We start from the raw sequence: 144,179 nt of genomic DNA, 5'->3' as shown, positions 1-144,179 counted from the left end.
TTTATACTGTACAAACTGTATATTCTATCCCCTTACACTAACTCTACCCCCTATATATATTCATTTTAGTGAATGTAAAATGACAGCAAAGGTAGTTGAAATGTAAAAATAGAGTAAATGAGCATGCCAATGAAAAAAACTATACAATTGGCCTATATTGACATGATGCCTATATAATGATATTATTATAAACTATTCGCTGTATTTTTGTGTTTTATAATTTACGTTTATTTGTATCCTTTCAATTATGGTCATGCCTCCTCTGAGAAAAATCCACTGCTGTTGCAGTATGTCTTGATTGCTGACACCACAGATGCACACATGCACCTCTCATTGAGATCACAGCAAGGAAAACATTACAGGGCATGCTGCATGTCATCAACAAAGTTCATAATGAGCCGTTAATACGGCTGATGTGTTTGTAAACCACTAGGGCAAGACCTGGTTTCTGCGTGTTTACTGATGTATTAAAAGCAAACAGCTGTCCCACTATCCCCTTAAACTTACATTTAAAGGTCAAACCACAATTCAACCAATCAGAGCTGAGATCTAAAGGTTAATTGTCCACCCCAATTGCCTTTTTTTCCTAAGCTTGTGGATGCAGTCAGAGGAAGCCCACTGAGGTTGAGTTGCTCACTTATATTCAAACCTTTCACGAGTCCATTAAGCAAGACCGAAAATAGCTCAAGCCACAAGCCTCTATAGGTGACAAAAGGCTTCTCTCATTGTAACAGTGCCTCTCTAAATGGTGTGCAGACATTTTGTGGTGGCTGTCTAATATTCTGTTTTGAATGACATTTATGAATCTTTCATGCCTACAGTATAAACCTCCCTCGATGCCATCTCCTCATACATCATTGATGCAATGCACCAGACTATGAGACAGATGCTATAGAGTGCACAGGAAGTGTTATTGCTCGTCTCTGAGGAATAATCATTGTGGGGTATATGGTTTGCCACAGAGGAAGGAGACTGATTCTGGCTTCTGGCCTAAACGCATTGATTTTTTGCATCCAGACTATGTTTCTTGCTGTTTGTTCATATTTATTTACTCAACGTTGACAATCCATCCACACATATTCAACAAAACCGCATAAACCTTTGGCTAAGTGATCACAACATTAAATATTCATGTTTCCCCCTTAGAATCTCTAATGTGTTTAAAGATAGTTCAACTGCTTTGCTTCAGAGGCTTTTGAGATGTAAATATTAAAGTGGCAAAAAGGGCCAAAACTGAATTTTTTTATTATTTTTTATTTTACCTCAACTAGTTTGATCTGTTCGGACAGTCTGGAAGCATTAGGTGCATTTCTGAACTTCAGATTTAATTCAAAGTTATTTCCTATGACATTTTGTGCAAATAAAAAGATTTCTAAATTCAATACATGAGTTGTCCTTGGAGCTGAAAGGTTTTCAGTAGGTGGCATCTCAGGTGGTATTTTTTTGTTGGTACATTGCATAAAAGTTACTGAAGCCATTGAAGTTTCATAGAAATTTGGTGAATTGATGTGCATTGGTATATTTTTCATTTGGTAAATACAATTACGCTATGAGGATGTTAAGTGTTTGGTAGTCACAGACCTTTTCCATACAAATGAGTGCTGTGTTCCTCTAAAGAGAACATGTTGTAATTCAGTGAAGCAAAATCTTGTATTTAATACTCAGAGGTGCTTATTTCATTATGTGCTCTACTCAGGCCATTACACCTCATGTAGCACTGACATTTGAAAAGGCCAAAAAAAATTTGTTCACCCTTTTTCTTGATTGAAGTAAAGAGTGTTTTAACCACAGATAGAAATAACCTTAAGAAGCACATAGTGTTAAAAAGTTGTTGAAAGGAACCACAAATGAAACACTTCTTTAAAAATGAACAAATTGTAAATGCACAGCCCATTAGCGGATTTTTTTTTTCTACAAGTAAAAAAATAATAATAATACAGCAAAGCAAACTGTAAGCTGTCATTCATTCAGTCGTGCAGTGCAAAAACGACTTGCGCAATTCCCCATATAGAAGTGGGTTACATTTTATTTCGATAGTTCACTTTGGACATTCTACTAACTTTAAGTAACTTTGCAACTACATTTCAAACAACTCTAATTAATTTGCAACTATACATGTCAGCTAAATCTCATTAGTAGACTGTTAGGTTAGGGTTAGAAAATGTTAGAATGTTATCATATGGGTGGTTTATCATGACAAATGGAGCATGAAAAGATTTTATTTCACCCCATCCTGAGATTCATGTTTCAGGTCTTGCGGGCTCAGCAAAAGTGCGCATCAAGAGCGCATACTGGCCGCAAAGGGGGCCCTCACCGAGTACCCTTCTGAAACCTAAAATGACAAATGATCTTCTGCACACAGCAGCCATTGTAAGTCTACAAGACCGCAAGTGCACATGAAGTGTTTGGGACAGGGCCAAAGTCATCAGATTGCTCTTCTTATCACAGTACACGACTGTCTTGAGGACCACTTAGTTGCTGATGTTTGCACATTACACAACAGACCTGTGAACTGATGTGCAGCGGAAAAAAGAAATAAACAAGAATATGAAGGAGAGAACTGTTACTTTCAGAAGCCATGCTTGCTGATGTTTTGATGCAGGTTTATAACTCCTTCCCCTGTACTTTACTTTGCCCTGTATCTTGCTCTTTCATTTGCAGTAGGTCATCGCCGATATAATTTCCAGTCAAAACACATTTCACACTGCATGACTCGCAGACAGGTGCTAAATATCTCATGGGCATCAACAACGAGTCGACGCTGCTCTCAGATCATGTCTTTGATAATGCGATTGTCACTAATGTGAACTAGCACGGCAATCACCACAAAACTGTTGGCGAAAGAATATCAGGGCTAAAATCGTACAGTGTGTACCTGGCATAATTAGCCATCCAGTGTTCAAATATTCATTCTATATTCTATATATTCATTCTGACCTCATTGATAAATCCATGATGAAGTGCTTTCAAGCTGCTGGCTTCTTCCTCTCTGGCTCTCCTCTTGAGGGATACCAGAGCTTAGCAGCATGCCAAGACTGAGGATTGCCAAAGCTCAACACATCTTGTGTGAATAATGCAGGGTGCTGACAGCTCCAGACTAGGATTGAAACACTTATGACACCAGCCAACATGTTTTCACATTTTATATAAAACCCTGTAATTAGTGAATAATTGTGGCCTATGTGCAACTGTGGCATGTAAGAAAAGCTGAAGTACTGAGACAGGCAGCCATAAGTATGAAGAGGTTTTAATTGTGTGTCCTGGTACCGTACCTCAACCAGCTTGAGAGACAGAATTGCTGCTCTCAGAAAGAAGCAATTCACTGTCTGCTTTGTTAAGGGAAAGAATGCCTGAGAGGCACTTAAAGAGTTCAGTGTTGGAAATGATGCATTTTATCAAAGTTGGGTGAAGAGTGTCCATTGGTAAATGTAGGGGAAAGTTTGAGTGACGTTTAGGGAAATCACTTTTAAGAAATGCCCTTGCTTTTACTGTAGCATCCATCATCAAAGATGATTTCCCAATCCAAAGCTTTTAGAAAAAACAACTACAAAGTATCCTACAGAGATGTCATGCTACAGGAGCTGATACATTCAGTGAATTATGTCTACACAGTTAGGCACATACACAGTTTTGTACAGAGATTTTACATTCACAGTTCATTCTCTCTATAGAATATTATGCATCGGTTTACAAGTTATATAAAATCATTGCATATACCTCTTGCTCACCATACTGCGCCTTTGATTTGATTTCAATTATCCGCCCTTATTGGTTATCGCCTTAAAATAAATAAAGCTCCCTTAAAAAGATATAAAAAGACGCCTGGTGCCTGAAAAGGGTAGTGAGGGAATTATAAATCATTTACATGTAAATGAGTAATGAGGGATTGCGTAGGTCATAAACGGTGTTTCACATGAATGATAAAGTGCTCTGCATATTTCCATTGTAATAATGTCAAACTGGGAGACGGAGAAAGGTCCCTGGTAGAATAGAATCAGGGGTCTCTCCAGGGTCACTGAAGGCGGAAATCAGGTCGTCCATATTTAAAACTTTCCAGGCCAAGCATGGATGAAGGACTCTGGCACTCTAAAGAGAGGAATAAATGTAATAAATAAACTTTTTAAAATGTAAATATAAAATGGGTTGGACCCCCATTTGGCTTCAGAACTGCCTTAATTCTTCATAGGATAGATTCAACAAGGTGCTGGAAAAATTTCTCTGAGATTTTGGTCCATTTTGAAATGAAGATTTGTCAACTGGGCATACATGATGAGAATATGGAGACTGTGGAGGCCATTTGAGTATTGTGAACTCATTGTTGTGTTCAAGAAACCAGTTTGAGATGATTTGAGCTTTGTGACATGCCGCGTTATCCTGCTGGAAGTAGCCATCAGAAGACGAGTAGACTGTGGTCATAACGGGATGGACATGGTCAGTAACAAATTATGTTTTATTTACAAAGTTCGGGAGGAGCACGTTCAGATAATTAACACGAGTGGAGAGCACTCAGCAATCAACGATAAGAGGTGTATATATATATATTCAGCAGTCTCAGCAGAGTACTCTGGGTTCGGGCCAAACTCTTGCCAAATACGCATTCAACTTTACTCCCTCTAATTGTATGTAAGTGTGAACTCGTGAATTGGCATTTAAACGATGCTTAATTGGTACTAAGCAGGGACGGACTGGGGCTAAAAAACAGCCCTGGACTTTCTCCCAAATAGGCCCATCATCCGGCCATTCGCCTCTAGCCGTGTGGGACAGACACTAGCCAGGATGTCCTGATACTATGCCACAATACTGTAGCCTATCAGACAAGGTATTCACAGCAAGTAACATCTCAAAACCAATGATGATAATTGGGGTTGTGTTTATTAATGAAGCCTCAGCCTTCAAATAAAAACAAAAAAATGTACAATGCCATAAAATACAAATAATGAAATGTCACTGGCTACAGTAACCCAAATTACACAAACTTGTAATTATAAAACATATAGTTAGGCTACTGTATACCAGGGATCTCCAACCTTTTTGTGTGCAAGGGCTACATCTAGAAGGAATTTTTATTTGTTATACTCCAATATTTATTATACATAACATGGTGAAGCTTTTTTACTTTTCACCATCATATGGGAAATAATAAAATATCTTGATATTCTGGTTCAGACTTAAAAGCGTTTAAAAAAAATCCTGAAAACTTATGAAAATTAATTTTTTTGTTTAGTTTTTTTAGGTTTTTTTTGTTGATTTTCTATAAACCTATTGTACGTGTTATCAAAAACAGTAGCCCAAACATTTAGTAGCCTATAAATATAAATGAAAAAAATAATAATAAACTGCCATAACTTCTAAACAAAAACATTACTGCATTACATTTAATACATTTATACATAACTGTATTAATATAACAGCATTTTTAATAGTTAATTCATAGGTTTTGGTGTGTAATGTCTTCTAACTGGTTTGTTCTCGGAACAATGTTTCGCCTGTTTTTTTTTGTTTGTTTTTTTGCGTCAATATGTTGAGAATATCAGCGCTGTTTCATCTGGCTTTTTACAAGCTTAAATCACATAGTCATTTGTGGTTTATAATAGAGAGAGAGAATTCTGCGCTGAATTGAAATGCTTCTCAGTGGATCGCGCAGCTCTGTGTAATAATGTTCGCGTGATCGAGATTAGCTTTGTCCGCGATCGCTGTTTTTTGGGCAGAGCTGATAATGCGCTGCTCAGATCAAACAAGTTTTGTTCCGCTTTTTAAGCGTTTGCCATTTGATGTTTCTCATACGCAACGCAAATGACAGCGTACAATCAAAGAGAGTTGGGTAATTTTGTAGAGGCAAAAGTTCAAATTGAAACGTTTAGTTGAAAAGGTCGCAAAATTATACCATTTATTCGAAGTCTGGAACCCCGACGGCAAGTTGGGGCTATTTATAGAATGTGTTTAGCGGGCAACTCACAGGCACCACGTTGGAGACCACAGCTATTCAAATATAATGTAAGCAAATTTAAAAGTGCAGCCTTATAAAATGGCTATAGGCCGACTCTTCTTCCTCAGTTGTTGTTTTTTACACGTAGCATAAGTGATCATATTAGTGCCCCTGCTGTTGGCCTTTTAATACTGCTTTATTAGACTTTTTTTTTTTTGTGTGCCGACGGCCCTCGGTTGGACGGCCGTTCTGGACTTTTCCAGAACGCACAGATTGTCAATCCGTCCCTGGTACTAAGGAAGAAAATATCCCTCACACCATTACACCACCACCACCAGCAGCCTGAACTACCAGCCTGTTGATACAAGGCAGGATGGATCCATCATTTTCCCAATCTTCTATTGTCCAAATTTGGTGAGCCCGTGCGAATTGTAGTCTGAGTTTTGTGCTCTCAGCTGACAGGAGTTGCACCCAGTGTGGTATTCTGCTGCTGTAGCCCATCTGCTTCAAGGTTTGACGTGTTGTGCATTTAGAGACGCTCTTCTGCAGACCTCGGTTGTAACGAGTGTTTATTTGAGTAACTTGCCTTTCTATCAGCTTGAAGTCTGGCCATTCTCCTCTGACCAACAAGGCATTTTCGCCCACAGAACTGCCATTCTGGATATTTTCGCTTTTTATGACCATTCTCTGTAAACCCTAGAGATGTTTGTGTATGAAAATCCCAGTAGATCAGCAGTTTCTAAAATACTCAGACATTCAAAGTCACTTAAACCACTTGTCTGTTTTTTTTTTCGCATTCTGGTGCTCAATTTGAACTACAGCAATGCATTTTAGTTATTTTAGTACAAAAATTAGCTGAAATAAAATGCATTTAAGCTTTTTATATTTTATTTTATTTCAGTAAATGCTTTTTTCTTGCTTGCTTTTTTTATGTTTATATTCTTATGGAACATAATTTGTATATTATATATTTTAATATTTATCTACATAATAATAACCCTGGTTCAAATCTGAATCGCAATTCAGTGTTCTCTTTGCAATTCAGTGTGTTATCTTTACCTCAATTAAAATTCAATCATAATTCAGGAATTTGAACACAACCCCTGATAATAAGAATAAACCAGCCTTGACTATCAAGGAAATATTTGTGCTACTAGTCTTTTCACTTGAAATATTAGCCCACTGCACCGTAACATACCCTCTGTCCTTCACCGCTCAACCCTGACCTCATGCCCTAATGAGTACTACACTCCTCATGGAAGTGTCCTATAATCCTCCTCTCTCATGTGTCAGGGCACCGGATCGGGTGCAACTATGAAGCAGAGTCTGCAAACTCACAAAGGCGATTATGGACTTATCCAATTTTACCTCAGCCCTGACTCCTCCAAACAAAACAAAAAAAGATTTTTGATTGAGGCAGTGAGCCAGTGAATTTGATGGAGTTTTTAAAGCCTGTGATCTCCTGATTTAGGTTGGCTGAACATCAGGCAGTGACCATGTTTAGAAGAAATAAGACAAACACATTCTGAAGTCTGCACACACAGTGGGGGTTTGCTGTCCTCTGAGGAACATTGTTGCTAGTTGGGTCAAGGTGACCCAAACCGCTGTGCTGTATGCCACAAACTCATGTCTCCCAGGGGTCCACATGCTCTCCACACTGTTTCCAGGCAGTAGATAGGAGGTTTTGATCTTGATTTTAAAGCGTGACCGATATTCTTGCGGGAACACATGCATCTAGTGATCCTATAGGGTTTTGAAGAAAACTAAAAAAATTAAATTGTATACTCCCAGCAGTGTTATAATAACTTACAGAAAGTAGAAACACTACTAACTTAAATACATTTTTCATTATGCACTTGGAAGGTGCCTTTATCTAAAGTGACATACAAGGCATTCGTGGTTTACATTTACAATATCAGTACTTTTTAGCGGTGTCGCTGTTTTCTGAACTTTTCCAGTGTTGCGTGCAGCACAACAACAACAAAAACTATTTTATCTCTGTATTGAGCGCACAGCTTTACAAGGCAATAAAGAGGAGAGGAGGCAATAAATGAAAATGCTTTCTGAAACTATCCTCTCTCTTGTGGCATTGGACAATCTGATTCAATCAAGTGAATCAGTTTATACGGGTAGTTCAGTAAATTAACTGATAATACATTGCGTTCAAATTTTAGCACACTTTTAAGAACACATTAAATTGATAAAAAGTGACAGTAAAGACTTTTACATTGTTACAAAAAAATATAGATATTTCAAATAAATGCTTTTCTTTTGAACTGTCTATTCATCAAAGAATCATTAAAATGCAGGGGTTGGACAATTAAACTGAAACATGGCCAATATAGCGTTGGAGGATTCACACCTATATATATGCGTGGCCTGGTGGCCAAGCTTCACTGATTTTACATTCCATCAGTAAGAGCAGGGTGTGAAGGTTGAATTAGCAGATCAATGGCACAGCTGCACATAATTCGAATCCACACAACAAAATGGGAGACATAGAGTTCAAAAGAGGGCATCTCGCTGGCTCATCTGTGACCAGGACAGCAAGTCTTTGTGGGGTATTGAGAGCTAAGGGTATCCAGGGTAATATTCACATACCAACACTGCAAGCCAGTGTTGAACAACCTATTCACAATGCCACATATTGTGTTTGAAAAGGTACACATATCCTTCTTTATGCTGTAGTTTTGTTTTTTACCAGTCTCTACAGATCTGACTAAGGTACCGGGGCTCTATCGACCAACAGCAGTGGATGCGAGGCTGTAGGAAATGCTTCTTTTATATGGTGCTTCAAATTGAATTAACTCCCCCAATGGATTTACAGCTTCTAGCATAATGAAGCTGGAGAGCAGACTCTCCTGCACAGTAAAACACCTGATCTAATCTCTGTCGTTTCCAACCTCTCTTTCTCTCTCCTTCCACAGTGTTCATTCACTCCTTCTTACTCTTTATTCACCACACTAGCCTGGTGATCTTTTGTGTGAGGTTTGCTCCTTGACCAGAATTTGCTGGCAAGCACCATTGTGTTTTTTTTATACACATTTATGATTGATTTTAAAAGTGTTTTAATGGAAAGTGCTCTATTGTTGAGTAAGTGTGCAAGTCTGATAAGCTCTGTTCAGAATAAAAATGACTATATGCTCAGATAAGAATCTCCCTTGTTTAAACCAACCCCGCGGCCTCCTGCTTTTGTCAAAATACTCAATAAAGGATTTCAGAATAATTATGTTGACTTATCAGTTGGCCGTCTATTGAAGGGGGGTGACGTGAAGGAGCATGTTATGTCCTTCCCATAAGTGAACTGAAGAAATACACCTAAACCAATCTTTCAGCAGTTACAGAAAGTTTGAGAGACTTTATGACAAAGTCATTCTAATTAACCTTGGATAAAAGCAACAGCACAAAAGCATATTGAAAAAAACTGCTTCTTTGTTTGAAAAAAAAAAAGACTCTTTCCTCCTTTCATTTCAGTCCATGAAGGCAATGTGAAAGGACACTCTAAAAGGAGACTCTAACGGTGAAATGATCTGGGGTCTTTAAGAGTCAATGCACAGCATATGGGCCACATCTCTGCGTTCATAATAGCAGTCACTCATGACCATTGAGTTCAAACAGCAGCAAAGTGCTATTTGCACATACTGTGAATAGCATGAGGTGACCATTTTCATTTATTGTGAATCACACGTATTTTACAGAAATCATTTTGTGCAAATAGTTTCTGGCTGTTAATTTTCATTTCAGGCCCCACGTGCTGTTAAAAGGTACATTAGGTCAACTATGAAAAACCATTAAACAGATTATACATCCCTTTATTTAAAAAAAAAAGTTTTGCAGAATGTAATGTGAGAATTACATTTGAATGCATGTTTCTGCTTATTTGTAACTGTATAACTGTCATTCTGCATTTTATAACAGCTTTAGCTTTAGTAAAACTCAATGCTCAAATCTTAACCTTCCCCATGACCCAAAATGAAGATATTAATGTGCCAGTTTAAGTACAGTGAATGGACACCTATGGTATTGCAATTAATACTTCTTGAAACATCTTCATAACATAGCATTATTATACAAGTGTTATCATTTGAGCCATGCGAAATTGGCTTACTTTTAAAGGGATAGATGGGAAAGTTGGACTTGTATCCCGAAGGTTGCAGGTTCGATTGTCAATACTGGCAGGAAATGACTGAGGTGCCCTTTAGCAAAGCACCTAACCCCCAATCGCTCCCCGGGCACCGCAGTAAATGGCTGCCCGCTGCTCCGGTTGTGTGTTTCCACGGTTCGCAGTGTGTGTGTTCACTACTCAATGCTCCTAATGTGTGTGCACTGACTTGGATGGGTTAAATGCAGAGGACAAACTTTGAGTATGGTTGCCATACTTGGCCTTCACGTCACTTCACTTCTCTTCACTAAGTTCACTTCACTTCACCAAAAAACTAAAATTGTGTCATCAATTACTCACCCTCAAGCTGTTCCAAACCTGCATGACTGACTTTCTTCTGTGGAACAAAAAAAAAGATGATATTTTAAAGATTATGTTTTATGTTTAATAAATATGAGGAATTAGATATTTGTCCAGAAATAGATTACAATCACAATGCAACAAATTAAGTTGTCTTTTGGTATATTGTTGCAATGAGGTCCAATATTTTCAAGCCACTACACAACCCACAGAAACTTGTTAGGAAAGAAGAGACTAAAAATTGGTAGCAGCTCAGCTATGACATTTTTGGGGCCTTTTTTGAGCAGTGCTGATTTCCATAGTCTTTCATTCAGTCAGCAAAATCCCTCAGCTTTCTGCTCCATACCGTGACAATGCCAGAGAACATAACGCTCATCGCTCCTCTCTTCCCCTCTCTTCTTCTAACTCCTCTCAACAGATGGACGCTAGAGTTCGCATTCTTCAGAATGTTTTTTTTTTTATTTAAAGGTAATTGCTCAGAGTTACTCAGTACTGTTTGTTTTTCTAGCCACATAACTGTTTTGCCTTAGATCATTTATTGTCTATACTCATGAAAATCACATACTGGTGTGCAACTTTCATGGAAAGTATATTATGGCCAAATATGGCATGCATATTCTGAATTACTATGATAAAGAATTTCACTCAACAGAGCAGTTTCCTTTGAAATCTCAGTGAAGGTAAAATACAGGTAGATTGTTTATGTATTTAATTGTTTATGGTTGTCAATTTACATTTAAATTTACTGTGATGAATTGTAAAAAAAAAAAAAAAAAAAAAAAAGGATGACAGCAAATTATTTTATAAATACGGTAACACTTTATTTTAAGGTGATGTAGTTACACGTTATTGTACTTACTATAGTAATAACAGTAAATGCATTTAGTGCACAAGTAACTAACTTTAAACCAAACCCTAACCGTAACTCTATAATAAGTACATGCAGTTAATTAATATTACTCAGTACTTATTTGAGTAAGTACAATGTACATCACCTTAAAATAAAGTGTAACCAAAAATACTATAAAATACATACTATAATATACATAATATAAAAACAATTACATTTTTGTAATTCTGTCATCTTTGAAGTATCTTAATTTCAGGGCTTTTCTCAGCAAATGTTGATATACTGTATGCGAGTAATTCAATTCAATCAGCATATCATATATCATATTTGATTAATATTTGTATCGATTGACAGCCCATCATTCAATTTTATCGCATAATCTACTTAGTAAAGACTGAGAACAGCAGTCAATTAGACCTGCAATATCTGTCACATCAGGCCTCTTCTGCATAAGACTTATCTAAAAGACTGAAGCTCAATTGAGCAGAGCAAATACAGCTGGAGAGAGGACCTGTGGATGAAGCAGTAGACCTCTCTCTCTCTCTCTCTCTCTCTCTCTCTCTCTCTCTCTCTCTCTCTCTCTTCTCTATTTTTCCCTTGGGTGGTAGCACAGGGAGAACACACATTGACACGCTGTGTTCTGAGCAAAGTGAGACTGACAGCTGCTCTGCAGCTCACCTTAAACACACTTTAATTGAATTACCATCCAAGCACATAGCCAGACACGTTGGATGCACTGACTGAAAATGTGGGGGACAATTTCTAATTTCATTTTCTAAGCGGTGCAGAAAGCTTAGCCTGATGAATTTCATGAGCAGGAATTTGTGCCTTGAGTGCCTCATATACATCGCATACAGCAAGCTGACTTCTTAAGGAATGACTTGAATATCACTGTCTTCAGTGAAATGATTACCTTTGATATGTGTGCTGTGAGTATGCCTTGTATTTAGCATATTATGTCAAGGTCATATTTGTTCAGTTAAGCATTTAAAAATAATACTGTGTGTGTAGCAATATAAGGTATTAAATTTAATACTGTAGCTAAAAAATATGAAGTGTTACCTATTTGCTAAATATTTATTTTATTTATACCATGCTGTTTGTTATCTGTGTTGTTTAGCAATGGAAAAAGGTGATTTAATTCAATATAACTGATATTACATGGAAAATAACTTAAGACAGCACATTTAAACCCTATGCAAATACAGCACAGTAAATCAATTACACTTTCCACACTTTCACAATTTTCACACCTGTGCGGTATTCACGTTCAAACTACTGTAAAATGCTGGTTGGACGCTAAGCTACACCTTAGGTTGTTCCAAATTCTGTATGACAAAAGAAGATAGAGTGAAAAATGTGTGTAAATAGTTGACGGCAGCCATTGACTTCCATGGTATTTTTGTTCCTATATATGAAAATCAAGTCAATGTACATTTTTGACCAACATTTTCCTATTTTGATATTATTTCTAGCACACAATTTGTATTGTAGTAATTCAATATTTGCTTAGTTATCATCAAAGCTTGCTCTATTTTGTTGTACTTCATTAAACTGCTGTTATGCCTCAGAAGTCTGTCCGAAATCAGTTTCGTGTGGTATCTTTGTGTGCAAACGCTGCCTGAAAAAAAAATTCCCTCATAGGGCAACAAGGCAACAAGTCAGCTGCCTAAGTTTTCTAACACAGCCATTGTCTCATTGTCCTATCAGGCAATGACTTCAAAACTACCTCCTGAAACTGATTTTGGACATACTTCTGAAGCAGCATAATGATCTACAACAAAATAGAGAGCACTTTGGTGATAACTAAGCAAATTTTGAATTACTACAATACTGATTTCTCAGTAGAAATTAAATCAGAAGTTGAAAAGTTGTTCAAAAACACACACCACAAAATGCAACTTTCAGACACCATTTTATATTTTAGCTCAACTGTCATGAAATTAAATGCACAGGATAGTGGGATATCATAGGCAGCAAAGGATACATATGCTGCCTTCAAAATCTATCAAATGAAGACATCTCAGTAAACAGAATGTAACACAATCATTGGATTCAGACATGCCTTGTTGCCTTCCTAGCTCTGTTTCTCAGCTTTCAGATGCAGCCGGTTTGTTCATCTTTTTTTTACATCATTTATTTACTTGAATTTATCATCCGTTACTCTGATGAAGGGGGAACACACTAATTAGATGTTCTCAAATGCAAATTCATAATGATCTGAAAAAGTGATTATACTTGTAACCTGTCAGAAATTAGGCATTTCATGTTGGTGATTATTACCTGAAATTATGCTTATTAGCATAACTAAACACAAAGTAGTTTTTATAATTCTCAAATGCAGACATCAATTACCTAAAAATGAACATTCTGTCATCGTTTACTCAACCTCACGCTGTTCCAACCAGTATGACATTCTTTCTTACATGGAGGAATGAACGTCTTATCTTTTCTCAATATGGCTAATGAAAGTGAAAGATGACTACAGCTGTAAACAGGATGCAAAAGCCACATTAATGTATCACTGACGATGTCCGTATGACTTGTGCACAAGGTTTGTAAAATTCCTTGATAATTTTAATCTTGTTCTGTGTACTGGATCAAACGATTCACTGTTATGATCCAATTCAAAAGAATGATTCATTCATAAATTGCTAATTATTTCACGAGATATAAGAAAAAGATCAGTCTCAAAAGAACAAATCATGTAGAAATAATGTAGATTGCTACTTCTCTCATGAGTAGTATGAACCACTTGCTTTCATATAATGCAAAAAATTATATTTTGTGCTCCACAGAAGCAAAAAAGTCACATGGATTTATAAATTTGGGTGAACTATTCTATCAGTTTAGGTTTAAATCATACAGTCTCATTCCCTCTCAGTTCCTGTCATCTCTCCTTATAAGTAAGAAAAAGACCCAAACTAAAACTGGTTGCAAGAAGCCATCCACCCCTGCCTACAGAATTGCTTGACTGAAGGATGTAAGGCCCTAGTAAAGCTGAAATGTCTCCATGTCCTGAGTGGACACTTTTCTCACCTCTCGCTGTGGCCTCATCCATCTCTTAAATAACAGACCATTCCTAAACCTACACTGTGTGACGACAGCTGAGCCCCTATCAAAAGCAATTCTGCTATCCTTTGTCTATACGCGTATATTTGTCAAGCAGAAGGCTGAATGACTGCATCAGGCACCGGTAACATGTCATCTGAAAAAAAATCTGCCCTTAAGAAGACTGAGCTTGAAAGAGATACTCTTTTGCGGCACATAAGTCAGCCTCTAGTGGTAAACAGGACTACAAAGGCTTTCCAGGACTCATAGACCAAGGCATCAACAAACTGAATGTCACAGGCAAAAAAAAACGTATCTTTTCTTAATACACCTCATATGATGAATTTGTGATTAGTGATCCTCTGGCTCCAACTTAGTCGGACATTGCCTCGCCGTTCCAGTCATTCTGTCTTTTCACCTCGCCGTTCCGGCTCCTCCTCGGTCGGACACTCCTTGGCTCTTCCCTCCCTCGGCTCCACCGGCCTCCCTCGATCTTCCGGCTCCACCTCGGTCAGACATCGCCTCCCCTGCGGCACAGACTTGCGATTCGTCCGCTGCGCTCCGTCTTTCCACCCCAACGGCTCCATTCATGCTCCACCCTCCCTCAGCCCTCAGTCGCTCCAGCTCCACCTCAGCCCTCTAGTACCCTGGTTCCACCTGCTCTCTATCTACACTCTGGGCTCCCTTGCCTTCGGCTTGGTCTCCATCTGTCATCCCCATGACTTCATCAAGGAAATCTCGACCATGGCTCCTCCCTCCCTGGACTCCGCCGCGGGGCATCTTCCTGGCTGGACTCTGGGTTTCTGCCAGACTCCTCTTGCTCCTGTCTCTACCCTGTTTCCTCCCACCATCATCGCCACCCTGGTCTCTCCATTTGTCAGCTCCCCTGGTTTCATGTCTTCAGCCTGCTCTGCGTCCTCCTCCAGAGTCCCCACCCTCCCTCCTGCAGTTGGACTGTTACGACGCGAAGATGCGCCTTTCACATGAATATGTTGACCTCCTTTAGTAGCAATTAGCTCTACCAAACTATTTTTATAATTGTGTACCAGACCTGCACAATGGTCAAGAGGAATCTTGCACCATATTCCACTTTACAAAACAACTTCAGTTCAGCTAAAATTATATACTTTTGTAATCTTTTCCACCTTTTTGTAGGTCAACATTTCTTAATAATAGCTGTTCTGTGAGCTGCTTTGATTATAGCATGGTTTTTGTGAATAACAATTTCTAAATTGTGCAGGGCTCAGGAAACCTTGTACCAACACATCCGATCCCGCCTCACTGATTGGACTCTAGTTTAATGACTCTAAGTCACTTTTGAAGAAATAATTACCCTAGAGATTCCCATTTCTTTTCCACCATGCACTGAGAATGTATATTCAATAAGTAATAATAATGCATTATGAACATTTGCTTCTTTTTGTAACTTAACGGAATATCAAATTCAAATGATTTGTTTTCTTATGACCAATTTATGACGAAATCACATGCTTGTCACAAACTTTTTCCTGCAGTTGTAGAAGTGATGTTGATGTTGGTCTGAGAAAAAATTGTTTATGCATTTTATGTTCTGTATTTTCTCATTTCACAGGTGTGGTTTTGTTTTCATCAAATGCGCAGCATTTGGCCACAGTTAATTTAAGGGGAGCACATTATGACTGTTCTCTCAAGCACAGTGCTGAGGATTAAATTTGTCATTTCATCTGCAGCGGTTTGAAGCCGGTCTGCCGATTACTTTTGCGATACTCTCAGTATCTAAAGAACTTTGGCAAGCAAAACCTGAAGCAAATATTTGGTGCAGGCTGCTTTCAAAGATATAATTACTGCCTCTTAACTTTGAAATTCTGACCTACTATTGTCTGAAATTATGTTTTACCACCTCTCTGGACCAAATGTTATTGGATTAAATGTAAGTAGATTTATTGCTTCTATCTTCTCAAAAACAAACAAAGTGGTTGGCCCACATTTTTTGTTGACATTTAGGCACAAAGAAAGCACAGTAAATCGATTGCATCTCCAAATAAGATGACCTTGTCCAAAGAGAGACAGGAATTGATCAATACCTACATTGAGAAGGTGACCTCTTACTTGAGTCATCTGGGCACCAGCTCTTCAGGGATGTGTGCTGTACATCTGAATGAGTGGAGCATGTGCTCTTCCAAAGAACTAATGACTTCAGCTTCAAAAATAACCCCCTTGAAACAATCCGTCACAGCTGGAGTTGAGCACGGTTCAATCTGTGTCCCGGTTTAGAGGTTTATTTCTGCTCTGGTTCATACACTCTGGTGACTATATGACTGGCACTGAGCGTTCAGCACACCTATCAATCAAAAATGTGCATAGAGCCCAACTGTCAATGAGGAGAGAGCTGCACTAGTCCATCAGTTCTCTTCTAATGACCCCAGCCTGGGGTAAACATAAAGACTGAGTCGGCTTGCTCTCTCTGGTTCTATAATGGTGTGGACACTGGCCAGCTCAATTGTGTTTCCATTAGAAGTTCACTGCACCTTCAGCTTTCATCCCTCTAAAAGGCTTCTATTTGAAAACATCTTGCACTATGCAATAAAAAAAAATGTCGACACCATACAAGCAGTGTCTTAAAAAAATGCTGTAAACAGAGATAGAAAGGTAACAAGGCACATCTGAATATGTTTGCATCACATCCCAGCTATTAAGATGGCTTCATCTGGCTGGATTTAAAAAGTACTGTATCGAAAAGTTGAAAGAAGTCAAATATTAAAAAAATTCTCTATCTCTCTCTCTCTCTCTCTCTCTCTCTCTCTCTCATATATATATTACCATTCAAAAGTTTTTCTAAATGTTTTTGAAAGAAGTCTCTGATGCTGCATTAATTTTATTTAAAATACAGTAAAAAAAAAGAAAAAAAAGTAATATTATTTAAAATAACTGTTTCCATTTTAATATATTTTTAAATGTTATATGTTCATGTGATTGCAAAGCTGAATTTTCCAGTCTTCAGTGTCACATGATCCTTCAGAAATCATTCTAATACACTGATTGGTGCTCAAGAAACATTTCTTATTATTATCAGTGTTGAAAACAATATATAGGCTATATATTTTTTTCCGATTTCTTTGATGAATAGAAAATAAATTACCCTATACAATATCAGTAAAGTAAAAAGTCTTTACTGTCACATTATAAATGTATGTCCTTGCTGAATAAAAGTTATTAATTTTATTTGTATTCTTTTTATTTTTTTTAAATCGTACTTACCTCAGACTTTGGATGTGCAAAATATGTATTATATATTAATGTAACTTCAGCCACTTTCAGCTACTACAACAGATATATTTTTATGACTCATTATCCTTTTATACTCAATATTTTGCTTGGTTATTACCAAACTGCACATACATTTATTTTAGATCAATGGACTTGGCATGCCTTGGAAGCCTGTCTGAAAGTAACTCTTTTTTTTTTTTTTCTGTCACTGTTGTGTTGTATATTAAAAAGGTAACTTTTTTTTACTAATCAAAGTGGCAGCAAAAGTTAAAGAGACAGACTATGCATTGTTTACTCAATTACTTGATCCAGAGTGATTTAGAGTGCTTTCAAACAAGCTCAAATGGATCAGGACATTAGCATCAGAATGAGGTTTCTCAGCAGTATTGATACACAAACACTTTATATTGCCAAATAAAAGTCATCATACTTCCCTTCATCACATCATGTGCCTACGCTCTCTATGAACAATCCTAACTTAAAGACTTATGACCGACAGTGAGTGCTATAGTCAACAAGCAATAGTACATTTGGTTGAGAGCTTGGGTCTGATTTCTGTTCAGGACACAGTGTTGTACATGCTGTGGACATTAAAAACCATTATACAAGTCACATTATCTGATATTCAAATTGTCAGCTTTATCGCTGAAGAGGCGTCACATCACAGTTTGGTATAGCAATTCAAAATATGTCCATGGCATGCACAGTATGCACCGCTCCCTGTTATTTCTGAAAGGCCTGGGCTTTACACAATTTAGAGTCTCCATTAAAGTCCATTAAAATACAGGCAGCTAAGAGAGGGAGGTGAAGAGATTGATGGATTTGTTCATTAACCATGCCGCAGTGTTAAAAGCATGCTGGCAGGATTAGTGACAACATTGCTTGTTTAAACAAATGCCTTGCCATTCGTGTTTTTCACTTCTATTAAGAACAATAAGGGCCAAGGCATTTTAAAAAGACATATGTGAGGAAGAAATACAGTACCAGTCTCTCTTTCTTTTTCAAAACTTTAATCTCTCTAGAATCAATCAGCTATACTGCTGTGACATGACCACACAGGTCACTAGAGGGAAAGATCATTTTCATGAAAGCATACGGTATACTTGTTTCTTACATTCTCTATTTATGTCGACTTAAAGTGAAACTCGGTAAGGGAAGCAACAATGAAAACAAAAGCGGCATCTGGTGTATGCTCACTTTTTTGACCTTTGCTTCTTATCATTAATCATAGATACAGCATGGGCCTTTTAATGGGGAATACACATGTACCATTCTACAGTGTGAAAAAAACAGATCTCTCCAGCTAAATAAAAAAAAATGACTGGTTGCATCTAATATTTTATAGTTGGCTTTTTCCTTTGCATTTTTTGTAATTCCTCAAGAAGGACTTTTTTCTTTTCCATTTTTCTAAATTCAGGCTGATTCACCAATCAATAAGTGCCCCTATTATGCTATTTTAAAGTTTCCTAAGTTCCTAATGGTTTGGAGGTTTGCTACAATAAGTTTACATGCATCAAAGGTCAAAAATCACTTTAATTTTCTCATAATATAAAATGAAGCATTACTTCACTTCTCACATGGTTCATTTGAAGATTCAGTCTTTCTAAACCTCTCCTTTCCAAGAGCCTACTCTGCTCTGATTGGTCAGACGGCCCTTTCTTTTGTGATTGGTCTACTGCTTCTGATACATCACTTGTCAAAAACGAAACACAGATTATCACATCTGAATTTCAGCTCCGGAGGATTCCTCAGCGGTTAATACACAGTGATACGAAAAATGGTGTTGTGTTTTTTTTAATCAATTCACTTTTTCAAATTTCATTAAAAACTTCGTCTGAAAATTCCCTGATATGTGGGAGCCCAGTGCACAAAGAATGATAAAACAGGACATACAAATTTATAACATTGTCACTATTTTCATACCTTACATTGTACCTGCACTTCTTTCTTGTATTCCAATACATTCAACTTTTACAGCATGCACTTCATTATTCAGCACTGGTCAGCCTGACCTACAATGAACCCTATGCTGGACCGACCACCGAAGTAGATAAAGTTGAGCTAGTCCCAGAATGATTGTGATTTACCAAACCTAGAGATCTATAACAACACTAAAAGACAGCACACACACATTCACACTTCTTTCCTTGCGTGTCAACACACACATCTACACACTCCAATAGCTTCTCTAATACCCTGTATTTTCCGGTTTGCAAGAGAGAGATTGGATTCTAGCCTGAGACTTTCTTATGAGTTTGTGCACAAATAAGATTGAAAATTGTATCCGCATAATTCCAGATTGCATTACAGCAAATACATTGTGTGCTCTCCTCAAGGGACTATTTCTCAGAATATCAATGATCGTGTAAAGGACAGTGGAGAGGAGAAAACCTCAAAGGCGAGGCAAAGAAGAGGAAACGAGCAAGGAAACCGAAGAGATGATTTTTATAAAATTTCAGTGAAATTATAGAAGTAGTATTGTGGCCAAATTGAGCTGAAATACAGTATAAAAACAAAGACGAATACAACATTCACCTCCCACGTGAATTTCTGAGAAGATTATAAAATATTTGAACACTATGTTCAACAGACACATTACATTACAACGCTGCCTCATTTTGCCTTTTGCTAGGCAAATGATGAGAAATCAGCATATATCATCTCCAATATCTTTGGAAGAATGTGTTCAATTATCTCTGCAGGTCTCTCTTACTGTAGGGTCATAGCAATGCTGTGAAGTGCTCCCAGACCAGCTGTGAGAATGTGATCTGTCGGTGGATCACAGTGAAAGTGCATCGACTGAACCCACGATTCTTAGTTTTCCAATAAGATATTGGTCAAGAGCAGCCCTGAAGCAACGAGTGGGCTCAGAATCCAGCACTTCCACTGTTAATCTTATAAACAATTTATTCCCACCCACACCCTCACTCGAATTTCTCCTCGGTATTGTGGGCTGGCTAAACTCATGGTAACCGCATCTGTGAAACTGAACATGCACAGTTGATATGGAGCTCAACATTTCTCTTTTAGATTTATGAACAGCTATACCATTATTACTTTGCCTGATTAACTAACAAAAATGTATTAGAAGCATGATGTTCTTTCAAATCTTGAAGTAAAATACCATGGTATGAATATGATAATCAGTCATAATGATTTCAGGATCATGAAATAGTACTCTTGCATGCATGTTTCATCAGAATATGTGGTGATGAGAGGTTTTTACCACAGTTGAGGAAGGTCTTGATTTCTGGAAGAACTGAACTAAACCAAGCTGCCTATAGTAGCCAAAAGCTTTTTTCAGGAGCCCATGGGAGAAGAGAGATCAATATGAAGAGGGAAAAGAAAGTAAAAGGGAGAAAGAATAGCTTTGAGTACAATATGGGGCCTCAGACTGAGTTATCTAATGGATGCTCTTTGGCTATTCGAATAGAGGAAGAAAGACAGAACAATCTGTCCTCTGTTGTCATTCCCCATGATCTGATGGCTTTAATGGAAAAGGGAATTCTTTTCTACAGCTTGTCCATGTAGAGGGACCCAGAGAGAACTACCGGGATGAGCTGCGGTAATGGGGAGCTGGATGTGATGAGATGTCAGGTCAGACTCACAAGACTTGTCCTGCTGGGATTGCCGGTGACAGAGCCAGTGGGCTGCACCCAAGCAAGAGGCAGGTAATGGGACTGGCTTAATGGGACTGTCCTCAGGCGAAGTCATCGCAAAGGTCTCACGGACACACAAACAAAGGAATAAATTCAGTGGCTTTCCAGTCCTTGGTGGCGGCAGGTGAGCACCAGCGATGGACACAGGAGGTTTGAAAAGTCTAATTCTGTTACATAAACCCCGAAACTATCAGTACTGATGCAGAAGAAAATAAATGTAGGACCCCAACTATAGCCTAAAGCCAAACCACATGTGATGACTTGTATTTATAAAATTGCAGGGGCTGCACAATCGATACTTGCTTATTGGGATTGTAGGATCAAAGGAATGAACAGAGATAGGCCAGAGGGAAAGTAGCTACAGCCACAATTTCAATAGCAAGTTCAAGTTTGCAATCTGAGATGTGGGAGGAGTGCAAGACATAAAATGCATCTGGAAAAGCTTCAAAATATGTTTGCAAAATATAAATGGTGAGGCACCCGCCTATGCTAAGGTGGGTGGCCTTAAAGCTGAATGTATAGCAGTTAATGTAGTAGTAGAGATTGTAGTAATAATTGTGGTTGTAGTTGTAGCAGTTATTGTAGAAGTAGAGACTAGTAGTAGTTGTGGTTATTGAAGTAGTAGTAGCAGTTAATGTAGTAGTAGAGATTGTAGTAATAATTGTGGTTGTAGTTGTAGCAGTTACTGTAGAAGTAGAGACTAGTAGTAGTTGTGGTTGTTGAAGTAGTAGTAGCAGTTAATGTAGTAGTAGAGATTGAAGTAGTAGTTGTGGTTGTAGTTGTAGCAGTTATTAGTAGAGACTGTAGTAGTAGTTGTGGTTGTAGTTGTAGCAGTTATTGTAGAAGTAGAGACTGTAGTAGTAGTTGTGGTTGTTGTAGTAGTTGTAGTAGTAGAAGTTATAGTATTTTTAGTAATCACTCCTTACCACTGATTGATTTCTTTATATTTGTTTTATTTATATCCGTTATTTGTTTTCATATACTGACTTATACATGTTTATGTATGTATGTTTATTTGTATATATATATCTTCCTTTTTTTTTTTCTCTCTATCTCTTGTTTTTCAAAGTATGTACTGTGACACGTCCACCGCATTACCTTTACATGCACGCACGCACGCAAGCACGCACACACACAAATGCACGCATTTGTCAATTCCTGACTGTATTGGTTTTGTTTTGCTTGTTTGTTTGTTTGTTTGTTTGTTTATTTGTTTTCCCTGTTTGTGATCCCAATTTATGTACACCTTGCATATTCCAATAAAAAAAATAAAATAAAAAAAAAGCTGAATGTATAGAAAATTGCTGTAATGTTAATAAAACCTGATGAATGTCAAGTAGAGGGTTGCAAAAACAGCATCTATACCAGTCTATTTTAAATACATTTCTATACAAAGGTTCACAATTAGCAGTATTCATATGATGGTTTACATTATTATTTATATAACAACTCTACTCGTTTCTTTTGTTAATAATTAAGTATTGTACATGTGCAATTCTGTTTAAACATTTTTTTTCCTGCTGCCAATAATGTTTTACTTTATTCAGTATTTTTATGGATTATGGTGTCCCATTTGTGCCACTCAGTACTCAATTGATCAATTGATTATTCATCAGAAAAATTATGTATAAATCATAAAACCTGTCCTGGATGCCAAACGATATAGTACACCTGTTTTACCTATACTGTACACCACTGCATAGCACCTATAGACCTTATATAGCCCCGCCCCTTTTCAGCGCTGCGCTCGTTGTCTTTTGTCTTCCGGTCTGTATTTTCACAGCGATTTTTCATGTTTATTAATGAACGGATCGTTTTAAACTCTTCCCGGTCGACTGACATTTGTTAAGTAATCTGCTTTAAACATTACAGTCCTCATGATAACTTTTGTTAACTTGACATTAAGTAAATCCACTTCAAAAGCTAATTACTCCTGGACAGCAATGCCATTGAAATATACAGAGTGACCGCAAAAAACGGAAGTTAAAAGACAATATTCTAAAGATGGCGGCGCCCTCGTTTCTCTGGCGCATAAGGTCTATAGAATAACAACTGGATTCTAAATGCAGCTTTTTACAAAAAGTGTTTGCATATTAGATAATTTGCATGATATAGGTGTTTGTCTAAAATATAAGGTATAAATTAGGGTTACACTTTATTTCGATAGTCCCCTTTAGACAAACTCTACAAACTATGGGCCCTATCAATCATACACTCGGTGCAAGTGTTTTTTGCTAGTTTCAGCCTGACGCAGTTATCATTTTCACGTCCTGCGCCACGTTGTTTGAATAGCAAATGCATTTGCGCCCATTTATTCTCCCATGGGCGTGCTGGTCTGAAAACGAGGTGTGTTCTGGCGCATTGTTGGCGCAAGTTCAAAGCAAAGGAAGATATTTGCTTTTAAAGAAATCTTTTTTTAAAGACTACAACAAATGGCTGGTAGGGACAACACGAGATTCCTCCCGATTTTTTAAAATTTGGGGTTTTAAAATTTGCATAAACCCCGCCCCCGGGAACACAGTCCATGTTGAGAAGAGGAAGAGTTGTTGTAGTAAAGCACATTTGTGAGTCTGCTCAAGCTGTCGCATCCGTCTTTTCACATGCAATACAGTATGTAACAAAAATGAAATAGCATGTCACTCTGTTGGCATTGTACAACAGTTCCCACACAAGCGATTTTATAGATTATCATGACAGAATATGCTAATCAAATATGGAGTTTCCTTTGTGTATTTTTTATTCAATCAAACATACTGCGTTTGAGAGTAAAACTAATTATTTTGTAATTCAGCGCGTGCAGCACAGCAAAAATAGACTCGGTGCGTAAACGATCGCTGCACTGCTGTATACACACCGCTCTTGGAACGGATCGCATCCGAGTGCAGTGTGAAAGCTCTAACCTGTTAACATGGGTACGGAAAAAAATACTCACTGCATACGCACTGCAAACGGAGTAGCCTATGTGTGAAACGGGCGTTAGGTTGGGGTTAGTACAGTAGAATAAGTTGACATGTACTTGCAAAGTAGAATGTCTAAAGTGGACTATCAAAACAAAGTGTTATCTAATCCTAAATTACCTAAAGTCCAAAAACTGATAGCCTGACATTTATATTCAGTTGTAATTTTGTTTGGTTTATGAAAAAAAAAAAGGAAAAAAAAAAGAGGTTTGATTTTTTTTTTTTTTTATTATTTTATTTTTTTTTTTAACTATTTGACATGAGGGTGAGTAAATAATGACATCATTTTCATTTTTGGGTGAACTATCAATTTAAGGGTAATAAAGTGATCCAGGATAGGAAAACATAGGTGCATGATACTTAGTTTTAGTTCCTCAGTTCCACTTTGTGTGAAGTGGCATGGAAAAAGTAAGGTGCTGGTGCTCAGTTCAGTCCATTGCTCAAAGCTGCCCTGAAACCAACTTAAAAAAAAAAAAAAAAACTCAATAAGCTTGCCAGAGCTCCCAAAGTGTTTCCTAACAAGTTAAAGTGGGGCGACCTCAACTGTTTCTGGGTTCTGCTCAGTGTCTCTACTCACATCCTAGAGGTTTGAGTTTCTAATTTAATAACCAATAACTTTTAACCACACTGCCTCAGACACAGTAGCTGTGTTTCAAAACCCAGCCAGCTACCTTGCTGTCTGCAGTCATAGGTAGCATCCCAACTAAAATGTAACCTCCTAAGAAATTTGGAACAGGCTACATAGGGAGCAATTTGTCACAAATAGCACTCCTCAAAGAAGGTTGCTAAGCTAATGGCACAATGCTCTAATAAGTAAAGAGACTGTTCGATTAAAATATTTTTTTTAATTAGATTTAACTATATTTTTAGAACATTTATATTCTGCATCTATCTATTTCCACAACAGTGTTACTATAGTTAACTAAAACTAAAACTAACACTGTAAAATATACTTTAACTGTAATAAATAAAATAAGATATGAAAAAATTGGGGGAGGGAAAATCAAACTTGAACTGAACTTAAGTGCAATCTCCACTTAAGATTTGTTTGTTTTCGTTAATTCTTTTGTCATTTATCATTTGAGGGAAAGAAAAAAATACAAGCGCTGTGTGAAAAGTGAACTATGTGTACATTTTTTTGTGTAAAAAGTTTTCTTAAATAACACTTTTACAAAGAATAACAGAAGACGAAGAGGAGTCAAGTTCCAATACAAACTTTTACTTACAATATAACACATAAGACAGGCATGTGACTACTGAAAATACAAACAAACACGTGACACTGGGAAACTGAAATGTATTATTATTATTTTATTTTTTTTACTTGACAAGTTTTGACTTGTCTGGCGCCCAAACAATTTAAATTAAATGTACATTTATTAAGTAATCAAATTTGATTTGGGGCAGCTTTTGTTATACAGTATAGAGTATACAAGCACAATTTCATTGTTAGTCACCAGCAGCTCACCAGACAAAAAATTAAACTCAAAACGGTCCTGTTACTATAGCTAGCATTACATCAACAGCCTATCTTCTGTGAAAAATAGCAAAACCAGAGTTACTCGAGTAGAAACAAAACAAACTCTGTGTCCATTTTCAGGCGAGGGCTGGGTTTCCCGATAACGTTGTCTCTTACCGTGCTACGAAGACTCTTAAGGTATAACTTAACTGAAGGTATACCATTTCTAGGCGTGTTCCCCGAACCATACCTTAGGAAGCTGCTTAAGATATACCTTCTTACGTGCGACGTTACCCGGTGCTGTCCGTGGCGTTGGTGCTGAATTGGTTGATATCGATGGATCGAGAATCAATTATTCTCTCGTGCAGGGGCTGTTTATGTGAGAAAGCGGTGTTCTTTATAAAAGAAGCACTTCAGAAATAGTTGAAATTGCATTTATTAGGACCTATAATAGCCTAGCCTACATATTTTTAAATTGTATCATATATTGCTGCCGTAATAACCATTTCAAGTTTTTATGTGCTTTCTTCTCTTTCCCATTTTTGTTCGCTGAGGTGGAGCTGCAATGAAATATTGTTCTTGTAAATACTTTCCAGCATTTCAGTAATAAAATTGTACATCTTACGTATGGTGCTCAGCAGTGATCAAAAAGGATTTAAACAGTGGATTTTGAATCTCTTCTTGTAAACTCAGAGATGTGGATTCAGACGGCAATTAAATTACCACACGACCTGTTTGTCAAAAAACAGTAGGTACTAATTTGGCCAGGGATTTTTACACGGGTTGGGTGAGAAAAAAACACTGATATTATGGATTCGGGCGGCACTAAAATCACCGACATACCCCTGTAAATGTTTAAAATACCGTACGAGCCCATGAGAAACAATATTAGCGTCCGAATAGGACTTAACTGACAGTAGCCTATGCTTTCACTGGCCTTTAAAAGCGCTCTTTAATTAAATTAATAATATTGTAGGCTATAATAATATAATTAAAAATCTAACAACAATCAGAGTAATGACAATTTTATTCTTTGCATGAAAACACTTGAATGAGCCTAATTGAACACTGTCTGGGTGTATTAAAACTTCAGAATTATATTCGTATAGACCTGCGTATAGAACAGTGATAAGGTAAAGCTAAGAGTGGTCCAGACCAACCTTCCGAACATATGACTTGCAGAAGGTATACTTAACTAAGAAAGTTTCGGGAAACACGTATTAACGATAAGGTACAGCTTAAGGTGTAACTTAAGAACGACGTAGCGTTAAGGAGATTTCAGGAAACCCAGCCCAGGGGCCTCATTTATAAAACTGTGCGTAGGAACCTTACTAAAAGTGTACGTGCGCCCGAAAGCCAAAAATGGCGTACGCAAAAAAATATTCAGACTTATAAAACCGTGCGTACGCCAGAACCTGCGCAGAATTCACTTTATAAATCCCAGTCAGCGGAAGATTGTGCGTACATGCGTCTCCACCCGAAATAACCATATATGGAGCTTACAACGCCTAGTTTTACTATGCAGATCCTCATCTACATATCATTTGCATATGATTATTCATCCACGTGATAACTTAAACGTTATCACGTGGATGAATAATCATATGCAAATGATATAAACGGTACAAGAAACATTACATTAATACAAATCAAGTAGTTGTCTATCCTTGCCTTGTTTTTGAATAGCCTACATAAATCAAATAGTGTAAAATACATTTCAGAGAAATTTTTCTCAATCTTTCCACTTGCCGAATTGTATTTTTAACTGATTTATATTTTTAATGGAAACAGATAGGCCTTGGGGCATTATTTGCACGAAACTATTTTCTCAGACAATCTGGTATTATCATGATAAGCAATTATCTCTGTGGTTAAAACATTAAAGCACGCCACAGGAAAAGTGTTCAAAAACAATCGCATCCACAACAAATATTTCTAATGATTGAATTTAAAAAAAAATTGTAACTTCAGTAATGATTTCATGTTTAAGTGTTTAACTCCATTAATTTGAATGGCATATTTAATATAAATGTTTATATCATAAGTATTTTATTTATTTAAACTGTTATTTGCGTCAGTTTCACTAAACGGCTCAACACGCTCGCTGCCGCGGACATTTAAGAAGGAATGGATATTTGCTTCAAGTGACAGGCTTGGTGATTGAAATTGTATTTGTATAATCTTTCTGTATATGTTCAATTTTCTTTAGATTTTCTGTATAAAAGTGACCAAAAATACATTTAACTCCAACTCACCATCGGTGTCGCCAAAGTGCTCCATCTCCAAAACGTTCGTACGCATGGGTCAGAGTTTGTGTGCAGATGCGCAAATTTTCCCGTCAAGTTTTTCTTTATAAATCCCACCTTTTGCGCAGGAACTGGCGTACGCATGTTTTCAGCCCCGTTTTGTGCGTACGCAAGCTTTATAAATGAGGCCCCTGGTCTCTCCAGGGCTGGACAGCTTTTCTAATATTAATGCAGGTCCTAAAGCTCTTGCCTGATTATAACCCTTCTTTTTCCAGTGATATTCCTCTGACCTTTTCTCTTTTGTCTCTTAGCCATCTCTCATTCAGTCTTTCTTCAAATCTCCCTCTTGCTTACTCTCTCTCCTCTCCCATCAAAAGTGGACACTTCATCCTTCTGCTGATTGGCTACAAGTGTGTTGTGGTGCTCAGTCTGATTCACTTTCAACAGCGTTTCTCAGGAATCGCTTACTGCACCTTTAAAGGTGCAATTTGTGATCTGGGAAATGCTAACTTTAGCCTGCTAGCATAGAAAGCATACGATCCCACCCTCCCTGCAAATCGCTGTCCGAAGCCACACCACCTCCAAAACACATGAACACACACAGACCAGAAGCGAGACAGATTCTTGAATGGATTACATCATGTGTCATTCACCGGTGAGAAAACTTTACAGTATAGTGAGTAACAGTATAACGTAAACAACTGTTTGCCTGCCATTCTTGCTCTGTCTGCACCGTACGTGAACTCGCTCATGACGTTTGATGTCTGCGTGAACAGGCAGCGCAGTGGTATATGCAAACACCCGTTGACTGACAGGGAACACGTTATCATTTCATTCTGACCGAATGCAATCATTGAACGAACAATTTATGGTCCTACGCCTTCCACAGACAAATATATATTTATAAAAATATATTTAGACTGCTTAACATAGTGATTGCTATCAGGATATGAGGAGACTTTCAACCACCATAACAAAAATAGTTACATAGAGAATCAACTATTGCACCTTTAAATGCTGCCTATTGGCAGCTTGCTTGGTTTTGGAACAGAACTTGTATCTGGTGGCACATAAGACATATACAGAGACTCCATCATTAAAATACTTTAATCAGTGTGGGAAAATAAATGAATCCTTTGAGTTATTAAACATGTCATGAGAGCCTGACATCCATGCACACAAAACCATATTTTATCATCCACTGCATTCTTCTAATTAAATACTAATACAACAATGAGCGATTAGCTTATTGTGCATGGTATCTGCATTCCACATTCCAGTTTTATACAGCAAACGAGCTTAATTATTTATGATTACAGACTCACTTTGTCTCTCTTTTTTGTGCGTGTGTGACCCTGAACATTTGTAACAATCATTCAATCGTTATACAATTAGACTCTCATTAACTAATGATTCTCTGCACCAAATATGTCATTAAAATTCACCTCATACCTCATGCGCTAAGCTTTACATTTTTATTTCGCTAAACTGTAAGAAAAGTACATTTCAGTCTCTCAAAGTTCAGTTCCATTCATAAAAGCAGGCTTTTGGAGACTGAAACCGTGATACTTAGATCTCATTTATATGCTGCTGTCAAAACCCCCAATTAAAATTGCATAAACAAACAGAATCATTTTAAAAGGTTTCATATATTCATTATATTTCAGTTGAATATTTCATCAGCTCTGAACAATGTTACACTAACCGATGAGTAAAAAAAGACAACTGATTCACTGCTAAATTACTTCTTTTTTTTTTAAGCATGGCCTACTTGTAAGCTTGCAATGGCTCACGCTAATACTGAATGTTGAATGTATCAGTTGAAAAGACTCTCAGAATTTACTTTAATCAATAACAAACATGCATGCAAGGTCTGCATGCATCAAATTACAAAAGACAGCACCAAAAAGGCTTATTTTTCAAGCATCTAATTAATGTATATTTAAGGGGAGACACTATACAGGAAAAAACAGTGTTTTTTTCATGCATCTGTCAATTTTGAGGTTTTGGGCTTTTTGGCTTTCCATAAAGTGTTTTTTTCAGACTAGTGGACAGAAAACATCCAAAATACACTTTGAACTGTATCTTTTAGAGTACGTTATCTATTTGCGTCTGTAGAGACTTCAATTACAGTATATCTTTAAAGGCCGTTTTCTCAAAATGAGTTCCAGAAATCTCCACTTCAGTAACACTTATATACACTTATATATACACCAAACTTTACAGTTTTATTCTTATCTATATTATAAAGGTTCTTACAAAGGGGTTTGTTCATATATAATTTGCCTGATTTTATACAACATTTTATTCCTAAAAATATTGTTGGCTGTTGACAGTATCTGATAAATAGAGATATCCAAAAATTCCCTCTGTAAAAAAACCTTTGGCTCTAATATATCAAATAAATGAAACAATACTTTTTAACCTGACTTCATCCAGTGTTCAGATTTTTGTTCTAGAAATGTATGCAAATTAGTGCATATTTAATTAGACAACGCCTCATTTGCATATTTAAACATACAATTTCAGAAAACTTGAAATACATAAAATGTTTGCTATTATTAATGTAATCAATCAACTGGTGAAGTATGGTGATATCTTTTTTACCCTATTCACCTGGGGAGTCTCGCCTTAAGGTCACTCATTGACCAATGTTTTTATTGACCATACCTTGGAATTAAATTGGAGCTTAGCATTCGTTAAGGTTATGAACTTCAGCAGTTTTCTGTGCTCTATGGGGTTCTGATGGACTTTAAAGAGGATTAAGCTCTTTTAAAATGAGTTGATTCTGTTATGATAGATTCAAATAAGTAAGTCAGAAAAAAAAAATGGCAGAAGGCCATAGTGAAATTAGACAGATGTGAGCATGTTTGGGTTTATCCTTTTGGTTTGTTTGTCTCAAAACCTAGAGCTATTCCAATAAGGCTTGACTATTTCATAAATACCAAAGAGAACAATTTAGAATAGAGTTTAATATATTAGGAAGATCACACAATAATCAATAAAGATCATAGGATACTCATTGATTCCATCCTTCTCATTATTTCTTCTATTACACTTCTATAACATGTAGAGCACAGTCTGGGAGGGATCAATACAGCAACTTATTCTTGTCACTGAGGCTTGAGATTGACATAAACAGAGTATACTTGAGCAAAAGCCTTGTGTCTGGCCATTGCTGCTGAGTGAGTGCATCTAGCAGAGACTTTGTCTGTCTATCTATCTAATTTTGTATGGCACCTAGCTGTGCCGTACAGATTTTCACCGAAAACACATTTTAATAAACCACCATGAAAAAAGTTTATGAGAGTTCTGTAAAATTAACAGATGTATTTTATTGCCTTAACAGAAGATGTTGTTTTTTTGTCTGCAGAAAGGTGCCACACTAAAAATTGTAGTACAAACTAAACACACACACACAAACACTACTAATAAACGGTATAGACCAAATAAATGTAATTTCAACATCAGATATAAGCCTGCAGCCTGAGTTAATTGCCTCTAGGTTCCAAAACTGGACCACAAATGTTTAAGCATAATTGTGTATTCATGTAGTTAGCTATCAGTGTTTATAATTCTCATATTCCCAGTCCTGAAACAGATCATAATGTTCCATAAACCCTCGAGGGTCAGAGGTGAGATCGTTGCTATTTTCTTTCAGCATGAATAAATAATTGACCCATTTACATAACATTTAGCTGCTCCAGAAACATCACTCGACAAATTGTTCTTAAAAAAATGTTTGTGAGCATTTTTTTCTCCGTTGTAGTTGAACTAATGCATTTGCCTTGAAGGAGAGGAAGAGGGCAGTTCTGGACAGAGCTGACCTGATTCATGTTACTCACTGTTACTCTGCCTTCATTTCATTTTCATTCTCTGCTTACTAAACATCAGCAGTACTATATGAGGGACATGAGAACATAAGGCACACACGTCATTGACAGCACCAGAAGAGACGGTGCTCGAGACGGGTTTTTATGAAGCCATAAACATCGGCCCATCTGCTGCTGCCAATAATCTCAGCAGCAGAAAGTGCAGGTTTATGACTTCATACAAAGCCTACAGCACTGAATATAAACGAGTGTGAGAGACACAACCTGCAGGTGAAAGAAGAAACTCATTTGCCAGGTGCTCATCATAGGCCTCTTTTGAAAACCTGGTTTTACTTTCTGAGTAATAAAACATACAGATGATATGCCTCATTTGGCTTTTGTGAGCACAGCTGCGAATTGAAATATGCAACATCCTAAGCACAATATACATGTTTGGAAATATTACCATGTCTGTTTGTGGTGCTAAGAATGAATGAACGCAGGGTTCTTTTTTGTTTTCATCCATTTCATGGCTTTTTGTGCTTTGGGTGATCCAAAATGTGAGAAAAATGCTTTATTGTCAAACTACTAAATTATCTGGAAAACTTCAGTATGATAGAAGAAAATTGTAGGCAATAAGGACACAATGACATTGAAGCACTTCTGTTCCCAAGAAAATCTCTGTTCCACAAAAAGACAAAAAATCATTCTATTTTTGAATAACATGTACGCCCTGTATACCCAGAACCTGAGCGCATACATGAGAGGAACTTTAGCCTGGAAACTTATACGAAACACTAACTGCTTTACATCAAAAAAACAACGACAGTAATGGCTGACGTTATGATATAATAGTTGATTTGTCAGTTCTAATTGTAGCTACGATTGTCTGAAATGGTGTCACCATTGCAGTGATTAGAAATCATACACCACTCACCCCCTTGACCTTCCTCTACAGACCACACATGCTCTCTCTTTTTACATAGCTTAATTGCATCTTGCCCACTGAGGATGTGGGTAATTCAATATAACGTCATGTTCTCACACTAGACTCGTCTGGATTAAATGTCCATCAAACTGCTGCAGTTTATCATAATATGTTTCGTTTCATGGCCACAGACTACTCTAATATTACAGAAACAATCTGCTATTCCAGCCACAGAGGTTTGAGAGATGAAATGTAAATGTAGAGGTTCAAATAAATCTAAATGTGTCACAAAATAATAAAACAGACCCCATATTCCATTTAAAGGTCTGTCCGAACAAACGGGATATGAATTACTGCCTAGTCCTGTGTTAACCGGCTCTCTGTATTGCAGTCTAATCAAATAATGTCATCAATAAAACAAGAATTGCACAGAAAAAATACACATTAAATCAGGCGTCAAAATGATTCAAATATTGTCATCATTATTTACGTCCATTTGTGGATGCCAATGTCTCATAAAAAGTTATACAAACCACCATAAACCATATTTTATAGTTTGCTTTTTAATCACCACAGCAAAAGCAAATAACAGTCAACACGTCTTCATCTGATCCTCATAAACATTTAAACACTAACAGTCAAAAGTTTGAACACACTTCACTGTTTGATTTACAGGCATGCTTAAGTGATTGAGATTATTTTGTTACCAAATATGAATTGTTCCTATTTTAGTCTAGATTTTTAGAGAAATCTAATACTATTTTTTATATTTTATACACAGTAAGTAAAATTTTCGAAATAATTTATATACACTTATTTAAATAAATATTCTAAATAATATGTCGTTGTCACTCTTTCTTTTTGGGTCTGTATATGACAATACATATGCAAGAAGATCATGTTTGTGGGTCCTTGGTATTTAAAAATTGGAAAAACCCCTGATCAATTCTATACATGACACCAACCTATACTATACATATCCATATAGTTATCAAATAACATAAGCCATAGCAACACACATTATTGAATTGAGCTAAGCTGACTGAGTACTTTACTGTATCTTGCACTGGAAAAAGAACTGCAAAAAGATGGCAATTACATTCATTTAACTTTCCTTGAAATGTGAAAAACGTTCCCTTTTCCACAGTCCTGCTGAGAGGCATCTGAAAATAGAGGCAGGATGTTATGCAGTGATGACTGATCATGAAAGTGAGTATGACTCTTTGAGCGTAGACTCATGTGGAATGATGTGAGCATGTAATTCAAACTTTAATTGCCTACCCAGTGTATCTGTTCCCTCAGGCAACAAGGTGTTGTGTCTTCAGAACAGAGCACCCAGAGCCATTATTTCTCCTCTCTCCTCTCCCACAGTACATTATTAGTGTTGGCATGTTAATATGGGGTCGTTTAAAATCGCCCTTTAACACGCCAATAAGTGGCACTACAAATATGAACGTTCTGCAAATGAATAGTGAAACTGCAGTGTCAGATATCTCTATTTAAAGAGTCTAACTGACATAAATTACTTCTCAGGTATGAAGGGATTTAGACCAACCATTGAAGTGTTACAGAACATCAAATGAAAGGAGAAGTAAACTAATTTGCCAATCGAAAGCCAAAATTGTCTTTAAATACAACTGCCATTTTAGGCTGTACTCAAATGTCTGACAGGTTATTCATTCCAAAAGGTTACAGTTTGAGAATTACTGCAAAACTGGACAGACTGACAGTTCCCTGCAGTATACTTGGATTAAACCCCTGTGTGGGGCATGTGTAATAAACGGTGTGTTTCTAATATCTAAATGACTCCATGTTGTGTTGAAGCCCTAAAAGCAAGTCATTAATGTGCTATTGAGCAGAAAAAAAAAAACAAAACAGAAACAGTCTAAATGGAATCTGATTTAGCTCTTGGGAGCTTTTATAATGTGCATGTTGTAAAAGCAACTTAGTGAAATAAGATGGCTTCTCCTGAAATTACATTAGTTAATGTTTCCAGGAAATAGTAATTCATTCAAAACTCATTCAGAGGCCTGATTGGTCAAATCTGATTGGTTGATTGGAATGTTGTTCCAGGATCAACAAATATGTTCATTCATGTTGAATACATGATGGTATCCATCTTAAAAATGCTGAGTTGATGGATTACAAAGATCAAGAGTTTGTTAGCATACACAAAATCTTAGTGACGTCATGTAACACTAAACATCTGCGATATATTGATCCTCACTGACACCTGAAGTACTCGTCTCTTCTCAGCAAAATCTCTGTTGCATTGGGTATTGAGAAACTTTTACTGTGCAGATCTTTTCCCAAAGGTTTCAAGGGGGGTTTCCAATTTTTCACCTCTGAGACTTTTATAACACTTGCATGGGCTTATCGGAAAAACTCAAACTGTTACCTAGGCAACTGCTGCAATGAGATAAGTTAACAACCTCATGCAGCGACCTTAGCCATTCAGTGAAACCCAGTTCAACATCACAACCCATCTTGCACTTTAAACAATGTTCCTTGCTTCTCATTGCTAAAATAATTCAAATGAAATGCTTAATGCTATGTTCTAATTAGTTGTGTCAAGTGAGCTCATAATTGTTAGCGGTCTTTCTTGTTTTAATTCAGAGGAAGAACAAATATTGCAGCACGATGCAAGTGCTCCCTCAATTGATTTAAAATGATACTGCATGTCCTTGGGCAACAAATTGGGCTTTGTTTTCTACAGTATATAATTCATGTACATACATCACGTTCATTACATCAGCAATACCCCAAAAGGTTATCTGTGACCCACCATTAAATGACAGACTTTTTTTCCCCCTAATATATCTGTACAGTATTTCCATTACATTTAATTGATAGAAAAATCATATTATCTATATTTATATTTTAAATTGAGAATGCCTTTTAAATTTTAATTAAATAAATGAAACTATGCATAGCTTCATTTTGAATGTAAGGAAATATAATTAATATGAAATGGCATTTAAATATATCAATGTAACTTATTTTTACCTTGAAAGCTATTTATTAAGATAAACTTGAAAGTTAGCTTCACAAAGCCTTATTTAAATGTTTTGAATAAAGTTTTAAACTTTGAGATAGATAGATAGATAGATAGATAGATAGATAGATAGATAGATAGATAGATAGATAGATAGATAGATAGATAGATAGATAGATAGATAGATAGATAGATAGATAGATAGATAGATAGATAGATAGATAGATAGATAGTTGTTGTGCTGTGCTGTTGTTGAGTAAGGGATCTCATTTAAACTGGCCTGCATACCTCGTGAGACCCAAAATGCCTGGCTTCTGACAAGACAACGATCTTTTGCTAAACAGAAACAGTCCAATTCTATTTAGAATTTGGAGATGAGATGTGCATCAAATGTCATATTATTTCAGCATCCGAGAGAAGAGCTTCCCCCACCATTATGGGGCCCTGGAGTCATGAAGGCGTATCTACACCTGATTTAATGTTTCTGTAGTTCTCTCATGGTCTTACACTGCCCTCTGCAGGAAACTGCACTGTACACAACAACCTTTTACCATTTGAAAGTGTTTCCTCAACTAAATCACATTTTCATGTTCAGACAGAAAAATTATGAATTCCTTTATCAAAGAGCACCCGAGGGCAAAAAAACATCAAACACCCAGGAAATGTTTGATGTTCTTGCCTCTGCTGCTGTTTTCTTATTAAAGTCTCAATATAATATCATTGACTTTTATAAATCAAATAAACATTTATTGGATTTGTGCATAATGCACAAATATGCAGAAAATTGGCAACACAAATTATAAATGCATTTCCTGCCTAAATGCAGCTATATATATATATATATATATATATATTTTTTTTTTAGGGGATACCAGTTCTGACACTTCCTCCTAATATATGAGTAGTAGTGTACTTTTATAGCATGTATGGGGGCCAGGTTTTAATACTGATGAATTTCATTATAGGCCATATTTTATTTAAATGAATAAATTAACCAAACAAAATCTATCTATCTATTTTGGTAGATCGCCTTTTTTCCCGTTTGTTGCCATTGGCTTTTGGCTTGCTTAGTTGGGGACATTTAATTTAATATTCAACAATATTATTGATCTGCCTGCATTGACACCATGAACTGAACTGAGCTGGGGCCTATATACCATGAAGCCGGTTTAGGTGGCTAGCCAGGTATGTTTCAGTTTAGTTTGTGCCAACCCTGCAGTTTTTAAGCACCATGAAAGTGGTTTGGCTTTTAGCAGTGTTCATTACCATAGTAACTCACGCTCCATGGCTAACCTGGTCCGGGGCAGGTTATGTTCCAGGTAAGAGGTTGCAAACCGAACTTGGACCAATCAGCTGTGAGCAAAGTGACACATGTCTGATGCGATAAAGTCACTCCACTTGTTTCAAATTAGAGGTCACTACGTAGCAAATTATTTTTAAAGACAAAATCGACTGGCTTTTAGTAATGCTTATTTAGAATAATAAATTTGTATGATTTAGATATTATTTATGTAATTATTATACCCTTAATCGATCACACATGTACAATTTTAGTTCACCAATTAGTATTACGCAGAGTTTAAATGAATAAATAGGTAAAGGTAATATAAATACACTTTAGAATCAATAGATGATGCTATAAAATTACTACATGTGAGCTTAAATGTTCAATTCTCTCTATACCTTTATCAACTGTATAAACTAACTTCACAACTTTTACTTGCACTGATATACAGTAGCAAGACTTTTTCTTTTAGTTGTCCTCTTTCATAGACAGCTATTTTCTTATTGCTGAGTAAATTTGTTTACATTCTTAATATTGTAATACTTTAATTTAATAAGTGAATTGTGCTGCTTCTCTCTCGAAAATGAATTTCAATTAGTTTTTAATGAGTTTCACTCTTTCTCAGCATGTGATTGGCTGTTTGCTACTGATGTCACGCCTAAACTCAGGATCAAAGCCTGAGTTGACAGAGAAAGTTGATGATCAGCATCATGGTACCAACAAAGCCTGGTTGGATTGGTTTGGTCAACTCGAAACTAATCCATCATGGTTCAGGCCCCTGGACGATGACGTCGCGGTTTTCTCCAGAGTGGCTATATAAATAAACTAAATTAATAACTTTTTTACAACAAAAATGAAACATCACTGAACTTAAGCTGGGCTGTGACGCTATTTTCTTCTGGAAACAAACTTTGTTGCATTATTTTCCTGTCATCACTATAAAGGTGCTTTGAAACAATCTGTATTGTAAAAAGCACTAGGCCTATATAAATAAATGTGACTTGACTATCTATCTACAGGTGAAACTCGAAAAATGTGAATATCGTGCAAAAGTTCATTTATTTCAGTAATTCAACATGAAAGGTGAAACTAATATATTATATAGACACATTATATGCAAAGTGAGATATTTCAAGCCTTTATTTGTTAAATTAGATTTTGAATTTGGGGTTTTCATAAGCTGTAAGCCATATAATCATCAAAATTATAACAAATAAAGGCTTGAAATGTCTCACTTTGCATGTAATGAGTGAGTCTATATAATATATTAGTTTCACATTTTAAGTTGGATTACTGAAATAAATGAACTTTTGCACGATATACAAATTTTTCGAGTTTCACCTCCATCTATCTATCTATCTATGGTAAAGTTACCAGATCTGGTCAAAATCTGTAGGAAAGCTGGTGTGAATGTGAGTTCAGTAAGATGACACTAGATGCCGCTCTGTGCCTGTAGATTAAGCAACAGACAAGCGAAGAAGTCTTGGGGTTCCTGCTGTTTCATGCGTTTCTGGGATACTGGCGGACTGACTGTGCTGTAAATGTCATGGCGACCAACAGCGAGCAACTTTCTCGTGGTTTCGTAACTGAAACCTATCAAGAAGTCAACAACATAGGTGAGTATTAGTGGGTGAAATATTTCTCAAAAATAATGTCTGCTTTAAGAATATGACGAAAATCACTGAGCTGTTATACAGACGCGCGTGGTTTGTTTGTTGTAAAGCTTGTTGCGAGTGTGATGCTAAGCTAATACAAGCTAACGAGCCTTTGTCCGCGTGTTCCGCGAAACGCTCAACCAACAGCATTTTTCGACGCGTAACTACTTTCTGCGCACACGTAATGTAATATCCAACCAAACAGATGAATTATACAGTACCTGTAAATGAGCAGCCTACGCAGTTTGCAGAACACGCATGTTGGGTTACCCTTTGTAGGATACGCGTGCCGAGTTAGCCGCGCGGGTGACGAGTCTCCATTCTGAGTCTCTTCTGAATGAAACGACGCGAAAACAATCACGTAAGAAATACTATAGGCGTATACATTTAACAGTAAGCATGTTTATCTTGTGTCCATTTTAAAACGTACTTACAACTGTGTCTTTTAATCATGAAGTGAATAATATCAAAACAACCAATCATCATGTCTCGTGCACCGTACTAGTCGGCGTGCTTATCTGCGTCTCTTTTAATAGCACTATTTTAACGTAGTAAAATTTACTATTTGAATAATTACTGAGTAACTGTTTGTAAAAACACCACCGACTGCGGTATCTATATTATGGGAATACCAAACTATATTAGACTATACTGGGAATTCTCTATTCTAAATTGCTACTAGTTACTACTGTCGGTTGTATGTTTACATCCCGTTAACAAAACATATATAATATATCTGTGTGTGTGTGTGTGTGTGTGTGTGTGTATGTGTATGTATATATATATATGATCCAGATCTGTATATCGTACTTATATACTGTATACCGCTACTAATGCCTTTATTGTCGCTATTCTAGAATAGTATGAATATTGTATGTCCTGCATCGATTCGGTTTTCCATGTATTAGAACCTATTTATATCTATATCTTATATAGTTAAACGTTCATAAAACTGTCATCTCTTCATGAGGTGAATAATATTAAAACAATATATGTAATATAATCAACAAATATATATGCCTAATTCATTCAGTCTCTTCACTAAGCTAGTAATTCTCAAACCAATGGGACCAGATTGTTTATACCCGTTGCAGAATATGCCATTCCAGGATGACACAAGTTTTTAAATGCTACGAGAAGATCCACCAACATGTTCTTTCTGTCAAAACTCTTTATCATTGGAGTATCCACAATATCCACAAAACCTGGCATGGCGTTAAAAAACAAACAAACACTAAGCTAGTCAGCATGCTTAACTCTAGCACTCATTTAATGTAGTAAAATGCAATATTTGTATATTTGCAAATCTAAAATTAAGGATAAGGCACTTTACACATTTACATTAGATCCATTTAATTTATTGTGATTTTTACAGTAGTATATTGGGGCCAAACTATGGTTACGATGGTAAGATTTTGTTATGGGTCGTAATTGAGTGTGGTAACATAATCCACTTAAATTAGCCACAAAAGCCATAGTTTGTAATACAATTAAAATTGGATACTTTCATGGGCAATATACTTCTAGCCACAAGTCAAACAGATATATTACAGATAAAAAAAAAAATAATAATTATTCCCCTTGTGATTTTACAGTAACATAACTATAGGCCTAGTATTTATGTTAGTTTGGGTGAAACTGTGGTTAAATAAAATGGTGGTACCATGGTAAATTTGTGTAAAGCTTGGAGGTAATTTGTTTGAAAGACAATGCTAGTGATAAGTTGACCTTCAGTTGAAAGATGCATTTAATTCACTATTATCATAGTTACTATCCTAGTCACATCCATTATGCTGTTTCAGTACCCTCCTGCAACATCATAAATTATATAAAGAATTAGACCTGATTCACTGCATGGTTCAAAAGCCGTCTTTTTTTAAATTGTGATTCAAAAAGTGATTTACCAGGCTTATGTTATTATGCAACAGCCCTGCTTATTGAGTGCAAAGAAGCTCTATGTATTCAGCCTAGTGGGTCCAATAAATACTTTCAGTCTTTATATTAGTCACATATGTTTTTTTTTCTAAGGTTTTTGGCCCAGCCGTTCAAATTTGTACTTGTACTTCCAATATTTTCTCTGGATGCATTTTTAAAAAATCAGTATATTTATGACGCTATAACTTTATTAACACTTATAAGTGTTAACACTTATAAATAATGGCACATGGTGATTTGATTAATTTTCAAACTGATGCCTCCCAAGACTATAATAAATCTTTTTTGCTGTGGTGACAATCTCATCACACTCCTTTGGTGACATAAGCAAAATTCACAACAATGTATCACAGTAAACAAATAGTTGTATAAAACATGTTTATGATCAGTCATGTTTTTTTCTTGAGCCATGCATTTTTGTTTTTTATTTGTTTTTTTATTTATATATTTGTTAAAGTTGTGCAGGCTTCTCAGCTGCATCAAATCCCTGTTACCTTAATAAAGCAATATTTAATGACAATGTATGCGTATAGGTTACATTAGACTGAACAGTAAGCTATGAGTAAGGTTAAAGAGAGAGTTCACCCAAAAATGAAAAATCTGTCATTTACTCACCCTCAAGTTGTTCTAAACCTGTACGAATTTCTTTCTTCTGCTGAACGCAAAAATATATATTTTGAAGAATATGGGTAACCAAACAGTTGATGGTAGCCATTAACTTCCATAATATTTTTCCCCCATACCCATTAACTGTACATTCTTCAAAACATCTTTTGTGGTCAGCAGAAGAAAGAAATGCAAACAGGTTTGGAACAATTTAAGGATGAACTATCCCTTAAAGTTGGTTATGTATTTGTTTTTCCTTTCAGAGTGAAAACTGAGGGTCAACACGTTTTGTCCTGATTTACGGAGCAAAGACAACAGAAATTGTTACCGAAATTGAGATTGGGAATCAGTTAAACCAGTTTTTGAAATGGAGAGTGCAGTGAACACTGGTCCTGGTATGTTATTAAGTTTTAGCCCTTTATAGAGTCGCAGTGTTAAAACGTGGAAACTGAAAGTTGATCATGGCGAAATGGTTGTTAGTAAAAGATTGTGAGAGCTTTCCATGTCTTCATATATTCAAACATTTTCAGTAGTACCATATGTGATTTATCTGACGAAGAGAGATGGTAAAGTCTGAATTGTCATATAACTTTTAAATATAACTTTCTTAACTTTTAGAATATTATATAACTTATTTCATACTGTAGTTATGTTCAGATAAATATGTTTGTAAACATTGTCTTACCACACAGATGATGAGCCATCTGAGACTGCTGTTCCATATGAAGCCATTAATGTTAAGGATGGGAGTGAGACCCCCAAAAAGAAAAACAAGAAACATAAGAAACACAAAAGTAAGAAGAAACGTAAGAAGCGTAAGGGTGAAAAAGACAGTAGCTCTGAATCTGGAGTAGAGTCAGATGGAGATTCCCGAACAAGAACAAGGTGAGATTTTGTTTGGTTGCTTGGCAACATTGTGTGTTTTTTCCCCCTTGATACTTTGTTTCTTTTATATTAAATTAAGTATTTTCTTTTGTTACAGTGTTAAAAAAGATGGCTTATCTAACCCTGAGACTGATGCTACAAAAAACTGTACAGAAGGTATATGCATATGTTCTCGTCAATACAATGAGTAACAGACAATCTGGCAAATTATTACATATGTATGCTCAAATTTAAACCAATGTACTGTGAATTCAGTGAGACTTTAAATCTGAAGAGTAAAATTACAATTATATGTCCTTACAGACCTCAGTGATGTGGAAGCTGATGCCAAGGTTAAAAAGCAAAAACACCGTGTTGGGAAAAAGAAGAAAAAAAGAAGGCGGAAAGAGGAGGAAAAGCAAGAGAAAAAGTCCTCCTCTCGCTCAAGATCGGGGAGTAGCTCAGCATCAGGATCAGAATCGGAATTGGACTCCAAACAATCACAAAAAATGCAGGTGGAGTCTTTAAAATTGGACAAGAAGGCACCTATTACTGCAGCTAAAGTCCCAAGTGACAAATTTAAAGATGGCACACTCCAACTGGAAGATAAAAAGAGAGATATGACTTCTGATCACAGTGAAGAAGAAAGTTTCAAACTAGGAGGGAAAAAAAAGATGTCTCCTGAGCCTGCAAATGCACTAATTCCAGAGAGGGACATAACAGTGCAAGCTGTTGGCGAACATGAAAGTTTTGGTAAAGCTCAAGAACTTCCTGATATCATCCCTAAGCAAGAGAATGTGCACAAAGAGCAAGCTGTGCAGAAGGACATCTTAAAGGAAGCAAATGGGAATCAGAAAGAAAAGAAAAAAAAGTCCCTCTCCAGGTCAAGGTCACGATCGCTTTCAGACACTAAAGGGAAGAAATGCAAACATAGTCGCTCCAGAACCCCAAAGAAGTCAACGGGTAAATCAGGGCGTCATAATGACAGATCATCTTCCAGGGACAGGTCTGTGTCTGCCTCTGGTGGGAAGGATCGAACAAAACGAAGAAGCTCAAGGTCTCCATCAGGACGGTCCCCATCTAAAGTGACAAAGAAAGCTGGGCGCAGGTCAAGGTCGCTCTCTGGAAGAAGAGGGTATCGCTCTGTTTCCAGGTCTCGCACAAAGACCAGAAGATCTAGGACCAGGTCCCCACGGCGTGGTCATCGCTCAAGATCTAGGTCAACTGGAAGAACAAGACATTCACGCTCAAGATCAAAACAATCTGTTTCTCGACGGAAGAATCGGCGCTCAAGATCACGGTCCAGATCTCTACGGAGAGGAAGACACTCAAGGTCTCGCTCTCGTAAGAGGACACCTGTTTCTCGGATGAGGCGGTCCAGGTCTAGATCTGTCAGAAAAGCAAGGCGAGCACGCTCAAGATCTGTTGTGATCCTTAAACGATCTAGATCCCAATTGAGAAGAAACAGAAGATCCAGATCAAGATCCATTCGTAAAAGATCAGGTTCAAGAAGCCCAAAACGTCGAACTAAGTCTCGGTCCCCTCAACGCTCCAGGTCCTCTGTGTCACGTTCTCCTGCAGTCCCTCAAAGGAGGTCAAAATCTAGGAGCCCTCATAGCACAAAGTCAGAATCAGTATCTCCTCAGCGACGTAAAAGATCAAAGTCACGGTCATCCTCACATAATTCAAAGTCTGAATCCCCCAAATTAAGAATGGATAAAAAGCAAAAAGGTAAACGGTCAAGGTCAGTTTCACAGCGAAACACATCAAGATCTAGATCCATTTCCAGGGAGCGACAAACATCAGATAGAAGTATGTCCCCTACTAAGAGTGCACACTCTAAATCTCCCACTAAAGAAGATGAGTCCTTAAAGGATCAGAGTTTAAAAGAAATCTCAGAGACTAGACTTGAAGTTTTGGATGCTGTGGAGGAAAAATTAGAAGTAAAAGGGACAATAGGTGGATGGAAACCAGTGACTACTGAATGTACATCTGTGCAAAAGCCATCAAATGAAGACGTAACATCATCAGAATGTGACACACAATGTAAAATAATAGTGGAGCCCGAAAATCCCTCTGAATGTGAAGGAAGACCAAACCGATCTAGATCATTGTCCTCAGAGCCGGTTCCTCAACATGGCACTGCAGGATCAGATGAAGATGATCGATCAGAGAGCTCACGATCACCTTCACCAAATACAGTGAAAGAATCTAAGTCCTCCAACAGAACGTCACCTGTTCAAAGAAAGCGCTCAAGATCAGCTTCTTCCACCAAGAAGAGGCGGTCCAAGTCAAAATCTGTCAGCAGCAAGAGGAGGTCAAGGTCTCCTGCAAGAAAACACAAGTCCAGGTCTCCCTCACATAGTCGTAAAAAAAGGACAAAGTCTCGGTCGCCTGTTCGGAAAAGGAGATCACGATCAAGATCAGCCAATAGAAGGGCAAAATCAAGGTCTAAATCTCACACAAGGACAAAGCGCTCGAAATCAAAATCCCCCAAGCGGAAACGGTCAAAATCTAGATCACCAGCTCGAAAAAGGAGGTCCAAGTCACGTTCCCCTGCTAGAAAGAGAAGATCTCGTTCACGGTCAAGGGCCCGTCAGTCACGATCCAGAAGGTCACGATCTGTGTCACGCCGGAGGAGACCAGCATTTAGAGGGCGATCTTTTGACAGACGAGATCGATGGAAACGTGAACCAAGCCATTCCCCAATTTTGATTCTCCGTAAGAGGAGGTCCAACTCAAGATCTCGGCGCAGTTCTAGCAAGACGCCACCGCGTCTCACTGACCTAGGTAAATATGCTTTTTGCTTGGCTCCCCCTTCTTGTTAGCATGAATGAAATATATTAACTTCAAATTAATAGCAAGAAATGTCTGTCTACATCACAATAACTTTAATTACCTCTCCCTTCAGATAAAGATCAACTGTTGGAGATTGCGAAGGCTAATGCTGCTGCAATGTGTGCTAAAGCTGGAATGCCCATACCTGAAAGTCTCAAGCCGAAGGCAATTCTACAGTTACCCCTGCCAACCCCAGCTCCAACCCCCTTGTCTTTGCCTCTGCCACTGCCCATGCCCAATTTACCTATGAATCTGCCCATGGGTATACCAGGTATGCCTGCAATGCCAAACATGACGATGAACGCTGCCGTGGCAAGTATGACTGCGGCAACCATGACCGCTGCTCTGTCAAACATGGGTGCCCTGGCCTCTATGCCCCCGATGCCTCCCCTTCCTACCATTACCAACAAGCCCCCTCCAGCACCCACACCTAATCTGGCAAGTATTGAGGAGGTGAAGAGGAAAGTGGCTCAACAAGCAAACAGCATTAGCATCAAGGAGTTCACAGAGGTGAGATTTGTTTTTGTTGCTCAGTGAATCAGATTATGTATGCATGTATTTTGGGGTCAGTAAGATTTTATTTGTATTTTTTAGTTTAATTAATACTTTTATTCAGCAGGAGTCCATTTAATTACTGTGACCGGGTGGGTGGAGTAGTTCGTTTCACTTAGTTCACGACACTAAGAGAAGACTGCCTTTTAAATTCGTTCACTGATCTTTTATATATATATATATATATATATATATATATATATATATATATATATATATATATATATATATATATATATATATATATATGTTTTTCTTTTGAACTTTCAATTCAGCAAAGAATCCTGAAAAAAAAAAAAAGTGATTACTTATATTTTCAAATAATAATCATTTTTATTTGTAATAATATTGTGCAATATTACTGCTTTTACTATATTTTCGATCAAATAAATGCAGCCATGGTAAGCATAAAAGCCTGTGCACTCCGGGATGATTATCGCACACGCTTTTGACTAAACTGCTGTTTTATCTTTTGACTAAACAAAGGGCACCAGTGCAAGTATGCACACCGACGTGCAAAGGCGTAAAAGCTTCTTTTTTTTAAAAAAAACCACCTCGGGTTAGTTTTTTTGGTTTGCCGCACAGCATTAATAACTGGCCGACCAATGAGATTAGTGCTTTTGTTCACGTGCCTGGAGCTGCTGAAATTATAGTATATTGCCAGTGAAAATAGCTTGTGTATGAACACAAAGACGCGCCGATAAGCACGCGCTATAATCATCCTGGTGTGCACGGGCCTTAAGTCTTCTATTAAATTTTTTTTTTTTAAATCGTACTGACTCCAGATTTTTTAATGTTATTGTATTAGTGCAAACAAATCGATTAATCAACTCTTAACATAAACATTTGTATATATATATATATATATATATATATATATATATGAATTAATCAATTTGACAGCACTATATGATATATAACCAAGTACAAATTTTTTCCAAATCATCTTTTTTAGAAATGTAAACAGATTGCAGAGAGCAAGGAGGAGATGCGTATTGCACGACCACATGTTTCAGATGATGAAGATGATGAGACACGGGTAAATGTTCTGTCATTTTGAACTGATTTAAACGTTTTCTATCTTGGTTGCTTGTATTTACCTCTTGTTTGTGTTTTATTTTAACTATTTTGCAGTAACCCGCTGTCCTCCTTCATCTTGTATACAATCCTGATGATAGACACCTGTGGCCCGTATTTAGGATGAAGGATGAACTCTGCCATAGGCTTGTTTCTGTCATGTAAATGAAACTGCGTTTATTCGCAGGAGTTTGAGCATTTGGACACTTGAAGCTATGTTCATTTCAGTGGTTTATTTCGACCGTTATCTTTAAATTGTCAGTTGTTGGAACAACTGCAAGCTACAGGAACCTTTTTTTTACCATAGGCTACCAGATTAGGCCATTCAATATGTCTACCTGCCCAGACTGACAGTGAAACATTTCGCTTTCAGACTTTTTACCTTCACTACATATGGTGCCTCTTGATACCATAAAGAAGGACCTCTGGTAGATTAAACTCAGATTTATAGGTGTACCTGTGAGGGGGGGGGGGGGGAAGTGAGTGAGTGAGTGGGGGGGGGAGAAAGAGAAGAGAAAAAAAAACTGATTTTGGGGTGCAGCTCAGATCACAGATCAGGTGTGTTCAGGTCTGTTGGTCCACGCTTAACATGTTAAGAGACGTGATCATTTTATGAGTATTTTTTCCCTGTGTTTTAAAATTCATTGTTAATCACTTGTTTAAATACATTAATGGTAAAGATAATTTGTTTTTGTTCCTTAACACTTTTGTGAACTTTTAAAGCAAATTAAATGTTGAGGTTCAGAGCTGTGGCTATACTTGAGTGCTATATTAATGGATGATATTTGCATTGTAAGGGTCCTGACCACAAACTCTCTTTTAGTTTCATCGGTTAAACCTTGCTGTGCTGATTTCTGGTGACTGATTGTGGTCTGGCTTTATCTAAAATAATTATCACAGAGAATGACACTCATTGATGAGATTGAGTTTTTTTTTCTCATTTTTATTCTATATCATACAGTGCATCCTTGTAAACAACAGTTCATGATGCAGTTGTGTGGTATACAATGCTGTTTTATCTTTGTGATTGAAATATTTGACCCAGCAGAAGCTGCAGGGTGGGATGCTGAATTTTCAGTAGTGAGAACATCACCCATCACCATTCTAGATGGGGGTGATGAAAATGCATATGATTTAAATAAGATTATTGTTTAGACACATGTACTTTAAGATGTACTGTATACTGTGTAGGTGTGTTTTGTCAGTGTTTTTTTTTTTTTTTATATATAAACACCTCTCCTCTACACTGTTTTTTTGCTATAGTGGAGATCACTTTCCCAATTTATCTAAGAAGAAATGTGATGATGGCACTGCTCCTACTAATACACACAGGAAATGTTTAACTCTTAAGGTAGACACAAAAAGGTTAACATTGTTCAACATAAAGGGATGAGCCACACTATGTTAGCTTTAGATTTGGCACTGTATTGTTGTCCACAGAAACACAAACTTCTGTCCAGAGCTTCTGGCACCTTGGATAGATGATATAGTGATTATGAATTAAGTTTAAAATTCATTAATATTAGCTAACAGATTTCAATCTGGAAATGTGGAAAATGTTTCATTTTGCCATTGTTTACTCAAAGGGATAATTAACCCCCAAAAATAAAATCTGTCATTCACTCACCCTCATGTCTTTAAAAACATCTATGACTTCTGCAAAATATTTTGAAGATTTGGAATGACAATGAGGGTGAGTAAATGAGGATAATTCTTAAATTTATGAAATGAGTATGGCCATGTTGAAGTCTCCTTGAGGTTAGTCTGGAAAAGTTCTGCATCTAGGTACAAGCCCACATTCCTTACAACATCCTCAGTTTTGACAAAACTTTTTTTTTTTTTATACATGTTTTTCATCACATTGTGAAACATAATGACTGTATATAATGCAACATCAAATATTAAAGGAAACAATCTAATTGACTTTGAAAATGTGTTAATTTTGTTTTCATTTCATATGTGACCCTTCATCATAATAATAATAATAAAGTAAGAATTGTCTTTATGGCAGAAATCGTAAGAATAGTGTTCAGTTTTCTCTAGAATTTTTTTCAGTGACTTGGTGCATGATAGACTTTTTTTACAATGTAAACATATTACTAAACTAATCAGTATTAAAGTAATCATTTATATTAGTAAAGTTGAAGGCAAGTTGAGGCCTCTAACCCCTCATTTTGGGAAAATAGTCACTTAAAAAATAATTTACATGGCTATATATCTTGCCATTTTGTTATGTATTTGGTTTAATCTGGGTTTGTTTTGACATCTGCAGTGTCAAAAAAAGGCCTGGTTTCACAGACGAGATAGATTAAGCCAGGATTAGTTCAATTAGGGCATTTGAGCTTTTATAAATGTGCCTTAGAAAAAACATCAGTGTGCGTCTTGAGACAAAACAATGGTACTGGCATTTTAAAATATGTCAGTGCAAGTTGCTTTCATTTAAAACAGCTCAAACATGCATTTTAGTCTGGGACTAGGCTGAAGCCTTTTCTGTGGAACAATAGAGTATAATTTAAATGCACATGTGTAACGTTTACAAACATGTGTCATTTTGTTGTGTAAAAAAAAAGAAAAAAGTATTTGCTACATGGGACACCTACAAAATGTGAAACGTCTATGTGGCATATTGCATCAACAGCACTCTAAATATAAAACAAGGCATTACATTATTGCCAATGCTTTCATATATTTTGTATTTTGGCCAGAAAATGTCATTTGGATTTAATTAAATAATATCAGATAATGATATCAACATGACACGTCATTCAACAGTTTGTTCTCTTTATAATGTCAAAGAGTAGCAGTGATATACGGCTCTGCCAGAGATTAACTAATACAAGGACAGCATATATTCGGCTGCTTGTATATGACTCTTCTAATCTCTTTTGGCAAATGTTTGCAAGTCGTTTATTTTGATATTTTGCAATGTGCAGAAATACATTAAATGGCCAAACAATAGGTAAGTAAAAAATGTACGCCGCTCAGTGCTTAAACCATACAACATATTTCTTAACTGTCATTTTCAGGGATGTCTTATACCGCCCCCTGCTGGAATCATTAAATATGAAAAAGGAAACGGGAAGTTGTCGAGTAGGTATGTCGACGAAGCTGACTGTTTTCCGCAAATAATGGTTAAATCGAGATTGCTTATAACTTCCAGCTTAAAAGACAAACACATAGTTTATAGTTAAAAAAAGATCAACTGAACACGTCAATGCCGATTGAAAAATCGGTTCCCAAAGCATGCGTGTGTCGTTTAAGGGTGATGACTTTGTCATACAGTAGACAGATAGCTTAGCTTGCCTCGCAAGCCATATGATTTACATACACAAAAAAAAAGTAGGAATTAAAACTATTTAACGACCTAGACAGTAGTTTCCTATCCGTTTCATATTTACATTATGCAGCAGTCAAATAATGAGGACAGTGAGGCCACCGTGGACGTGCATTTTACCGACCTGACTGATTCACTTGTGGCCTGGAAAGTTCCTGTGGATGTTTTTGCCATTGAAAGCCCTTTAAGAGTGAGTAATATTAAATTCATACTACTGTATCCCTCTCATGAATCTTATGTAGACCGGGCATGCATATATAACCGAAATAAGTAGACCAAAGATGCATTTATGGATGGACTGAGTAATGTTCATATATTCTTGGACTTTTAAAATGCCATTGCATTGGACATCAAAATATCAAACCAAGTGGCATTTTCAAGTAAGATAGCACCAGCACAATTTTCAAACAAAACATTTTACACAAAAAAAGAGATTACAAAGCAATAGATAGACTATTTTTGGACACCTTTTCAAACATAGCAGACATGTCAATTTTTATTGTAAAAAAACAAAAACAAACTAATTTTCTGTAGTTCAAGGCATCAGATGTTTTCTTGGTTTGACATTTGTGTTATCAAATGCAAAAGTTAATGGTCCATATTGACATGATAGCATCATGCAGTTATAGAGTTGCTGGCTGCACATTTATGCTGTGAATATGTCGTGCTCTATTGAATTGAGCTCTGGTGATTGTGAACTAATCTTCACTGTAATCTTATTTAATGAGCCATAAGCAGATATAATCTTTCGCCTAATGATATAATGCAAGCATCATTTGATGATTAAGCAGTCGAGATATGGTTGTATAAGTTGTTGTGTAACTGGTAAGATTATCATTTCTGTTGAATGCCTGTAACTTGGAAAAGACTAGCTTTTTTTTGTTGGTATAAAGTGTTACAACGGCTAGTTAACCTTTTGACTAATGGAGTTTTTGGAATATTTATGGAGATTGGACATCAGTGGTGTGACTTTAATTTCCCTGACAGCATCTTTGTTCCTCATTGTAAAAAGTAAAATAGGAACTTGGGGAAATAACATTCTCATTGCAAAAGTTTTTGAGTCAATCCAGAATTTTTGCGTGGTTTGGTTCCATATGGTTTATCAAAATGAAACATTTCAACCATTTATCAGTACACTCTGTGTTTTAAAGGTGTCTTATACTTCCACCATAATTTGTTTAATGGCAGCTTATGATGTATTGAAGTAGTAGCCAGTGCTTTCAAGAAATGGAGATTTATTATATGCCTCTGCGTCCTTTGAGTTTAGGTCTGAAATATTGGAGTAATTTACAAGTCAAGTAGCTGAGTGAATAAACAAAAACAATAAATAACAACAACCCATAATGGACTCATTTGTTAGCTTTTTTCCCCTACAAGATTATTATGACATTGGAGTGGTGAATAGGTGTGTTTGTTATGGCTGAAGAAATTTTCCACTTGACGTCACTTTTGTTGAGCTGTTACACAAATCCTAGTCATCAGACAGCCTTAAGTCAAGTTGTAGACATTGTTATTATAATGTACTAGAGAAATTACTTGTTTCAACTACCCTTTTTTATACAGTCCAGTTTAGAGATTAATTTACCACAGTGTTATGCGTACTACAGAGTTTTTGTCAGTTTGTCATGCCTGGTGATGAATTAGCATTTGTTAATAAGACTTTGGGGTGTAATACACAATAATACAAGCATTGATATTCAAAGACTAGAAGTTGTCTATAGCACAAGTAGGTTATATTTGAGTCCAGGCAACATGATTCTGGTGTGTGCAATTTTCCAAATAGGGTGGAAACCTTGAGTTGAATGGAAATGGGATGAGAACATACTAGAGATAGAAAATAGTCTGCTGTTGAGAATGGATAAAATGGAAAATCTGTTCCATTGTGTTTTGCAATACGGAAACAGGAAGCAACATGTATTGCAATGCTGATGGTTCCGGTTCTAAAATATGATTGAAGGAGCAGGACATGTAACCACCATAGACATTAGCTATGTTTACATGGACACCTTTTGTTTCTTTCAGTCGTAATGAAATCATTCCAATTGATGAATCTGAACGAAGTTTACATGAACGCTAAATAAAATGATCGGGTTGATGTGCACGTCTAGGTCTGTCACAAGTTTCAAATCGAATTTGATCTTTTGACACACCGCAGGAATATACAGTGTTTCCTGCTGTTGGCGCATACTAGCCATACTCCTTTTCTTTGTTTTAAAAATCAGTCTTAAAGGTTGTATCAGTGATTTCAGGCCCAAACATAAATGATCACATTCATCTAATCTTTCCTAACGATCCGCTAGCTGGCTCTGAGATCTGCACACAAAAACAGTTGGTTTCACCACCACTAAAAACCAAAACCAAACCTAAATAGTTTTTGTGTGCAGATCTCAGAGCCTAGAGAGACGCGTTTTTTTGACGGCATGCTTATGGGGCGGGCAGCTAGCGTATCGTTAGGAAAGATTAGATGAATGTGATCATTTATGTTTGGGCCTGAAATCGCTGATACAACCTTTAATATTATCTATTTCAGGTCCTAACTAGGAGACAACGAGCACATGAAGCTTTGCGCCATGCTGCTTATATATTTCAAGCAGTAAAAACACCCCTTCCCGCGCCCAAAACAAGGCGTCTGCAGATGAGAGTCTGAAGGAAGGACTCCTGCCCCCCAGAACGCGATCGCGAATAGTCCGACGGAGGACCCCGCTTCCGCTACCTTCCGCTGGTCCCTGCCCCATGCTTGGGACGGCCCTGCTGATAAGACAAAGTTGTCCTGCACCTCTTCACAGACGATGAGTGGAGAGACGATGAGTGGAGGGACAATTTTAGAATGACATGACATTTATAAAACTTTATACCATGGTCTGTCTGAATACTCGATTCCGATTGGCTGGAAGGAATTAAACCGGTTAATGCACAGGTTATTCCACACCGTTTAATTCATAGTCAGTTTAAAGGGGTGGTATAATGCCCTTTTCACAAGATGTAAACTAAGTCTCTGATGTCCCCAGAGTGTGTATGTGAAGTTTTAGCTCAAAATACCCCACAGATATTTTTATATAGCATGTTAAAATTGTCTTTTTTTGAGGGTGAGCAAAAACGCACCGTTTTGTGTCTGTTCCTTTAAATGCAAATGAGCTGCTGCTTGTGGCACAGAGGGCGGAGCTTCAACAGCTTGTCTGTGTGTGTGTGTGTTAGCAGCTCCAATTACCTCACACGGACATGCACTGAAAATTTCAAACAGTTTAGCCATTTATGTTAAAACCGGATTCAGAAAGATGGAGAGACTCAAGAAGTGACAACATGTAGAAGCAACAGGACATTTCTGAATGTTTAGTTGATGAATTTATGTAGCTTTTGTGTAGTTATCGGGTGTTTCTCAAAACCAAGAATGCAAAGAACGGACTTGTGTTCTTGGGGAGAGCGCTCTTGCTAGTTGTTCTTGGAAGAATGAACTCACAAGGTGACGAGCACACAGAACGCTGCTGACAGTTTGAGACGATGTGTTCTTGCTGGTATTGCGCAATAATACCCCCGCACAGACGCCGTCTGCAGTACCCAAACATAACGAGAATTATTGACGATAAACAGCCAGGCTTTATCGCCCAAGCCTACCCTCAGCTCAAGGGATTACTCTACAACTGTACACTACAATGTAATGTATATTCATAACAATAAAGCAACGCTTATGGAGATTCTCACTTCCGAAAACGTTTGAGCACATTTTCGATTCGCCATAAATTTTCGTAAAAATGCCAATATTTGAAATCTACACAGTTGATTTCTCGCAGCATATGTTCTCAGAAGTGAATTTAGAGATGAAATAGCGTACGAAATTGTAGAAAAACGACTTACTGTATTGACCTTCCTCGAATGCCGAAATGAATGCTGGGATATTTCTGCCGTCAAGTTCACACAAGTTACCAACCGATGCATCTTCGGTAAAATGGGCGTGTCATGAACACTTCCGGGATTTTTAACTGTTCTTGCCAAAATGCAAACTTGTATTGGGACAGTACTTGGGCAGCGACTGATGACGTTTCACATGTCCACAAGAACACAAGTACAGACAAGAACGCATATTGAGAAACAGCCATCTTCTAGTCATTGATTAGCATATTCTGTCTTGATAATCTATAAATCGTGTTCCGGGGGCTGGGTTTATGTAAATTTTAGGGTGATGTCACTAACCCGGGAGGAATATTGTGTAGTTACTACCTTGTTGTATGTCCTTAAAAAGCTAGTTCTTTAAAAGCAAATATCTCCCTTTGCTTTGAACTTTGAGAATTGTAACTTTGCAGATGTTGTTTATGCTCAAACAGCAACATTACACACTAACTAAAGTTAAAAAAGTGACATCATAATCAACCACCCCTTTAATCACCATTCTATATTAACTCATTGTTTTCATTGAAGTGCACACACACATACTTTACTCGCACACAATCACAGTGCGCACGTAACTTACAGAAACATTTAGGAGCACAAAAACTTATCAACGCTAACCACGACTTCTAGTAATGAAATCGTTTCGCTACTGAATCGCTACATTATAGGTCTATTCCTCAGCAACAAGGGGGTTACATCGCTATTTTTAAGTAATTAAACTCACAGCTTCGTTGTTAATAGATAGAAATGCTGATGCATCTCTCTCTCTCTCGATCGATCGATCAATTGATAATTAATTCAAATAAATGTTATAATTCATTTCTTGAAACAAATGTAATCTTACTCACTACTTTATTTCTGTGTCTTATTCAAAGTGGGCAGAGTGCTAGATCTGACAAGCCATAACTGACGAGAATAATGGTCAATTTTACCCTTCCCTCAAATATTGCACTGCAAACATCAATAACAGCTTTATGTTGTCAATGCTGACTAATGACCATGGTATAGGCTAAGCAGGATTATCCACAGCCTAGTGGAGGCAACCACACTCCACTTCGTGTGGTTCCTTCCTTGCCTCAACGTTCTGCATTAAAATGGTTTAATGCACAGCTAGCCGAGGATTATCCCTTATACATATTCAACAACAACAGCTTGTTCAGTCCATCATACGTCATTACCTTATAGTTCTACGTCATTGCACATGCGCAGAACTCTCCAGTTTCGGTTTTCAATCCGATCAAGTGTTTACATGGCCTCTCGAACGAATTAGAAAAGGTTTCAAACCACCCCTTACAATCCGAATGAAATTTAAATAGAATTTGGCCAATTAATTCCGATTGATGTGGTTACATCATGTGACTTTCTTATTTTGACTGTGCTACTAGTCCGATTACAGATGGATTATTAGGGTAATGTAAACGCAGATACTGAGAGGGACACAGCCTCCCAAAAATTCAGTTAGTGATCAATCAGTATGAGTTTTTCAATGGCAGAAACATTTTGGTCATCTTGAGTTAAAAAAAAAAAAAATTGTTTAGCCTACATTCTTGCGGAGGAGCCTTGTATGAAACTGTTGTAAAATAACTGATATACACTTGTTATTGGATAATAAATTGAATTGTGCGTTAATGGGTAAAGTTACTGCAGTTTGTCTAACATCATCCTTTAGGTTGAAAACATATTCAATTATGCTGCCGGTGTGACATTAGACTTCAATCGCCCCTATAGAAAGCATATTTACACTGTCTGAATCGTTCCCTATCCCCTTTATAGTGCACTATGTCCCATTCACCATGTAGAAAATACTAAATGTGTGAAAAAGTGACTGATTTTAGACGCAGCTTAAGCATCTGTGTCTATCTATTTAATGTAGGGGGATTGGACAGAAAATCTAATGAGAAGCTGAAGTGCAGAGTAATGTCATAAAAATCGTTGATCCATATTGGCTGAAGTGATAGACGCTTATATCTTCTAAATACGAATTTTGTCATTGTTTTGGAGCACACTAGTTTATAAATAATCTTAAGGCTAACATATTCATATTAAAAGCCAAAATAACTTCAATTTTGATTTCATGGGGAATTTAAGAGAAGTAGATAATGACAGAATTTAATTTTTTTGTAGAACTTGTGTAACTTTGTAGTCAATTTAAATGTGGTAAGCCTAAAGCCACACAAACTTTAATTGGGTGCATGTTTTCATGCACAAGTTTCACTGGAATAAACAGTTTCTTTTTGCATTTTCACCAGTTCTTAGCTCGTATTTTGACTTTGCTTCTTTCTTTTTTTTAACCTCCATAATGCAGATGATCATCATCTCCGCCCCAGCAAACAAACCTAATTTCAGAACCTATCATTGTAGTATCATCTTTCACCCTCAGTTCTTTGAACTTGCCTATTTACAGTGGAACAGTTGTAAACAAACTAGTGCAATACATGCAGTTTTGTGATCCACCTGTATGCTGTTTTCCATCTGCTTTCAACTCAAGCTAATGACCATTTAACAGCATGGGAGGTCTAAAGTCTTAAAGGGATAGTTCACCCTAAAATGAAAATTAAGTCATAAATTGCTCACCCTGGTGTTGTTCTAATGCTATATGCCCTTCTTTCTTTTATGGACGACAAAATGAGATTAAAAAAAATAAATGTCCCGATTGCGCTTTGCGAGTGAACAGCGGCCAGCATCAGTCTTTTTAAAAAAGTCTGATCCCATGCGACACATGTCGTATATTCCAAGTGCTCTGGTAAACGATATGAAATTCAATGTATTATTCAATCTGACCTTAGCCTTTGGTCTGTGCATGGGTACGTGATGTACACATTCGTGAGACTCTATTAGCGCTGCAGTTCACTCTATCTCACCCAGAAAAAGCACACGTTGTGAGAAATCAAGATTTAATAAAACTCGACAAGAAATATAACGCCTAGAAATCCCCGAAAAAAACATCTGAGTACTTTCTTCACTGAGTTCAATATCTCCGGACCGGAGTCACAGTCAGAATGACAGTTGACAGATGTGAACGCGTTAACTTCGTTACGACGAACACAACGGATATATTTACCTCTACCTTCTCTTACTCGGAGAAGAAGGATGGGAAGCTACATGGATGGTATATCATGTCGCGTTTTTGTTCATCTTAATTGCTCTCACCAGCCAAAAATCTTTCTCCTGCCACATTCACCATTTGCTTATAATATAAGTTTTGTTAAAGTTTCCACATGTACAACCTATATTCACAATATACATGAGGATCATCTTCTGTTTTTATGACTATGTGTTGCAAACAAAGAAATTTGTGTCTATTGTTAACATGTGAAAGTGTTGTGTAGTTTAGGCCATTGTAAATTGAAACATAAATCAAAAGCCTAATTTCCAAGGCTTTATTGATCTTTGCTGCTTCAGTTTAACTAGTTAAGAAACACTTTTCTGGGATATGTTACACTGTATAGTTTCACTGTATATTTTCTCTGCAGGCAATAAATGTGTAGCTTTTTTTGGTGTGTGTGGTTATTCACAGTCAGCTGAGTTTCTCATGATGAAAAAATCCACTTTGGCTGCTGCTTTCTGTGGAAAGTCTGTAAGGAGTTTTGACACTTGCTCTGTGCGACATGGGTCCTCGAGCTGTCATAAACTCAGCTGGGTGTCTCAATGGAAAATATAAGCTGTTCTTTTTAAATGTCAGATGAATTCACATTCCCTGAGCAAACCAATTCTGATATCAAAACCACAGCTAGGGTCTTATAAGCAAAACACTGACTCATTTAGAAACTTTCTTGGAAGTTCGAACCCACTTCCTGAATTGGTGCTTCTAAATATGAAATGTGCCATTTAAGTGGACAAATGAGTGACATCAACCTGTAGGCTAAGTCATGCTCATAGTTTCTGAAAGCTTGAAATGGAGCTAAGTCCTGACCTTAACCTCAGGTCAGTTCCGGCTATTATTTTTAGGTAGGCTAATAATATGTGCTCTCTACACCTTGTGCCATGGCCCACTTTCCACAGAAAATAATACTTAATAATTTCCTTTGGGGGTAGACAAAAATTTAATTTGCCATTTGACTAAATAGTGACCTGTTACTTGCGTAATACGTAATTTATTTTTAAGTTCTTAATTTGCCAATACATAAATGGTAAATATAAGAATTGAATTTCCTTTACATTGACGGTAGATCATTTAATTTGCTTTTACTTTAATTATTATTATTATTATTATTATTATTAATAATAAAGTAACATCAAATTAAGGCAAATTCAGTTGTAAAATTATTATTATTATTAAATACTTTTAAAAACTTTATTTGCAGTAGATGATATTTTTCTTGCTGTAACTTTTACGTTTGATAATCCTTTTATTTGCTGTAACTTAAACAGTATATATAAGAACCTAAATTTGCAATTACAGTAACGGTAGATGATAATATTTGTCATAACTTTGATGGACTTAGCTAATATTTTGGATCTAGCCATTTGAAAATGAGGAATTCAACTTGTTTTACGCTTCTGACTGAAAAGAAATGTTTTTAATGTATAATGTTTTTCATAATAACACCTGTCAGATGCTTTCCACCCGTATAAAAGCATACACAAAATACAGCAACACAATGCTGCTCTGTTCACCATTTTCCACCCTGTGTTTCTTCCTCTTTGTTATTTGGTTTCATGTTTTTTTTGTTTGTTTTTTTGCTTTTCCATTCTCTAATAAGAGGCTTTGTTACACTGGAATCCCAGCTTTTGACTAAAACATCTGCACACATGACTGACAGATGCCTATGGCTAGTGTAGATTGTATCTCTTATCTCTTTACCAGATTGAGAGGTGGAAAGTTTGTGTGGAAAGAATGGGAAGAATGTTCACTTCAAGGTTTTATATCATTTGAGAGATATAATTACTCCGTTAATAGAGATAAAGGAAATGTGCTTGTGATTATGTGCATGGACTGAAGAATAGTCAGAGTTAGTTATGTTCTGTTTTGGATGTTAAAATCCATTTGAAATCCGTCTCCAGCATCCCACAACTTTTTCCAGTGCACTTTTCCCCTTGTCTGTACTCTCTACTCTCCTCTGTAATGAAATGCCAATAATAATAAATATAAAAAATATTTAAAAAAATGTTTTAGAAAGTAGTCTCTTATACTCTTATAGAAGGCTGTTTATTTGATTAAAAAAAAAAAAAAAGTAAAATGGCAATATTGTGAAATATTGTTACAATTTAAAATAACTGTTTTCTGTTAAATGTATTTTAAAATGTAGTTTATTCCTGTAACAGCAAAGCTGAATTTGCAGCATTGTTACTCCAGTCCTCAGTGTCATATGATATTACAGAAATCATTCGAATATGCCGATTTGGTGTGCAAGAAACATATTTAATTATATGTCATATAAAAATGGTAGTGCTTCTTAATAGTTTTGCGGAACAGTGACCACTTTTTTTCAGGATTCTTTGATGAAGTGAAAGTTCAAAAGAACAACGTTTATTTGAAATGGCAATCTTTTGTAAGATTACATTGTCATTTTTATTTATTATGCATTTAGGTTTTTTTTTTTCTCAGTGCTGTCCACAGACCAGCAAGGTTTTATTTTTTTAATTATTTTATTTTATTTTTTGAGAACTGCATTTTAAGTGTTATCAATCCTATAAATATTTCCAATTTTAATTAAAAGGCCAAATGTGTTAACCTTCTTATTCTCTCTGCATCAGCTGTACCGTCGTCAGTTTCAGTATTCAGTAATAGTCTCGATGTTTACACAATCGACAGGGAGAATATGGATAGTGTTTCTAATACTTGCAAGACTCGGAGAGAATAACGTCATGCAGATCAATGTTAAAAATAAGCCTGAAAATGTGACAGCTGAATGCCACTTAAACAGATAGCAAAAGAAAGGCTGCTCTTCAATAATAACGGGACAAATCCACAGCCCCTGGAGTCAGACAGGAGAAAACGAGAGGAATTAACACCCATGGAAAATATGCTGCGGGCAGCGCTTGATAACACAGCTGCCCTTCTGCCCAGCTCAGCTGATTTAGATTTTCCACCAAGATGGGAGGGGAAGCGTAAAAGAGATATACAGTGAGATGAGCGATGCAGATCATTGTTTTACCACACCACCGTGTGTCTTGAAATAGTGTGACTGAATTGAGCAGAGATTGACCGAACTGAATCTGAGCCGCATGGAAAGCAGTGTCACATAGTTTCCAGGACTTGCACTCTCAGGGTGTGTGTGTGCAGTGTGTGTATGATTAGTCAGCATAGCAATTGGTTTCAGTACAGAATGGAAAAGGTGAGGCGGAGTCTGCAGTGGGCGGAGTCTGTTGTTGTGCAGTTGTGAGGGACCTTTATATAAAACGAGACGGATGAGTGAGCTGCAGTCTTACCAAGCATTCCAGACGTTTGACCGGTGGTGCAGGAGCACAGACGATTCCAGAAGATTCTCTCTCAGCAAAGAAGCGTCACGTGACCACAGTTAGCCTACAAAGACGCTGGGCTTATATTTGTGTATGCATTACTCAGTTTGACCCATTTCCTTTCTGAAAATTCTCAAGGCTCTCCGCGGGACTGAGACCGTCTGAGAAGTACAGGGAAAGCAGGAGCGAAGAGGGTGATTTCGAAAGCATTTGTTTCCTGAGGCAGGCGTCATTCGTGTCCTCACGCTGGGGAAGGCAAAACGGACACGTCTCAACCCCTCCTGCCCTTTACGTTCTCTAAGCTCTCAAGTCCTCCGGAGGATCCGTCAACGGGCTTCAGTCATGCACCTGAAAACCATGAAGTGCAACCCTTTCTGCCTTATCGCTTCCTTAGAGGATCTGGATATGTTTAACAGACCCGAAGAGAGGGTAAGGCTTCATTGACATGGTGCCTTACAATATTGAAATAGCATTACACTTGAAATAAATACTAAAACAATTACATTAAACTGCTGGAATATAGTTGTTTCACCCATTAATCAGAATGAATGACAATAATAGAAAGAGATCCTGTTTGAATACCCTTATATAACCTATTGTCTTTATTGATGATGACTAAATTTGAATTTTGCTTTGTGTGGTTTGGGGTTGACCAAATGACCTACTTGTGTATCATTTATGTATTAAGCTGATGATCAGTTGGTTGGTTGTTGTAGGGGTGGTTAGATCATGGAATAAGATGCTGTTGGAACATTTAATGAGTGTTTGTATGGACAGTTTGGGGTTTTTGAATCTGACGTAAGCTCTTACGCACACATGCATACACTACACTTATACCACTTGCCCAATAGGAATAAGCCAGGATTTGTGGATCATACTCTTCAAGCTATGCAGAGATTTAGTAATGGTCCATCAGGATAGTACGTCTGCATGTTCACACTGTGCAGCAAGTCTCTGTTACCTTGGAAACCAATATCTTGTCGAGCACTGGCAGACGTGGTCATTTTTAGGATGTGTATTAGATTAGTACTATGTGCGTCAGTAAGGTTTAATATAGAAGCGTTTACTGAATAACAATCTGGCAGTATCCCCAAAAACAAGATAAATGGATTCAGCACCATAAAGTCTTACGAGCGCAGTCTCGCCACAGGGTGGTTGGTAATCTAGTGGTTTAGGATTAAGGTTTTTTTTTATAAAGGTTGCCTGTCTGAGCCTAAATGGAGGCTTTATCAGTAATCAGATTACTCCACAGGGAATGTTTATTTATGTACTCTTCTTGCTTCAACAGCAAAATGTTCATTTCTTACTGCTGTTTCCATGAAGATACATACCGGTAGTCAGATGTATTAATTTGAGATGTTTTCCTCTCACCCACCACAGGCTAGTTTTGAGGATCTGTTCCGTGCCTTTGACCGAAACGTCACCTTCCAGTTCTTCAAGAGTTTCCGTCGGGTGAGGATAAACTTTACCAATGCTCTGGCCGCTGCGGAGGCAAGAGCAAAACTCCACAAAAGTGACTTCAACGGCAGGGAGGTGCGACTCTATTTTGCCCAGGTATGTCACCTAAAAGTAGCCTATAAAATCTTTAATTTTATTATTTTTATAAAAAATGTTTTAACTTGATTCTAACTGGTCAGTTGTGGCATTCTGCAGTCAGATGTTTGTATAAATGACTTTTTACTTTGCGTCAGGGTTTATTTTACAATAACGATGAACTGACTATATAACTGTATAAACAAAACAACTAAATATATTATTTAATGAATATTTGTATTATTTTTCTATTTTTTATTTTACTTTACAGTGATGACTGCTAAACTTTAATGCCTTTCCACTTTGTGTCAGGATTTATTTTGTAATAATGACCAACTGACTGTTAATTATTACTGTTTATTGCATCACACCTGGTTATTTGCCTGCTTTTTGTGTACTTATTATCACAAACAAAATTATCTTTCTTTTTCCTAGTCTGTGCACATTGGCAGTCCACACCTGGAGCCTCCTAAACCAGATAAGCAGTTCCTCCTGTCCCCTCCTCCGTCACCTCCTGTGGGTTGGGAGCAGGCAAAGGACGCCACACCTGTCATTAACTATGACCTTCTGTGTGCCATCTCCAGACTAGGGCCAGGTACAACACATTTAACGTCTCACATTCTCAATTAATCTTTTTTCTGAAATAGGTCAGCAATTAAATGATTAATTTCATTTGGCCTGCTTTGAGCTTCTAAGAATAAATTCTCTCTGTACGGCAGGTGAAAAGTATGAGCTCCAGCCAGGAACTCCCACCACTCCCAGCGTGGTTGTTCATGTTTGCGAGAACGATCAAGAAAGCTCAGGAAATGAGGAAGACGTGGATGGTGGCAGACGTCCACGTCCAAAAATCATCCAGACCCGTCGTCCAGAATATACTGTCACGCAGTGATCCTAGAGAACCTCTCATTGTGCCATAATCTTTGCTTTACTATCACAAGACCCTCTGGGGATCTGCAGAGGCACACAGTTGGTTCTCCTGACCACTAGAGGACGCCTTAAGACAGAACCTCAGCCCTGTGGAGAGAGACATGATGTATATGTCCACTGTCTCATAGGACAATGGGGTTCACTGCATGCATTCGTTCGATGGTAGAGTGACTCATGTTTCTGCTGGCTGGGGGGTTTCAAGAGTGCTTTCATTGGTAACTGTGGCCATGGAGAACATCAGTCTCATATTGTGTAGTGTTTTTTGGATCTTGGGAAGCATGTTGAATCCCAGTCATTGGGTGTGTTGATACGATTACTTTGTATTTCCTTTTAGTTTAGCTTGATATTTTCAAGCTCTTATTTAATTAACACTCAAGTGCAAGATTATTGGAACTTGAACTAGAGTAAATGCTGACTATGAAGTAAATATTTTGTCATAAAATAATTTTTCCCATTCATACGGCAATTGTAAGTCTCATTCCACCTTGTGCCTCAGCATGTTCCTGAATTACAGAATCACAGTTTAGTGCTCTCGTATGACTAACATTTTTGTTTGTCTAGATGTCCACAGCTTTTTTTTCTGGGGGAAGGTGAGTTAGGGTATGTGAGAGTCCATTGTTTTAACGTATTTAACAAAACATACTTTTTTAAAAATTCCCAAAATAGTCTTTAAGATGCGTTTTTAGGATGTACTGAAAGGAATGGTCCTCAATTTCATGCACTTGAGTCATTTGTAGGACCATAACACTGTAATCAGTTTTGATTGAGGACTGTTACACTCTTTACCAGGATGAACATCAATTGATTTTAATACATGGAGCTTAATAATATATTTCTGATGCCTTTTACTGTTTGTAATGTCTGTATATAATGGTATATGTTGTTTTGTTTTTTTGTATTTTACTTGGTTTTGAAAATGTCACTGACTTGGAAATGGCTTGGGTGTTTGTCCTGTCACAAATAACAGCCATAACATGTCATTAAAATAAGTTGTTTTTCTTCACAAAGTTGTTCTGGCCTTTTTAAGCAAAACTGTATTTTAGTCTGCAATATTGTGAGTGTTCTGACTTTCAGCCCACATGCCTCTTGAGTTTTATGCATTTAGTCATTTTCAAAAGATGACTCAGCGTACATCCAGTATGCTGGTATGGCAATCATGACGCAAGTCGAGGACTTTTCAAGGATATGTCTCTCTTTCTTTTTTTTTTGCCTTGAAATAGAATCTGTAAAAGTCTCGAATGCCTTCCTGCCTGCCTCAATGTACGCCATTGTTCAACTTGCGTGTGGAGTTATTTAGCATCAAGGTCAAGCTGGCTGAGGTGATAGAAATATCTACAGTCTCCATGTGACTCATGCCCATCTCCACCAACATATCTTTTAACTAGCTTGTTAAAGTCAAAAAGATACATTGAAAAACATCACTCTGTCCTACATAACTGTTAATTAGGGATGGGGCTGATCTGTTCAGGAATTTCATTGGTCAGCTAGTCTTTTTTTTCAGACTCAGACTTTTCTCCCTGAAGAAGCTGATGACCTTGGCTTGTTAGATTCATTAAAGCTGTTGACATTTTAAGAGGGTTGGATCATTAAGTCTCTCCATGTTCATAATGGGGTGGAACCATGATCTCAGATACTATCCTGTCTTCCTTAGTCTATTTTTTTTTTTTTAAGGTACGACACAAGAGGACTAGCAGGAAATATTCACAACACAATTTTGGGCTTCTCTTGCAGTAAACCAAAAGTTCATATTTCCACCAAAGACTATAAGGTATGTTTGTTATAATCATTTTATATTATATTCTTTTCTCACTGAAGAAAAATATATGTGTGTATATTTTATACTGAGCACTTGTTGGCTGCATTGCCTGCACAAGTATACATTAAATATATGTACTTTTTATGTATCAATTTTGCATACCGTTCACCAATGCTTGAGTATTATTTTTATGTAATTAATTATATTTTAATACATAGCTAAATGTAATTTATTCAGCAGGCTGTACAGTGCACATGATCCTTCAGAAAGCATTCGATACTGATTTTGGTGCTCAATAACGTCTTATCAATATTGAACCATTATGCTGTTTAACATTATTGTGGATACCGTAATACTTTTTTTCCACAATTTTTGAGCACAAGAAAGTTCATAGGAGCAGCATTTATTTGAAATATAAATCTTTTGTCGAATTATAAATTTAATGTCTTTAATGTCACTTTTGGTCACTTTGATTCATCATTGCAGAATAAAAGTATTGTTAGTTTTTTTTTTTTTTTTGTCTTCTTTTTGTAAGATCTTACTCTTACAGATCTCAAACTAGTTTGTATACATAAGTACAATTATTTTCAAACAGGTTATCTAGGGATCTAACCTTTAGCATTTAGATCAAACTAGTAAGATGATGAGAAAAAAATCAGTCAAGTGTGTTCAAACTTTTGACTGGTTTAATATATTTGGCTATAAGTATTCCATCAGATAAATGAAATAAGTTATGAAAAATAATAATGATGGATCCTATCTGTATTTATATTTATTGAGTTTGCTGTCTAAATCAACAGTGGGAAGAATGCTGGAGCAGAACTACACAGTTGTGCATTCTCTGCTGGTATCCTGGTTGCAGCACTACTTTAATGAGACATGGGCAATGGGAGCAGCTCCATACGTGCCTCCACATCATCCACCTTTGCATCTGAGTGGAACTCCGGTAAATGATCAAGGTCACGGCATGATCTACATCTGTCTGATGGTGGGACTCTTCAGTTTCTTTACCTTTGGCATCATGTTCAGCTATATCCGCTCAAAGAAGGTGGAGAACTCACAGGATCCGTATCATCAGTATATAGCTAAAGACTGGGGTAGTATAGCATCTCCTGTGGTCATCAGCAACCCGTCTGCTCTGGGACACCTTCCAGGGTACAGTGGAAGACACCAGGAGTGGGCCTAGATTACTGTCGTTGACTTCTTTTATCTCCATACGGAGTATAAATTTGATTTTCTGTTTCATTAAATTGAAAAAAAGATATATATTTATATGTCTCTGTTGTTCATTTAATTAGTTTTGTTTTATAAATGGTACAGGTTCATCTCAACTGCAGTCTTAAGGCTAGTGCACAATATCCCAACAAACACCAGTCTCCAACAGTTGAGGGATTTTGTTGGATCAGTGTGTTATTCCTGTAGGCATTTGTTGTCACAAATTTTACATGTGCAATTGGCATCTGTAAGGTCATGGAATGTTTGAGATGTCTAGTAGGATTTTCAAACAATATGTTACACAATCTGACTCGATCATGAATGATTGGCATGGCAATGAGATCTATCTATAGTCTACTTCAAATAAATGTCATTCTAATTTTTTGGCTATTCATCAAAGAATCTTGAAAAAAAAAAAAAATTGTAGCATGGTCGTCCAAAAAATATTAAGCAGCACAACCATTTTCAAAATTGATAATAACAATAAATGTCAGCATATTAGAATGATTTCTGAAGGATCATTTGACTGAAGACTGGAGTAATGATGCTGAAAATTCAGCTTTGCCATTACAATGAATTACATTTTAAAGTATATTCAAATAGAAATCCATTATTTTAAATTGTAATATTTCACAATGTGAAATTTTGTTTGTCTAGAAACAATGTATATATACATATATATATATATATATATATAGTATTTATACATCAACAATGTTTTATGTATTGCCTTTAATCTTCTGATAGTTTTTAATAAGCAAGACAATAATTGCTTCATACTTTATTACAGTTATAATAAGAACAAGGAAGGGGCAAATAAATTTGAATCACACTAATAATAGGCCAATAGGTGAATTACAATTCTGCATTTTTGAATACAGCCTCATTTAATCATTTAAGTAGATTCTGCATCCATGTGATGAGTCCTTGTCTGGTGTGCTGAGATGTTCTTGCTGTCTCCATCTGCTCATCTTGCTTCATTTCTTTTTCTCTTTCTTTCTCTTGCCTGAGCAGCTGATCAGTTTTCAGTATTTTCTCCAGCTCTCTCTTCAGGCTATAATGCACCATCTGCCTGCTCATGAGAGGGACAATCAGGTTGAAATTGTCCACTTTCTTGTTGAGTTTCCCCAGTTCATCAGCAAACACAGCACAGTGCTCCTTCCACTGGAGGGTTTCAGAGTGTCTCATGGGTTCCCCCAGCCTGGCCCTGACCTTCTGCAACTTTTCCCTCATTTTAGCGATGGTTTCCCTGATCTCCTTCTGTACCACAATCCATTCAGGCTGGTAACCGTTGTCGATGAGGATTCTGTTGAGGTTGTGCGTCATGGGGTCCATATACGGGTTATGATCAAACTTGTTGAGTGGTTTGCCGGTGCCACTGAGGTTCTGGAAGTCTCCACGGGCCATAGACTCCTGGATGAGGTCCTCAACCAGCCTTTCTACCGCCTGAGTGATTTTGATCTTCTTGCTGCGCAAGCGTGCATCCCGGGTCACAATGGCTCCTTCTTCTGCTGCCGCCTTCTCCATCTCCTTGCGTCTGTACTCAAGAACCTGGTCGGTGGCGCGGTCAACGCGAATCTGCCGGTACTGTCGTTCTCTTTGACTGGGAGTGCCAGAACCAACTCCTTCAAAACTGAGGTAATGTCTGTGTTGAGGGGCATTACCTTTAACTTTATCTTCCTCCTCTTCCTCCAGCGATTGGTTGTACTGTGAGACAGACTTCTGCCGGCCGAGGTGAGTAAGCACAGCCCGATAGGCCTCCTCTATCTGGGAAAAAAGAGCCGCATCTGCCGTGGGAGCACCGGAATCTGGATGGTAGAGTTTGGCCATGCGTAGGTAAGCCTCCTTTACCTCTGCAGGGCCGCTGGCTCCATCGTCAGGCAGCTGCAGCAGACGGTAGCTCTCTCTCAAGCTGTGGATGATAGCTCTAGAGCTGAGGGCTCGCAGGCTGAGGGAACAGTACAGAGGCAGGAGAGAAATGCGAAGGTCCCCGCTGTGTAACCGTAACAATACCCAGCAGTTCATTGTGCCTATATGCAAACAGCACCGGAATATACTGAAATTACAAGATAAAGCTAAAAATAATTAACATTTGAGTTACATTTATGTATTCATACATTGCTTTAGAAAGAAACTATCAAACCAAACACTAAGTTATGCAAAGTTATACAAAATAAATATGAATATTGTAATATGTCACTGGAAAAATCTAAGATTTTAGACAAATATAATAATATTAATGGAAAAAAATAATAATGACAGCACTAATATTTATGATATGTCTCCTGATATCTTCAAAAGTTAAACCATCGTGCTTTTATTTTGGCGAAAAACCGTCAATGAAATTAGAGCCCATTATTTACATTTCATATAGTGTTATTACTTGTTAGCATATAGCTTATTGCTTCGTCAGATTTTACAAAGTGTAACTCGTGCGCTAGTGTTTCCAGGTGATTACGATAAACATATTTGATTATTTGTCCACAAAATACTCCAGTGTTATTGGACAGGTTTGTTGTAGCATGAGAGCTAATGCTCAAAACTACATATCAAACATGAACACATTGGGTCATTCAGCCTAAAAACAGTAAAACAAGGACATACCAAGCTCGGATTTCTCCACTGCAGCGTGAGTTAGGTCACCATGTATTTAGGTTATATGAATGACACCGTTTTGAGAAAAAAAATGCACTGGAGTTTGTTGTTATATATTCATGTCGAACAGCTTGCTGGGAAATGTAGTCACTGTTTTCAGGGTAAAGCGCGTTATCTCATTTGTCCTTTAGATGGCGACAAAAATCAACAGCCGAATTTTAGAGACATTCATAACAGGCTTAATTCTTTCTCTTTAAAAAAAATATTTATAAAAAATATATCTAGCCTACTGCTGTCTTCTTTGCACAGTGATTTAGTCTGGAGAAAATGTGACCATTCTGGAAACAATCCAAGGCCAGGGATGTGTTTCCCAAAAGGATTGTGAGCTAAGTTGATTGTATAGAGACCATTGGTGCCAATAGTTCTGTGATAGGCTTACAATGCTTTTGAGAGACACCGTCCAGGCTGGTTTGAGGTGTGTTTTTTTTTTTTTTTTTTCAGCAGGGTTCATCATTTGCTCCATCTAATTGCATAAATAAGTGTTAGGCCTATTTATGATGCTAATGAATTAGTATTACACGGCCTTAATAATTGGCCAGACCCAGATGACATTGGTTCACTTTCTCTCCACCACTGAGAGCAGAAGGTTAATGTGTGTTAATGGTTGGAGTGCAAGTGACTGGAACAATGTTTTTCCATATTGCGATCACATGAACTCTACTAAATTGGACTGTGTAAGAAGCCAGCCAATTCATGCACATGTAGTGCATTGTGGTGAATGAGCTAATGACATACTGAGGGGTCCAAAAGTCCATTTCATTTAAAATGATCATCATTTTATCATTATATTTGGTTTGTCCCTTTTTTACTGTAATGACAGTGCTCAAGCTGCATGAACTCATGAATTTTTCTTATTCATTTTATGCCAGAACCCCTCTTTGTTTTTACATTTTTCAAAGTCCAAACTTTGGACCCCCGTGTGGAATGGTTTTATTTTTTCAAAATCCTCAAATTAATTTGCAAGCTTAAAAAAAAAAAAAAAAAAAAAAAAAAAAAAAACCTTCAAGTGGTCTTAGATCTTTCTTTTTAAAAAATATAACATCTATATGATGATATTGCTGAAATTAGCTTATATTTGATATATTCAGACTGACATAAAAGCACAATTTTTAGAAAGTGATGTCTAGTTGCATGTTTGTTTATACCACCTAAATCTAATGAAGGCTAGATTAAAACGAAACAAATGTTTACATTTAAATTTCTCTATGTGTGTGATCTGCCATGTGAGTAAGCAATTGGTGAACTCATTTGCCCAGAGGAACATGGGAGCTTTTTAGCATCTCAGAAATCAATATTGTGAGATCAATGGGTCTCTGCTGAAGTGCTTTTCCCTCGTGCAATCTGTGTCACACGTACACTGGGACACAAAAGAACTGCAAAAAAAGGACCACAAAGACCTTATGTCAAGCTCTGCTGCTGGAAAGAAGACTTAAAAATAGCATTCGAAGAGAACACCGATTCTAAGGATAGACTGCAAAATGACCAACTTCACAGATGAAGATCTGGACAACTATTTGCAAAATCAGGTGACCTATTTACGCTGTCATGGGTTTTATTAAGCACTAAGATCTACACGTATCTTATTTTAATATTTGATTTTATCTGCAGTTAGATAGCTTAAAAAATTACTTTGGGTAGCTTAAAGAATTAAACATTTTATTTTATTTAATCAGATAGCTTTAATGACACTGGGCTTGTTTACAAGATACTAATTTTGTTCTTCTGTATTAATTGTGGTCGAATGTGTTATTGTCAGGTGGATCTCAGACATCGGCAGGTTTCAAAGTCTGTAGAAAATGTGCAGAAGATCATAAACGATCTTACGGCTGAGGTCAGCTCAAAGGATGCTCGTTTCCAGTCCATTGCAAACTCTGGAGTTCATAATGCCAGCCTCAAAGTAATACTTCATGTAGGCTTCTTGTCTATTATGCAAACATTTAATTATGGATGCTTTTGTAACACCGTAATTCCTCTGCTGTCCACAATCCGATTTAGGACCAGACGGCTTTAGTTTCAAAATGGTCTGCATTACTCCGGGGAAGATGTGCATACAACCCCGCCATCCAAGTAAGCAACAAAACTAAACCGCTGTAGTATAACTTTAACATGAATGTACAAGTAAAACATTGTACATCTGCGGTTTCATTGCTTTGTGTATATACTGATAGATTTATGGCTCATTTTGGCAGGTGCTCACTCCAACTCTGTACCTGATCTCAGTGCCTCTACAGGGCCTGATGGGTTATAAGGTGAGGCGAACACGTCAGTGGCGTTACTACGCACTGAGCGGGTCTCGTCTCCTCTCACCGGTCCGTGAGCCAGAGAAGCTCTACCAGTGGTTGGAGCTGGAGAGTTTCGTCAACCCGAGTCAGGAGTGGCAGGATGCTTGCATGACCATTGAGGGTGATATTGTGCCAGCCAAGGTGGTGAACATCTTCAAAGAGCATCTGGAGACATCCATAAAGACCTGTGGACTAACAAGTTAGTGTTTTTATAGTGTCCCCTTGTTTACTCGCTCAGCACGAGAGAGAAGAGATTTCTTAGTTAGATTTCTATCTGTTTTTCAAAGCTACTTTTAATTTTTCACACATTGTCTAGTGAATGATGAAAAAACTCAACTAATAATATTCTATTGATATGCAGCTGTTTTGGGATTACACATCCACCCACCCACTCACCCATCCATCCACCCACCCACCCACCCACTCACCCATCCATCCACTCACCCATCCATCCACCCACCCACTCACCCATCCATCCACCCATCCATCCATCCACCCATCCACCCGCCATCAATCAATCCATCCATCAATCCACCCATCCATCCATCCATCCACCCACCCACCCACTTACCCATCCATCCATCGTTTTACTGTTTGTTACACTACCTACAATCTTGTTACGTGGTACAATACTTGCTAGTGACTCACTAATTTATAATGTTTTATATACAGTAGGGTTTTTAAAGCCACATTGAAAATTAGAGATCCAAAATATAATTTAAACCTGAAAATATACTAAATGTTTTTTAGGATTTTGGAAGAATTTGCTAAATTAATATTTATTTAAGTTAATTTCTGACATTAGCCACATTAACGGCATTGTTCAATTGAACTTTTCTTTACAGTTTTTAGAATATAATTTGTAATGAAAACCATTGTATTACATTAGAAAAATGTAAGTGTTTTCTTCTGGATCCCACTGTAAGTATTTTTAATGCAATCAATAAAAGCTTGTATGCAGCTACTATAACAGATGAGTTGTAGCAAAGGAAATCTTTAGAATGAAACAGTGTGAAGTGAAGTTGACAGGCAGGGCTTTTAAAGTCACTGTTTTCTCATTTGACCCACAGGTTCAATGTGTTGATGGTAAACACATTTCTGCAAACACATGGACACCATATAGCACAATGTGAATATTCCTATCAAAAAAAAAAAAAAAAAAACAAGATCAGAGAGAAATGATAGGTTGATATTAATGTTGTTCAAGCCCTAACCCAAGTTCTGTCCTTAAAATGAATCCTAAAATGGTCAATAAGTATGTGGATCCAGGAATAAATCCCACTTGAGTAACTCATTTTTTTAAGCATTAATGTGCACTAAAGTGTAACAGCACAGACTTTCTTTTGTGTTTTAACTTTCTTTTCGCCTTTCTTTCACAGGTAAGGTGAGTATGCTGGAATCAGTTGGATCAGTGGTACGTGTTGCTGTGGAAACATCAGAGGCACAAATTGAGGTGGAACTGGTTCCTACAGTGGAGCTGATGAACTACTGGCCAAAGAGGGCTCGGTGGCCCCGGCTCTTTCAGAGATGGCCCTCCACGGAGCGTGCGCGATGTATTAAGGTCAGTGGATGTATATATGAATTTACATAAATAATTTATATATAATATGTTTTTAGGTTTCACTTCATTTTACGTCTTTGTTACACATTACATGTACTTTCTACAGTTTTTTTTTACAAAATGCTGCAGCAAGGCTTTTGACTGGTACCAGTAAGTGGTCTCATATAAGACCAGTTCTCAAGGACCTTCATTGGCTTCCAGTTGAATTCAGAGTGCAGTTTAAAATTTTAGTTTTCACTTACAGAGCCCTGCACGGCCAGGCACCTCTCTATATTCAAGATCTTTTACACAAACATTCACCGGGTCGGCTCTTACGGTCTTCTGGTATGGACCTTCTAATTGTCCCTAGAACTCGTCTAAAGACTAAAGGGGACTGTGCCTTTTGTACTGTGGCACCGAGGCTTTGGAACTCACTTCCCTTAGCACTGAGAACTATGGATTCTGTCAATTCTTTTAAAAAACATCTGAAGACGCATCTTTTTGGGCTTGCTTTTATTTGATAGTATTGGTTACTTGTTATTTTATGTTTGTGTAGTTTTTGGTTTTGTGTGTTGTTTTGGTAGATCTATTGTTTGCATGTCTGATCTTTTTAATTAACAGTTTGTAAAGCACTTTGTGACTTTTTGTCTGTGAAAGGTGCTATACTTACTTACTTACAGTAATAACAGTAAAAAAATATACATATTTACAAGCAACTAACCCTAAACCAAACCCTACTCATAACCTAAACCCTATAGTAAGTACATTACTCCGTACTTAATTGCATAAATACAACTTAAAATAAAGTTTAACCTGTTTTTATTTTTTATATGATATATTTTTAGCTATTTTGTGTTATATTTGTGTGTATCTATCTATCTATCTATCTATCTAGTCTGTCTGTGTCGGTCGGTCTGTCTAGACACACACACACACATATGTATATATACACACACACACACACACACACACACACATATTATTATATAAAAATAAAATGAAATATAATGAAAATGAAAATATAGAAACGATATATAAATTATATTTATTATATACTGAATATATTGTATATTTTAATATGATTTTATTATTAACTGATGGGTTAATCAAAATTGCAAGAAAATTGCCTGGGTACTGTTTAATTCAATGTTGATTCATCTTAATAAATTCCCTGCAGTCGTTTGGATTCAATCTAATGGCCACATCAAACTACCACTGGCTGCTGTCATTCTCACGGGCAGAGCAGGTGCTGTTGAGTAATATAGATGAGGACGGCGGTTGCCGCAGGAAGTGTTATCGGGTGGTCAGACAGCTCAAGGAGGACGTCTGGTGCCCTGGAAGCAAACCCGTCATCACTGCCTACCATCTACAGGTACCAGCCCAACCAAAACAGCCTCTTTACATTTCTCCTATCATCTTTCCCTGTGATTTCAGTTAATATGGCTGTTGAAACACCATACTGCTTGTATATACAAAAGGAAGTTTACACACTTTCCCAATGTCCTTACATCATTTAGACACTGCTTTTCTGGACATGTGAGAAGTACCCCTGCACCAGGGACTGGAGAGACTTCAGGGAATGCGTATTACGGCTGGTGCAAAAGCTACATAAGTGTGTTAGCCAGCATTATCTCCGGCATTACTTTGTACGATCCCACAACCTTCTGAAATACAGCAATACTAATGAGCTTGATGACGTGGCAAAGAAGATCAATAATTTCCTGGACAGCCCAGGAACATACGTTCATTAGAAACTTCCTCTGTGGGTTAGATGGCATAGATCTATGTTAGCTGTGCTCTGTTTTGACTGCATCATATTGATGAGATGATCATGGTAATAGGCTGTGATTATTGTAAGTATGTATGTATTTCCTCCTTTTGTCTGTCTTATCCTGAAATTTTCACCAGAATTATGATGTCAGCTTTTTTTACAGTAGGCCAACATTGTGAATGAATGGCACGAGAGACACTGAATTAAATCACTGAATTAAATATTTTTCTCATCAGCAATTCACACTTTGTTTTACTATTATTTTTTTTAAATTATTTTATTGTTAACACGTTACAGTCTCGTTTGTTAACATTAATTCATGTATTAACTAACTTGTACTAACAGTGAGCAATACATTTGTTACAATATTTATTCATCTTGTTAATGTTAGTTAATAAAAATACAATTGTTAATTGTTTGTTCATGTTAGGTCACAGTGCATTAACTAATGTTAAAAATACAACTTTTGATTGTAATAATGTATTAGTAAATGTTGAAATTAGCATTAAAGGAACACTCCACCGTTTTTTGAAATAGGGCTTATTCACCTTCTTTCCTACAGTTAGATAGGTGGGCAAATGCATTTTTGTCTCAGTGCATGCATTGTTTTAGTTTGACAGGGTCGGCGCTAGCTTAGCTTAGCATAATGAATGGAATCCTTTGTTGCCAGCTAGCATGTCCTGAGTAAAAGTGATAAAAAAAAATAATAATTACTTCTTGTGGCCTGCGTATTCACAACGAGTACACATAGTGATGCAGATTAACACTAGGTGATTTCCTATGCAGATATTGACATGGGACTATATTAGGGGGAAGCACAGGCGAAGCACTGCTACTTGGGCTCAGAGATATCACGCCCAAGTAGCAGTGCTTCGCCTGTGCTTCCCCCTAATATAGTCCTTAATATATAAGTCAATATCTGCCTAGGAAATCACCTAGTGTTAACTATTTGTACTTGTTGTGAATACGCAGGCCACAAGAAGTAATTAGGTGTTTTTTATTTATTTTTTATATCACTTTTACTCATGACATGCTAGCTGGCAACAAAGGATTCCATTCATTATGCTAAGCTAAGCTAGCGCCGACCCTGTCAAACTAAAACAATGCATGCACTGAGACAAAAATGCATTTGCCCACCTATCTAACTGTAGGAAAGAAGGTGAATAAGCCCTATTTCAGAAAACGGTGGAGTGTTCCTTTAACTAAGATTAATAAATGTTCATTATTAGTTCATGTTAACAAATGAGACCTTATTGTAAAGTGTTACCTGTATTTCTTACAACATTCATTAATCTTTGTTAATGTTAGTTGATAAAAAATACTGTTGTTAATTGTTTGGTCATGTTAGTTCACAGTGCGTTAACTGATTTGAACAAATACAGATTTTGATTTGAAAAATGTATTAATAAATGTTGAAATTAACATTAACAATTATATTATTAAATGCTGTAGAAGTCTTGTTCATTGTTAGTTAATGTTAACTAATGTTGACTAATACTAAGAAATTAAACATTATTGTAAAGTGTTACCATTTTATTATTTCCAAACCACCTATCATGTCCCCTATGCTTTTCAAAAAAAGAAAAGAAAAGAAAAAGCACTGAATAAAATCTTCTCGTGTGGCCCATTAAAGAAGATCTGTTCCAATAAGATATTTGATTATTTTACATGCTGGTCTTTCATAACATCTGACAGGAACAACTTAGTTCTGTTCTCCAGCAGAGGGCACTGTGATTACAGCAATATTTGTTAGATCTTAAACATGGTGAGCCAGGTTAATTTGCAAAAGTCAGTAATAAAGACCTATTACTTTAATTTTCAGGACATATGCTTTGATACAAAAAGGTAACAAACCAGATTAACTGAGACACAGTGATCTGACATGCATGGATTAGTTCACCCAAAGAAGATTTCTGTCAGTATTTACTCACCCCTATGTCATTTCAAACCCATTTGACTTTCTTTCTTCCATTTAACATAACAGGCGGTATGTTCACTGTACAAAAATACCATTTAGACACCAGACAAGATCCAAAACTGACACAAAACAACATCAAAGCAAATGTAACTTCCAAATCTCAATCACCAAATCTGGTGATTGACTGGTGTGTTTCATTACCTATCGTGACACTGCAAATTTGAATATGCAGAAGTGCGAACAAGACAAAATTTAGAGGTGCTAGTGAAGCAGGGGGTGCTCACCTTGTGGTCTGTGTGGGTCCTAGTGCCACAGTTTAGTGATGGACACTCACTATACTGTCAAAAACCGCACCATCCTTTGGATGAGACTTTAAATCGAGGTCCTGACTATCTGTGATGATAAAAAAAAAAATCCCAGGATGTCCTTTGAAAAGTGTAGGGGTGTAACCCCGGCATTTAAAATAAAGTGAAAACTAAAAAATGTTGTCTTCTCCTTGGTAGGACAAAAATGGTCATATCTTAAAAGCATTTAGTCCTGTTACAAATCAGTTAACTGAAGGCCTAATGTGTAATGGGTGTTTTATTAACATTATATTATTTCTCAGTTTGCATTGCCTTAATCTTATTCAGTATTATAGCAGAGACAACAGGTGCTTGCTTCTGTGTTTTCGATATTGTTCATTTCTAGGCAAATTAAGGTGAACTAGGTCTCTAGTTCAGCGGATATTAAAAGGTCAGATTACAAAGCTGAATTCTGCTAAAAGTAATTGTAAAATCTTGATTGTCAAAGATTTTCTTTAGTGTAGATAAATTCTGATATGAATTGATGTAAATAAGGTTAGTGGACAATGCACAGTCTACTCTAGACTCTAGATTATAATGAACTTCTTCATTTGTTGGGCTTTCATTAAGATTCCAAAAATGGGTTTTCACAGCGATTCCATAAAAGAACCATTGTCGGTTCCCCAAAGAACCTTTCAAAATAGTTCTTAAAAGAACCATTTTTTTATTAGTGTGAAGAACATGTAAAAAATCGAAAGAAACATTTTCCACAATAAATAACTTTTTGTACAATATGGAGGTTCTTAATGGGGTTGTGGATGTTAATGGTTCTTCATGGAACCATTGATGAAGACGGACGACAGGATTATAAAATATCAACAAGGTTTATTAAATTAGAAGGCAGCAGGCATAACAGCGTGCATCAACAAAAATAATAACTGACAACTGAAGAGTGAACAAGGAAGAACTTAAATACACAATGGTGACAAACTAAATGATGAGCAGCTGAGAGGAATGGAATGGATAGTGTCCATGGAAACAGAAGAGTGGCGGGAAACAAAGACAAAGAACACACATGACTGATGAATACAAACAAAGTCCATGAAAACGAAACTAAGAGCTAACACAACTGAATAAGTGTGATAAAACCTTTGTTTTTAGGAGTGTATAATTAATCAACAAAAATAGTCAGGGAAGACAGTATGGTTTTTAATCAATCGTAAATGTTACCAGACATGCTGCATGTTCACGACACAGGCCTTCTTGAGTTTGTTTATCTTGTCTATATGAGTGTATATTTTTGAGAAGCTAACCTTCATTTAGGAGCTTCTGTAACCTGAAAATAACAGTCCAAAACATCTGTCAATTTATCCAACAGCCACATTTTATGAAGTGTTGAGTAATATCCACTCTGCTTTCTCTGTAGCTCTTCAGTGCAGAAGTTGATATAAGTATGCGGAAAACTGAGGCCGGGAGCCATAAACTTTCTTATAGTGAAAAACTGTCTCTAATCTAGCTTTTCTCAGCACAAATTGAATATGTTTTCTCTCCCTGAGGTGACAGGATTGCATGGTGCCAAAATTGTGAGTTTGTGAAAACTAAACATCAGACAAGATTTCCTTCTATAATATTCCTTCATCAAACAGCTCCATCATCTGTCTGTTTCATCCTATTTTTCATATATCTCTTTCATCTTTAGCTTCGCCGTAATCTTTCATTCATAAGGACATTTCTGGGACAGAGCTGTTTAAGCTGTGAGTGACTGAGTAGCAAATTGACGCCATCTTGACTAAAAACAAAATAGCTAGCAGCAGGGGGCTTACTTCTCATGCTAACTAGCTAAACTAAAATAAGCAGACAAGTTTTCCTTATTCCTTCATCAAACACCTCCATCATGTCTGTTACATCATATTTTTCATATATCTCTACTCTTTCATCTTTAGTTTTGCTGTAATCTTTCATTCAGAAGGACATTTCTGTGATTGAGATGTTTAAACTGAGAGTGAGTAGCAAATTGACTCCATCTTGACTAAAAACAAAATAGCTAGCAGCCGGGGCTTACTTCTCATGCTAACCAGCTAGATTAAAATAATACAACAACAAAACAAATACATGATAAAATACGTGATATTACTGTGTGTTTTACTCAGGTAGTCAGTTTTTTAGCTTGTTAGCTTCTGTAGTTAGCTCCTGCTGCTTCAGTAGATGCTATAACTACACAATTCTGCCAGCTAAAAGCGTGTTCATCAGCAGAACTGAGCACCAACAAGCAAGATGGCAGATTTCAAATCATCCGCAGAGTCCCTCACCAACTACTGAAATGAATGGTTGACATTCATCTTCAGTTCTGGAAGTGCTGAACCTCTTTCAATCACACTGGAAAGTTCTGCCCTTTGGGCCTGTTTTGTGCTTATAGCTCCTCTGGTTTTGTTTTTATGTTGTGCCATTTGTTTTAATGCAGTTTTTTTTCCACTCTCAGTGAATTTCAAGAAACAAGCAGCTCTTTGTTTGGGTTGCCAGGCGCACGCTCATGCATCGCAATTGACTGGGAGACCCTCATCCTCCCGCTATCTCTCTTTCACCCTTTCTTTTTCTCTCAATCATTCTATCTATTTCACTATCTCTGTTCTACTAGATTGGTTACGACTAAAATCGTGCACGACTCATGTTTTGCATCATGCAAGTATGAGTCCAAGGATGAATTACCCTTGGCCTTGAGGAAGATTGAGTTCAGTGAGTGCACACAAAAAGAGGAGAACCCTGCAACTGCCTCAGTGAATGGTTGAGGGAACATTCCCTTGGATGGCGGTAAACATAGTGACCCTCTCTTTCACTCTTTGTTTCACGCTTTCTTTCACGCTGGCTTTGAAAAGGGACAATTGTGCGTAACATCCTGCTGGTACGATGGCATAATGGTTTCAGTGTGAGACAGCTTTCCCTGGACATTATGTCATCTGGGGTGGCATGAGCTATTATGTGGAGCTTTGAGGAATAGACCCGTTTCCCATAAACATGTCAAATGCAAACATACTTTCTGCTGCTATATCAACCATATGTTGTATAAATATTACCACTGAGTGCAAGATATAGCTATCGAACTAAGGAATAGATTGCCCAGAAATTATAATTTTGTCATTATTTAATCACCCTCATGTCATTTTAAACCTTTATGCTGTAATTTCTTCATATATGTGACCCTGGACCACAAAACCAGTCATAAGTCGCACGGGTATATTTGTGGCAATAGCCAACAAAACATTGTATGGGTCAAAATTATAAATTTTTCTTTTATGCCAAAAATTATTAGGATTAAGTAAATAAGTAAATTTATATTTTGTAAATCTCCTACCTTAAATATATCAAAACTGTGTTTTTGTGAGTGGATGCAGCAAAATCGCCAACAGAAATGTTGACCTTTAAGGCGATTTTCTCAATATTTAGATTTTTTTGCACCCTCAGATTCCAGATTTTCAAATAGTTGTATCTCGGTCAAATATTGTCTTATCCTAACAAACCATACATCAATGGAAATCTTATTTATTCAGCTTTCAGAAAAAAATATCAATCTCAATTTAAAAAAAAAAATACCCATAAGACTGGTTTTGTGGTCCAGAGTCACATATCTGTTCCATAAAATGACCTTTTCTAATGACTGCTGGCTGCCAAGCTCCAAAAAGCACAAACAAGGACCACAGAAATATCATAAAATTAGTCTGTACAACTTGCTTTTGAAGCCATGTATTTGTGGTATGAAAAGATCAAAATCTTTTTTTTTTTTTTTTTTTTTTAAGTCAAAATGTACAACATGTTTAATATATGGCGGGATGCGTTTGATGTACAGCATGATTGCGATCTGTATTGAAAATATATAAAAATGTATCCAAAATATATGAGTGGAAATTATTTAATTATTTTATAGGCTTAAATATAAGTGTACAGCTTACAACTATACAACTAAGTCAATTAAATAAAAAATATTTATGTAAATAAAATATTTTTCCTAATGTATTGAAATTTATAAATCTATATTATAAATATTTAAAATATATGTATGTATTTATTTATTTATTGTCCCTTTTTTGTATATTTTGTATATATTTAAATATATAAAAAAAAATACATCTGATTATATTTTGGGATTTAGAAAAATGTGAGGCTGCATGCGTAAAGCATGAATTGTTTTAGTTTTGGGGAACTATTCCTTTCATGTGACAAATTTGGATCATCTGTTACATTCAGTGTTGAGATATACTTTCACATCTGTTGCATCTTTTTAGAGCTGGAGACAGAGCTAACATCAAAGGGCTTCAATCGAAGATGTTCAGCATCAAGACAAGATGGAGTGGCATTGTCTGAGAGAGAGACAGACAGTGGTGACAGGTGCACTGATAAACGAGAAATGCATGGGGTGCAGAGGAAAGAAGCTAGAAAGGCTGGTGTGACAACGGGACTGACATGAAGATGAACCATCTGTCTTTGACACAGATATAGACTGACAGTTACAAATATGCAAAGAGAGATAGAAACCCAGAGTATGTGAGGAGTAAGATAACTGGAGTATGACAGCAAAGTTGGTGCTTTGGGAAACCCAGCCCATGTCGAAAGAGATAAATATAGAAAGACAAAGATATTTTTTTGTTTGTTTACATGCTTGGATTGTGAGCAGAAGATCCTTTTTCATGAATTTTAGATGCCAGGATGCCAAAGTCTGTAATAAAAAGTCTGAGATTTCAATATGAACTCAAACATTCTCAAACATTCTCATTACAAGACCTATGCCAATATTTTTTTACAGCTCGACACTCTTAATGTTTCAACAACTCATTTGTGCCTGTTTATATTTTTTCCTAAGGATTTTTAGCCAGAACATCTAATCCAAAGTCAACACTTAAAGGGTATAGTTTTCCTAAAAATGTATATTCTGTCATCATCTACTCAACTTCATGTCAATCCAAACGTGGTGGACTTTCTTTCTTCTGTGGAACATAAAAGAAGATATTTTGAGAAATGTCTAAAAAACATTTTTTCATCCAGTGGTCATACAATACCAACATTCTTCAAAAGTTCTTTTGTGTTCTGCAGAAGTAAGAAAATACGTATTGTGAAAAGCCCAAATTTAGTATATAATTTATAGTTTTAAAATATGGTATCCTGTAATAGCCATTGTCACCAGATTTTTAACAGTGTATTTGTGGCAACAACAGCTGCCAATTTTCTACTGTAAATTTAACAGGATTTTTACAATGAAACTTTAACCAATACAATTCAACACTGACATTTTAGATCCAACACCATAGCCAGATTTTGTCAAACATGCTGTTTAGTATGCCATGCATATTAATATGAAGTGCTATTCTGTTTGCTGTCATGACTAAGGTCACATCCCCAATCATTCATTTTCTCATTGTCTAACAGGTTTTGACACATCATTATCAACAGGCATCAGTAAAGTGAGCCACAGACAGAATGCCCACCAGCACTAATGCTCTTCTAGAAAGAAGTAATGGCTTTTCCATCAACCGACAGGACCGTTACAGTGGCCATTGTATCTCAGTCCAGGGTATGGATGGTGTTATCTGAAACCTTGTCTATTGCGTGACACGTTTGTGTTTGTTTATAATAGGATCCATGAAAAGACAGTGTATCTGACCTGTTTAAAAAGATGTGTGCGGTCTATATTTGGACTTCTATGGACATCTGAAATGGGGAGATGGTGAATGCGAGCTGGACGGAGATCAAGAGAAAAAAGAGCTGGTCTTTGATATGTCCCAATGAGAGAAATGCCTTTAATGGATTTGTGATCAGATCAAAGGGATTGAAAGGGGAGAATTACAATGCATTTGTTATAAGGTAGCACCTGTGTCCCTTTGGTATAAACAGATAACACACCAAACGGAGACTCGGGTGCTTGAGTGGTATGACCGTTTGTAATGACAGGCTTACACATAAAATAAAAGCAATGCATCAAATGAAATTGGAAAACCCATTGAAGTGGCCTTGCTTCACACCATTGCAGCTCTTTCTTTTGCATGTGATGGATATTTCTCAGGCATTTAAGAATGTTTGGTGTCAGAAAAGCGTGGCTTAGCCATATACACAGATTACTGCCAAAGCTCTTGCATAATAGGTCCTAAGACCTCATGTTAAGTATTCAGATTTACAGAGCAACAGCTTTAAAATGTAATTTGCAAAAATGCATTTGCTAACAATTATAATGTTGCATAATACCAATGTTATAGGATAACTCCAAAACTATATGGTAACCCTTCTTTGCACTCACTGGCTCCAGCTCAACACCAGCATTGTATTTATCTTTTAGCCACTTGTAGGTTTCCTGGCGTTGGTCTTGATTTCCCACATCGTCATGGTTTCCTTACAAGCAGAGTAAAACATGCAAGGGAGGCAAAAGCAACCAATGATGAAAAGTAGGCTATATTTGAATTTCTTTCCCGATTTTTTTAGCTTTGCTTTTAACAAAATACTGATTCATTTAATAGAACAATATGATGATGAGGTAAAGACTTATGGTTAAAAAATATATTTTATTCTAAAATCTATGCCGTTTTTGTACACCAATGTATGCTACACACATACATTATTCCATGTGTTAATGATTCAGGAACATCTTTGTATTAAATGGTTAGTTCACCCCATGAAAAATGACTTACTCACTCCTAAGTTATTCCAAACCTGTATGAGTTTCTTTCTTCTGTTGAACACAAAAGAAGATATTTTAAAGAATGTCCATAATCAGACAGTAGACGGCACCCATTGACTTCCATAGTAGGAAAAATATAGGCCTACTACGGAAGTCAATGGCTACCGTCAACTGTTGAGTTACCAACATTCTTCAAAATATCTTCTTTTGTGTTCAACTTATACAGGTTTGGAACATCTTAAGAGTGAGTAAGTAATGAGAAAATTTTCATTTTTGGGTGAACTAACCCTTTAAGTTGTTTGCGATCATATTCTTGCTGTATTTATACTGTTAATACTCTTAAGTGTAGCCTACATTTCCTTATAGGCTACCCCTGTTATTTAGATTTATTTTTGTGCATTATAAGATTATGACACCGTACTGTGTCATTGTTATGTGTCAATGTCATTGTTTTGTTTGACTTACAGATTAATATATTGGTCAATTGTATGGTTTAACATTCAAGTAAAAGTTTTTTTTTTTTATTCCAAGCTATTGAAGTGACAAGCTTTGTCATATTTATAATAATTATTAGAGTAATATAAAAAGTTGCAAAAATAATATAAAACGTTCTCAGTGGATTCAAAGTCAAACCTTGGATATTTCACTTCTCTCCACTTGTGCACACACAAAAACACAGACACGGGGTATACACAGAGTTTGCTCTCTTCCTATTGGTTGTTCAGTTTTTACACAGACTTGTTATCGAGTTTCGCATATGAGTTGAGCTGCAGCAGAGGCGCTGCTGATCTGATGCTCTGCTCCAGACATTAGAAAGTGAACATAAAGTAGCACAGTCTCCGTTCACAAGCGAAAATGGGAGTTGGGGTAAGTAAAATATGTTTTAATAATAATATAATACGCGTTTCATTTTAAGCATATTTTATATTTAGATTAATGGAGGTCAAGATGCTTTTATGACAGTTATTTTCAGAAAAAAAGTATTATATTAAATATCTTAAGTTTGCTGGTGAATATAGGCTACTAGATAATGAAAACTTAATGGAATAAAAATGTCAGATTCTGTGTAGTCATTATGTATGTTGTTGGGTTGTGGAGTGGTTTATTGTTTCTTATTCTATGACTGCATTGTATATTTCAGTTTGTGGGAGTGTAGTAGGCTGTATGACCTGTGGAGTGCATGCAGTATTACTATTCATAGCTTTTCCCGGCCATATTAGCATACTCAGTGAGGAATCATGATTTAAACTGTGCTTCCACTGTTCAAATTTATTGTAATTGTTCTTGCGCAATGTAATAGTTGCACGTGGTCGTACGCACTTCCTAAAACTAGTTCCACAGTCACAGGCTGTTGTTTCTGAGTGGAGTTTTCTCTCCTCCCCTTAAGAACATGGTGTGCTTTATCTAGGTCAGTACACCAGAATTACCTCAAAACATTCTAATCCTTTTTAATAAGAATAGAAAAAAGATGTCAACATGTAGCTGCTTGCCTCATGATGTGCTGCACCTATTTTCATGGACTCATAGGTTCTCTCACTGTACAACCAAACAAATGTGTTTGATTGGGTGTTAAGTGGGATTGATTACAACTGATGAAACATGTTTTATTCTCACAAACAGTTGCTCCCGTTACACTCCTGTGTGTCACCTTGAAGGTGGCAAAACATTATTGCCTGAAGCAACAATTGCAGTGAACTTTGGTTGACTGGACACAGCTAAATAAAACATGAGTACAAGTCTTGTGCTAGTGTTTATCTGTGAATGTGTGACTCTCACACATATTCTGAGATTAACTAATGATACTCCCACCGTTGCCTACTCATGTTCTCTTTTGGAGAGGAAATGTACTGAGGGAAAAGGCTTTGTTGCCTCTGCTAATTTCTTTTCATTGGATAGAGGCCAAGGTGACATAGTTGCTTCGATGTCCCTAGTTGAGACTGGCTCTGTGCCACAGAACATTTTTAGACTTGTTTGTTCCATGTATTAGATCATGTCCAGAGAAAGCTGATCCCTTCAATATACATCAAAGACCCTTGAGAAATCGGGAGGTTGGCAGTAAGTTGAATGTGTTTTAGTAATCAGATAGTTGGGCTTGCCCTCATGTTCACCACTTGATATATGATATAATAAGTAATAATGGGAAAACATGCATTTAATATATATAGTTTGCATTATATACTGCTTCATTTTCTTTTTAATAAAGGTATAGTTGACCAAAATTTTTTTATTCTGTTGTTATTTTCATCAACCTTCATGTTGTTCTAAACTTATGTGATGTCCGCAGAACTCAAGAGAACATTTGAAGACTGTTTTCTATCCTCTTTTTGACACAGTTACAATGAACGAGACCTAAATCGCCCAAGCTTCAAAAAGGATGTAAAAGCACCAAAATGTCTCAAAAGTAGTCTGTTCAACCACTTTCCAAGTTTTCTGAAGCCATACAAATCATTCTTTTGAGCCAGATCTTTCCAGTGAATCTGTTGGTACAATTACAAGAATCAGTCTGATTTGGTTCTCAATTGCAATTCACTGATGCAACGATCTGGTCGCAGCTAACTTCCTGGTCGAGTTAACATTCTATTGGAGGAGAATATTATCCGTGAAAAACAGTGTAAATGGCAGTCTGTTTCTCACCTAAATATATTGTATGACTTCTGGCAAGTGGCAACTTGGAATATAGCACACAAGCGTACAAACCACTTTTATGGTGTGAATCCTTTTTAGAAGCTTGAAGAAAGCATGCATGAAGTAATTGCATGAAAAAGAGCAACCAGCACAGTCTTCACAATATCTCTTTTTGTGCTCCACTGAAGAAAGATAGTCATTTCATTTCGTTTCATTTCATTTATTCCTTGGGTGAATTATAACCTAACTCAGTAAACAATTGTCACAGCCAAGAACTCCTAAAGTTATTTTTTAATGTTTCAAACATCTATTTCAGGATGGACGGGACCAATATGAGCTGGCGGCAACGTCAGAGCAAGGAGGGAAGAAAAAGAACAAAATCAAGAAGAAGGAGAGTGATATGGATGAGCTGAAAAAGGAAGTGAATTTGGTAAGTCTTTACTTAAAGTTTTGTTTCAGTATAATACACTCTGATCATTTTTCTGAAATAGACTGAAAAATCTTGGAATTATATTTATTTCAGGATGATCACAAACTGACTTTGGAAGAGCTCCACCGTAAATATGGTACAGACTTGAGCAGAGTAAGTCCTCCAAGTGTTATTCTCTCTTTTATAAAATTACTCTTAATAAATCACTAGTGAACAATAACTAACATTGTCTTCTCTGTGACTTCATCAGGGTCTTACAACCGCCCGTGCGGCAGAGATTCTGATCCGTGATGGACCTAATGCCCTCACTCCACCTCCAACTACCCCAGAATGGGTGAAGTTCTGTAAGCAGATGTTTGGAGGTTTCTCCATGCTACTGTGGACCGGTGCCGTTCTCTGCTTTCTTGCATATGGCATTCAGGCAGCAATGGAGGATGAGCCTGCCAATGACAATGTGAGAGGCAATGCTGAAAAATATGTGTGTTCCTTTATAGGGTTGCACGATGTAACGACCAACATATCGGTATCGGCCAATATATGTTAATTTTTAATGTTATTGTTATTGGCCTGATAAGAACATTTAGCCTAAAGTCGATAAATAAAAGATTATTTCCTACAGCTGAGACACTTCAGATGCGTTCTGTTCGCCATGAAGCTTTTAAATTGCTTGAAATATGATTGGAATCACTTCAAAAAAGGAAAATGCTGTTAAATGTGCAACATGTGGAGCGCAAGTCTGTCATTTAAAGGGATAGTTCACCCAAAAATGAAAATTCTGTCATCATTTACTCACCCTCACGTTGTTTCAAACCTGTAAGAATTTATTTTTTCTGCTGAACACAAAAGAAGATATTTTGAAAAATGTCTGTAACCAAACAGTTGATGGACCCCATTGACTTCCATAGTATTTTTTTTTCCTACTATGGAAGTCAATGGGGTCCATCAACTGTTTATTTACAGACATTTTTCAAAATATCTTCTTTTGTGTTCAGCAGAAAAAATTAATTCTTACAGGTTTGAAACAACTTGAGGGTGAGTAAATGATGACAGAATTTTCATTTTTGGGTGAACTATCCCTTTAAGCTACATAAAATTATAACGAGAACATAATTGTGTGCTTGGGACATGGCTTTTAATGTTGAGACTTTTGTTTTTGTAATCAGGCTCTCAAAAACTATATAAAAATTTGGATTTATATTTATCGGCCAATATATCAGTTATCGGTTTTCAAATATAAAGAATTATCGGTTATTGGTATCAGACAAATTTTCATATTGGTGCATCCCTATTCCTTTCCTGGATGTATTATATCTAATCGTGTCTATCTCTTTGTGCAATGCAGCTTTATTTGGGAGTTGTGTTATCAGCTGTGGTGATCATCACCGGATGTTTCTCATACTATCAAGATGCTAAGAGCTCAAAAATTATGGACTCTTTCAAGAATTTGGTTCCCCAGGTACATATTTCTTCCTAATTTTAGTCCTATTTTTTTGCCATTCAGTTGACCAGGTCTTTAAACCTAATAAACTAATCTACAAGCTTAAATGCATTGTAGTTTTGTCGTCTTATGTGTTTTTTGTTCAGATTATAAACTTTTTTTATTTTCTAGCAAGCGTTGGTTGTCCGTGATGGTGAGAAGAAGCAAATTAACGCTGAAGAAGTGGTGGTTGGTGATCTGGTGGAAGTAAAAGGTGGTGACAGGATCCCTGCTGACCTGAGAATCGTGGGCTCACATGGCTGCAAGGTTATTATGAGCCTGTATTTCTTACTTTACCTGATCAGTGTAGTGTGAACTTTTCCTTTCTGTGGCAGTGGCATCATGTAAGCATATCTTTTAAATTGGATGTTTTAAGGTGGATAACTCCTCTCTGACTGGAGAATCAGAGCCTCAGACACGGTCCCCGGATTTCTCAAATGATAATCCTCTAGAGACCAGGAATATTGCTTTCTTCTCCACCAATTGTGTAGAAGGTATTTTATATTCTCATTCACTACAGATGTTAAGTAAAGTGTTTCACTACTATTCTCATAATTCATTGTAAATAAAGTCAGAAGTCATATGCTCACCAAGGCTGCATTTACAGTTTTGATCAAACATACAGTAAAAACAGAAATACTGTGAAATATTATTACAGTTATAGATCATTTATATATACAGTTATATATATAATACATTATTATAGTTTAATTTTTTTTTTCAAGTTTAGTATATTTTAAAATGTAATTTTCAGCAGCCATTACTCCAGTCTTCAGTGTCACATAATCCTTCAGAAATCATTCTTAAATGCTGATTTGGCACTCAATATATATATATATTTTTAATTATTATTATAAATGTTGAAAATAGTTGTGCTGCTTAATATTTTTGAGGAAACCATGAAACTTTTTTCAGGATCCTCTGATGAATGAAAAGCTCAAAGAACAGCATTTATTTGAAATAGACATTTTTGTAACATTATAAATGTCTTTACTGTCACTTTTGAACAATTGAATGTGTTTTTGCTTAATAGGAATTAAAAATGTTTTAATTTATTAATTATTTTTTAAAACACAAGCCTGATACTTTGGTTGTCCTCTGCTTCTCATTTGTTTTAGGTACTGCACGTGGCGTCGTCATCAGCACCGGAGACCGTACTGTAATGGGCCGAATTGCAACACTTGCGTCTGGCCTAGAGGTTGGGCGCACCCCCATCTCCATTGAGATCGAACACTTCATCCACATCATCACAGGCGTGGCTGTCTTCCTGGGTGTCTCTTTCTTTGTTCTGTCTCTCGTTCTTGGTTACTCCTGGTTGGAGGCTGTTATCTTTCTTATTGGCATCATTGTGGCCAATGTGCCTGAAGGTCTTCTTGCTACAGTCACAGTAAGTTAATTCAAACTTGCTTTGTTTGAAGGTTAGGCCCTTATATTTGCATGACACCTACTCTCTGTTTCTCGTTCTTTAGGTTTGTCTCACCCTCACAGCTAAACGTATGGCTAAGAAAAACTGTTTGGTTAAGAACCTTGAGGCCGTTGAAACCCTGGGCTCAACCTCAACCATCTGTTCCGATAAAACTGGCACATTAACGCAGAATCGCATGACTGTAGCTCACATGTGGTTTGATAACCAGATCCATGAGGCTGACACCACAGAGAATCAGAGCGGGACCTCTTTTGACCGCAGCTCGGCCACCTGGGCCTCATTGGCACGTGTTGCTGGGCTCTGCAACAGGGCTGTGTTCCTGGCCGAACAGACCAATGTGCCAATTCTGAAGGTTTGTTTTTGATGTGATGGATAGATAGGTTTGTATTTGATGTGATAGATATATGTATGTCACCTCTTCATTGTGGAAAGTGTAAGATTTTAAATGAAATATCTCACTTGTGTGTTTAAATGTTTAGAGAGATGTTGCTGGGGATGCGTCTGAATCTGCTCTGCTGAAATGCATTGAGCTTTGCTGTGGATCAGTGAAAGAAATGAGAGAAAAGTACAACAAAGCGGCGGAAATCCCTTTCAACTCTACAAACAAATATCAGGTACTGGATTTAGGATCTCTCAAAATATTGCAAAAACAATACAGATTCTTATTTGGAATGCAAATAAATAAAGAATATATTTTTTAATAATAAAATATTATTAAAAATAATAAAATAATAATAAATAATTAATTGGGTCTGTGTTGAATTGTGAATTTACAAAAACATGAAGCTGTTACTTCAAGCATGGTAGGAACATTCTTTTGTGTGTTTTTTTCTTAAGTAATCACACTAAATAAAAATGTTCAAAGGACAGCCTGAATTTTCACATACTATTAATAAAATACATCTCATTTGAAATGATCTGATGCTTGCTTTGGTAGCTGTCGGTGCACAAGAACCCAACTGGTGGCGCAGAGTCTAAACACTTGCTGGTCATGAAAGGAGCCCCGGAGAGAATCCTGGAACGCTGTGCTACTATATTGATCCAAGGGAAGGAACAGCTTTTGGATGATGAAATGAAAGAATCCTTTCAGAATGCTTATCTGGAGCTTGGGGGCCTTGGAGAAAGAGTTTTGGGTAAAAGAGAAAAAAAACTGCTTCTTCAAATAAAGGTTGAGAGTTCGCCTGAGCTAATTGTGGACTGATCATTCACGTTCTTCTCCAACAGGCTTCTGTCATTTCTTCCTCCCTGATGATCAATTTCCAGAAGGTTTCCAGTTTGATGCTGAGGATGTGAATTTCCCTACTGAGAATCTGTGCTTTGTGGGTCTCATGTCAATGATTGACCCTCCACGTGCTGCTGTACCTGATGCTGTAGGCAAATGCAGAAGTGCAGGAATCAAGGTAAAGCAGAGATGCGAGTCCAGCACATGTGCTGAATTTATTACATAATTATAGTTTACACAACTATTTCTGAACTATTAGGTTATCATGGTAACCGGTGACCATCCAATCACTGCAAAAGCCATAGCAAAGGGTGTTGGGATTATTTCGGAGGGAAACGAGACGGTGGAAGACATTGCAGCTCGCTTGAATATACCTGTCAATGAGGTCAACCCCAGGTATCACAGTGTGTTAGTTTTACTATAAATGTTACTGTAACTTGCCTTGACATAAATCTCAAAACTCAGTGAATGTCTTTTTTCAGAGATGCAAAGGCCTGTGTTGTTCATGGCGGAGACCTGAAGGACCTCACGGCTGAACAGCTAGATGATATTCTGAAGTACCACACAGAAATTGTGTTCGCCAGAACGTCACCACAGCAGAAACTGATTATTGTTGAGGGGTGTCAGCGACAGGTACTAACTGAACTTCTGAATATACCTTAACAATGGGTTTTGGACCTTTATACATCAATTAGACAGACTGTTTAGAACAGTTGATTCCATAGACCCCAAAATTTGGTGATGGATCCCCTTTTTAAAATAAAAAGGCAACTAAGTATTATGTGCATTTAAAATGTTGTTTTCAATAAGATTTTTTTTAAAAGAAATTAATATTTTTATTTAATCCCGAAAAAAAGTTTCCACAAAAATATTAAGCATCACAACTCTTTTCAACATTGCTAATAGTAATAAATGTTTCTTGAACACCAAATCATTTGGTAATGAAAATAAGTTGTTTGCAAAATTAAATGGTTGAGTTTTATATTGTTACTTTAATGATGCCAAGGCATTATTTTTTTTATTATTAAAATGTACTTTTGCAAATTATTATAATTTAATTGTTTTATTTTAATACTAATATTATTATTTGATATACATACCTGAAGATAATTAAACCATTATTTTGTATAATCTTTTTTATTTTTTGCTAAACATTGTTAAGCATCTTTACAAAGAATATTGCCTAAAAAGATAAAAGATGGAAGGACTTTGGGGTTAAGCATACTTAACTAATATCTTAACATTTTTCTAATTTATCCTAATATACAAATACAAGTTTTCCATTCACCCCTTAGAAAATAGTAAGCAAATTGCAATACTGAGTTAATGTTAAAACATAATTTCTGTTCCAAAGGGAGCCATTGTGGCTGTAACAGGGGATGGTGTGAATGATTCTCCTGCACTGAAGAAGGCTGATATTGGTGTTGCTATGGGCATTGCGGGCTCAGATGTGTCCAAACAGGCTGCTGACATGATCCTGCTAGATGACAACTTTGCCTCAATCGTCACAGGCGTAGAAGAAGGTACGGTAGACATTTATTCATATCTTCTCAATGTTGCGGGCTCTTCTATTAATGTTTTCTCTCCACACTAGGGCGCCTGATCTTTGACAACTTGAAGAAGTCCATTGCTTACACCCTGACCAGTAACATCCCTGAGATCACACCCTTCCTGTTCTTCATTATCGCCAACATTCCCTTACCTCTAGGAACTGTTACCATTCTGTGTATTGACCTGGGAACAGACATGGTCAGTGCAGAACACACTGGGTTATTTTCTTTTTCACACTTGCTCTTTCTACTACAAATTATTTTGTTTTCAAGGTCCCTGCTATTTCTCTGGCATATGAGGCTGCTGAGAGTGATATCATGAAGAGACAACCCAGAAACCCTAAAACAGACAAGTTGGTGAATGAAAGACTTATTAGCATTGCATATGGACAGATAGGTAGGTGGCCATGTTGTGGCTTTGTTCTAGTCGTCTAAATGGTTAGCATTTTGTTAGCATGTTGAGAATCCAATTCCAAGTTTTTGCTGACTAACATGCTACCATTTAAAATCCTTAGATCATGTCAATATTGCTTTACAATTGTAAAAAGAATTTCATGCAAGATCTTGTCTGGTTCTACAGGTATGATTCAGGCTCTGGCTGGATTTTTTGCATACTTTGTCATTCTTGCCGAAAATGGCTTTTTACCATCAAGACTACTAGGAATTCGTGTAGGTTGGGATGACAAATATCTAAATGACCTGGAGGACAGCTACGGGCAACAGTGGGTAGGTATTATGAATTATGTAACAGTTGTGAACCATGATTTGCTACATGCTAGTTAGGGGGAGAAACATTGTCATTCTAGAGAGCATTTAATTGGATAAATGTCTGTGTTTTGTGTCAACAGTATTGCTCTATTTTCCCACAAGAGTAAGGCATTTTAAAATGTATAATGAAATACATAAAAAATTAAAGAAAGTGTTACGTCACACGGTAGTGGAAATAGCATGAAGACGAAGATGATAATTATGATCTTTAATAACAAAACTCAGGAACCAGGAGAAAACCACACTAAACATTAACAAGAACAGATGAAGACTGAGGGAGAACACAGGGTATAAATACACAGAGCAAACAACTGGAACTAAATTAGATAATTAACAGGACACAGGTGAAGGAGATGACTAATTAGACTGAGGGGAAAACTGGGGGTGCTTCTCAATTCTTATTTGTGCATCCTCGTTACCTTTCCTCGCTTCCTTTCCTCGCGTCTCAGTTCCACCCCCTGTAGGAAACTAGGGAAGGCTGCATGGAGGAATCGAATGAAAGCTTTTTTTATACATTGGAATACTTGATCACTTGAGCGTCACTTCACTGCGTCGTCAGAAGCGCTCAAAGGATCTGTCCTTATGTTATTTAAGTTTGGTTATTTAAGAAATTTATAATAAATAATAATAAAGCAAGATACCCTGTTGAAATATGTGAGATATGTGGTTTATATAAACTGCAAAGGTAAAGTATAAATTCAAATGATTGTGACCTATGTAAGGGGGAGGAGAATTGATAACGTGCGTCACGTTTAGTCGATAAAACACTTCCGCATAGGATAAACCTGTGCATCCTCGCTCATAGCGCCTCTCTGGAAGCCTCCTCACTCCTCGATCCTCGACTCCTCGCGGTGCAGTTAGAGAATTGAGATGTCCTTCAAGAAGGCTGAGCTCGATCGGTTTCCGGGTCACAGGATGGAGGACGGAGGAGAGAGGAGACGAGGAGGGATATTGAGAAGCACCCTGGGTCACAGGACGAAACCAAAAACACGATGAAACAAGGGAGACAGACCATACAGAAAGTCTCTTCTGCTTACCAAGGCTGCATTTATTTAATCAAAAATACAGTAAAGGGAGTACAATTTTCAGCAACCATTACTCCAGTTTTTTTAAGCTGAAGCGTACATCTGCTAAAATTGAAATGAAATCATGAAATAAAAATGTGGGTTTGGGGGCTATTATACAACTTGTTGAATTTCATGAAGTCTTCTTAAGCAATACTTTTAGATTAGTGTTTTACCAACACAATGTTATGTTTTCTCAGACATATGAACAGAGAAAGATTGTGGAGTTCACTTGCCACACAGCATTCTTCGCCAGCATTGTGATTGTGCAGTGGGCCGATCTGATTATCTGCAAGACCAGGCGGAATTCTGTCTTCCAGCAGGGAATGAAGTGAGTCTGGGTGAACAAATGAGCTCTAAATGAGCATAAGCCACATTCTTGAGGAGATTTTCATTCAATTATTGTCTATTTACCACATTTTTGGCCTACAACTACAGGAACAAAATCCTGATCTTTGGATTGTTTGAGGAAACAGCACTAGCGGCGTTCTTGTCTTACTGCCCTGGCATGGATGTGGCTCTCAGGATGTACCCACTCAAGTAGGCTAAAATGTATTTGTATAAAACAAATATACAGTTATTTCTTGCCTGCTTCTTTGGTTTATGTTCTGCACTCTATATACAGGCTCAGTTGGTGGTTCTGTGCCTTCCCATACTCTCTTCTCATCTTTATTTATGATGAAATCAGAAAGCTTATCCTTAGGAGGAACCCTGGAGGTAATCTGCACCCTTGTTCTAACCAATTGCACTGTATTGTATATTGTCAATCGTATCATTTTCTATTTTCCAACTGTAGAAATAAAAAAAGTTTTTTTTCTTTTTTTTCTTTCTTTGCAGGTTGGATGGAAAGAGAGACATACTACTAGACCATCATGTTAGCACAACTTTAGTGAGTTATCTTTGTGGCGTAAGAGTAGTTTTTCTGCTCTGAAATTAACCTGTACATTTAAAAATATTTTTATATAGAACAACTGTAGTACTGAGATTCTGCTGACACTACATGCCATGCTTAAGATAGACTTGAAAAAGTTTTTAATTGTGTAATTTGAATAAACTGTGTCGACTTCACTAAAGATGTGGTCTCGTTCAATAACTTCTTGTCTTGTATAGGTAACAGTACGATTTTTTTATTTAATTTTGTAATTATCTTGTTGGCATAGAAGGACTTATGGTCAATATGGATTTATAAAACGGTTAGTTCTGGTCCTTGATTCTGATTTGTTGAGCCGTGTTTGAAGTTGTTTTAAAATTCCCGAAAACATACAGTATCGCTGCGCCACTGAGTGTGTATGTTGCTACGTCTGTGTTGCTTGGCAACCATTCCGCTTGCGAAGCACAACTGTTTCTGAGGAACTACTTTGTTTGGCGGAAGAATAATATTTTTATTCATATAATTACATATTATTTGCTTTGTTTTATTTTATGAAACCTTGCTACAAATATGGAATAACCATTTTATAAAAGCAATAAGCCCTGTGAAGCCGTGTTTTACAGTGAATTTGTAACAGTTAAGGGGGTTTTAACAACGCGGCTGTTAAAAAAAAGCTGTTATAAATTCACTGTAAAACATGGTTTCTTTGGGCTTATTACTTTAATGTGCCAACAATGTTTTTGTGCCGGTAGCAAGTGATATTTTTGCAGGTATGTACTGCATATTTCAGCCTAATTAATTTATATGAATTACACTTCTAAATGTATTCATAGTAATTCTAAATAAATATATTTAAATGTATTAAGAAACATCAACATAGTGCCTAGGTTTAGGTTGCTTGTTATATCGGTTTTCCTAGAATGTTTTTTTTTTTTTTTTTCACTTGCTCACTGAACGGTCCTTTCAAGATGGCTAAGAGCCTAGTAACCCAGAAGAATAGAATCATGTTGCCATGGATTCACAGCAGTAGCTCTAAACTCTTTCATTCAGAATTAACGAACAGAATGTGCCTGTATTTTCTCTCAGTTTTTCATTCATTTAGAACCCACTAGAATGTTAAACCACTCTTGCTTTAGTTATTCTGCAGTGGTGTTACCGGGTTGATTTGGCTTCTCTCTCTCTCTCTCACACACACACACACACACACACACACACACACACAATTGCTAACAGGAGACTGTCACTCTACACTAGCCAAGAGAGGACCAGTGTTTCTGGTCATTTTGAAGAAACAAAATTAACATCCAAAATGTTATTTTCAGATCTTTTTTCATCATATAATTTTTTTTTTTTTTTTTACATGTCAAGAGGGGACCTGCAACTCTGACCAATGTGTACCTAACTAACAGGGGGCCTCCATAGTCTGCAATGGAACTGTGTGTGAACACAAAGTGAAGTCTTCATTATGTAACTTTATATATTTATCATAGACTGTAAAAAAATAGGTGGACAAGATCCATAATTCTTAGCAAATGTTGCGTCATCAAACTACGCCTTTGTTATTGTAAAGAGGTTAGTGACCCCTAGCGGCGAAAAATTCCATACTGTACGTTTAAAATTAAACTAAATTCTATTTATAAGGTAAAACTTTTTTAGGCATGAACTAATTCCAATCCCTAATGCCAAAATGTTTTCTTTGTTCACCAAGTAAATTACTGGTCAGGCATTATTGTTAACTCGCAAGACAGTAAGGAGAAAATGACAATTTGATGGATAATTTAAATATATTCTGCAATCACATTTTGGTAATGTATTCATTCCACCATCACATCTGAGCGCGAAACGCTGCTTGGGTAGTTTCAGGATATACAAATAATTAATAATACAATAATAATTTAATTGTTCATATGTGTTTATTCTTGTTAGAAGATTTTTGTGTTTATTCTTGTTAGAAGATTTTTTCACATGCCCCCGAACCCCCCTAAAAGGGCCGAGGTCCACCCACCACAGATTTACCAAAAGTCCTGTGTGAAACACTGGTATTGCTATGCCAATGCAGTTTATAGCTTGATTTTTGGATTAATCACTGTGGAGTATAGTTCGATTGTATTAATAAATTACAAGTTTGTACTTATTTCATCTGTTAACTCTCACTCGTTCCTGCTTGTGAATTAGTTTGGGGGTGGGGGTCAGGGACCTGGATATTGGATAGGGGGCGCTGGCGCAAAAAAGGTTGAGAACCACTGGTCTATAAGTTCAATATTACTCTCATTCATGTCAATTCTGTCTTGTTTAATTGTCTTTTTTTACTTGCATTTACTTGCTTGTACCACACCTTGTTAACCCTTTCACATAGCAGCAAAATAGACTTAAAATACTCCGTCATTTATGGTCATACAGACTTAAGAAATATGAAAAAATAAACTGTTAAATGTCTACATTTTTATGTGTCCACTAACAAGCGAAACAAAACATTGTGCTTTTGTAAAATAAAGAAAATAAAAAGGGTGAACTTTTGTAAAATTAAGGAAATTAAAAAGGTGAACTTTTTTTTGGAGCAGGTCTCTAAACTTAAAACTCAGCGCACACTATTCACCCAGACATGAGCTAGCCTATATATCTTTATAATCATTTAATTGTCTGATTTTAAATGATCTAATTCAAAACTAAAATAAATATTCTCTGTTTATGTAATCTGTATGAAAAGAGAGAGATGTCAGTCATTCTCATTACAGCTCATTACAGCTAGTTATCTGCTAGTGTGACCACACCCACGGAGAGCGTGCGCTATTCAAACGCAAATGATCTGAGGCAATACATGCAAACCCGTGGACGCCCACATCAGCTCGATAAAATACACCAAGTTTAATCAGATTAGTGTACTTTACGTTGTGACTGTGTCTGTGAGGAATAATACTATCGTAATAATAATCCTGGAAAATTTACCTCAGAAGTGCTGGTTTATTTTCATTTCAAGGAGCAACGAATCCAGCTGAGGATTGAATAGTAAGTGAGGGAGACCAGGGACAGTTGCAACACTTTTTGCATTTCTCTCAGTTACTCATAATACTGTGAAGCTGCTTTGATACAATCTGTATTGTGAAAAGCGCTATACAAATATACTTGACTTGACTTGACTCAGAGACTATTTGGACTAGACCAACCAAATTTGTATATATTAAACTTGCATATGTCTGCTAATTACCCATACCATTAAAGATGATTACATATCGTTCACAGTATTTATTTGAATGGAAGAAGCCAGATGTTGCAACTGACCCCAACCCAGGGGACAATTGCAACACAACCCAGGGGACAATTGCAACACAACCCAGGGACGGTTGCAACATGTTAAAAATACTCAATAGCCTAGTGGTCAGTGCCCTCACATTTTTTTTTTTTTTTTTTGCTTTGGGGCGACCCGAGTTCAAGTCACGGGTCGTCAAACTTTCTTGATACTGTCCGATCATAATAAAAGGCAAGAAAATACATTCTTTAAACTGATGCAAGTTAAGCTCCATCCACACACAAAATAGAATCAGCATTTTTTAAGTCATTACATCAACACCTCTCATAATGGCAGTGGGGGAACGGATTCCGACAGCTGTTTTTTTGCTGTCGGATTCTGTTCCCCCCATATTTCTGACACACTGAGGTTCTAATATTTATCAAATTGATGCTGTTTAAGCTCCATCCACACAGAGAATAGAATAAGCATATTTTAAGCCGATACATCAACATCTCTCATCATTGGGGTGGGGGAACGGATTTCGACAGCTGAACTATTTGCCGTCGGATTCTGTTCCCCCTATGTTTCGTACACAACGAAGTTCTAATATTTATCAAATTGCAATGATTTACTAGCTTCAATAGCCTAGTGATCAGTGCCCTTACTATTTTTTTTTAGCTTTGGGCGACCCTAGTTCAAGTCCCGGGTCGTCAAACTTTCTTGATACTATACTGTCCGATCATAATAAAAGGCAAGAAAATACATTCTTTAAACTGATGCAAGTTAACCTATTGAGTTTATACCTGCGGTTTGTCTTTTCAGTCAAAATGATGACTTTATGCAACAATTTCTTCTCTTTCGTGTCAGTCTCTGATGCTGTTCACGTTGTAAACACACTTCTGGGTTCTACGTAAGAACACAGGCTCAGTATTGGTCGGCTCCTGTGTCAGCATCACACGTATGAGTCATGGTACTCACCTGAACAGCGTCAGAGACTGACACGGAAGAGAAGAAACTGTTGAATAAAGTTGTTATTTTTGTTTTTGTTTTGCATACAAAAAGTATTTTTGTCACTTAATAAAAAAAATGTTGAACCACTGCAGTCACATGGACTATTTTAACGATGTCTTCACTACATTTCTACACCTTGAAAGTGGAGGTAACGTTGCAGTCTATGGAGGGACAGAAAGCTCTCGGATTTCATCAAAAATATCTTAATTTGTGTTCTGAGGATGAATGAGTCTTATGGGTTTGGAACAACATGAGGGTGAGTAATGACAGAATTTTTGGGTGAACTATCCTTTTAATGCGTGTGAGTGAAAAGTTATTTCCTTACAAAGATTCAGCAACATAGTTTCATTCAATTCAATTGACATTTATTTGTATAGTGCTTTTCACAATACACATCGTTTCAACGCAGCTTTACAGAAAATGCACAAGTACAATTTAGAGTGATCGGTTGATGTGGATGAAATTATCTGGATGATGGGAATAAGTGGTGTGACGAATAAATTCAGTGGAAACAACAGCAAACATGTATCATCATATAGATAAACAAACAGAAATTTCAAAACAGATGTGGGAAAATGATCTGTTTTCCACTTTTACACTGTACACTATTTTAAAAATAATAATAATAAATGTGATGACTGAAAAGATGGGAGCCTAGACTCATGTATGCCTGAGCCAGGTTATATTATTTATTTTCTTTCTGTAAATATAAAATGCCTCAGGGCCATTAGATACCATCTGAAAACGTACGTAACTTTTCACAGAAGTCCATCACTTTTGCATTTGTTAAACCAACACGAGTCCTAAAACAGAGTCAGCATTTGGTCGTACAAAACCTCGTATCCAAATATTTACAATGTAGGCTACAATAGGGCATTAGTAAATTGTACAATTACTATTTACAATCTAAATAAGTAGAAGTAGGTCTAGTTGTTTTAAAAAAAAAAGTTTGGTAAGGTCCATGTTTTCAAATCTCGCCCTCTTTGTGTGAAAGTGAAAGTATAAGTGAAATATTGTTTCACTTTTACTTCTACCGCGATGACGATACACTCCAGCGCATGTTTTGCGTGTATTAAGTTCTGCTCCGCCTTTATCTCCGCGTTCACTGTTCTGCTCTTATGTAAACAAACAAGCGCTAGTCATCTTGTGAGTGAGATTCTAATGAAGGAAGGACAAGATTTTGAGTGCAATGACCTAAATATCGGTCTGTTTTGACACAAAGCCGTTCTGCCTTCAGACGACATGAAAAAGGGCTATTATCCCACGAAGCATAGGCCTACAGATTTCTTTCATAGTGGCTTAAAGAGTTCACCCAAAAATGAAAAATTATTTCATTACACACCTCACGTTGTTGCAAACCCGTAAGACTTGTTCATCTTCGGAACACAAATAAAGATCTTTTTGATGAAAAACGATCGCTTTATAGGATAAACAGATTGAATTTAGGCTTTTATTCACATATAAACTTTCATCAACTCACTTGCGGAAAAGTGTGTTTGTTTGATTTGCAAGAACCAATGAGGTTCGTTCTGGTGTGTTACGCAGCACGTTTGAGCTTCCACAAGAACTAATGAGGTTTGTTCTGCTGTGCATGTGCATCTCCAAGCATGTTCGGTTGAGCTTCTGTTTATGTTTGCTGATCAATGTTTATATGTGAATAAAACCCTAAATTCAATCTGGTCATCATTTAAAGCTATGATGAATCTCATCAGAAATTTTTTACTGATGAACAGCTCAATTCATATGGATTAGTTTTTAACTTTTTGAAGCATCTAAGTGTCATAGCTGTCTATGGAGAGACAGAAAGCTCTCAGATTTCATCAAAAAGATCTTCATTTGTGTTCTGAAGATGAATGAAAGTCTTATGGGTTTGGAACAACATGAGTGTGAGTGAACTATCCCTTAACAGTTAGTTACAATCACCATCCTTGCATCCCTTATTCATGGATGAAAACAACATAGCCTATTTGGAGCAACATAAGGGTAAGTAAATGGTGAACTATTTAGGCAAAATATTCCTTTCCATTTTATAATTAAAGTGTTGAATTGAGTATATTTTTGCAGCACATAAAGTAGGCCTACTGGCAGAGAAGTCATCTGAGAGAAACTGTAGTAGCCTAATCAAGACTGATGCTTAAGGCTATGCATAGGACATGTCAAAAAGGATCCTGCTTTTTCTTTCCCCAAATTTGCAAATAATATTTCATAATAACGGAACAGGCCTATATAGCACATGATTCATATGTATTTTTTTTTTTTTTGTATCTTGACAGCTGTTGTGGTCACTTTGAAAGAGCTGCATACAGATTCTATTAAAATTCTTATTTTGTGTTCCTTTAAATTTGAGAAGGTCAGTGAAGTAAAACAAAAAATCGTCATGAAGCAGATAAATAATGAAATGTGCAACGATAAATCTTTTATAATAAATACTGCAATATTTAATTAAAAAATAAGAATTGTCATTTTTTATTTCATGGGGACTTTAAAGTCTTAAAAGGCCTCAATAGCTTTTTTTTCATCGTGTGGGTCAATACCTTTATTAACCTAAAGTATTGAGAGTAAGCACAAGCTTTCGTCTTAATCAGTATATCGTACATTGTTTTCCACTAAATGTGACTTGGCGGTAACAGCATCACTTCGCTAGCCTAGAGAGAATAGAGCTTTTGTTTGGCTGAAAATGGGACTTGATTCAGGGGCCCATCGCTCCGTGACAAGAATAAAGTGAAGCTCTGAACAAAAAGCTCAGTGGTGAAATTGTAATTTATATTCTCCGCTCTGAGACAACCACATAATCATGGGGCAGGAAAGCAGAGTTTTCTCATGAAGCTCATGTAATCAATAGCTGTCATGTTGATAATACTATTAAAATAATGCTGTTTTTGCTTGGAACTGTCACAGGAGAAATCAATTCAAATGTTGTGCTTCAAAGCAATAGGTTTTTGGCAGTATGATCCTTCAGAAATCATTCCAATGCTTATTTGGTCCTCACGAAAATTTCTTATTATTATCCATGCTAAAATGATTTGTTCTTTGTTATTTATTTGTCAATTATTTGTAAAATTATATATATATATATTCAGCAAGGACAGTTTAAATTGGTCAAAAGTGACAATAAAGATTTTTGCAGTTTGGGGGTCAGTGTCATTTTCTTGGAAGAAATTAATACTTTTATTCAGCAAGGACACTTTAAATTTTAAAGTGTCCTTGCTGAATAAAAGTATTCCTTTCTTCCAAAAAGAAAATTAAACTGACCCCTGAACGTTTGAACAGTAGTGTAGATAAGGACTGCTTTAGGTCACTAAATTAGTGCAATTAAGTTATAAGTAATTAGTGCAATTAGTGCACAAAATATGAAAATGAACTTTGATTGCTTTTTAAAACAGAGCACACTCTTAAAAAAAGGGGTTCCTCGAGGTTCTATATAGAACCCTGGGGTTCAGTACTTGGCCAATATAACCTTTTACCAAAAAAATGGTTCTATGTAGAACCCTTGCATAGCAAAGAACCTTTTTTTATTAAAATGGTTCTATAATTCATGTTTTATGACTGAAGTGTAAACTAAAGATTACACAACACATTCACAAAGCTTTTTGAGTCAAGACCAATGAGAATGACTGCTGTAGTCAAAAACAAGAGTAAACAAATATTAATATGAGCTGTACATTAGCATGAAACTTATATTTCCTAATATATTATAGTTTAACTTTTTGACAAATCATTTTGTGAAGAAAAAAATAAACTAACCAGGAGTTTTCTTTATTTTTATTACCATATTGTGATGGTTTTAATCGAAGGGAACATTAAAAACAAATAATCGTAAAAATGCTCCCTGGTGGCGTACATGCGTTGCGTTCTGGATTGTTTATATTTTCTTATTTAATAATAACTCTTATAATAATAAAGAACCCTTAAATGGTTCTATTTAGAACCATCTAACTTGGATTCAAAGAACCATTTGGGGTTCTTTTTATGGAACCCTTTTAAATGGTTCTATATAGAACCATTTTGGAGTTCCATATATGAAGCGGGTGATAGAACCATTTCTGGTTCTAAATAGAACCATTTCTTTTAAGAGTGCAGGAATGGTTGCATTATTTTTTACAGGAACACTCTTGAAACAAAGGTTCCAAAAGGGGGGGTTCACAAAGATGCCATAGAAGAACCATTTTGGGTTCCCCAAAGAAACTTTTAGTAAATTATGCTTTATTAACAATGTTCAGGATTAGCATGTTCAGATAATCTACCCAATCAGCACAAGGAGGCCTATATATAAATATTATTCAACATATTTTTGATCTGACGGCACTGACACCATTATATGAGAACTGAACTGAGCTGGACAATGACATGACTGTTTTCTCCAGAGCTGCTGTATAAACTATTGATTTTTACAATGGAAATGAATCAACACTAAAGTTACTTAATGCAACTTTGTTGCATTATTTTCCTGTTATAACTGTAAAGCTGCTTTGAAACAATCTGTATTGTAAAAAGCGCTGTATAAATAAAGGTGACTTGACTTGACTATAAATAGCTGACTCACCTCTGTCCCATGACAGTTTTCCAGCATCCCTCCTCCTCCTCCCCATCTCCTCACTCTTATCTGTTCTTATCCCTGCCATGGGATATGGGGGGAGTATTCTGGGTTTGGGCCACATTCCGATCTCGCAGCCCTACCCCCGGACAGCGCGCCAAATAGCCTACACATGCTCTTTACTCTATATTTGATTATATAAGTGTGAACTCATGAAACAGTTCTTAAAATAACTCTTATTGTGAGGAACATTTTAACAATCTAAAGAACCTTTTTTCATTATAAAGAATATTTTAAGGGAACCATTGATGCCAATAAAGCCTTTATTTTTAAAGGGTGTAAGAATAATGCAGATCGTGTCTCTTCTTCAATGAAGGGTTCGTTCGTTGTGTCCACGGAATTTGTGCTTTTGTACTGTTTGTTCGACAGGTCAAACGTACTTTTACACACTGTCCTATTATTATTTTAAGCTTTTACAAAGTTACATAAAGGATGAGACATGTAAACAGTGTTTGTTCTTTGCTTTGGACCTGTTGCTTTCATAAATAAATCCTGCTGTTAAAGGGATAGTTCACTTTTTTTATTTTTTATTCTGTCATCAATCATTAATTCACCCACATGTCATTCCAAATCCATCTGACTTTCTTTCTAGAACACAAAAGAAGATATTTTAAAAGTGTTTTGACCATAGAATGAAAGTCAATGAGATCCAAAACAATTTGACAATTGCATTTGGTGAACTATCCCTTTAACCTAAATTAGATGTCACACTTAGTTGTGTGGTTCAAGCTAAATGCTTGTACTGTAGTAGCACTATATGTGAAAATGTTGGATTGAATTCTTCAAATAAATGCTTCATTGAGTTATTTACCATTAAGTGGTCAGATATGGCCATTTAAAAATATAAAGTCAATTTTGGGTGAGGTAGAAAATTCAGTTTCTTTACACTCTGTTGCCCTCTGCTGGCAATGGTATATCATTCCGTTCATAAAAAAAATATATATATAGACTATGTCTGGATGACATCTAGAGACTGTTTTCATTCATACATTCACTGTCCAGTCTGAAATACCGCTGCTTTTGCATAGCTTTCAATTTCACAGATATTTTTATGTTTTGCAGTGCATAAATAGACATTTCATTGTGTCCATAGTCACTATGAATCTTTGACACCCTCCTTGAATACACTCTCAGGGAAAGAAGGAGGTATCCAAATCCTTCAGATCTCAATTACTTTGAATTTCACACCCCCGGCTGAGCTGAAGAGCCTGACACATCTGCAATGCAGTTATCTTCTGAAACGATACTTCCAGAGAACTCATTTTCTATTTGTTAGGGAACAGACGCTAAGGAATTGCTGGTGGATGTCACACTGTAAACAAACACTTATCACCTAAACACACAGTCATTAACCTGTCAGGCATTAGCTTGTGCTTGTTAGCAGAGCGAATTATCATAAACTATGAGAACAGCTGAGGCACAGAGATATTACAGTATACATTACAGCTTAAAATCCTGACTAATGGAGCTGCATATAGTAAATACAAACCAAAATGCTTAATCTAAATGCTAAAAAAGCTAGACTTCCCAGAGCTCTGGGCTTTTATTCAAATGAGGTTGTATGTTTGTTCGTTTTTTTCCCTTACAGGGAAGTTTTGCAACCATAATGACACATTTCTTATATACAATATAGAGAGTCCTTCATTTATAGTAACAGTTAGTAGTAATAAATTGAACAGAAAGACTGAGAAATGTTGAGTGAAATTCAGTTTGAACTTTTCAGTATAGTTGGATAAAAGGATATTAAATTGAGGTACTTGGCTGTCCTACATTTATAGGAAAATATATTTTACAGAGATATACAGTAGTGATCAGGGATGTCAGTCTGGCCGAAAAAATTGGCATCTTTGCCCATTATTCAAATAATATTAAAAATGTGTTAAAGATTTCATAAGCATATTGCATAGTTGTGCTTGGAGTTTGGATTATTTTATTTGTGATAACACAATGAAACATTCTAAATTGGGCAGACATCATTTTTGACTACGCTGTCATACAAAGAAATTATAAAAACATACAAAAACAAAAGAGAACTAACAAAATATTAACTGATTATGGTGTAATAAATGTATGCTTTTTCCTGTGAGCTTTATGTTTTTTTGTCAGATAAATACTTTAAACAAGTTTAGTTTTTTTATTTAAAATATTTAAAAAATATTAAATATTTTCCTCATATTTTGGTCAAACTTGTAGTGTCATTAAAAGCAAATATCCCCCTCGGACATAACTTTTGGCCACTACTGTTGTTACATCCACCAGCTGGAGTTTTTTGTTCATTATTGTTTGATCACTGTCACCTGTGTGTCGTTATCTGGTTAGCTCTGCCTATTTAAGCCCAGTTTTTTATCAATTATTTTTACTTTAATACAGACATGTTAATATTTTTTTAATAAATATGACAACAATCACTTAACCCATATAGAGATCGCACTGTCAGAGAGTTTGGAATTTCACACATAATTTATACACATAAAAACATGAAATCAGAATTTTAAATCCAAACATTTAAAAGAGAACAATATATCACGCTTGTTTAAACCAATGAGCATTAAAGGCCCACTGAAATTAAAGTTTACGTTTTTTAGCTTTTAGGATGAATATGTTAGCCTTAATGTTTTAAATAAGCTGGTGTGTTCCAAAACAAAATTCGCATTTAGGAGATATAAGCATTCAAAACTTAGTCTCTCACTTCCGCTAAAATGAATCATGGATTTTTATGACGTCACCGCGGACTTCAGCTTCTCATCACATCTTCTGTCCAATCAAATGCTCTCTAGAATCTGAAGCGTCCCGCCCCCTATTTTATAAAAAAAACACCTGGCCAAAGCGACCATGGCTGTACCTAACTGTACGTTCGGCAGTAAACGAATGCTCAGTGTCAGCTGCTCGTCAGTTCCATCAGTTAACTGTCGGAGTTACTGGAGTAACATATTCTCCGGGATATTGTTTATTTCAAGTCGGAGTGATTGTTAGGCACGTCCGAAAGGGAGTAACTTTAGAAAACTGGATCAGCGCTGACTCTGTTTTGAACGATTCAGTTCGATTTGGTTAACTGGTTCGACTGGTTCACAGAAAAAGAACCGGTTCAAAAGAACGATTCGTTCACGAACTGGACATCACTACTGTTGTCACATCACGGAGCAATATGGGTTGGAGATGTGTGTTCAGTTGCTCAAACGCTTGAGTTTTATTCTGTTTTCAGAATGAAATGGCTAGAATTTCTTCATGCCTCTAACGCTATATTGAATCCAACGTATCAGCGCTTAGATTTGTTTCCATGGTGCTGTCAAGTACAACTCGCAGTCTGAGTGGCTATTTGAAAAGGCGGAGGAGTCATTCAATATTTCCCGCCTTAGCTTCCTGTTTCAGTGGGAATTACGTCAATGCATCATACAAAGCTGCGCGTTTCAAGGCACTTCAGTGGTCCTTTAAGCTGTGTCGTCAGCAAGTCGCCGTTGCAAGAGTTTTTTGACAATTTTTTTTTTTTTTTTTTTTTTTTTTTTAACCTTTATTTAACCAGGTAGGCACATAGAGGACTCATTCTCATTAAAAACGGCGACCTGGCCAAGATAAAGCGTCAAGGTGCAGACAACATAAAGTTACACATAGAAGACAAAACAGCATAATAGTTACAAACAGTTGTTCAGTCAAAAGTACATCGTACATAAATAAATAAAAATACAACTAGACAGTATTCCTAGTGAATCAATGGTATAAACTATTTTTACACAATAGTAAAAACAAGATATTTTAAACTGTAAAGTGCAATATGCATTAATTAATAATAAAAAATAAAAAAAATAAAAAAAAAACTTTTTGCACAAGGGAAAAATAACAATACTAACATGAACAATGATGTGATAATAAGTTAGTTATATGATAAGTTAGTTATATGATAATATGTCAGCAGCATGATAATATGTCAGCATGACATCAGAGTAAGTCGGACCACACTCTGGACACATTTCCAACATGACACCATTGTCAAAACAATCCCCACATGGATCTGCGAAAACGACTAAAAACCCTGTATTCTGCTAGCCTGGAAATCCAGACCTAAATCTGAAAGATTAATGGTCTGGCATTGACTAATGAAAATCGGCCAGCTCGAGGGGCGGCACCAAGCATGCATTTGAAAATCTCACTGCACGCAATTGGATAACACTACGACCAATCACAACAAGCCCCATACGCTTAGCTACCAGCGGAGCTAACTGGTAGATTAGACTCTTGCCGTATCCGGTCGGCAAAACAGCAAAAACGCCCTTCTTGCAAAGGAACGATTTGAGCGCCGTCTTCTGTTCCTCTTTTAGATAAAAAGCCAAGTGTAACTCGTTCATTGTAGCGGCCAAAGCCGTTTCAAACAACTGGTGTTCAGCCATAGCCCTCTTGCAATGTTTACTAATGACTTCGACGTCACAGCGCTGTTGTCATCTGTTTAGCTCGCCTCTGGCCCGCCTATATCAGATAACCCGATGTGATTGGTGCAGCTCAGATACAAGGGCATATTTAATGAGGATCATTACTCGACGCCAGAGTAAACTCGCTGAGCAAATTCAACTTGTGCTCTCGCGAGAACTCTGGATTTCCAGGATAGTATTCTGCTGCCAGGCCATTAGATAGCGATGAAACAATATAGATTTAACACATAGTACGCATGTGCATGACGTCATCGTCTTCAAAGATTCGTGTTTTTGTTGTTTACAGGAGACACTATTCTGGTTTCCCGTGTTTATGATTTTGACTCTTGTGCCTTACCCTTTTTGCCTGTGTTTCCTGCCCCGTGTGCTTGTTATATGGATTTACCGTACTGGATTACCCTAATAAACAACTGCATTAGATCCTCAACCCTACAGAGCAGTTTCGTGACAACTGTACTTACTTGATAAACATTGATTGTTTGGTATTTTTTAGAAGAGATTTTCTATAAAAAAAAAATTACAAAGGTTTTATACCATTGAATTTATTAAGCTGTAACGTTCAAATTTTTCTTTTAAAAGTAGACCTATCACTGCAATAAACTCTACCAAGAACAGATTCATTGTTATTGTATATTATCCATATCCCTTGGACTGATGAAGTGGACAAATGCAGCGTGAAGATATTACTGTTGTGTGTGATTGCCTACCAGGAGCCGGATAAAATTTGGCATAGTTTAATCAAGTTACGTCTCTTCATTCATGCAGTGTCCATTATGCATAATGGAAAACTTAGCAGATGTGAAGAAGGTTATTAAGACCACCCGAGGCTACTAACATTACTGCTTTATTGTAATTTACATTTTATTATATTGCCTAGGCTTTCCTGACATAAAAAAATGAAGCATAAATTAAATTAAATATATATACATCCCTATTGTAGTTTAAAAAAATGAGTTGCTAATTTATTGCACCCTCTACTGGTCAGATTTCGTGACAGTGCTGACAATTTGTTTGCTCAAACCCCATATATCATGCAGACAAATGGGTGAGTAGGCTGCAATTCTCATCTTCCTGGAACATAATTGAAAATAACTGAAAAGTTCACACCGACATTCAAGAAGCGATTCAACTGCTATTATTTACAATCCATCAATATCAGATATTAGTTAGTAGATTACATTATTTCTTAAATGAAGGAGAGCTAGTTTGTTAGGGTTGAATGTAATGAGAGAAGAGGCAGAGAGTTCAGCAGTAAAACGTAGAGGACACATTATGTGTAATAGGATGCATTTGGATGAGCAAAATGAGCCAAAGGCAGTTCAGCAGCCTCACAACAAGCTTTGATTGATCTCCTTACGCTGGCAGGAGACAGAGCGACTGAACCATAGAGAATGCATGCAATAAAACATGGGAACTGTGAACCCACCAAAAATCCTTTCCACTATAGAGAGAGGAGAGCCAGTAAGCTAGTCTCAGTCAGAAAGTGTACCTCGGCTTTTAAGGCCTAATCCATTAGCACGTATTCAGAAAGCACAAAGCTGTATCAGAGATCTCGAAGAACACAAAAAGAAAGCTGTCAGGTGAACAAGAATATTCTCTTTAGCTTTGACTCCTTCAATGGGGACAGAGAATAGAACTGTGTCAAAATCAGAACCCCCTTGATTACATGGAGCAGGCTTTCAGAAAAAGTTTTGTATGCAAAATAAAGAGGGTAGACTGTGATTATGGCCTTGCTGTGAATTAGAAGTCTTTCATGGATTTGCGTAATGCCTTTGATTATGTTTAAGTGGTGGAATGGGAATAGGGCTCATCTGGAAAGCTGAAGGCCGTGTGGGATGAATGTGAGCGAAAGAGAGAACTGAACAGCACGTCAGAGGAAAAGCACACATAAAAGCAGGCGGACATGTGCCATTGTGGATTTCAGTAATTGCTGAGAGACAATGAGGAGGCCTATTCTTTTGAAATACACTGCTTTTCAAAGCATGAAATCTGTGAAATGCATGACATGTATTGGTGATTAACCAGTCAGACCCACAAGGTCAGAGCTCTAATGGATGACCATTAATTCTGTAAGATTTATTGAAGATAATGCATGCTTGAGTCTACATTTCACAGCATATGCATATTTCAACCATGACAACTATTCAACCATGAATAGTTTAGCATGCTATTGAATATGGCAATGTTAATGTATTGGGTCTTGGCGGATTAGATCTGCTACGCTGATGCTGAGGAAATACGGACTTGCTAATGATAATATATACACATACACAATGCTGTAAGCATGTAAGATATGCTGCTGCATAAATAGACAAATATAAATTCCATAGCAGGTGGAGCTGGGGGAGGTGGAGGGTTTCAGAAGATCTGATTGTACACTGCAGGACTAGTTTACAGAAAACAGTTAACCAGACTATTTAAATGTTGAGCAAGCAATCTAATTGACTGCAGGATCAGCAGAGGCCAATCAGCTTGTGCCATGTGGTGATGATGTGATTGCTTGCAGATTGCATATAAAGGACCTATTCAGCCTGCAACCTAGAGTTTCATGGCTGAACTAGAATTGTATGTTAGGCCCCGTTTACACGATGGGAAAACGCAGATATTTCCCTGCGTTTTGGCCTGTCATTTACACGAAAACGCCGTTTTTATCCCAGAAAACGATTATTTCTAAAAACTCCGGCCAAAGTGGAGATTTTTGAAAACGCCGGTTATGTGTTGCCGTGTCAACTGGGAGAAACGGGGTTTTAGGTTCTCAAACGTCACATTATGCGCCAGAAAACGCTTACGTCATGTGAGCGCCCTATGTTTAGAGTTTGTTTGGCTACTGTTTGATCATGGATGCTGTTATGGTGATACTCATTTTTACTTTTGTGCAAACGCTTTTGGCCTGTTTGCATTTGTTTCGCTATCTGTCCACACAAACGAAACTCGCTCTGTTGTTTTGAAAGGAACAGGAAGTCGCTCGTGCTATTCGTTGTTGTCGATTTTGAGGATTCTGATTGGCTTGCATGGCTTTATCCTTCTCCCTACACTGCCGCCCATAGGTTTGGCATAGTTATGATGTTGCTCGACGGCGTATTTATGCGGGATGATGTAAACGACAACTTTTTTGAAAACGATGTTGTGTGCACGATGTTATTTTTGAAAACGGAGGGGGGGGAATATTCGTTTCTCTAAATACCCGGCTATGTGTAAATGTGGCCTTAGTATGAAATTGTCAAAATTACATTATTATATTCAATGTGTCCAGAGGCATTATGATTAAGTAACAATTAAACGTATGTCATTGGATTAGATAAATTATAAAATCAAGTTTCCAAGCAAAATGCCACTATGCAAATAATAAATGGACAATTTCTGCAGATACTACTTGGTTTGATATTTTATGGAATGCAATGAAATTCCAAAAATTTTAAGTGTCAAACATAAAATATGTTTGAAATGCATAAAATGTCTGTTAGAAAGAGATAATAATTTAGTGAGGTTTTTGCTTAAAATAATTAAAAACAATCTTCTATATAGAAATACTTAATACATTTTATTTAATTGTTTTATTTTATTTTATTTTATTTTATTTTATTTTATTTTATTTTATTTTATTTTATTTTATTTTATTTTATTTTATTTTATTTTATTTTATTTTAATGGAAGAAAATTGTGAGCCATTTTCCAATTCAGCAGTAGAAAGTCAGTGTACCAGAGCAATGGCATTTTATAATGTCACATGGATGATTTTGCATTATCTCTTCAGTCAGGTAAGTAGTTAGCATTACGAGCTTCATTGTTCGTCTGCCAAGGCTGAAGGATTATGTGTGGATGCATGAGTGTGTTTTCTTTTTCAAACTCCATTGAATCATAACAAGTTGAAAGAAGTTTTTGTTCCCTTTATGTCTCGTGTCTGTTCTTTTCCTGTGCTCTGACACATTGTTCCCAGTAATCACTCATCATTGTATCTAATAATTCATGCTTTTATGACAGATGAAACCCTTTGGAGACACATCTCATCAGCAGTCAAGTATGGTCTGCCCACCACGCTCATACTGATCAGATAGCTGGTCATTATTTCAGCGTGGGACATGTTAGGGAGTAATCTTTCAATTTAATGAGAGCTGCATTTAATTGGGCACACCCTATTAATCGCACAATATCCATAACTCTGTAGTTGTCTTACTCTGTTATGTTTGCTTGAATGAGGTGCATGTTGGATGTCTTGATCAATGCTCACTCCAAGTCATGTGTTTACATGGACTGCAGCACTACTGACACAATTATGATTATTAAGACCAGTTAATGAATTGAAGATGACAGAGATACACTTAAAAGTGATGCTACTGCTGAATATTACTAGGTGATTGTAAATAACTTACAGGCACTTTAAATGACTAATCAAGCCCCTTTACAGGCCCATTCCTACAGTGACGAGGCTTGTGTGTTTTGCTCATGCAAGCGTTTCTTTATGACAAGGATGCTAAAATGGGCACAGCTTAATTAGAAAGGGACCAATGGTGAGTCGAGGAGGGAGGAGTGCGTTGACATCTGCTCCTGGTGAAAGAGCGCTAGGTCAGCATTTTCCAAGCTTGCAATGGACAAAAATGCAAAAGAATATGTGGGAAAATAGACATTTTAGCCTCCCTTAAGACATTAGCAACCCTCTGATTACTCTTGAGTGAGATGTTCATCCATATGAAACGTTCTGGCTCTTAAAAGAATAGATTATGAAAAACAAAAGTAGCTAAAAATGATTATTTAAAATAAATTAGTTGTTTGGCCAGGGTCCAAATTGGATTAATTGCCATTTCATTATGCTTTAGAGACTGATTATTCAAATGCGCATAGACTGAACTCGTAATACGCATGTGCACGCCATCGGCGTTCTCACTGGTTCGCGTTTTTGAAGTTTGCGCAGAAAGAACTTAAGAGTTTTCTGTTAAAACGGTGTTGTGTTAGCAACTAAGTTAATAACTAATGATCGTTGCGACGGAAGTGAATCAATCAAACTAAGTTTAGCTGGACAAACTTTATTCTAGAGCTGCACTATAAAGCCAAAACACTTTACTTTAATTTCCTATTATCAATGTAAAGCTGCTTTTGAACAATCTACATTGTTAAAAGTGCTATATAAAAGAAGATGACTTGACTTGACTGATCAGAAGTCATGATATTATTGTGATTATTTTATTCTGTTGACATAACTAAATCGTATACACTATCGTTCAAAAGTTTGGGGTCGGGTTTTTGATGCTCACCAATATTATTACAATTTAAAATGACTGTTTTCTATTTTAATATATTTTAAAATGTAATGTATTCCTGTAATGGCAAAGCTGAATTTCAGCATCATTGCTCTAATCTTCAGTGTCACATGATCCTTCAGAAATCATAATATGCTGATTTGATGCTTAATAAACATTTTCTATTATTATTAATGTTGAAAACAGCTGAGCTGCTTAATAATGTTGTGGAAACCATGATACTTTTTCAGGATTCTTGAGGAGTAGAAAGTAGAAAACATAATTTATTTGACATATAAATGTTTTGTAACATAACTGTCGATTTTTATCAATTTAATGCATCCTTGCGAAATAAAAGTATTAATTTCTTAACAAAATCTTACTGATCCCAAACTTATAAATGGCAGGAATATGCTGTTTAATACTATATATCAGCTTCTCAGGGCAGTATACTGTAACAAGCAACAGTTCGTGTTTCACAGTAGCTATATATTGCCCTGCTTTGAGCTATGTGCCTGCTCGGACTCCATCCTTTTTTTTTTTTTTCTGCATTGCTCGCGGCTGTGAGTTAATGGAGGAATAGGACTGCATTCAGAGGCAGGTTGAATAGTAAATGGCTTGAAAAGGTGTCATATGCAGAGAACAATCTGGCCACCTGGTGGCAGACACAGCATTCTCAAATGCAGCATCTTTACTTATTACAGTTTTTTTTTAAGGCTGACAAGAATTCATGTGTCAAAACATTACAAACCCGTTTTTTACTCAAACTAGTGGTAATTGGGATATATTTTGGTGTGTTCATGCAGACTTTATATTCCTATTCTTCAAAAATATATTTTTTGTGTGTGTGAGACTCATGTTGTCCTATATTTCTCCAACTTCAGTTACCATTAAACATGTAATGAGTTGAGCTACACAAATTAAATTGTAATGAAATGCGCACAAGGAGAGTGTGTGTCATAATGAAGCAGTGGCAACATGTCTGAATATTACATGTGTTTATATTTAGCATCTTTGATTCACTAAGAATGACTGTTCTCATGGGCACTTTTCTTCTTTTGTAAAGGACTTTATGTCAGAAGTTGGGCTGCTTTCATTTCCTTGTTCCTTTGAGCATTCGCAAAAACTCTTTGAATTGAATGCCAGGTGTGTGAATTGAACGCTCTTTCTGTGAATCCATAGGATTTTCCTGAACTCAAGCGTGAAAGAGTGAGCATACTGCTCTGGAGAACAAAGAGACACAACAGGATGAACGCTGAGCCAAATGTAGCTAACACATATTTATTCTCTTCTCATAATTCCCATGAAAATACCTATCGACTTGAATTCTAGGTGTTTTTTCTTGTGCTTCATACCCAGTTCTCACCACCCACAATGATGTGTATTGAACACAAAAATGACAAACTGCCAAGCTCTAATTTGATTGACAGGCAGCTATGAAAGTTACATTCAACCCCTAATTGATATAGTAATTTTCAATTATTAATAATAATGGGGAACTTGATGTATGCAAACCAAAAGATGAGATTATTCACAACAAATGAATGATAAATCTATTAAATATATGTGTCCTTGTCATAAAGAAAAAAATATATAACCTCAAATGTTTAGGGGCAGTAGGATTTTTTTAAAATGTTCTTATAAATGCTTACCAAGGCTGCATTATTTGATCAAAAACACAATTTATATATATATATATATATATATATATATATATATATATATATATATATATATATATATATATATATATATATATAACAGCATTTATTTGAAATTACTTTGTGAAAGTCTTTAGTGTCACTTTTGATGAATTTAGGCTTTTATTCACATATAAACATTAATCAACTCACACATCAGTTGTGATAAACGAAAGCTAAGTCATTGCTTGACGTGTGAGAACCAATGAAGTTCATTCTCGTGTGTTACGCAGCAGCAAGTTTGAGCTTCTGTAAGAACCAATGAGGTTTGTTCTCAAGCGTTAAGCAGGTTTGGTTGAGCTTCTGTTTATGTCCGCTTATCAATAATGTTTATATGTGAATAAAAGCCTAAATTCATTCTGTTCATCATGTAAAGCGATTGTGTCTCTTCAGAAAATTTGGACTAAACCGCTCAACTCATATTGATTAGTTTTACGATCAACTTTTTGAAGCATCAAAATGGTAGTTGCATAGCTGTCTATGGAGGGATAGAAAGCTCTCAGATTTCATTAAATATATATTCATTTGTGTTCCGAAGATGAACGAAAGTCTTACGGGTTTGGAACGACATGAGGGTGAGTAAATCATGACAGAATTTTCATTTTTGGGTGAACTAACCCTTTAATGCATCTCTGCTGAATAAAAAGTATTTCTTTCTTTCTATGTTTGAATGGCCTGCATTAGAGAAAGATGATTTCTGCCCACATAATAATAGTATAATAGAATAAAATATTTACAGCATCTTGAAGGGGGTGGATTGGAATCCACTGCTGGTTCAATATGTAATGAGTAATTATAATCAAGGTATTAATCAATATTTTTGCTTCTAAATACCAAATGAGTTGAACGACTTCTCTGTAATTACTGAAATGTTCTTTTCATGCATTCTTTAATGTCTGTATTTGATATCTGAATGCAGTAACAGTGTTTGCTTATTTAGCCCGGCTTCCAGAAATGAAATAGGGACTTGTTTTGTGTTTGAGAAAGGTCTTCAACGTTTTACAGCATAGAGGTCATTGAAGGCAATAGTTTAAGGGACCATTTCTTTGTTAAAACCTTACTTTCCAGACTAAACAAAGTGTTGTTCTCCTTGAGAGAAAGAACACATTATCTTGATGTTTTGAGAATACTCTCCTGTTTATAGTTAGAGCCTGACCAAATCCTACCTTGGAAAAGCTGTGTGTCGGCGTGTGTTAGTCTTCTTGGTTACAGGTTAAGGAACCTGTGGAATTATTGGAGATTGACTGAGTTGTTGTTCGGGACATGCTGGCGCCCAGCAACCCAAATCTGCAACCTGGAAGGTCACGACGTACCTAACTTCAGGGTCCGAGTGTCAGCTGCCTAATCGATGGAGATATGCTTCCGTCTATCTGTATAATGTATGTGTGGAAAATTACTATGTTTATCTATTTCTTAGCCAATCAGAAACTACAACCTAGCTTAGACCTTGGTGTAGGGTACCGTATAACTGCTGTGATCTTTGTAACTGTAAGCAGGGCGACCAACGAACTCCTGTGTGAGTCTTGAAGCTGACGAAACTGCAAACTATCTTCAGTAAAACTTTTCTTCAATTTATTATAATTCTGACTCCGGGTCTTCTTTCAAACATCTGGTCCTTGGGTCCTAAACTGTTACCCCCTAACAATCTACTGGCCAACCGTTTGTCAAGGGCTGTTGCAGGCAAACAGGCGAATATGAAGAATAAAGTACCAATACGAAGTTTAAAGGTTGTATCAGTGATTTCAGGCCCCAAAAAAATGATCACATTCATCTAATCTTTCCTAACGATCTGCTAGCTGCCCGCCCCATAAGCATGCCGTCATTGACTTCTTTTTCGTAAGGGAAGGCACTAAGTGAACAAGAGGAACTTAAATACACATGGTGATTAACTAGAAGACGAACAGCTGTGATGATAGAGTTTGTGTCCATTGTAGATGAGTGGTGGGAAAATCAAACAAAGGAACACATGTGACTAGAGAATACAAACTAAAAGTCCATGAAAACTAAACAAACTGTCACCATTAAAGCTAACTATCTAAACACTGGCTTTTTGATTGGCATGTAAGGGAATTGTGATTGGTCACATTACATGTGTCTCTTTCTGATTAAGTCTATGGTTCTTGGCCAGAATAAGATGCAAATATAGGGACTGGAAAGTCAAAAGTCTGCAACCCATATTTACAGAAAGAGAGAAAACTTTGGCATTTGGAATACCATTATAATCCACAAGTTAATCAGACTGTCAAGACTGTAGGTGTGTGCAGTGTAGGTGAGTTTAATCTGATTCAAGTTCGCTTTGACATTCACAAAGAATAAGATTCCTGTAAAGTACCTTGAGGACTGTAAAATTTGAAAACAAAAAGACGAAATGAATTTCGTTCAAGGCCATGCTTTTCTCTCCCACAGTGTCAGTCACTAGGTGCTAAGAATACATAAATTATTCATGACACTGCGGTATCCTTACACATGTTGTAGGGACAAATGAGTGTTAAAAAATAGCCTTAAGGCCAGTTAGAGAGTTTCCGTGCTTGTGGAGAACAGCCCTCTGTTCAGAGCAGCCGTCCATCACGCTCCTGACGGACAGCGTTGGTTATTGATTTTACGAGAAATGCTCGACTGGGATTCTAGGACTGGCATGGAGGAGATCGAAAAGGGTCCTACTGCTCCACACCTACATGCAGCATCATGCTTCACTTTCCTGTCAGGTTGAGATATACTTGAGTGCGGTGGAGGATGCCAGAATAGAGCCAAAGGTTTTTCCACATAATTTCATGTGGTTTGAGAGCTTATTTCGAGTCGGAGCATGCCAGTGCACGCCAAATCATTCTTGATAGGATATACATGTTACAGTAGGCTGTGTGAAATTACCTGATGAAGTCACGTGCATTCAATGCATCTAACCCCACGTATATTCCCTGTCACTATCTAAAATAATGACAACTATATTGCAGCATGTTATTGCCAGGGTCACTCAGTGTATGAAGTCAGAGTCTCTGTGTTTCTCCTCTTGCACTTATTCTCTTCCTTCCTATTTTATAGTTTAATGTGTTAAATGTACTTCCTATTCCCCAGGGCCTCATCTCCAGGATTACTCTTTAAAAATGAAGTGTTTAATCATTCTATTGTCCTGATTATGGCCTTAATGCAACCATTCGCACCCCCTGAGCAGGGCAAAGCATCCCAGGAGAGCATAACTGTAGAACCAGTTGTGGGCAGCGTTTGGTTTTTGCCGGCATGGTCTCACGATAATCTGAGCCAGTTTTAGTAAAAATCAGACGGATGGTCTGACTCTGGGAGGAGTTTGAAAAAGTACGTTTTCAAGAAAATGTAAAATGGCAGATATTTCGACCGACTATGGCATGGTATCATTGTTCTCGGTGTGATTCAAGGAAGACCATTTTCATTCAAATAGGCAAAACTAATCAAAAGCTATTAGCATTTCTTAAAATTTATTCAGGGCACGGTGCCGATGACACATACTGAGTTTTGTAATGATTCACTAATGTGATAATAAAATACAGCATTTTATGACAAAATTCAAAATGGCTGACATGGGAAAACTGGATATCATTCGGCTCAGTATGCTGCAGCTGCACTGAATCAAAATAGACAGTTAAACTTTGACAGCCAATCATAATGCACCTGACTTTAAACAGGTCAATCATTTGAAGCAGAAGTCAATCAAACTGTAACGTATGTTTAGAAAAAATGTTTTATCATGCGTTGGTGTGGACACTAATATTGTTATAGTTATCTTAACAGTTAAAGTTCAAGGTATGAGCAGGCCTTAACCTGTTATTGGCACACTCTTATAGGCACACATTTATTGCCTTTTTCCCCATCACATAATTTAGGTATCATTCAAAAGCTTAAACCCTCAAAATTCATCCTGTGGAAACTGTTGAAATTGGTCATTCTTTTAGCAGGCTTCTCCAGTGGCTAGCAAATTTTTATAATCAAATCTTGACACAGCTCTTTTGTTGGAAAGGTCTGAGACTCAAGGTTTCATCTAAGAACTTAGAAACTCCAAGGCACTCGAAGTAAGTAGAAGAACATTTAAAAAGCCTTTATTTCATACATGGCTTAAACATTAAAATTGGTGACAGATCCACCTACGCGTTGCGGCTATTACATGCCTTCGTCAGGGTGTGTGTGACTCAAGGTTTCATATTTGTCACGGTTTTGTTATAGAAGTGATATTGTGTTAAACAAGCACCTAAACAAGGAACCTCAATGTTTGTAAAGACCTCAAATATGGAATACGGGTCAGATAAATGGTTTAGATTTTCTAGCAATTTTAAGTCCTATTGAATTTGTTTGCATATTGTATAAAATAAAAATGGTTAGTGCAGTGTATTTGCTTTACAGTAAACTATAACTTCTATAACTTTTTGACACTTTTTTGAAGTACTTTCACTTCAACAATAATCTGCTGAGTGTCTTCTTTAAAAAGGGTCTGCGTTCCAAAGCCAAATTCAGTTGAAGTGATTCATCCTAAGGAGACAATAAAGAAAAATGCAGAAAATTATAAAAGTGAGAAACAGGATCCAAAGAATAGCTATAATAATGTAAGATATTTTTTTTTTTACAAAGAATTGTGTTTTAAGAATGCTGTAACGAAAATGAGGAGAAACCAACCACAGACTAATTTTCTTCCAGAAAATTAATTAGAACTCTCTACTTCCGGCCGAACCAAAAGAGAAGATTTGTTCAGAACGTCTCATGATCGTCATCATTCAGGCTATTTAAAAGAGCCTCCCCCCAGCACTAACACATAACTGGTCAATGGCTAGCTTTGTGGCCTACTATCTTACTGGTTAAGATAAAGACAGTGTCCGCACATTCCAGAGTCAAATCACCAAGACCAGAGCCATAAGTCACCCATCCCGGTGCCAGAGAGTCTGCAAAAGACCCTTTAGAAGAAGAATCGACACCAGCAGATGTTACTGAAACCCCCGACAACATTCCTGAACACTTCCTCATTAAGACCTCTGAACAAACAGAGTTCTGCCTCTTCACCAGAGAACTGATTCTTATCAATAACTATACATAAAATCATTCAAGAACAATTTTCAATGGACTCATGATCAAACAATCATGCAACTACCTAATCCTGGGTTGTTTCCACCACTTATATGTATATTTTAATAAGATAATATGTTTTGATCCCATTTAATTCAGGTAATAGTTATTATATTAACTATTAGAAGGAGTGAATGAATGAAAGTGTGTACTGTTTCATATCAATGCTATCTTACGAACACAACTAGCAAGATGGCTTGAATGATATCGGTGTAATATGTTTTGATCTTCTTTTAATTAGAAATCATGTCTAAACTGTGGCCCCTGTTCTCTCTGTTAGTAAGGAGAGCACAGATAAGCATGATTTACGATCAGAACTGAAAAGAACGTCACCTCCTAAATTCAGCCAGTGTCTAATTGGCCAGAACTCATCCTGGAGGTTGGACAAACTTTTAGTTTAAAACCTTAGACCCAAAAACAAATTGCTCTCTCTCGCTGCTCTCTCTCGCTGCTCTCTCTCGCTCTCTCTCTCGCTGCTCTTGAAGCTCTCTCTCTCTCTATAGGAACCATGTAAACGCGCAAACGAAATAACCCAAATCAAGATCTGAAGAACATGGGTTAAATAGCTTCATTCAAGCCATCATCATCTACTCTCAATTTCCTTTCTTTTCTTAGTTTCATTTCTTTTCCGTTGTGAGTGTCGGTTCTAAGTTAAGTTTTGCGACAAGATTTCGAGCCACGTTTCTTCTGCAAAGCCAGCTTCAAACAAAGACTTTCATTCCGCCAGCACACCACGTGACTGACCCCGTGATCCATTTATCCAAGCACGAGGAGGCCAGCCGACGGACGAACCAAGGGAAACCCCCTTCTTACGCTACAAAGGGAATTCCAAAAGGGAATCCCCAAAAGCAAATACGCAAGTAGACTATACCTCCAGACTTTTAAAATCTTAACTGGTGTATTTATATAACTTTAATAACCTGCCTAAAACGATAGAAGGGTTAAATTAATGATTGATGGTTCGTTCAGGTCATGTCTAGTGCATATGGAATCGTGAGATTTCATCCTTTCACTCTTAAACCCACTCTTTCCTCACTCTATCCCTTTCTGCAACGCGTATGAATGTGTGTGTGTGTGTTTGTGTTAGATATTAGCTTATGTGTTATATATAATCAATAAAGTATTGTTTGTATTTGAAAAGAGATTACTTGTGTATGTGCTTATCAGATTTATTGTCTTGAACTTCGATTTAAGTTACCTATGCTGTTACCCTTAATTTACTTCGTAATTTATTGTTAGCTGGGGATTAATTCTTTCTTGACCAGGAAGATATTATATTTCCTAGAGTTAATACTTGTTTATGCTTTCTGTTCATTGGATGAACTGATAAAATGATCATACTATTGATTCTGCTACAGTAAATTCTGAAGATAATTAAAAATAATTAAAATATTAATTATCGGTCATATTCCGTTATGAATAATAATTAATAATATTTATACGTGGGCGTATAAACGCTGCATTTAAATGGTGGAGAAGAATGCGGGAAGTTTAACCTAAATTGTAAGCATATACGAAGTAATTATATTTTCATAGTATGCGAAGGGAGAGATCCGAACCTCCGAGTCTGTGTGTATGACGTATGCAGCGAGCGCCGCGCGCCCTGTTTGAATGAATGTGAATACACAGAGAGAGCTGTTACTCTAGTCTAGGCTGCCTGCCTATTTTTATTTTATTTTAAACTGCAGTAAAATAACCCAAGATATAAGATCTCACACAATGATAAGGTAAGGATTGAGCGTGTCCCTCAATTTCTGAAATACTTATAGCTTAAGACGTCTGCGTGTTCCAGAGTCTTTCAAATAGCTATAACGTTATGTGTGTTTGTATCAGTCAGAGAGCTGAATGAAATTAAAACTGCAGTAATTAAAATAACAATGTAAAGGACGGATGAGCGTGTTCCTCGTCTAACGTTCCTTATTTATCTGATTGTCACTCAGTGCGTGTTCCACTGCAAGGACGAATATTCTCCTCACAGATTAGTCTTTATTTATCAGGTGCCCGTGCGTGTCCCACGGCAATCCCCGTGATAAACTATAAGCTTATCTGTGTCAGTTCAATTAATTCTCGCGTAAACACTGCGTATGTCCGAGTGTAGTTGAATAGGAAGTATTTAAAGTTGTGTTCAAGTAAAGCTTGACGTCGAAACTTAACCAACAGTTAGGAACCCTGTTGTTTTTGTGTGCTCAGATAACATTGCACAGAGACGATCCGCCGAGATCGCTATTGTTCCATCTATTACAGCGCAAAGCTGCCCTTTAAAGATAATCTCACTCTTAAACAACTGAGTGAAGCCCCACGTCGTAAAAACTACGAGTGGTGTCCTTTATTTGTATTTTTGAAATGCGCCGACATTTCACGTAATATGATCGACGTGTATATTCTTTGAACATTGTTGAAATGTGCCGACATTTCATGTAACATGCATTACTGTTTACAAACTGCAATTCACATGTTTGCCCACTAGCGTTGTTTTGTCGCCATAGTTACAATCGTGACACGGAAGTCTTAACCAACGCTTCCGGGGGAACTCTGACCCTCGCATGATCAGAGCCACAGCAAAGCCCTGACCACAGTGTAAACAAACCCTTTGGTGGCTAAGCTAGCTGCTAACCCTTGGCTAAGCTAACCTAACCTAGGCAGTTGTTTACAGTGAGGCCTATATGCTAAAGCCTTAAGCATTATTTACGTTGTCATTTGTATTAACATCAGTGGTTAAATACAGTGTCTGTTTGAACAACGTTAAAGTGATTTAACCATTTAAACACCTTGATTTTTACACCTGTTGGTCTTTTCTTCTTTCTTATTTTACCTGTCTAATATTTTAATTACCCATATTTTCCGTGAAAAGGAAATTTCGTTTGCAATTATTAATTTCGTTTACCTGCATTTTACTTGAAAAAGAAAATACTGGTTTATGATTATTAATTGTCAAATTCTAATTTGATTTAAAAAAAGGAAATTAAAATTGAAAATCTATTTTTCTAAACAGGTAATTTCTAATGATTTCTAGATTTATTTTTAATAAATCTAATTTCATAATTTTCATAATTTCTATATTACTCTTTTAGATTTAATCACTTAAGGTGAATACGTTTTGAACTTTGAAAGTTAAGTAAACTTATTCAACCCACATTTCCCTATTTCAAATATTGTTAGACTCCTACTTGCTCATTTATTGTTATTGCGTTGTAACCTCCTTCTCAAGTTGTGGTTATAAACTTAACCATTCTATTTTACCCATTTACCTCTTTTTGTCGCTGTGGAGCGACACACCTGAGCCTCAATAGGAGACATTGGTATCTCACTACAAGTTTCAAATAGATCAGAGATAACCCTCTCTTTACAAAGCTTTATTTTTGAATGTTTAGTTGGTTGGCAACTATCAATTCTATACTTGTAGTTCGACAAAGGCTCCAGAGCCATTTGTGGATCCAATCTCCTTCCCTCCTTTCCTTCTTACATCCTTCCTGTTCTGTCCTGATTTCCCATCCTTCACATTTGTAGGAAACAAACCTGGAAGAACCATCAATCGAGTCTAAAGAAAGAGAAAGATAATTTTTCCAAAGAAAACAATTATTAGGTATTTGATTTGTAATCAAACCCTCTCTTGTTCTCCATACTCTCTCTGTCTTTGTAAACGCAATTTACAATTTAACATCTTATCCAAGATCAATTAACAGAGACCAGTGTTGAGCAACCGTCGCCTTCATAGCATCCCAGCTGTAAGCGGTCCAACTGACGGTGTGTGGTGTCAATCCTGTAAAACTCGGAAAAAGGTATCAGCATTATTATTGTATTATTTTTCCTTGTAAACATAAGCAATAATATTGTTTACCTTTCTGGAAACAGATTATCACCGATAGGAAGCATTTACGAGAAAAATAATATTTCTCCTACTTAAGAATTTTCTTTCTTGTTTTATTGAAATTGGTTTTAACCTCTCTCTCTTTTTCCCCTTTACTCAGTTGAGTGACACATCACGAGTTTAAACCAGCTTTTCAAAAAAAAAAAAATTCCTTTCAATTGAGATTTGTTTTAACCTTTTTCTCTCTTTCCCTCACTTAGTTGAGTGACAAAGTTTCCACATCACTAACCTACCTGTCTACACTGAGACCAACACTTAGACATTACAACACTTCACTATTGTTGTACAGTCACTGAAACGACACTTAGCTGTTCAACCACATATAGGCTTACACCCCACACAGATCTGTGTCAGTCTCTTCACCCCAGCGTGCCAACATGTCGTGGACAACAAACCCCACTGACGTGGACGCCTGGCTCGGAGGCATTGCAGACTGCCTCACACCAAAGACATTTGAACTGTTATTATTTTTAATAATAATCATAACGCTGAGAAGATTCCTGACACATGATTCAAGCCAGAATCAGAACCACAACCACGCGGAACTAACCAAGATTATCTGTTCCCTAAGCAATGCCTTCACAGCCCAGCTGACACTAAGCGACAAGCACATCACCCACCTTCAGGAGGAGCTGACACGTGCCCAGAGCCGCATAGACAAGCTGGAAGTGAAAGTCCAGGACGACTTCAAGCTTCAGACCACTGAGTTCCTGAGAGAGCTGATGCACACTCAACTCTGCACTGACCAGCTCAAAGTGAAAGCTCAAGTCGAACTCGAAGTGCCCGACAAAGTGAAGCAAGAAACAAAGAAGCAAGTTTACAAGCTCCAAGAAGCCCTTGCAGTCACTGAACGTGACAAACAAGAATTAAAGACTGTCCAGAAGCACCTGGTAAACCAACTCCAGTCTGCTGAACACCAGCTAGAGAAAGCTAAAGCTGACATTAAAGTCAAGAACTCTAAGATCATTGCTCTGAAAGACCACCTGGAAAGGTGCAGTGCTGAAATCGACCATCTGACCCAACAGCGAGATGACGTCAACGACGAGCTCTACACGGTCAGAGATGAACTCCAGCACATTTTCAAACAGAAACCAGAGCCAAGAAGGGAGAGACCTCCCTCAGCATCACCACTGCTGAGCAGAACAGAGTCCTCCATCCAAGAACTGGCATACAGTGAAAGAAGTGAATGGCCACAACCCGAAAGGTCACCAGCCTTCACCACAGAACTGTTCACTGCCAACAAACAAAGAGACCTCATTCAGGCAGACTCCAAAGCTGCACAGGGGATGACCTGTAAAGATCTCAACCAGCTGGTTAAGAGTATCACTCAGTTCAACCTGAACTCCACGGAGGGCCCAGACATCCAGGCCCACATCCGAGATATCAACTTCCACCTAGAGGTGAGACCACATGTGACTGACAGAGACAGGTTTTACATCCTCAGATCGACATCCACTCCAAAGGTACGAAGCTTCCTAGACCGACAACCTGCTCATGTCAAGTCAAACTACCAGCTGCTATGTGAGACACTGATTAAAGAATTCACAGGCCCAGAGTCGGAACATGGTGTGTTAATCGCTTTGGAAACTAAACAAGGTCGGCAAGAGACTCCTCAAGCCTACTACCACCGTTTTCGACAAGCCTTCTTTGGTGCACATAACTCACCTGAACATGAAGAGGATGTGAATTTCAAAAACCTCTTCCTGAGAAATCTGCACCCCGGATTGAGTTATTATCTTGGCCTCGAGGCCTGCGCAGACACAATGACAATTCAACAGCTGCGTGACCTGACACACAAGGCCCACATCAAACAGAAGATGTCCTCAAAGAAAGGTTTGAAAACATCCACAATTTCAAACTCCTTCAGCCAAGACACAAGCCTTGCACTGGAAGACAACCAGTGGCATGACAACACCACAGTCCTTCGTAAGAAGCACAGAGAACGTGACTCCCATGCCGATGACAGCTACCACACCAACCGCATGGAAAAGACATGGAACCACTAATGAGGCAACGGGAAGTGTTCCTAGAAAGCAGGCTGAACACGGATGACCAACAAGATGAGTCAAATTTGCTATGACTAGCGATGGAACGGAAGACCCACGACTCATCTGATACACCTTCATAATGAAGATGACAACCACTTGTTCTACAACAACACAGAACAAAGTGGTCTCTCACAGTCAACCACTGACAAACACCCAGAGGTACCAGAAAACACCATCCTGGTTACCCATCACTCATAAAGAAACCACCAAACGAGCTCCAACTCAAGAACCATGTGTGTGCTACAGCAACAACAGTAAGCACAGAAGATCAGAAAGGCTGTCACAACCAGAAGGCATCATCGGAGGAATGCAACAACGGAGACCAAGTTTCGCACTACAGCTTCACGCATCCATGCCAAACTACCTCCCCATGTCTGCCAGAGAACTTCCTGCCTTACTGGTTTGACCCCCAGCAGATCACAGAAGATCCTTTCTCCAAGGCAAAGAGGCAACAAGCTCATCAAAGCTAAGCCATCAAGCAAAGGGGGGAGCAAAACAGACTGAAACAGATCTGACCATACATACATACATACATACATGCATGCATACATGCATACACTACACAACACCCCTAACATACTCACTAACATATAGAAGTTAACCACCTCTACCGTGCAAAACACGCAACAAACATGTTTTCTCCCACAGGTAAAAACTAACTTCAGGAACTAGCTTAACAACGTAGCTACACTTACCATAGGAAACATGGTAACTACCCATCCAACAAGTACACCTGAGAACACCTCTCATTACATCGTGATACCTGACACCTTAGCTGCGCAACAGTAGTTATAAGTCATACCAGGAACACTCAACTGCTGTTTTGTTTTACCTCTTCCTTCCTTTCCTTCTTCTTTTATTAGGTAAAATGCCTGTCCACCCTATAAGGGTCAAGGTCGCAATAATAGGATTGACACACCACGCCTAATATTTGTAAGTCACCTTAAAACGAATGTGAGCCAGAGAACTCCCTGCATCATTCGTATCACAAATTGAAAGGTAAATTGGTCCAAACCTAGAACAATTTAGAAGAGAATAAAACAAACAAATCAAATTTAATCACAAAATTGATTAATCACCGTCCCAAAACGAACTAGGATAACGGTCCTAAGATTGAACTAAACTTTATTCAACGTGATTAACTACATTGAGAGAGTGAACCTGTTTATGCCTAGGTAATCTAATGCCCTGCACCAGTAAAGTGACCAGTCATGGAGGTGTTGTCTTGTTGTTTGCTGTTTGTGTTTGCTTCCTCTACCCATTTCTCTAGCGTTCACCGATGTCTTCTACTCAACACATCGGCGACCGAAGGGGGGATATGTAACGAAAATGAGGAGAAACCAACCACAGACTAATTTTCTTCCAGAAAATTAATTAGAACTCTCTACTTCCGGCCGAACCAAAAGAGAAGATTTGTTCAGAACGTCTCATGATCGTCATCATTCAGGCTATTTAAAAGAGCCTCCCCCCAGCACTAACACATAACTGGTCAATGGCTAGCTTTGTGGCCTACTATCTTACTGGTTAAGATAAAGACAGTGTCCGCACATTCCAGAGTCAAATCACCAAGACCAGAGCCATAAGTCACCCATCCCGGTGCCAGAGAGTCTGCAAAAGACCCTTTAGAAGAAGAATCGACACCAGCAGATGTTACTGAAACCCCCGACAACATTCCTGAACACTTCCTCATTAAGACCTCTGAACAAACAGAGTTCTGCCTCTTCACCAGAGAACTGATTCTTATCAATAACTATACATAAAATCATTCAAGAACAATTTTCAATGGACTCATGATCAAACAATCATGCAACTACCTAATCCTGGGTTGTTTCCACCACTTATATGTATATTTTAATAAGATAATATGTTTTGATCCCATTTAATTCAGGTAATAGTTATTATATTAACTATTAGAAGGAGTGAATGAATGAAAGTGTGTACTGTTTCATATCAATGCTATCTTACGAACACAACTAGCAAGATGGCTTGAATGATATCGGTGTAATATGTTTTGATCTTCTTTTAATTAGAAATCATGTCTAAACTGTGGCCCCTGTTCTCTCTGTTAGTAAGGAGAGCACAGATAAGCATGATTTACGATCAGAACTGAAAAGAACGTCACCTCCTAAATTCAGCCAGTGTCTAATTGGCCAGAACTCATCCTGGAGGTTGGACAAACTTTTAGTTTAAAACCTTAGACCCAAAAACAAATTGCTCTCTCTCGCTGCTCTCTCTCGCTGCTCTCTCTCGCTCTCTCTCTCGCTGCTCTTGAAGCTCTCTCTCTCTCTATAGGAACCATGTAAACGCGCAAACGAAATAACCCAAATCAAGATCTGAAGAACATGGGTTAAATAGCTTCATTCAAGCCATCATCATCTACTCTCAATTTCCTTTCTTTTCTTAGTTTCATTTCTTTTCCGTTGTGAGTGTCGGTTCTAAGTTAAGTTTTGCGACAAGATTTCGAGCCACGTTTCTTCTGCAAAGCCAGCTTCAAACAAAGACTTTCATTCCGCCAGCACACCACGTGACTGACCCCGTGATCCATTTATCCAAGCACGAGGAGGCCAGCCGACGGACGAACCAAGGGAAACCCCCTTCTTACGCTACAAAGGGAATTCCAAAAGGGAATCCCCAAAAGCAAATACGCAAGTAGACTATACCTCCAGACTTTTAAAATCTTAACTGGTGTATTTATATAACTTTAATAACCTGCCTAAAACGATAGAAGGGTTAAATTAATGATTGATGGTTCGTTCAGGTCATGTCTAGTGCATATGGAATCGTGAGATTTCATCCTTTCACTCTTAAACCCACTCTTTCCTCACTCTATCCCTTTCTGCAACGCGTATGAATGTGTGTGTGTGTGTTTGTGTTAGATATTAGCTTATGTGTTATATATAATCAATAAAGTATTGTTTGTATTTGAAAAGAGATTACTTGTGTATGTGCTTATCAGATTTATTGTCTTGAACTTCGATTTAAGTTACCTATGCTGTTACCCTTAATTTACTTCGTAATTTATTGTTAGCTGGGGATTAATTCTTTCTTGACCAGGAAGATATTATATTTCCTAGAGTTAATACTTGTTTATGCTTTCTGTTCATTGGATGAACTGATAAAATGATCATACTATTGATTCTGCTACAGTAAATTCTGAAGATAATTAAAAATAATTAAAATATTAATTATCGGTCATATTCCGTTATGAATAATAATTAATAATATTTATACGTGGGCGTATAAACGCTGCAATGCATTAACCTTTATGAGTCACAGGAAAAGTTTAAACTAACTTTACTTCTTGCACATTTCCTTTAATTTCAGTGCATTTTCAGCCATTTTACAAGCAATCCAAAACACGTTTCACAAGCAATCCAACAACTGATAAGCACATCACTTAAATGCCCACACTCCACTTTTTTGTCTCTGTCTTTTTAATGGAGTTGTGTCTGAACTCATCAAAGTCAAGTGCAATAGCAACGCAATCCCCACTCTAGGGCGCGAAACAGCAAGGAATGTCAATACCATTTGTGTCATTAAAACAAAGAGGAGGATATTCTTAAACCTGTATCAGTATGTGGGCAGAAATTTAAAACCACAGTGCTGATAACAGGCTGCTTACATGGCTTAGGAGAGGAGCAGGTACCTGAGGGAAGATTAGAGGGCAGAAGGACAAGGTTTGGACCACCTTCTGAAAGCCATACTAAGCCAGCTGAGGAGATGCCTTCATCTTTATGTAAACACACACTGGGAGATGGGATTAAGAATGGTTTAAACTGAGGCACGCTACTCTAATACCAAGGTTAAATGAGAATCTGGAGTTACCCAATGTATTGCTATACAAACAGTTCTGGCTTGTATAATGAAGGCAGTGAGTGTCTCTTCAATGGCTTAGGTCAAGCTCTTACTGCCTGTCCTTGACCTTTGTAGTGCAGCTGTGTTAGCCAGCCTGATGCCATTAGTATTCATATTAGCTGTATGTAATGTCTAGATGTACGTTTTGTTTACAGTGTTGATTGACAGGATCTAAAATGTAAGATTATTTTATGAATACTACCTTTTGGGGTCAGTAAGATTAAAAAAATATATATATATTTATAGTTTTATTCAGACAGAACACATTAAACTGATTTAAAAAAAAAAAAAAAAAACGTTTCACAACTATTTTAAGCACCACAAATGATTCAAAATTGATACTAAAAAGAAATGCTTCATAAGCACCAAATAAGCATATTAGAATGATTTCTGAAGGATTATGTGACATTGAAGACTGAAGTAATGACTTCTGAATATTCAACTTTGCATCACAAAAAATAATTACAATTAAATATATTAACATTGAAAACGTTAATATATACAGTGAGGAAAATAAGTATTTGAACACCCTGCTATTTTGCAAGTTCTCCCACTTAGAAATCATGGAGGGGTCTGAAATTGTCATCGTAGGTTCATGTCCACTGTGAGAGACATAATCTAAAAAAGAAAAATCCAGAAATCACAATGTATGATTTTTTAACTATTTATTTGTATGATACAGCTGCAAATAAGTATTTGAACACCTGAGAAAATCAATGTTAATATTTGGTACAGTAGCCTTTGTTTGCAATTACAGAGGTCAAACGTTTCCTGTAGTTTTTCACCAGGTTTGCACACACTGCAGGAGGGATTTTGGCCCACTCCTCCACACAGATCTTCTCTAGATCAGTCAGGTTTCTGGGCTGTCGCTGAGAAACACGGAGTTTGAGCTCCCTCCAAAGATTCTATATTGGGTTTAGGTCTGGAGACCTGATACGCTTGATATGCTTCTTACAGAGCCACTCCTTGGTTATCCTGGCTGTGTGCTTCGGGTCATTGTCATGTGGGAAGACCCAGCCTCGACCCATCTTCAATGCACTAACTGAGGTAAGGAGGTTGTTCCCCAAAATCTCGCAATACATGGCCCCGGTCATCCTCTCCTTAATACAGTGCAGTCGCCCTGTCCCATGTGCAGAAAAACACCCCCAAAGCATGATGCTACCACCCCCATGCTTCACAGTAGGGATGGTGTTCTTGGGATGGTACTCATCATTCTTCTTCCCCCAAACACGTTTAGTGGAATTATGACCAAAAAGTTCTATTTTGGTCTCATCTGACCACATGACATGTGCTGGTTTAAGCAGGGGAACCTTCCGTGCCATGCATGATTTCAAACCATGACGTCTTAGTGTATTACCAACAGTAACCTTGGAAATGGTGGTCCCAGGTCTTTTCAGGCCATTGACCAGCTCCTCCCGTGTAGTTCTGGGCTGATTTCTCACCTTTCTTAGGATCATTGAGACCCCACGAGGTGAGATCTTGCATGGAGCCCCAGTCCGAGGGAGATTGACAGTCATGTTTAGCTTCTTCCATTTTCTAATGATTGCTCCAACAGTGGACCTTTTTTCACCAAGCTGCTTGGCAATTTCCCCGTAGCCCTTTCCAGCCTTGTGGAGGTGTACAATTTTGTCTCTAGTGTCTTTGCTCTTTGGTCTTGGCTATGTTAGTAGTTGGATTCTTACTGATTGTATGGGGTGGACAGGTGTCTTTATGCAGCTAACGACCTCAAACAGGTGCATCTAATTTAGGATAATAAATGGAGTGGAGGTGGACATTTTAAAGGCAGACTAACAGGTCTTTGAGGGTCAGAATTCTAGCTGATAGACAGGTGTTCAAATACTTATTTGCAGCTGTATCATACAAATAAATAGTTAAAAATCATATATTGTGATTTCTGGATTTTTTTTTTTAGATTATGTCTCTCACAGTGGACAATTTCAGACCCCTCCATGATTTCCAAGTGGGAGAACTTGCAAAATAGCAGGGTGTTCAAATACTTATTTTCCTCACTGTATATATATATATATTTTTTTTTTTTTTTTGCAAAATTTTTTTTCACAATATTACTGTTTTATAACAGACCCCAAACTTTTGAACGGAAGTGTATGCACAACTTTAGAAACATAAAAATCTTTTGTTGTTTGAAAATGTTTCCCGAAAGGTTTCCCGAAACCTTCTTAACTCTACGTCGTTCTTAAGTTATACCTTAAGCTGTAGGCTACCTTATCATTAATACGTGTTTCATTGGTAGGTTTATTATTAGTTGTGGGGGAGGGGTTAGGATTAGGGGTGGGGTTAGGATTAGGCAATCAGGTACTGACTTCAACGAGGGGGGTAATCATTTGGCAGGGGGTCGAAATTCAGCACAACACAAGCACGTAAACATTTGTAATGGGTCGTTATTGTGGCAGCAATGCATGATACAATTTTAAAATATGAAGGCTAGGCTAGGCTATTATAGTTTGGATTATTTTTTATAATATCCCATGAGTCCTAATAAATGCAATTTCCACTATTTCTGAAGTGATTATTTTATAAAGAACACCGCTTTCTAATATAAAGCAGTGAAGCAGCCCCTGCATGAGTGAATAATTGATTCTCGAGCCATCGATATCAATAAATTCAGCACCATCGCCACGGACAGCACCTGGTAAAGTTGGACGTAAGAAGGTATATCTTAAGCAACTTCCCAAGGTATAGTTCGGGGAACACGCCTAGAAATGGTATACCTTGGCTTTGGTTAAGTTATACCTTAAGAATCTTCGTAGCGCACTAAGAGACAACATTATCGGGAAACGCAGCCCATTATCTTTTTCCTTTTTAGTTATATTTACACTAGGGATGCATCAATTGATTGTCCGAAGATCGATATCACCTGATAATAATATTCTATTGCTGAATTCAGAGCCGCATACTAGTATAGCCTACTACTCTTACTATATGCCATATATAGTGAAAATAATAAGAGTAGTATAGACCTTATGCGCCAGAGAAACGAGGGCGCAGCCATCTTTAGAATATTGTCTTTGAACTTCCGTTTTTGCGGTCGCTCTGTATATTTCTATGGCATTGCTGTCCAGGAGTAATTAGCTTTTGAAGTGGATTTACTTAATGTAAAGTTAACGAAAGTTATCATGAGGATTGTAATGTTTAAAGCAGATGTCTTTACAAATGTCAGTAGACCAGGAAGATTTTAAAACGAGCCGTTCATTCATTAATACGCAAGATCGCTGTGAAAATACAGACCGGAAGACAAAAGAAAACGAGCAAAAGGGGCGGGGCTACATAAGGTCTATACAAATTCAGCTTGACTCGATTGGCTGATTTCAGGAACCATAGAAATTTGATTAAATGAAAGAATAAAAAGTTGCTGCTGATGTGTATGTAAAGAAAAGCTGAGCCACGTCCTGCTTTGTAATTTCGCGAAACATTAGTAAACCATAGTAAATCACACATCTTTATTTAGAGCTGGATATCTCAATAAAATTTACACATATAATTTACGCATAATTTTTGAGCCCCTAACTCCACCTTTATCCTAAACCTAACACCACTTCTTAACAACATAAAAAAGTAATACAAGAGATATGTACAGTAAGTTTAGTTACAATGTATTATTACATAATAATTTAAGTTTTTCCTTTACATTTATCATTTATTGCATGTTTGTCTTTTGTTAGCTGCAGCTGTCCCATGGCAAACACCATATGATGATATGCTTAAATTATTAATTTATTTTTAATGTTTTTAAGTTCCAACCTATGAATGTAATATTCTAGGAGCACTCTATGTTCATATATAAAATGCTTACATTTTAGATGCTACCAATATGGTAATAAATACATTTCTGTACCTATAGGAATACACTTTACGTACAAACACTTACTATTATTATGAGATCAAGTTGCTGTAGCACAAAAAAAAACCACAAAAAACATTTATATACTCTTAATACTCTTGCAGATGTTGATTAGTTTTAGGATATTACTAGGATGTACGCAAGTTATACTGTATTTCATACATTCTTACACAACACTTACTGTTAGATTGATTCAGGATATTTGTTAGACTCTTTCACTCATTTTGAACCCAAGATATTCACCCTTGGATAAACCTTTCAAATGAACTGAACTGAGACAAGATGTTCACACATAGTAAACAAGCTTCTTAAAGACATGCCATAAAATAGCCAGTGACATAGGCCTGCTATTCGTGGTTTACTCAAAAGACTTCATTCATCCCTTAAAGCAAAATACCAAAACATCAGCACTGTGACATTTGAAACTGCGAATGTGATAGGGCTCTGAGGAAAGCCCTGCAAGACGGCCAAACCTTTGACAAGAACAGTTAATCTGAGTGGGAGAGTGAACTGCAGTGAAACAGGTCCATCTTATTCAGCAGCGATCATGTATTTTCTCTCCAAGTCATGACGTGTGGTTATGCTCTCTCTAGCTACGCATTAACCCGCTGCCTGTGAATAACTAGCTCATGTCGGCCCGCCCCAGCGCAGACACGTCAGGCACATTCATCCTGGCTTTCCACATCCTGTTCCTCAAATGCACCACAATCTGAGCCATCTAAATGGAAATGACTTTTAACACCGCTCCAATCAGAATGCAGGACAGGCAGAATCATATGCAGTGGGAATTTAGTGAATGTTCTGAGGCTATTGTGAGTGAACTCATGTTACACTCCCTTAAACTTTCTCCTCTGTCTCCATAACAGTTGACAACCGGTGTCATTAATAATGCTTGGCTTTGTCTGAAAGCTGGTTTGGGCGACATGGGCGCACTGGGGTCTGCCAGGTTGGTGCTATTGGATTGTGTTTGAATGTTTGATGGAAGAGACTGGAGGCTAAGAGTCAATCATTGTCTGAGCACAGATGGTGTTGTGCCCTGTGATGGTAATTAAATTTGGCTTCTCCTGCCTGTCATACATTGAGAGGAAAAAGCTATGGTACCAGTTGTAGAAGTGATATATGGTGTGTATAGTGTTTTCTTAGCATATCCCATTTACCCTAACTGGTGGATGCCGGAAACATAGGGCTGCGCGATTATATCATATTTTATTCATGATCGTGATTCCTCTTGGTTATTTAAGCATAATCATCTGCAATATAGCTATGTGATATATCCAATCATAAATCTTGACAGTTTGCGATTGTGGTTGCTGAATAAATGCACTTACGCAACCTCTGCACTACAATACAATACAATACAAGACTTTTTTGTTGGTTTAACAGAAAAACATTGAAATAATTTGGAAACAATAAAAAACATTGATTTCTGCTTTGATGGGCATTCAAAAGGAGTAAGTGCCATATGTCAGTGCCATTGTTTTGTCTCAAGATGCACACCAGAAAGAAAAATAATAATAATTCTACAGCACGTTTTTTAAAGCTACTTAAATGTCCTAAATGAACTAAGGTCTAATCCTGGCTTAGTTTTAGCTCTGTCTGTGAAACCTACAGTATATGGCAAAAGAAACATTTTGCAATAACTTCTAGACAGTCGTAAGGCACCAATGTGACCTCAAGGTGAAAAGAATTGTATTTGTGTCTGTAGTTTTACTGAATGACAATAAAACTGCTTAGAATTAAATCCATGATCCAAGTCAGATCCAACTCAGTATGGTGCAATAGTCTTACAGAGCTATTTGCAAAAAAGTGTGCTTATACATGCAAATTAAACCCTACTAGATTTGAGTCTATAATCATAATCAAAGTGATTTAGCAATTTGATTAAACCTAAGGAAAGCATGCATGTGTAAAATGTCTTCCAGCCTGCAGAGTCTCCTCTTCTACAAGGTAGAAAATGTAGGTGTTGCAACTTGCAAGTAATCCTTGAGAATAAACAAATCACTGCTATATAATCACCATTTAAAGTTCTTTTTTATTTGGTAAGGTGTGAAATAACAGCGTTTTGTAAACTCTATGCATTGGAAGCAGATTGTTTTTGCAGACAGACAATATGAAAGTATATAATTCAGTAAAGTGTTTATTGTACCATTCATTTTCATGGCTTGGAGGGAAGGATTTCTCTGAGACAAATAATTTAGTAACAATATAGTCAAACCACTACAATCAAATTTATGCAACATTTCCTCGGAAAATACAACGCTTTGTCAGTGCACCACAAACCAAGTTTTCTTTGCAAAATATATTTGTAAATTACCACTGGTTGTAATCTGGGTGTGACTCAAATCGTGCATTAAAAAAATTAGCAACAAAAACATGGTATAGTGGAGATGATCATGTTATTCAAAAGAACAGAGTATATCAGATATAGCCAAGGGCATGTTTGAATAATGCAGTTCATGGAGCTATGCATCTAATTTTTAATTGAATTGACATCACACAATGCCTTTTCCTCTGGTATAATAGTATAAAACCATTTGGGCCCATCTTGTGACGTTTGATATTGTAATCCATTTGAAATGTCATGAATCCTCAGATGTTCTCGACAGAACATTGGACACACAATGTTCCAAATTCAAATCCAGCAGATATTCATAATGAGCAAAGAGCATTTTCTGTAATTGGGAAGTTTGAATAAATATAAGGCAGTGAAACTGTCTCTAGATGTGGTCCCTCTTGGCCTTTTTGAATTTGATTTTACTGGACAGTTTGGAAATTACCATGGGTTTTCACTGCTTCATTTGATTAAGATTGGAGCCATTCACAGGAGCTCTGTCTGGTGTTCAGAGCCTCAGCACTGAGTAGCCTGTGCAGCATGCAATTTTTCTGTTTCACATTTTCATAAATTCAGCCAACATGCTGTTTACAAAATAGGGTAAACAAATGTTGGCAGTGGACACAGGCGTAATGAAAAGGGCCATCCCTAGTGAGCGCTGGAGAGATGATGTTTCCACGATTTCAGGATGTAAATGTACATTATGACTTTGAGCACTTCCACAGACATACTGTCACAACTCAGAAGGGAACAGACGGTGGATGTAAAATAAACAGAGTTTATTGACAGAGCGGGATCAAAACAGAACACAGCAGGTGAAGGATGGTATTACTAGATGGCACGTAGTAGTGATGTTACATTTGACACTCAAGCTTCAAAGCGCGTATCGAGTACGTACGCAGCGCAATTTCTCATGAAGCTCCGTGCCAGAGCGCGTATTGCTTTCAGAGAAACACGTGATCAACGAAAAAAGAAGCCTCAAGGCTTGTTCGACTTGAACCGGCGCTGCACAGACCGATCAGTGAATGACATCAAAGTACCGTGAGAGCGAATAGAAAGTAGACGGCTCCTTATGCTTTTGAATTGCTGTCGCGGTACTTTGATGTCATAAACCGATCCGTCTGTGCGGCGCCGGTTCAAGTCGAACAAGCCTTCACTTTCTTTCCAGTCACGTGAATGCTTCACTCTGCGTCAGTGGTGGAGCCAGAGGGGTGTCCGGGGTGGCACTGGACACCCCTGACATCCGATTGGCCACCCCGGGTGCCACCCCAAAATTGTATTTGCTATTGGCAGTTGCTGATGCTGATGTTTTTTTGTTTTGTTTTTACGTTCGCCGGCAGTTAACCTTAACGTTAACCTGCCACAAGATGGTGCTGTTTTCGACACTCTTGATGCTTCGAATCTTTTCCCCGGAACAATCAGGGGAAAGCCTCAGTGCTTCATGAGGCTTCATTTGCCCATCCCTAGCACGTAGGAGTTAACTCAAATGAAGATGAAGGAAGTGAGGTTGAGGATGATGTAGATCGAGGAACGAAGACACAGGGTGGTTATGAGGAGACGGAGACGGAGACGGAGACGAAGACGAAGACGAAGACGAAGTAGGGGAATGCTAGGACTCTGGTGAGAGCAGGAAGAGTCTGTGTTACGAGACCAGACAATGAACTGAAGGGAGTGCAGGCTTGATATGGTGAGGCTGATGAGGGTGAACAGGTGCAGGTGATTAGAATTCCGGTGATGATGAACGAGTGGGTGGATCTGGTGCTGATGGCTGAGTGGATGGTGTGATTGACTCGTTGCAACCTGGTGAATATGTATTGTGCAATAACAGAATCACTCTTATCTTCTTTATTTTGTTACAGTTCTGCATGTATAATATGACAAATCCAGGAAGCCTTGCTGCAAGAGAATTAACTATGTTTTTGTTTTCCTTTGTCCAGCAGCTCCTGTTTTTACCCACCATCCTTCCCTGTTACCTCTACCTGTATATCTTTATAAGAAAACCAACGGCTCTTTTAAAGGGATGGTTCGGAGTAAAATCAACCTAGGGTCCTTTGCACCATGACCCCGAGCCAAACACCACCCCAGAAGCCTTTTTTCCCTTGGTCTAACATTATTAAAGTTAGAGCTTATTTAGAGATATCAGCCGGATGGCTTAGTGCAGGCGCTAATGGATCCTAGGCGGCATCTCGTAAATATATATGTAACGTAATAAATATGTAACGACGCCCAGTTCCAGGAATGCACTAATATTCTGTTGGTAGTATACAGTTTGCAAAAATTATTAGTTAACACTAAGTTGTCAACACTTCGGAAAAAATTATAATTCGTCGTTACGCTACATCCTCACCCTAGGCTGATTTTACTCCGAACCATCTCTTTAAGAGCCACTCCTATACTCCTCTTACTGCCTCTCTCTCTCACACACGCTCTCTCCATCTCTCTCTCCCTCTCTTTCAGAAGCCCCGGTGTATTCAAGTAAGTATTGCTTTTTTCATTTTTAATCTCGTCCTGTTTTGTTTGAGTGAAAGAAGTACTTCTCAAAATCTCTTTGTGTCTCTCTTCCGCTTACTCTATCTCTGATAGAAATGCCAGGCCAGGGGTCAACAAGTCGAAAGTGTGTGGTCTGCCATACAAAACTAAATGTTGCCTGTAAAACCTGCAACACATGCAAGGTAGAGCCACATAAGAAAACAGTTTGATCAGAAGAACAAAAAAATCGGACGCTAAGAACATTACGCAAGCAGTTGTTTTGATTGTGACCCTGTTTTGGGGGTCCAACCCCAGGTGTTTACAAAAAAAATGCTGATTAGTTGAAGATAACCAGTGTTCTTTTCATCACAAGAATTAACAATGGAGCAGGTCATAAAGGCATGGAGAACATGAAACCAAGGCAGCCGTGACAAGAAGGGGAAAGGTTTTTTTCCCCTGTAGACCACTCTCACCTGCAGCTCATCACAATTATACAAGGTCTGACAGAGTCTTTTTTTAAAGCCCCCTAGCACTCAATTTTCCTCTCTATCCTCCATTCCAATAAGGTTGAGTGGGGAAACCTCCTGAACCTTTTTGACCTGTATCTTTGCTAAGGTGAGAAAACTGGTCAAGTCGCGGGCCACAGGTTGCCCCAAAGGCCTGTGGGTTGTATTGTGCTGCGTTTTAAAGAGAACAATTGGCTTTTTTGGTATCACCTGGTGGCCTGTCACATGTGTTCATTGGAAATAGATTGACTCAGAGCACAATGGAGACATTTCAGAGTGTTATATGTGAGGTTCTAGGAAAAATTCTAGGTTATATTTGTTGCAGTTGTCAGTTAGATGTTAATTTTACATAGATATATAGTTGTTTTCAATTAAAATGTAGAAAATTTGTATTTGCACTTTCCTTAATGTTTTGGCTACTACATAAAACCTGTAAATAAATTTTAACTGGAAACCAATTATGAAAAACAAATCATAAAACCTAATTTAAATGCCAGTATATAAAAACCTCAACAAATATTGCAATTAATAAATTATTGTACCTTTTAAATCACCAAAAATATGACAACATGCCCTAACCTACGGAAGCCCTAAGAGGCCATGGATTATTATTATTATTATTTCTTGATTTCTCGTGATCACAACTTAATTTTCTAATGATCTCGACATGAGTTGTTTGATCATGTTCACAACTTAATTTTCTTGTGATCTCAACATTACAAAGGTTTTCTCGTTATCACGGCTTAATATTTCCTCGTGATCTCGACATAAAATGTGTTTTCTTGTTAACACGACATGTCGAGACTACGAGAAAATTAAGACATGATCATGAAAAAACAAGAAAGAAAAAAAAGTAAACCATGGCCTTTTAGGGCTTCCATACCAACCAGATATTTATGAACAATTCCCTTCTTCCATTATAGGTCCAGTCTCCTCTAAATGGAGTATATACTGTAAAGGTTATGTTTTTTCAAGACATTTGGTGTTCACGAATCTAAACTTTGAAGCAAGTCTTGTGTTTTGTGGTAAAGGAGCAGAGACCAAGAGATAATGAAAGCTACTGTGAGAAAGTATAAGGACTTCTGAAGTACATCCTACAAATTGTACCAGCAAGATATAAAAGATTTTCTTTCTTTCTACCTTACAAAGTTAAGAGTGTTCAACACAGAATGCATAACTAGAACTACCATTTCCATCCACCCTGGAATGAAAGTGATAGATGTTAAAAATGTCATGAATGTGTAGATCACAGAAAATTCCCTCTCCCACTAGGTTTCACATGTTCTAGTTTCGGAGTTGAAGAGGATCCCAAAAAAAAAAAAAATATATATATATATATACAGGACATTCCAATCCTTTGCAAATGAAAGATGATGTTAGCCTGTTTGCCATCTAAAAAGGCCACAAAAAACCTGTATGGACAATCTACTCAAACAGGTACAATGACTGCACTACGATTTGTCCTTCAGGAATAGCATCTCTTCATTTCTAACTCTTCTGTTACCTCTTCTAACTCTCCCACTTCTTTTTCCATCTCACTTGCTCTCCCTTTTCTGTAAAAAGCAATCTGCAATCAGAACTACATGGTTCACCTCAGGATAGCACCTCTGCCAATCTCATTTATACAGTGCTTGATTGAAATGAATATTTAAGTGGCTGCATATAAATGAATAAAGCTTCAGCTCTCTCCGCCGGAATGTGACCCCTTGCATGAGGAGCTTCCTGGACCCTCATAGACCCAATAGTCCATTAAATATGTAAAAAAAAAAAAAAAGTAAATGTAGGCCTCCCGATGCCAAATATTTGTCTAAACAATAATGTAGAGTTCCTCAAACATAATATTCTGAAAGGAACATGCTCAAAAAGAGTTAATGTATTCAGAAGAATTATTGAACAAATCTGACCCACTAAACCTTTGCAGTTGCTCTACATTTCAGGCAAAGAATGTACATCTGTAATTGATCACGGGCAAGATAACCTAGACGTGTAAGTGAGCACATTGAGGAAAACTGTTTAATGAAAATTATGAATAAAAGATAGTCCTCTCTATATTCATGCTGTTCTGGCAGCATAAAAAATAGATACATAACCAATTGCCTAGCTCATATTACTGGATATTGTGGTGCTTTGATATGCTGATGTTTTAATTTGAAGTCATCATAGTTGCAAATTAAATGTGGTGTTGAATGTTTATTCATCCAAACGAACTGAAAGCATTAAAACTATAGGCCTCACTACATTTCTCAGTAGTGAGGTGGTAGCATTGCTAGTTTTTAAATCACATATAGCTTTTTAGAAAAGCTAGTGATTATGTTGATGGGTAGCGTTGATAAACATCACAGTGTTCCATTTTCTTGACATCCTTTAGATATCAAATTCTGGAATTTTCTATTGGCTGTTTAGAATCAAAACTAGCTATATATGTCTGATTTGTAGCTTTTTAATATAAGTTATTCATTTAACCACACATATTTTAGCTTTTTTTTTTCATTGCTGTTTAAAATTCAGAACTAATTTTATATTTGTAAATCATATGAAGTTGCTGAAAGCTTTGCCATTTAGCGCATAGTGTTGCTATTACTTTCTTAATCTTTTTAATTTCACAACAATATCCGAGGGCCCCATGACTTTTTCTTTTGTTCATGATTCACTGGATTAAGGATAAGGATTTAAAAAAATATTTACACACAATTTCTACCTGATAAAATAATTTAGAGATTGATAAATAAACAAGTTCGTAAATGTGTTATATGATTTTATTCTTTTCTATGTCTAGAAATCTCACTTTTCTAATTCTTCAAAGAACTGGATTAAAATAAGAAATATCTTGTTTAATCTAATTTGCAGATTAGTTTGTAACTTGAAGTAACACTAAGTAACTTTTCAACCTTCATAATATATTTCCAAAACGCTTGTGATGGTACATCGACTTAAAATAGGTTGAATGACGCGTCTGCCATAGCCTGATGGGGTTTGTATAGTTTTTAATCGTACTTTTAAACTTCGGGGTTCGGGTAGTAACACCCGCGCACAAAAAGAACTACAAAATTCGACTGCTTTACGGCATAGGCTACCTCACTTCCCCCAACACGTCCTCGCATGCTGTTGGACTTGTAAGTATATTGCTTATACTGTATATCACTCGGACAAGCTTTTTACTCGTTGGTGTGAGCTAAAAAGCACCTGGTGTCCGACGATTTGTAACGCGTTGTGTTTATTCCCCAATCGAACTCGTGTAACTGTCTGTCACACGTTTTACCGTCCACAGCATTACTTGACAGACAAAAATAAGACAAGAATGAGCATCAAACAGAAACAATCCGCTTACAGTGTCGTTCGGGAGGCGCACATACAATACAGACTGTGCCGAGTCAGTTAAACAGGGCGCGCGCAGCTCTTAAAGGGGACACACCTTATTGCCACTCGTTACAGCTTCTATCCGACTGAACAGGGACCGGTATACAGGGGCATCAGGCTCAGGATCAGTGAGTGAAGAGACTGCTGCGTGAGTGGTATTTACGACAGTAACGTTAAATACAAGTAGTCCACAGCGACTCTAGGGGTCGTTGTTTGACCAAAACGGAAATCCTACATAATGGGGCTTTAAATAGATTCATATTTATCTCGCCCAACATTGCTGAATTGTCTTTTTCTCATTAGCATATGTTTTATCCTGATCCACACTATGTTTTGGAGAAAAAGTCAAAAGCCAAAACCAATGTTGAAACATATTACTTACTTTACAAAACTTTGTGTTCAAGGCAATGGAATTCAGACAGCTTGGAGAGATTCCATCAAAGTTTTTCATCTATTTAATAAAGCAGTCAATTCACAAGCTAATTTTTTGTTTATTTTTTAGGAGATGGTTATGTGCTGAATCTTATCATACTGTGTTTGATGAGATGTTATTTGATACAGGTCTGCTCTTGGCTGATCTGTGCTCAACTGATGATTTTAGGTACATTTATCAGCACTATAGCTCCATTCTGATGTTTATTACTCGTTTAGGTTAGATGAGAGGAGTGAGTTCTTTTCTTTTGAGATACTTAGTGCGCATTAAGAGATTAACAGAACTGAAGGGAGAATTTGTGTGGAGGAAGCTTGGTGCTTTGCTTATACAGTGGAATTAAGTTGGATTTTAGTGCAGGATTTACTTCCATATCTTTCGCCATTACAGGCGCACCCACAGTCCTGTGGGATTTGATCTGGAATTTACATTTGGCGAACGAACAAAAGCATTTTGTGTGTCTGAAGTGTAATGACTCCGGTTTCGCACAATGAATTTTTTACGCTGTGAGTATGAAAAAGGTCTCTGTGGAGTTGCACAGGCAGTGTGAAACCTGGGATTTAAACTACGTGCTCTGTCTTCATTTAAAAAAAAAAAGCTCTGCTTTCCTTAATACTCGACTTAAATCGAGAGACCTTGAAAGACATGTATTTGAATGAGAAACAGACTTCATTTGCATTAGCTGGTGACATAGCTTCTCGTCTCCGGCATGATTGCTTCAACAGCTTTTCCTCGGGACAGAATAACTGCCAGCATTTTATAGCATCATGTCATCACGTCCAACACCAATTAATGGTCCGCAGACTGTTCGTAACGAAATGCAAATCTCATCATTTGCAACTGACAAGTGGGACATCTTATTAAAATCAAAGCATTCCAAAAGCCATTTCCTGCAACTCAATAGCGCTGAGTATCTGAACGAGTTTCCCTTCCATAATAGGCCTCAAGACTATAGTGGAGAGAAGTGGACTCTGTCGCATGTGAAATGGGAGCGTATCTAAAGAGTTTCTCATTAATGCTAGTCATGTCCTACATGTCTTTTAGACATAGATCTCACTTCCCCGGCTAAAGTTTGAAAGATTACCCAAGAAGCAACCGTTGACTATTCACTATTATGAAACCTCTGTTAAACAAATTGAAAGTCATTTAGCTCCTGAATTTACATTAAAAAAGAATTATCATTTTATTCTCTGTTTAAGATCAATGTTGATGCAACCGTGATGAGCACCAAGGGCTTTGAATGATTCTTTTTGTCACTAAGATTTCCAGCACATTCCAACTTTTCTTATACAACCATCCTTCATTTACAAAAAACACTGTTGGGAATACTTTTTATGTATGTATATATGAACAACACATTGTTTATACATGCATGTGTTTAGGGAAGAATTCAACTAATTATTTTCTATATGAATTCCCCAAGTCAAGTCACCTTTATTTATATAGCGCTTTTTACAATACAGATTGTTTCAAAGAAGCTTTACAGTGATAACAGGGAAATAATGCAACAAAGTTTGTTTCGGCATAGAGTCATTGTCCAGCTTAAGCAACTTCAGTGTTGATTCATTTCGGTTGTAAAAATCATTAGTTATAAATTTAGTTAATTTATCTATACCGCAGCTCTGGAGAAAACAGTGATGTCATCATCTAATGATGAAATATGTCTTTCTGACCCATGCAAGCAGATTATCACCATCATGATGAAAATAATTACTGTTCTTTTGATTGTCTCAGCATCTGTCAAGTAAGCTGGAGAGCAAACAAGTAAACTAAGTAAAGAGTCAAAACTTTTGACTCACTACACTACTAAAAAAATGTTAAAGGAATTATTTACTCTGTATTCATGTCACAAAAGGGACATCACTAAATTGCCTCAAGGATATTTCACCATGTCTGCAGCTCTGGTCTACATTTAAGTAATATGCCCACGTAAAAATTTGTCTGCAAAAGTTATGCTTGATGTAAAAAATCTGCCAGGAATGAGTTTGTCTTAGTGATTCTGATACTAAATGCATATCACAGACACAGACTTACATTTTCATCATATAGGCCATATTTAGAAGACAACAGTTGTCTCTTTTTATGTTTTAATTTCCCATACAGAATTACAGTAAACATCTAGAGACAAAGTAGATAACTAAAGGTGTTTCTTAAACTACAGGCACAAGGTGTTGATTCTTATTAAAAA

At 37.1% G+C, this 144,179-nt stretch overlaps 5 protein-coding genes across 9 annotated transcripts; 4 read left to right on the top strand and 1 right to left on the bottom strand.

The window, feature by feature from the left end:
- The first annotated feature begins 38,255 nt into the window (after positions 1-38,255).
- Positions 38,256-48,326, top strand: sona (SON DNA and RNA binding protein a). The gene is made up of 8 exons (XM_084421014.1): positions 38,256-38,492; positions 41,336-41,467; positions 41,765-41,957; positions 42,055-42,113; positions 42,261-44,726; positions 44,848-45,284; positions 46,282-46,365; positions 46,461-48,326. Exons 2-8 carry the CDS (start codon positions 41,440-41,442, stop codon positions 46,461-46,463), a joined length of 3,270 nt encoding a protein of 1,089 aa, XP_084277140.1. The 5' UTR covers positions 38,256-38,492; positions 41,336-41,439; the 3' UTR covers positions 46,464-48,326.
- A 1,144-nt stretch (positions 48,327-49,470) lies between these two features.
- Positions 49,471-63,486, top strand: rcan1a (regulator of calcineurin 1a). Of its 3 annotated transcripts, XM_084420811.1 has the most exons (5): positions 49,471-49,927; positions 60,163-60,453; positions 61,405-61,578; positions 61,993-62,152; positions 62,277-63,486. In XM_084420811.1, the coding sequence occupies exons 2-5, from the start codon at positions 60,367-60,369 to the stop codon at positions 62,444-62,446; spliced, it is 591 nt and encodes a 196-aa protein (XP_084276937.1). In that variant the 5' UTR covers positions 49,471-49,927; positions 60,163-60,366; the 3' UTR covers positions 62,447-63,486. The 3 variants fall into 3 exon arrangements, with proteins under 3 accessions (XP_084276937.1, XP_084276935.1, XP_084276936.1); XM_084420809.1 differs by lacking the exon at positions 60,163-60,453 and having other exon boundaries at positions 49,475-49,927; XM_084420810.1 differs by lacking the exon at positions 49,471-49,927 and having other exon boundaries at positions 59,704-60,453.
- A 2,737-nt stretch (positions 63,487-66,223) lies between these two features.
- On the bottom strand, positions 66,224-68,196 carry dnajc28 (DnaJ (Hsp40) homolog, subfamily C, member 28). 3 transcript variants are annotated; one of them, XM_084420255.1, is made up of 2 exons: positions 68,060-68,196; positions 66,224-67,485 (listed from the first exon to the last, which is right to left on the bottom strand). In XM_084420255.1, the coding sequence occupies exon 2, from the start codon at positions 67,478-67,480 to the stop codon at positions 66,347-66,349; it is 1,134 nt and encodes a 377-aa protein (XP_084276381.1). In that variant the 5' UTR covers positions 67,481-67,485; positions 68,060-68,196; the 3' UTR covers positions 66,224-66,346. The 3 variants fall into 3 exon arrangements, with proteins under 3 accessions (XP_084276381.1, XP_084276380.1, XP_084276382.1); XM_084420254.1 differs by having other exon boundaries at positions 66,224-67,511; positions 68,060-68,195; XM_084420256.1 differs by having other exon boundaries at positions 66,224-67,403; positions 68,060-68,178.
- Positions 68,197-69,458: 1,262 nt separating this feature from the next.
- mab21l3 (mab-21-like 3) lies at positions 69,459-73,940 on the top strand. Its single transcript, XM_084421378.1, has 7 exons — positions 69,459-69,636; positions 69,867-70,007; positions 70,106-70,177; positions 70,300-70,591; positions 71,772-71,953; positions 73,110-73,304; positions 73,450-73,940. The coding sequence occupies exons 1-7, from the start codon at positions 69,589-69,591 to the stop codon at positions 73,681-73,683; spliced, it is 1,164 nt and encodes a 387-aa protein (XP_084277504.1). The 5' UTR covers positions 69,459-69,588; the 3' UTR covers positions 73,684-73,940.
- Positions 73,941-83,294: 9,354 nt separating this feature from the next.
- On the top strand, positions 83,295-94,198 carry atp1a1b (ATPase Na+/K+ transporting subunit alpha 1b). Its single transcript, XM_084421182.1, has 22 exons — positions 83,295-83,430; positions 85,505-85,618; positions 85,712-85,771; positions 85,869-86,072; positions 86,961-87,074; positions 87,228-87,362; positions 87,472-87,589; positions 88,214-88,482; positions 88,565-88,873; positions 89,001-89,135; positions 89,459-89,654; positions 89,746-89,921; positions 90,003-90,139; positions 90,226-90,376; positions 91,098-91,266; positions 91,338-91,492; positions 91,567-91,690; positions 91,874-92,019; positions 93,326-93,456; positions 93,564-93,665; positions 93,751-93,842; positions 93,963-94,198. Exons 1-22 carry the CDS (start codon positions 83,419-83,421, stop codon positions 93,989-93,991), a joined length of 3,078 nt encoding a protein of 1,025 aa, XP_084277308.1. The 5' UTR covers positions 83,295-83,418; the 3' UTR covers positions 93,992-94,198.
- Positions 94,199-144,179: the final 49,981 nt, after the last annotated feature.

This window comes from Rutilus rutilus (genome assembly GCF_951802725.1).
Source record: "Rutilus rutilus genome assembly, chromosome: 10".
Taxonomy (NCBI): domain Eukaryota; kingdom Metazoa; phylum Chordata; class Actinopteri; order Cypriniformes; family Leuciscidae; genus Rutilus; species Rutilus rutilus.
The sequence above is the reverse complement of the archived record's forward strand: the minus strand, read 5'-3'. Positions and strand labels throughout refer to the sequence as shown.

Coding starts and splice junctions, on each gene's coding strand:
- dnajc28 (XM_084420255.1), bottom strand. CDS start 67,480: ATGAACTGCTGGGTATTGTTACGGTTACACAGCGGGGACCTTCGCATT.
- sona (XM_084421014.1), top strand. CDS start 41,440: ATGGAGAGTGCAGTGAACACTGGTCCTG. Junction 41,468..41,764: donor TGCAGTGAACACTGGTCCTG/GTATGTTATTAA, acceptor CTTACCACACAG/ATGATGAGCCATCTGAGACT. Junction 42,114..42,260: donor TACAAAAAACTGTACAGAAG/GTATATGCATAT, acceptor ATGTCCTTACAG/ACCTCAGTGATGTGGAAGCT.
- rcan1a (XM_084420809.1), top strand. CDS start 49,805: ATGCAGCAGTCAAATAATGAGGACAGTGAGGCCACCGTGGACGTGCAT. Junction 49,928..61,404: donor CCATTGAAAGCCCTTTAAGA/GTGAGTAATATT, acceptor CACCCACCACAG/GCTAGTTTTGAGGATCTGTT. Junction 62,153..62,276: donor CATCTCCAGACTAGGGCCAG/GTACAACACATT, acceptor TCTGTACGGCAG/GTGAAAAGTATGAGCTCCAG.
- atp1a1b (XM_084421182.1), top strand. Junction 85,619..85,711: donor TGAAAAAGGAAGTGAATTTG/GTAAGTCTTTAC, acceptor TATTTATTTCAG/GATGATCACAAACTGACTTT. Junction 93,843..93,962: donor CCTTAGGAGGAACCCTGGAG/GTAATCTGCACC, acceptor CTTTCTTTGCAG/GTTGGATGGAAAGAGAGACA.
- mab21l3 (XM_084421378.1), top strand. CDS start 69,589: ATGACCAACTTCACAGATGAAGATCTGGACAACTATTTGCAAAATCAG. Junction 69,637..69,866: donor ACAACTATTTGCAAAATCAG/GTGACCTATTTA, acceptor TGTTATTGTCAG/GTGGATCTCAGACATCGGCA. Junction 70,008..70,105: donor TTCATAATGCCAGCCTCAAA/GTAATACTTCAT, acceptor AATCCGATTTAG/GACCAGACGGCTTTAGTTTC.